General features: G+C 38.0%; 1 protein-coding gene and 1 pseudogene across 1 annotated transcript; one reads left to right on the top strand and one right to left on the bottom strand.

Moving 5' to 3' along the window:
• Nucleotides 1-46444: 46444 nt before the first annotated feature.
• On the bottom strand, nucleotides 46445-134746 carry RSPO3 (R-spondin 3). The gene is made up of 5 exons (XM_032862481.1): nucleotides 134131-134746; nucleotides 99640-99831; nucleotides 97932-98078; nucleotides 92384-92581; nucleotides 46445-47646 (listed from the first exon to the last, which is right to left on the bottom strand). The coding sequence occupies exons 1-5, from the start codon at nucleotides 134225-134227 to the stop codon at nucleotides 47453-47455; spliced, it is 828 nt and encodes a 275-aa protein (XP_032718372.1). The 5' UTR covers nucleotides 134228-134746; the 3' UTR covers nucleotides 46445-47452.
• On the top strand, nucleotides 133797-136622 carry LOC116870567 (annotated as a pseudogene).
• Nucleotides 136623-144179: the final 7557 nt, after the last annotated feature.

Genomic DNA, 144179 nt, shown 5'->3' with positions numbered 1-144179 from the left:
GTACATAGCTTTTTAAAAAAGATGATGAGAAGGAGAAATTGCATGATATTTTGTTGATCAATAGATACACAATAAACTTTATATCCACAAGAGAAGAATATACCTTATATTCAAGTACCTGTGTAATAATTATGAAACAGAAGAGGAAAGAAAAGAAACTCATGTACTTAAACTACAAAGAATATTTCAATAAATTTCTCCGGTCATATTTTCTAATAACAGTGTAATTATACTGGATATTAATAAAACTTAAATGGGGAAAAATTACCTATCATTTCAAAGTTTAAAGTCTCTAAATCTTGGGCCAACAATAAAATCAGTATTATAATTTGAGACAATCTTAAAGCAAGAAAAACAAGAATCCAATGTGTCAGCATTTTTTTAAACATGGGTAAAACTTAACAGAAAATTTCATAGTCTTATAATTTTCTATTACTAAAAATAAAGAATAAAAAGAATTTTTTAAAAAGGACACAAGAATAGAGGAATAAAATCCTAAATATAAAAATGAAAGTAGAATTGATAATCCAAAAGTTTTGTTTGATTTAAAAATAAAAGTAAAAAGATATAAACCACAAATACATATTATTAAGAATGAGAAAGAAAATCAGCCATAGATATGGGGGAAGATAGCGTTACTAAATAACATTATAGTAATAAATTTGAAAATTCCAGTGGCACGAGTAACCTGGAACATACTAATATTGATACAGAGAAATTTTTCATATCGTTTGGATCAACAGTGCCTTCTACGTGGAATCATTCTATGGTCTGAATGTTTGTGTCCCTGAAAGATTAAAGTTGAAATCCTAAATTCCCAAAGGTGAAGGTGTTCGTAGATAGGGACTTTAGGAGAAGATGGGTTCATGAGGGTGGAACACTTATGAAAGGGCTTAGTGGGGCACCTGGGTGGCTCAGTGGGTTAAAGCCTCTACGTTTAGCTCAGGTCATGATCCCAGGGTTCTGGGATTGAGCCCCACATCGGGCTTTCCGCTCAGCAGGGAGCCTGCTTCCCCCACCCCTCTCTGCCTGCCTCTCTGCCTACTTGTGATCTCCGTCTGTCAAATAAATAAATAAAATATTAAAAAAGAAAGAAAGAAAGAGCTTAGTGGCTTAGTGCTCTTGTAAAAGATGTCCTGCAGAACTACCCAGCCCTTCTGCTTGTGAGGAACAAGGAGAGAAAGGTCTGCAACTTGGAGGAGAGCTCTCATCCAACCTGGTACCCTGATCTCTTAGAGCCTTCAGAACTGTGAGTATTAGATTTCTGTCATTAATAAGCTACTAATCTGTGCTATTTTGTGATAGTAGACCCAATAGCTAAGACAAATCTCTTCGGATCTGTGGTACTTACTTCTTACCAATGATGTCTCAACTTTGATATCACCTCCTCAGGTGGGTTTTTGTTTTGTTTTTGATTTTTTGGAGTGGTTTTTTTTTCTGTTTGTTTGTGGTTTTTTTTTTTGGTTTTTTTCTGACTACCCATAATTCTCTACTTCCCTCAGCCTGTCACATCCTGTAACATCACACTTAAAAAATTTTTTTTTTTTTTATTTAGAGGTGCCTGAGTAACTCAGTCAGTTAAGCATTTGCCTTCAGCTCAGGTCACGATCCCAGGGTCCTGGGATACAGCATCTTCCCCCACCACTCCCCTACGTTGAAGGGGTTCCCTGCTCAGAGGGGAACCTGCTTCTCCCTCTCCCTCTGCCATCCTCCCGCCCCCCTTGTGCTCTCTGGCTCTCCCCCTCTCTCTGTCAAATAAAATCTTAAAAAGAAAGAAAAAGAAAGAAAAGATTTATTTATTTATTTATTTGAGAGAGGGAGTGTAGGAAGAGTCAGAGCCAAAAGGAGAGAGAGAACCCCAAGCAGACTCCCCATGCATGGAGCGTGAAGCATACAGCTCAAGGTGGGATTTCATGACACTAAGATCCTGACCTGAGCTGAAACCAAGAGTGGCTGCTTAATGGACTGAGCCACCTGGATGCCCTTCATATCACACTCTTAATCTCACCAGAGTATTTTTCCTTTTTTTTTTTTTTTAAAGATGTTATTTATTTGCCAGAGAGTACACACAAGCAGGCAGAGAGGCAGCGAGAGAAGCAGGTTCCCTGCCAAGCAAGAAGTCCGATGCGGGACTCGATCCCAGGACCCTGGGATCATGACCTGAGCCAAAGGCAGCGAGCGGCTCAACCAACTGAGCCACCGAGGCGTCCCCAGAGTATTTTTTCCTTACTTGATATTGTAAAAAAACTATTTCGTGGTTTATTATCTGTCTTTGCTTCTAAGAATGTAAGTTTCTTGAAGAGAGGGGCCTTATATGTCTTTACTACCCAAAGCTCATAGAACAGAGGCACATAGTTGATATCCATAAATATTATTTATTTCCTACAGAAAACTTACTATTATGAGTTATCTGAATAAAAATCAGAAATGAATTACTAAAAGAGCAAAAATAGCTGCATTGGAAACTTTTGCTAAGTAAATAAATAATGTTTTAGGTAAATAAAAATGACTAGAATCTTAAGACATATATCCAGTAACTATGGAATTACTTAAAAAACACTTTCAGGGGTGCCTGGGTAGCTCAGTTGGTTTAGCATCTGCCTTCAGTTCAGGTCATGATCCCAGGATCCTGGAATTGAGCCCTGAATTGGGCTCCCTGCTCAGTGGTGAGTCTACTTCTCTCTCTCCCTCTGCCCTTATACCCTGCCATTGTGCTCTCTCTCTCTCTCTCTCAAATAAATAAATAAAATCTTTAAAAAATTAATAGTTCCAAATCATGACAGTTTTACAGTTGAGACCTTGCAAGCTTTTAACAAATAAAACCCCTCCATGTTACATAAAATATTTGCTAGCCCAGAAAGTGATGACCAATTATTCAGTTATATGCTTAGAATGCTTAAAAGAATAAATTTTAAAATTCTTAGAACTAGAAAAAACTTAAGTCAAATATTTAGGAATAAAACAAATACACAAAAATTTAAATGTTACTTAAAATATTAAAGTAATTATTTTGTATTAAATTTTAATGTTGTTTTAAAATTGGGTTTTTGTTTTAAAAATTATTTGAAGTAATAAGGACTTAATTTGCAATTAAAATTCCAAGTCAAAATCTGAATGTTGTTGGAGATGGACAAATTATTCTCAAATTTACCCAAATGTGTGGGAAATAATAGCTTCTAGTATACAGTATACAATGCTTGATAAAGGAAGAATAAGGATTTAAGAAAGGCTATGTTTTCAGCAGTTTTGGGGGGAAATATGCCTACTTGGAGGGAAAAAATATATTTACCTCTTATGTGATAAAGAAAATATAAGCTGGTCAGCCTATAATAGTAATATAATATAATATAATAATATAATATAATAGTAATAGTAATAGTAATAACTGGGCCACAAATATATACTGTTTGTTGAATGGTATCTTAAAAATCAGAAAAATTTTCAACAAAATATAAATGTTTAAGAAAAACTGTAAGAAAAAGTTAATCAGAAAATACAGCAATACTGGACCCTCATCCCCAGATGGCCAGAATTGGCATGAACAGAGGAGTGGTGGCCCCCTGTGTTCTGCAATTTGGCACAATTCTTCCTACTTCCTGTTCCATGCCAGCTTGTCTCACGCATTTATAATGTCTACACATATATATATATATATGTATATATATCTCACAGTCTTGCACCAAGGTACAACTGATAATCACAATGTCCATTGGTACATTTCTATTGGTACATTTCCCAAAACCTGTGTTATTTGTTCATGCAGTGGACATCTGTTGTTTATGGCTGCCAAAAATCCATTTCCTCTTTTTTTGAAATGGTGCCCTGAACTTTCATTGGGAAAACTACTTCTTCACTATTGGATACAACAAAGAACTATCAATCAAGATGTCCTCATTTCCCTTGGCCAAGGGATGGACATGTGACCCAAGCTATACTAATCAGATGCTTTCCTCTCCTTGGAATTTAAAGCTCACATGGAATGTGGAGAAAGGTGGAAAAAGCAGTTGGAGCTGATCAGTCCCATCTGGCTGTGACTGTTTGTTTCCTTCCAATTTCCCCATAGATACTTTGGCTCCTCACTTTTCCAAGAATGACTCTGAGATTGTGTAAAAAGATCTCATATTCTTCAATCCTCCAGTATGTTCCTCTGTGCTTGTTGGGATGGTTTGATTTTTGTTTTTTGCTCTTAATCCCAACTAATACAAGTTATACTCATGATTGCATTTTAATGTAAGAATGATTTTTTTCTCCAAAAACCTGTTATTTGGTTATATTTATCTACGAGGAGAATTTCAAATTGATTTTACTGACACCACCCTCCCATCTGGTCTACTTTTCTCTTAGATGCTGGATCTATTTGCAGGACAGTGCGAAGATCAGACCATACCTGGAATATGGTTACTGAGGTCAAAAGACTGTCATGATTCATTTTCAAATTCTAATACTTTCATTTTTGCCTTTTATTGCCACAAATCAAAAGTGCTCTTTGAGTCCCTGATAGGAAGAGAAGGAAACAGATGAAAGCAATGACTGTGATATGGACATATTCCTTTCCCCTCTTGTTGCCACCTGGCAGGAGTGACTAGACCAATGTCGGTGTAATCAGGACTGAGGTTTCTGAGTCTGGAGTAAAAAGATTGAATTTCTCTTTGGGGAATTTATTCCCTTCTTTGTCTCTTTAATCATCCAGGTCTAAGGCAAAAACCTACCAGTGAATTGATAGAAGAAAAAAAAATATATATATAGTTCTCTGGCCCTGATTCCTGTACAAGGCTCCTAAAATCCTTATAATTTCTTAGTTAACAAGAACACTAGGAACATCTTTTGTTCTGATACTTGATGTTTAATCCCTGTTTCTGACATAGAGTTCCTAAATCCTTTGGAATTTCCTGGGTGACAGTGGTGTCTTTTATTCTAATGAGATGACTCTCCATGGACTCTGGGATGGGGACTGGTCACTAGGAAGACCAAGACATGATTAGAAGCTTGGAACTTTCAGCCCCATGTCCTATCATTCAGGTAGGGGTGAGGGAGCTGGAATTGAGCAAATTATGATCAAACCCTAAGAATCCCAAAAGTATCAGGTAGAGGGAGCTTCCAGGTTAGTGAACACAGGAAAGTATTGGGAAAGTGGTGCTCCTGGAGAGGACGTGGAAACTCTGCAACCTCCCACCTAAGTTTTCCTATGCATCTCTTCCATCTGGATTCTCATTTGCCTTCTTTATTATATCTTTTTATAATAAACAGGTAAACGGTAAGTAAACTGTTTTCCTGAGTTTTGTGAGCTGCTCCAGCTATTAATTGAACCTGAGCAGGGTGTAATGGTGTAGGAGTGCTGACAATACTGACTCCATCTTTGGCCCTCCATCTTGTTCATGTTTGTTCAGTGATGTCTCTTGGGGCTATGCATTCCAGGCCACTGGAAGATTAATATACATACCTTAGCAATGCCCACCAAGACTTGTTTGGGCCTCCCACTAATCCATTAGAGATAACATAGTCCTTCCCCTTCCTGACTCACAGGTGGTGCCACAAGATCTAACTGAAGAGTAGCTGTCAGTTAGGGGCATGCAACCCTCTGAGGTGCGTGCAAACCTTTTGATCTCACTACAATGCCCTTTTGCATGTCCCCTCACTCTATAAACTCTGTGGACTAAGGTCTGGCTTTTGCAGGGAATAACTATGCAGCTGTCATGCTTCATTCTCTACCCAGGGCTCCCTGTCAGTAAGTTATCCTGAATAAAACTGTGTAAACTGTATGGAGAGGCCTGCTTCATTTCTTGTCTTAAAGTGCCTTTTCAGTTTGGGAGATACTTCACCGTCTCTCTTCCACCTTCTAACAGATGGGAACCTTTAAGTCATAGCTGATTGGCCAGAAATACAGACAACAACCTGAGCTTGCTATCGGCCCCTGAGGCTGAGGGCCATCTTGTGACACAGCCCTAACCTGAGGGATCTGATGCTTTCTCCAGGTAGATAGGGTTCAAATTAAGTTAAACTGTAGGTTCCCCCAGCTGCTGTTGCAAAATTTCTTGGTGTGGGGGATTCTCGCACCATAGCTTGTGTCAGTGTTGTTGGTGTGATAATCGTGTGAGAGTAAAGGAGAGACCCAGCAGTAGTGTAGATTTTCTTTACACTACCCATTATTCTCAGAAAAGCCATTTTCATATTTATAGATTACATGCTTTACTCTTCTGTATGTATTGTAGGATTATTTCTAAATTCCATGAAAAATCCTGTTGGGATTATATTGGATAATACTGGGTCACTAGAGTAATTTAGTATAGGGTTGTCCAGTAAAATACAAGATGCCCAGTTAAATCTGAAGTTCAGATAAATAACAAATTATATAAATATAAACAAATAAATACCTAAATCTACATGTGTATATATCTAGATAGATGATAGATAGATAGATAGATAGATAGACATATCCATGAAATAATTTTTTAATGTAAGTTTGTCCCATACAATATTTGGGAGATAGTTATATAAAAGAGTTAGTCATAATTTACTTGAAATTGAAGTTTAACTGAGTATTTTCTATTTTGTGTTTGCTAAATCTGACAACCCTAATTTGGGAAGAAATGACATCTTTAAAATATTGAATCATCCTTTTCACAAGTACTCTATACTCTCCATCTATTTAGTGTTTAGATTACTAAATAATTAGGGCTGTATATTTTGCTTATTTTGTTAGATTTATTCTTTTTTTTAAATTTAATTTAATTTTATTTTTTATAAACATATAATACATTTTTATCCCCAGGGGTACAGGTCTGTGAATCGCCAGGTTTACACACTTCACAGCACCTTAGTGTTAGATTTATTCTTAAGTGACTTAAAAATTTTAAAGTTATTGTGAATGAGATCTAATGTTATTGCAGGAGTCCTGTTGATGTTTGTACAGTGATCTCATATTGAGCAATCTTCTTGAACTTTATTAATTTGTCTACAAAGTGTTTTGAATTTTTTGTATTCACAATAATATCACTGAGAAAGAATGAAATTTCTGTCTTTCTGGTTGACATACTTTTGTTTCTTTTATTTTTTTATTGCACAGAGTGGGACTTCCCGATACAATACCGGATAGAGGTTGTAATAGTAGATATCTGTCTTTTTGTAATTTAAAAGGAATGTATCTATAATTTTATCAAAATTTTATGGTTTTTAAAGGTTTTAAAGATAATTTTGATCAGGTTAAAATTTTCTATTTCTAGTTGGCTAAGAGTTAATAATAATAATAATAATATAATATTATCGTGAGTAGGTATTTAAATTTACCAAAATACTTCCTGTACCTATAGAGATCATCATATGGCTTTTCTCCTTTAATTTATTACTGTCACAAATATAGTAACTGATTTCCTGATATAAAAACATCTTTTGGTTCCTGGGATATTTCCAACTTAGTCACGGCCCACACTGACAGAGACAAACACGTACAAGCATTGGTGGATTCCATTGTTAACACCTTAGCTAGAAGGTTTATATTCCATGTGACATCAGCCTATAATTTTTCTTATAGTATTTGTGTCTGATTCTTTTTTTTTAATTTTTTACATATTTATTTTTGAGAGAGAGAAAGAGAGAAAATGAACAAAGGGAAGAGGCAGAAAGAGAAGCAGGCTCCTCGCTGAGCAGGGAGCTGGACATGGGGCTCGATCCCAGGACCCTGCGATCATGACTTGAGCCCAAGGCAGATGCTTAACCGACTGAGCCACCGAGGTGCCCCTTTATATCTGATTCTGGGTGGGAAGTTATATTGGCCTCATAGGGGAATTTTTTCTTTATCTAGTCTCTAAAATAGTTTGTATGACTTTAGGTTGATCTTTTCCTTGAAGCAATCATCCTCAAACTGCAGTGTGCATCACCACACAAAGTACATGACCTCACACCCAGAAATTCTAATGTAGTAAGTATGAAGAGTAGCTCTAGTCTAGCTCACTTTTGGGTCTATTTAGGAAGCTATACTTCTCAGAAATTATCTGCTTTTCCCAAATTTTCCCTTATGTTCACAGAATTATTAAAGATATTCTCTTATAATATTTAAAATTTTTACTGCATTGTGTACTCTTTTTCAATTCTGATAGTATTTGTTTGTGACTCCTCTCCAGTGGTGTGCTAGAGCTGGCTTGAACTGGCTGCCCAGAGCCAAATCTGTCCATCTCTCCCCAGTCTGTGTACAGCGACATCATGTTGGTGGATTAAAATCAGCAATAATGGCAATATTTACACTATGGAAGTCAGAAATCTCACAAATTGAAGCATAGCCCCACACCAGAGAGAGCTGGTTTAACATAATACTCTTTCTCTCTGCATCGTCCTCTGCTCTTTCCCTCTCTTCCTGTCTCTCCCATCAATCTTGTTACATATTTTTCTATTTGTTAGTCTTTTTCAAAAAGGTCTTTTTGGTTTACCAGCAGTGGGGGAAGGGCAGGGGGAGAGGCAGACTCCCTACTAAGCAGGTCCTTGCAGGACCCTGAGATCATGACCTAAGCTGAAGGCAGATGCTTAACCCAATGAGCCACCCAGATGCCCTTCCTGTTATTACTTTTCTAAGTTCTTGGTTGGATAGCTCATTAATTCTTAGTTTTTCTTGTTTTTTAATAAATGCATTTTAAGATTATGTATTTTCCTCTAGAAACTGTTTTAATTACATTGCACAAACTTTACTATATTGGGGTTTAGTTGTTATTTGTGACTTAAAGTTTAATAATAAACACTGTCTATTATGATTTTTTCTTTGACTTGTGACTTACCAGATATTTGTTACAATAATTTTGATTTATTTATCTTCTTAGGCTATAAATTACTGGTTTTTCATTTCCTTCTGGTAGCAGAGTAGTTATGGAATGTGGTGTATGTGAATTGTTTGGCATTTATTGAGAATATTTTGTGGTCCATAGCCTGATCAGCCTTTGAAAATATCTCATTTGAAGTTGAAAAGAATGTGCATTCCTTAACTGTTCTCTCAATTATTAATTTTGTTGTTAGTATCTTTAAAAAATGTTTTTTAAATATTAACTATCAGTTACTCGGTTTTAAGGATCAGTTTCCGAGAAAAGGGTGTTAAAATTTTCCATTATGTAGAGACTTTGTCACAGTTCAATCTTCCCGCTTGCCTTAAAGCCCCAGCACCTACATGTGTACTTCATGGAACACTCCATACTCAAGGACATCAGCTTCACCCTCCCCCTCTATTAATTGATTTATTTCTATGTTTTCGGCTCCTGGAGTTTTCTTGTTTTTCTTTCAAGCTAAGAGTTGTATTATTTCATCCAGAATTTTCATTATAGTCAGAGAGAGCCATCTCAGCTTGCTGTTTGCTCACGCTCTTCTGCTTTCCCCTTCTAACAATAATTTCTTTTTACTGAGATGAAAATTCCAACTTTTAGCTTCCTTGATTCTTTTCTTCTATATCTTTCTTACTTTTCATTTGCTATTTTTTTCTAATTCCTTGGATACACCCCTCATTTTCTTGTCGTTATTTTGTACATTATTTTATAAAAGCACTTAAGACTTGACTTCTTTGTGAAGAATTTTTTTTTAGGAGAGGTATGTGTCTTAAATATAATTTTCTTAGTTTACATTTGTAACATTGTTATTTTTTTCTTCTGTAGCTTTTCAAAAATTTACTGAGGTTTTGCTTGCACAAAATTATACACTCAAAAAATTTTCTTATATAAAAGTATGCCTGAAAAGACCATGTGACTGTAGTAGAATTTAGTCAACACGTAGTTATTATATAAATCTTATTAATGAGAATATTCAGTTATACCCTATTTTTAGTTTTTTATCTAATTGATCATAATGAACTGAGAATGACATGACATTTATTTACTCCTTTTTGTGCTTCTGAAAATTTTTTCTTTAATATTTTGTGCAACATTCTTAATAGTATTTTTTCAAATAGTAGTTAAATTATTTTAAAAAGTGGTGTGATATATAAGAGATCCAATGATATATAAAGTTATGTGACTTTTTTTTTTGAAAGATTTTATTTGTTTATTTGACAGAGACAAAGATCATAAGTAGGCAGAGAGGCAGACAGAGAGAGAGGAGGAAACAGGCTCCCTGCTGAGCAGAGAGCCCAAAGCAGGGCTTGATCCCAAGACCCCTGAGATCATGACCTGAGCTGAAGGCAGAGGAGCCAAAGGCAGACATTTAATTGACTGAGCTACCCCGATGCCCCTAAAGCTATGTGACTGTTAAATAGTCACTGTGGCTTTTATACTTTATTACTATATATCACTCATTTCCTATAATTTTTTGTGTGAATTATAATTTGTTATTTCAGGATTCCATGAACAAATAAATAATTGCAACATTTATATTCTACATTGTCCATTTATATATAGTGGTTAAGATGATCAATTCTGGAAACAGATCATATATACATCTCTTATCTGTGGTATAGTCACTGTGTATCTCTCTAATTGAATATTGCCTCAATTGTAAAATGAAACTGGGTGTGAAGTTTACTTTATAAGATTGTATTAAAATTAAATATTACATCATAATATGATTTTTATATGTAAGGTGCATAACACTATATTATACATAACACTATAATATCTATCATCTATGTATCTACCATATGTGACATAGCATTTAGAAAATAGTGACATTTAGCAAATGTTAGATCAAAAAAATGAAGATAATTATCCCTAAAATAGCATTCAAATACTGACAAATAAACTTAAAAAACAAAAAAACAAACAAACAAACAAACGAACAGGAAGCTAAACATATCCCAGGTTAATACCACTGAGTCTGTGACTCACATTGTTAGTGAAAATAAGTTAGGGTTTTTAAAATTTAGGCAAAGTTTAATTCTATTAATAAATAACACTTGTTTTGTGGTTTAGTTTAGAAAGTGGTCCAAATTTTGAAAGTTTTGATTTAATTATGTAAGCATTAAAAACATATCTTTCAATTTTGAGCAGGATGATATTGTGCTAAAGATAGCTGTAAAGAACAATCTATTCTGCACTGATAGGCAAGAGATCTGACATGGGGTGAGAGTGGAGCCAGAAAGATCAGATAGAAGTTTATTTTAATCTAAAGATATATGATGGCAAGAGATCTGAGAGACAGAATTGAGAAAAAAAATAAGAAACTTGCCAAAGAATAACATACATCTTGGTGAAAATCAACAGTTTCCAGGGTTTCAAAGTAAATCTTTAAAAATGAACTCCTTCTCACATCTATAAATTCTCAGAATTTTTAAAGGGGAAATTAGTTTCTACTTTTATTTGAAAAATAAGTATTTTTCCATTTTTGAGCACATCATTACTTGTTAAAAAATACACTTTAAAATTTTAGATGAGAACTTTTTCTTCCAGTGAAGATGAACTAAGAGGGGTCAGATTTTACCCACATCCATGTCTTCAACAACTTTAAAAAGAGACACAAAAGAAATAAAAGTTTTTGGATACTAGCTAGCAAACAGCACAGAGTTGTGACCCCTAAGAGAAGAGAAGTAAATAGTATGAGCCCTATGATTTACTAATAGCTTAAAGAGAGTTTTTATGCCACAGTAAAGTTAGGAACCCAAACGGAACACAAGAGTCTTGCTAAACTGGAGAGTAAAAAAATCAAACTTTAGGGAGGCTAAGTTAGTTAAATATGCTGGTGAGACTACTGGAGAGGAAAGAACTACACAGAAAGAGTTCCAGAGATTTTTAGAGGGATCTCTTGATTCTTTAGCTGAAAACTTATCTACATATAATAAGAGGTTTTGAAAACTGAGGATCACATAAAGCATCACCATGAAGGAGCAGAAGAATAATTCCTAGAAATCACACAGGTTTGGGAATTGTTCATGTTCTTCCTCGAAAATTTGTGAAGATCAAATAATACAACAATTCTATCATCTGATAGAATCCTCAAAAGAGCATTACCTTCATGGGGCTACATTAGCCCAAGACTGAGGGCTACTCCAGACACTGTTCTAATGAACTCTATTCACTCTGCTGGTGAAGGAGCGGTTCCCCACCCTAAACGGTATAAGATTGTCAGACACATGGCACCCAACAATGGACAGAAGAGATTGGCAGTAGTTTGTGGGCCACATATACTCAGAGTTTAAGAGGGGACACCAAATTCTAGGCAGGGCTATATGGGGTTGCCCTTGGGAGCCAAGTAACCCCAGTGTGGCTATGGGATGCAGGGCTTTGTAGTTACAAGAGGTGTCCCTTGGTTCTTATGGGATGTTGTGATTGGCTTTTTTGAGTAATTTTGTGAACTGGCAATGAGATAAGTCAAGTTAAGTAGAGGAACAAGTACAGGGCAGCTGGCCAAGCTGATAGGGGAATTAACCAGATGGAGAGCCTTTCCCAATTTGTAAAGGGCATATCTGATGAGAGGAACAGGAGAACACACAGCTAGGCCTGTGAGGACCTGTGAGCCTCAAAGGCAACAAGGCAGCATTTGAGTTTTAGTTTTTACACTACAATCACACTATACCAAAGTTTAAAGAAAACTCAGAGTGATCTTATTATAAGTAACTTTCTTGTATGTAACCTACCTATAGCTTATATGTTACAAGTAACTTGCCAGAACAAAACTTAACACAATTTAAAGTAACATAACAAAATAGAACAACTGATACTATAAAATCCACAATCAAAATCAAAATTAAAAATTTTCTGCAAATGAGTAAAAAATTATGACCTTAACTATTAGAAAAATCAATCAATAGAAATTGATCCAGAAATAACAGAGATGTTGAAACTAGCAATGATATATAAACAGCTCTTGTAAATATGACCCACATGTTCAAGAAGGCAAAGCAAAACATGAAATGATGAGGAGAAAATCTTTTATATAGAAGCTATAAAAATGGCTGACAGGGAACTTCTAGAGTAGAAAAATATAATATCAGATATGAATAATGCACTGTATGCAATTAAGAACAGTCTAAGGAGGGGCACCTGGGTGGCTCAGTGGGTTAAAGTTTCTGTCTTTGGCTCAGGTCATGATACCAGGGTCCTGGGATGGAGCCCTGCATCAGGCTCTCTGCTCAGCGGGGAGCCTGCTTCCTCCTCACTCTCTGCCTGCCTCTCTGCCTACTTGTGATCTCTCTCTCTCTGTCAAATAAATAAATAAAATCTTAAAAAAAAAAAAAAAAGAACAGTCTAAATACAGTAGAAGAGAAGATCAGTGAACTTGAAGACATGGCAATAGAAACTAGGCCTAATGAAGTACCAGGGGTGGAGGGGATAGGGGAATAGATTGAAAAAACAAAGAATCAATGTCCAGTAGGACAATACCTAGCGTTCTAATATGTGTGTAATTGAAATCCCAGAGGAAAGGGATGGGGTGGGTGAGAGTGTCAGAAAAACATTTGAAGACATAATGGGTAAACCTTTCCCAAATTTGATGAAAACTATACACCCACTGATCCAGGTAGGTCAATAAAAAATACTCAGAAAACCACATCAAATCACATCATAATCAAATTATATAAAATCAGAAAAAATGAGAACATCTTAATAACAGCTAGAGAAGAATTCACATTACAATGGAACATATCTAAGAATAACAGCAGAAATAATGGAAGCCAGAAACAGCGGCAGGAATACCATCTTCAAAGCACTGAAAGACAATATGGTCAAGCTAGGATTCTTTAGCTAGTGAAAATATGTTCAAAATACCAAAACAAAATAGGGGCACTTGGGTGGCTCAGTAGGTTATGTGTCTGCCTTCAGCTCAGCTCATGACCTTGGGGTCCTGGGATGGAGCCTTGCGTTGAGATCCCTGCTCAGCAGGGAGTCTGCTTCCCCTCTTCCTACCCCCCCCCCACCAATTGTGCCCGCCCAGATAAGTAAAATCTCAAAATAAATAAATAAATAAAAGTTTATTTCAGACTAATAAAAGTTGAAAGAATTCATACCACCAGGTACGTACAACCAAAAATGTTAAACAAAACAAAACAAACCTCTTTGGGCAGATGGAAAATGATACCAGAAGCAAATTTGGATTTCAGTTAAAGGATAAAAAGCACCTGAAATACTAAATACATGAAAGATGAATATTTTATTCTTAACTCGTTTCTTAATCATCTTAATATATAATGATTGTTTAAAGCAAAAGTAATAACAATGTGCTATGCAGTTTAAAGCATTCATAGAATAAAATGTATGACAAAATAGCACAAAGGATGATGGGGAAATGGAAGTTTTATGGTTCTTAGGCTATACATGAGTTTTTAAAAAGTTATTTGAAGGTGGACTATAATGTTGATGTATAATGTAAAGCCTAAAGTAATCACTAAACAAATAAAAAGGAGGAGGTAATAAGTTAGTAGTAGGAATAAAATAGAATAAAAAATAATACACAATCTAAGAGAAGGCAGGAAAAGGGATCAATTTGCAGATGGGAAACTAAGATAACAAATAGTAAGATAATAGATTTAAACCTATTAGTACTGATAACTGTATTTAATGTAAATGGCCTAATATACCAATTAAAATGCAGAGATAGACTGGATTTTTTTTCTTTTCTTTTTTTTTTTTTTTTTTTTTTAAGAAAGAGCCAAGTATGTGCTATTTACAAGACATGGAATTTAAATAGAAAAGAGCAGATGGGGGTGCCTGGGTGGCTCAGATGGTTAAGTGTCTGCCTTTGGCTTAGGTCTTGATCTCCAGGTCCTGGGATGGAGTCCCTGGGAGTCCCCATATCAGGCTCCCTGCTCAGCAGAGAGTCTGCTTCCCTCCCCCACTTCTCCCTCTCCTGCTTGTGCTCTCTCCAACTCTCTCTCAAATAAATAAATAAAATCTTAAAAAAAAAAAAAAAAAGAAAAGAAAAGAGCACGTAAGTTAAAAGGAAAAGCATGGCAAAAGATAAACCATGCATGGAAAAATAAACACCATGCGAAGGCTAATCAAAAGAATGACAGAGGACTTTCACTTCTGGCCATGGTGAAGAAACAGGGATAGAGTTTACTTACACCTAAGAAACAAATAAAAAAATGTAAAAATAATATGAAACAATAATTTTAAAACATTGCACATACAGTTACAAGGAAAGTGATTTCTGACAGATGGGAAACAAATAAGGTGAGTGCTATGATACCCTTATCAGAGTGCTTTGAGAGAGTTTCCAGGTCAAGGAGGGAGGAAATTGTCAGATTCCTTGAAAGACATTAATTACCAAAGCTCATTCATGAACAAATAAATAATCTAACTACTCCTATATCTGTTAAAGAGAATGAAATTATAGTTATAAAACTTCCCACAAAGACAACTCCAGGCTCAGATTGCTTACCTAGTGAACTCTAACAAATATCTAATGGAAAAACAATATCAATTCCACTCACACTGTCCTAAAAATTAATGAATAAGGAATACTTCCCAGCTTGTTCTATGAAGCTACTATTAAATGCATTCCAAAACCAGACAAAGGCATTCCAAGAAACATAGCAAAACAAATAAGAAAAATTACTGATCAATATTCTTCATAAGTATCTTTATAAATGTTCCAAGCAAAATTTTAGCAAATTGAGCCCCAAAATATATTAAATGGATAATTCATCATAACCAAATAGGCTTTATCCCAGGAATCTGAGGTTGGTTTAACAGAAAATATATCAATTTGTTCCCTATATTGGAAGCTAAAAAGGAAAAGTCATATGGAAAACTTATCTCAACAAACAGAAAAAAACACTTAAAAAAATTCTACATCCATTCCTCATAAAATACTCAGCAAAGAAAGAACACAAGAATACTCCCTCAACTTGAAAAAGGAAATCTATAAAAACCCACCGCTAACATAATACTTAATGGTAAAAGAACAAATATTTGCCCTCCAACTACGTCAGGAACAAGACATAGATGCCTCATCTTCCTAAATGCGTCATTGGGGGAGGAATGGCTTCATTGTGATGGAGTAGCATATCTGGAGTGAAATTTCCTGTGTATAATTGTGTGTACACATGCAAGAGCCTGTGTGGTTTTTGCTCAGTGACAGGATGAATAGAAGGGTCTGCACAATTCCTTCCCAGCAGCCAAAAATAATGCAATGTTTCCATGCTTCTTTTTATTTAATAACTTCCAACTAATTTAGCTATTTGTAACAAGTGACTACGGTTTGGATCCCAAATTCCACTCAGCATTAATTCAAACTCCACCTAGTATTAACACAAAACCATTTTGTTTTATTTCAAGAGAAAATGACTTTTTGGGGGAGAGGCTTAAAGAACATTGAAAAGAACATTGATCTGGAATTAAAGATTCTGGTTGTGATCCTGGTTCTTCCATTTAAGTAAGAACCATATCCCTTCTTGGCCTCAAGAGCTAGAAGGAAAGACTTCTCAATTCTCCCTCAATTCTCTTCTAGCTTGAAATTTTAATAAATGTCTATAATAATATCTCTCAAACATTAGCGTGCGTCAGAGTCCCACAGACAGTTTGTGAAAACACAGATTTCTGGTTTCTGCATCCAGAGGTTCTGACTCAGCAGATGTAGGTGCAGCCAGATAATTTGCATTTCTGACAAGTTCCAAGGTCGGGCTGCTGCTGCGGTCCCTCAGGCTACACTTTGAGTAGCCCAGGGTCACCAATCTGGAGATTACACTAGTTGCAGTTCTGTTGCAAGACCCGAAATGATGTGTTCTTGGCATAAAATTAGCCACAAAAATACTTGAGTAAGGCTGTATGTTTTAAATAGCCCATCATAAAAAATACTCATGTTGCTGTAAAAAGCTAGTATTTATTTTATGTTACCGTCTGTTTTGGGTGGGTTAATGAAGTACGTGATTGTTTCTTGTGTGTGCATTAGCAGATTTAAGCCCTCTCACTGAGTATCCTTTACATACACAGTCTTTTGATTTGCGTTTTGGTTTGTATTTTTAACATAGGTTTAGCGTCTTCCGCCTTCAGGAGCTCACAATCAAGTGGGAAAGACAGGCATAAACCCAAACAATTCTTTTTTTTTTTTTTTTTAAGATTTTATTTATTTATTTGACAGAGAGAGATCACAAGCAGGCAGAGAGGCAGGCAGAGAGAGAGGAGGAAGCAGGCTCCCCGCTGAGCAGAGAACCCAATGCGGGGCTCGATCCCGGTCCCAGGACCCTGAGATCATGACCTGAGCCGAAAGCAGCAGCTTAACCCACTGAGCCACCCAGGCGCCCCAACCCAAAAAATTCTTAAATAAAGCATCAAATCAAAATGTTAAAATTATTTTTTAAAAAGTACAACGTATGCCCCTTAAAAAAAAAGGTATATGAGGGAGAGATTAATTCTCATTGGAGGTTACAGAGAAGAGGAAACAAATAGTATGTGATGACTTGGAGACCAGACTGGGAATAAACAGAAAAGGCCAGACGAAGGGATGCGGGGATCTATTTAAAATACTCTTTTATATTCAAAGACAACTAGCCTATGGGGAACTTTCTTTTGAGGTACTATATACATTTTCAAGTGTATTACTTTTAAGTACATTTACGATAATCAAGAAATAATTGTTCCTGAAAGAATATGCCAAGAACAGCCATTATGGCCATAAATAATGTCACTTTTAATCTACTATTTTCCATTAACAACAATAGCTTCTTAATTTTTATGCTCATAAAGAATGGATGAGTAAAAACATATCAGAAATCAGACACTGGTCAAATCAAATTTAAAATAGAATGAATTCTGAAAATAAATACTGGTAAAACCCATAACATAACATGTATTTTCTGATTGAATGACAATACATAAATAAATATGAGTTACACTGGTAAACTGTAAATGCATAATATATGTGTAATTATGTAAGCTGCACATACAAAATAATTAAAATATTCAGAAATTAAAGTGCTAGAGGCACAGAAGTTTAACCAGGTCCATGGGCTGCTCCTCTGGGTTTTATTCTTTTATTCTAGTTCCCTACTGCACTATGATATTAGAGTTGACATAATATTCATAATGATTGCTACCGTTTGTTGAATGACTATTCTGTGCTATCCATACAATATGCATTTTCTTGAATAATCCCGACAGTCCTAGAAAATAAGTAGTGCTAAATTCACATTAAATATGGCTTAAACAAGTCATTTATTTTGCAAATGTTATTCTACCTGACTCCAGAGCTTTTGTGAACATCACCTATTTTGCCTTGAACTATTCTATCTTAACTGAGGACAAAAAGAAAATCCTGCTAATGTGATTATGTAATTGTCAGTTCTATTACTATTCATGTCTCCACTCCTACCTTTGTGCATGATTCTTGATTAGCAAATAGGAGAGTCTTCCTGACTGAGGTTATGTACTATGAACAAATCATATAAACCTCAATATATTCACAGATGGAAGATACTTCAGAAACATGAAGGACAATGAAAATTATTAGAACTTAAGTTCTTAGAAACAAGGCTGTAGAGTCTGAACAAGAAAGTTGTGTGGGCAGTTAAGACTATAGGTACAATGTAACGTAAGAACATGCAGAAAACCTTTTGGGCCAAGTAATTGTAGCATGTTTAGTTAGTTCCAAACAAAGTGTGTGGCTCTGGCCACACAGTATGTCCTCTTATTTCTTTCCTTCTCCACAATTATCCAACCCTCAGATTCTGGTTACCTCAGAGACATTTCCTGCTTTTTAAGTTAGCTTCCCATGGCCCTTCCTTGTGGAAAGTGTTCAAAGTTTGAATCCTTGCTGGCTTCTCAGACATTTGTGCATTACTGGCCTGTTTCTGTTTGAAGGGTATGGCAGATGAAGGATAGCCACAAATTCTTTGATACTCCTTTTATCAGGAGACAGGTTCTATTTCTCCTCTTCTTGAATCTGGACTGGCATGAGGCGATTTTGACTAGTAGAGATAGACTATGTGAGAGAGACTATGGCAGTTCTAGACCTTGTTTTTATGAGGGTAGCAGCTCCTGCTTTGGGCTCCTAAAGTCCCAAGACACAAAATTAGAAGTCCTACTGCCCTGCTGGGGAGACCACGACTCAAAGAACTGTGGGTAGATACTTACCTACACATGTATATCTGTATGTGGATGTGTGTACATTTGACCCTTGAATAACACAGGAGTTAGGGGAACCACCCCTCCAACCCAATGGAGTTGATAATCCACACAGAAATTTTGACTCCACCCAAACCTAACTTCTAATAGCCTGCTGTTGACTGGAAGCCTTACTAATAACATAAACGGCTGACTAACATGTATGTATTCTGCATATGTATTATATACTGTACACTATACAATAAAGTAAGCTAGAAAAAATGTTATTAGGAAAATCATAAGGAAAATGTATTTATAGAATTGTATTATAAAAAAGTTTGCTTGTAAGTGGACCCACATAGTTTAAACCCATCTGAAGTATGAAAATAATAGTGCCCAACTCATGGAGTGGTGGTTGGGAAAATACACACCTCCAGACACATGTATGTCTATATGTACACGTGTATATGTACATATACATATATATGTGTATTCAGATGATATTTGGCTGAAAATAAGCACTCTCTAAGCATTAGATATGATTGCAAATTTGATTTTCAATGTGTCTCCTTGTCTCCATTCCCTGTCTCCCGCTCTTTTCCTCCTTCTGTTTTTTTTTTTCTCTAGAAAGTAACTGAAATGGAAATTTTATAATTTTTTTGGAATAAATCAATAGAATTCAACATTCCCTTTAATATTTTAAAAATGAATAGATTCCAATTCATTTCTCTCTTTTAAAAAATTCCACCACTGTTCAACTATACTTCAATAATAAAAATTCCACAGTTAGATACAAGAATCTTTAAACTTACATGAACACTCATTTTTTTTTTCTCTCTCTCCTCTGGTACAAAGACTGACTATATAAAAAGATTCTTCGTCCAGGCTTAGTTTGGGGAGGATTTCAACATTGTGTTTTTGTGGTGACATCTGACAGATGACATTCCTTTGAGGAACAGCTCTGTGGGTGGATTTGGAGCCCTGTACCATTTGTGATAGACCATGTCCAAGTTTATCATTTTCTCTTCTATTCCAGACAGCATATTGTCTTAGGCCAGGCTTCTCAGAAACATACCAACCCCCAGACATGTGAATTGTAAAGGAAGTTCTCATGGGAGACACCAGGAAGGGAGTAGGGTTAGCAGAAGAGGGAAGCACAGGAAGCCAGGGAGGAGGCTCAGCCTGCCTTTCAGAGAATGTCAAGTCCTCTGACAGGTAAAATTCACCTCAGCATTTGTCCTGATTGGAGGGGAGAGAGCTGGGCATTCCTGTTTTTGTGTCAGTAAGTAATTGGCCAAGGACTGGTGAAATGGGAGGTACAGAGGTTCTCAGACACCTTCAAATCTTTGGCTCCAAGTCTGTAGGCAAAACAGCTCCTGCTGCCCTCAGGCAGGTTTACAGAAGTGTCCCAGGCACTGGCTAGAAACTGGCTGAGGGCCACTCCGGGATGCTCAAGGGGATCCAAGGAGGTTTACATGGAACGCTGAGTCTCTCCAGCCCTACACAAAATGAAAATGCAAAAACGAGAATGCCAATATTTTAGGAATAAAATCTGAATCAGTTCAAATTTACTCTTAAATTTTAGTTACTCATAGGTATTGATGCTTTAACACATAGCAGATGGGATCCTCCGCATCTGGTTGCCATAGTCCTGAGTTACAACAACACAGCTTATGTCTAACTGAATTAGGCATTAAATCCTTTTTTTTTTTTGAGATTAATAACTACAATCTCTCTGTGCCTTAACTCAAACTTATTTTCCTTAAATTGTAATCGTACATACAAGCTGGCACAAGTAATAATGATCTAAGAAAGAGAAGAGGAGTCATCCCAAGGTTAACACATATCACAGGTTCATTAACATTTTCAGCTCAAGAAGACCTACGTGAGATGGCAAGAACTAACTTCTGATTGTGTTGAGCTCTCTGGCATGATCGAGTCCACCAAGAAACAACAGAAGTTAAGAGGGGGCCCACTCTTTCCAATTCCTTGACTTTAGATGTGCCACATGGGCTATGGAACCCACTCCCAGCTTTTCAAAGCCCTTCCCTGACTCATCCCCAAGGCACAGAAGAGGCTGAGCAGGGGGTAGTGAGGTTTGTATCTGGCAGCTTGAGTCTCTTTCTTCTGATCCTCTTTTTGGCCCCTCTGGGACACTTGTGAATCTACTGCCTTTGTGGTTAGGCTCCTGCCAAGAGAGAAGGAAACTGAATTTTAACTAGATTTAACCTCTACGGTATTGTGGGTGAAATTGTTAAATAGACACTTTCTCAGCTGTTGTAGTCAATGTTGACCTAGGCCATGTCATGCTTGATAGTCATGATTTAGTCAATACGAAAGTTATCAACCCAGGTAGAGATAGCCCCTCTTCCCCATGTTTATGAAATATAATACCGAGGCTCTCTGAGAACTCTTTCTTTTCTTTTTTCTTTTCCTTTTTTTTCTGTTTTTTTTTTCCTCTTCTTTCTTCCTTTCCCTTCTTTTTTTCCCTCTTTTCCCATCCCTCCTTCCCTTCTTTCATTCCTGTCCATATACCATCTCTCCAAGAAAGAGACAGGGAGAGAGAGGGAGAGGGAGAGGAGAGATCATGTCAAGGTTAAGAAGTAAAGCAGGCTGAACGTATTTTATAGAACAAATTAGAGAAGTCAATTCTCTATAGAAATCAACTGATACTGAAATTTGAGCATGTAGATATAAAAGAAAAAGACTCTCTGAAAATAGTAATGAGGGCTTTTAAATAAGACATAAATCCCAATGTAGGTGGCCTGCTAAAAGCTATCACAGTCATAAAAGAGAATATAAGAGGATTCCGGATTGAAGCAGTACAGATACTAAACATCCTCATTTACACGGACTAAGGGGGTCTTGTAAAGCCTTAATAAGAAAGGAATTAGAAACCAATTTTTGAACTCCACTATACTAGGATATCAGAACCCCTCATATATATGTATTTAGTTGTAGTAAAGTATATGAGTGTGTGAATGTGTGTATATACGTATGCGTGAACTGCAAAAGATTTTTATGGAAAGAGATATGGCTAGCCAGGACACAGCATCACAAGCACCTTAATTTTATTCTTAATAGATATCCAAACCCACAAATAAAACAAAAATGAAAACCATGCACCAAAAACAAAACCAAAGAACACCTTATTGCTATGGGGTATCAGCTCTAAACTCCTTTGGAGGACTCCAGTGGGTGGGCTAGCCTTGACTGTACACTGATTCTTTCGATTTGGCTAATTGGGCCTAAGGAGCCTAGGATCAAACTCCTGTGGAAGGCTTACTTGCTTTCTTTTCTTCTGCTTCAAAGTTTAAATCTGAATTCAGAATGTCAGCTCTCTTTGAGTCAAGGAAATCACACCGTCTAGCAACAAACAATGGAAGGAAGCTGAGAAAACCAAGAAAGTGTTTGGCCCAAGGCGTAGGGCAGAACTGGTTGGATTCCCTTCCTCTGTGTTTTTTGGGTTGGCTGCGAGAGGAACTCAAGGGAGCTCCGCTGGCCGTTCTTACACAGCTGGGTGGAAGAACTAGCCAGGGTTATGCAACATCCATCAGATAAAAGCCCAGTTCCATTGTATGAGGCCAGAAATATAATGTCTCTGCAAACTGTTTTCTTTCCATAAAACCAAACAAATTGAATATCTTCTCCTAATCAAGAACATCCTTAGTTCCTACAAAGAAATGAAAAATTCCTTAGGTGGCTCTCACTCTCAAATTATTCCTGAAGAAATATTAGAATTCTAAAATATACACAGAAACCTCTATTCTCTTTTTGCCTCTTATTCTGTTCAGAACTTCCAAAGCTTCCAAAGTCAGATCCAAGTCTAGCAGACCACTGTTGAGTTTACTCACTCAGTAGCTTTCCTCCTTCTCATGTACATCGCCTATGCATTTCTGTTTTCAGCCACCAGGCTCACGGGGGTACTGACCGTGATTGGTCCATCCACAGAAATAGCCCACAAACTGGGCAAATCAGAGTCCCTTTCCAGGAATTGAATCTCTTTCTCTTTGGTCAGGAACTATTAGGCATGATTGAATAGATGGGATGCACTCCACAGATTCACCATAATAAGAAATCCAGGAAAATAAAGCTCATTTCCCCCTCCCCGCTTCCCCCCTCCCTCCGCCCCGGAATAGAGGTGTGAAGTAGGGAGAATGTCCTGAGAATATTACTAGAACTAGAAGATCCTGTCAGTGTCTGGTTTATCCCTGAGGCTAGTTCAACACCCGTTCTTCCAAAGTCTTCGTTGTTTGGTATTTTTCTAAGTTCTGACCATCAAATAAATTTCCAATAAAATATCCCCTTTTGCTTAACCTAGGGCAATGTGGGTTTCTGTCACATACATCTGATACACCAAGACTTTCATTTGTTCTTCTTGTTCTTCTTTTTTTTTTTTTTTTTTTTTGCATAAAAAGCTGCTATACCAGTTCTAACTGGGGCTCCAACTTCAGATTCTATACTGGGAACTCTAGTTGATGAGGCTGCCACACATGAAGGACCTCTTTTGTCTAGACTGGGTTAGCCTGAGCAGCCTAGAGCAAAACCGGCCCAAAGTTGCAGACTTTGCCTACTCCACTCAAATTCGTTTCCTGGCTTATACCACACGACAGAGACTGCTGGTTGCCTACTCCAGTTTCCATTTTCTTCCTTATAATGGGAACTCTAAATTTTAGTTGGAAATAAGCTGCCTGAAAAAAAAAAAAAAGTCTTCATTTTCTAATTTTTCTTGCAGCTAGATGTGTCATGCAATCAAGGTGACTAAGAAGTCAGCAGAAGGTATTTTGAGTTTGTTTGTTTGTTTTGCTTTTACAGATTCTGAAGACTCCTCTTAAGGGGCAGCTGAGATATGCTCTTGGCCTCCTTTCTTTTTCAAGTCTCTTTCCTTTCGGTTTGTTGTTATCTAGTCCAGCTGGAATCTGACCAGGTCCTTCAGACCATGAGGTAGAAGGCACGAGCTGAGGTTCATGGAACCTGGGTTTATGGCATCACGGAGCCCCTACCAGCCCTGGAACATGTATCTTTATGTCTTTTTTTTTTTTTTTTTTAACATGACATAGAAATAAACTCTCTTGTTTTAAGTCACTATTACTTTTTTATACGCAGACAAACTAATTCTAAGTGATGAACCATTCCAGTTGGAGAAAATTCCAGTAAGATCACATCTACTGGCAAGAGGGTCCCCTAAAGAGAAGGGACCCCAGTGATCAGACTGTCACAGATACATCTTAATTGCACCAGTAGGACCGTGACCCAATACAGTGCTCCAAACCTTGAACAAAATTAGACTAGGGTTCTTCTTCACTGTAAGCAGAATTTAAGGTAGGCTGATGAAAGATGCTTCAGTTCTCCCTAAAACCAGCGTATTTATGTTTATGTGTGCTAAAGAGTCCCAACTATGCAATTTCATAAATGGGTCTAGTCATTCTCAACAAACATTAATTTCTTAGTAATGTTCAGGATCTTTTTCTAAAATTGCCATCTGAATACTATCACCGATCTGCTAAATGCTCCACAGTGACTGTCCGCTCTAACCGTATTTAGCAAAGATTGCATCCATTTGTTTCCTTACTTGCTTGGGGTTTTTGTTTGTTTTATTCTTCCAGTACTAACTACAAGCCTGTGAAGACTGAAACCGCTCTGAGTTTATTGTCAGCAGAGCCCAGCACCTCACAGTGTGCAACCGACATTTAATGAATTTTTTTTAATTTAAAAAAATTTTTATTTTTAAAGATTTTTATTTATTTATTTGACAGACAGAGATCACAAGTAGGCAGAGAGGCAGGCAGCGAGAGAGAGGGAAGCAGGCTCCCCGCTGAGCGGAAAGCCCAACACGGGGCTCAATCCCAGGACCCTGGGAGCATGACCTGAGCCGAAGGCAGAGACTTTAACCCACTGAGCCACCCAGGCGCCCCAGTTAATGAAGTTTTAAGTGAGTCACAGAGACTGATGAAGGAAGTAAAAGTTTACGAATTTGAGAAACCCTTGGGGTAACATTTTCCTGTAATGGCATGTGGACTGAACTGATGATTCAACATAGTCAAGATTCAGGTGTGTCAAAAATATTAAACCAGCCAGCATTTTTGACAAAATCTTCTTTTAAGTGTCCTTTTTATAGGAGTGGGTGTCATGATATGTTACCTTCAACAGGCAGAATTTTAAGAGACCCCGGAATGACCTATAACCGTGTATAACCTGCATCCTATGAGTGAGTAAAACCATGACTATACTGGAATTTCACTTTTATGTTTAGATGACTGATAAATCTCAAAATGGAAATTATACTCAGTGAGCTTGACCTAATGGAATGAACTCTTGACATTAAAAAAAATCAGATTCACTCCAGCTGGCCCAGAAGAAAGTGAACATCTATGTTGTGGACTGACTATGGGAGCCACATGGCGAAGAACTTTAGGTGGCCTCTGGTCACCCACCATCACGCAGAAAAACAGTGGGCACCTCAGTCTTACAACTGCAAGGAGCAGACTTCTTCCAATAATCTAAATAAGCTGGGAAGAGAATGCTGAACTCCAAATGATAATGGCCTCGTGGTCAACACCTTGAATGCAAATTCATGAGACCCTGAGCAGAGGCTCCAGCTAAGCCAAGCCCAGACTCCTGGCCATGGCAAATTTGAGATCATAAATTTGTTGCCTCTAAAGCTGTGGTAATATTGTCATACAGCAATGGAAGATGAATACAAACACTTTCACATATATTATTTTATTCTTAGAGCAATACACAGATTTAGGTTTATCTCAGTGTCTGCAGATAATGAAACTCATTTCAGAGAGTTTAAACACCCTGCCAGTGTTTATCCGCTGAGGAAGTGCATAGAATAGGAAGAGTTTGAAAAAGGCCATAATGGGAATGGAATGGAAATACCTGTCTTGTGCGTACAATTGACAGAGCTAGGGGGGAACTGAGACGTGCAGACCCTGCCACAAGGAGATATGTTTGCTCCCAGCCAAATGACAGTGGCAATTGAATCTTCTCATTCCAATCAAAGTAAGCTAAATCTTTTTAACTTTTAATTGCTTGGAGATCGACCATCACAGCTCTGTCTGTGCTTTTTAGTCTGACAGATTATTATTTATTTGTACTTTTGTATTTCTATTCCTATTTTCATTTTCCCATGATTTTATTGGAAGAGGTTTTTTTTGTTTGTTTTTTGTTTTTTTGGTTTTTTTGAAATCTCTCCCAGTCCTGCACAGCATGAGATTTAACAGGCAGAATGGAAGCAGACAAGGAAGAAAGGAGGGAAAAAAGGAAGGAAGGAGGGGCTCCTGGGTGTCTCAGTCATTTGAGGGTCTCTGGTGGTTGGACCAGCCCTGCACTGGGCTCCCTGCTCAGTGTGGAATCACCTTGTCCCTCTCCCTTCTCCTCTGCTCCTCCCCAACCCTCCCCTCTCCCAAATAATAAGTAAATAAAATCTTTAAAAAAAAAAAAAAAAAGGAGGAAGGAAGGAAAGGGAGGAAGGAAGAAAAAGTGAAAGTGAAGGTGAGGTGGGAAGATAGATGAAAAGAAAGTATAGATGAGAGGAAGAACGAGTAAGATAAGCAGGAAGAAAAAAAGAAAGTACAGAATTATGCCTTGCAACTGGGGAAACTGACTCAGAGTGGTTAAATGACTTGCTTAAAGTCAGTTTCCAAGACAGAACGCAGAGTTTCTAAGTCTCCCAGCTTTAAAATTTATGCATTGTTTTTTTTCAGACTGACATAAATATTGTATTCTCCTCGTCCTAGGACTTTTTTATTTTTAAAGCAGCGTGTATACATTCCTTGGGCAAATCACAAGTCAAGCACTTATTTCACCTACTCTCAGTGAAAGAGTCACCAGCAATCCTGTTACCAATTAGGCTTTGTAGTAGGTTTGGCTGTTTTTGCTTTGCTAATAGGAGGCCAATTAAGATAAAACATGATGGATTTGGATGAATTTTAGTCCCATATGCTCTGGGAATCACATTTTAACTTCAGGATAAAACTAAGGTCAAGAAAAAAATACAATTTTAGGAAGGAGAAAAGAACAACAAATTAGAAGGTAATAGAAGAGAGAAGGAAGGTTATAAAACAAAGAAAAGAAAAATAGTTTTTTTTCCCCACAGTAAATCTTAAGATCCGTTTGTATTTATACTGTATTTTTGCAAGTCCTAAACAGTTCCTGTTTGTGACTCATTTATCATGGATGCAGTTTGATTCATACTATGTTTTAGACCATATGGGCTATCAGAGTATCTAGAACACACTGATCCATCCAAGTTGTAATTATTTTATTGTACATTTATTGATAGGATTGCTTGGTTCAAATCATATTTTTCCAGGAATCAAGATTTTTTTTTCAAAGCTTTGATGTACAATAACACTTACAGTTCACTGAGGAGAAAGGTTTCACTTGGAGAGAGAATAAATGCTAAGACCTTACCCATAGTGCTCCCCACCACAGTCAATAGACATTCAATTCTTTTAGTTGCTCTCATCAAAAAATACTAGAGTCATCCTAAACTCCTTTTTTCCTCCACACACCACTAACAACCTATAACCTAGGAGCAAATCTAGTAGCTCTGTTTTCAAAATAATTCCAGGATCTGACCTTCTACACCATGTCTGCTGTACTACTCTATTCGAAGACACCACTTTTTCTCAGTGCTTCCTTTCTTCCTTTTTCCCTAATATCCATTCTCAGCCTAGAAACCAGGTTGATGCTGTTGAAATATTAGTCAGATCAGAGTACTTCTCTGCTCAAAATTTCCAGTGGCTCCCCATTTACCTCAGAGTAAATTCCCCAAACTCAAATGTCACCCCGTCCCCCTCCAGAATGAAGCTTCACAACATGGGGGATTTTTTTTGTTGGTGGTGTTTTTTTTTTTTTTTGGCATTTATTTATTTTATTCATGATGTAGTTCAAGGACTGAGAAGAAGATCAGCTACAGAGTAGTCAGTATGCACTGAATATTTGTTTAGGGAATAAATGAATGATTTTTTTACTTGAGCCCTCTCTGAGGAATACAGTTTGCCCAATTATCAGACCATAAAAGGTTGATTCAAACTTTTCTACGGATATGTGGGTATGATTTGTATATAAGTGTTCGCAAGAAATGAGGCTGGAGAAACAGAGACCAGATGATGAATTCTCTAATATGATCTTCTAAAAAGTTTGGATTTTATCCTTGGGGCTCATCAAGAAAAAAAAAAAAATCTGCCCATGAGAAGAAGTAACACACAGCAAGCTTTATTGGGCAGTGCTTGGACAGGGCTGCATGAGAGGGGAAATCGCTCACAGAATGAGACTGTCCAGAGGCTTCTGAGCAAAGAAGCCGATAAGTACTTATAGAGCACATTTTTAATAAATGGTAGTTTTACTAATTTTTTAAAAGGCAATGGAGAGTTTGGGGCTATTCCAATTGGGAGGATACCTGGCCAACCATGTGGATGATGAGTATGGCTCCAATGACATCTGGCAGACACAACAAGGAATGTCATTTGGAACACCACATGGAAGGTAAGTGTACAACAGTAATCATAGGATAATAATAACCAAATTATGGATTTAAGGAATATTATGGGAAAAATTGACAATTAAATCACTGAATAAATGTGAAGGTTGGATGCAATCTATGACTTGACAAAATGGATGGGATGTGGCACTCTGCCAAGATAGGACAAAAAAAAAAAGAAGACAAATTTCAAGAAAGAATAGGAGGAAGATGATGAGTTCATTTTGGGACATGATAGTTTGACATGTTATAGGACACCCAAATCAAGAATGTTCATTTTTCTTGAACTCTCTATTACCTACTTGGATCTAGAGTGGACCAGAATTGGAGATTTTGATGTTGGAATATTAACATTAAATTGTAGTTAAAATCCTGTAAATGAATGAGATATTCTCTATGGGGGAAAAAGGAGGAAAATTAAGAGTAGTTGATGTCATAGCAATCACATGAGGAAAGAATTTCAAGAAGAAAGATGATAAATAAGAGTAGTAGAGAGGTCCTGTCAGGTAAGAGCTGAAACATGTCTCTTGTTTTTAGCAACTAGAAAGATGTTTGTAGGCTTGGATTTAATGGAGATGAAGAAGCACAGATACAGTGATTGAGACAGACTTGGGAAATAGGAAAGTGGAGGTAAGTACATATTGGTCTTTAGAACAACATGGTTCTAAGAAAAGGAAAAATAAGGCTATCACTAGAAGATAAAGAGATCAGATGGGAGATGCCAAAAGAAAAAAAGACATTAAAGGTACAGAAGAGAGGAAATACACTTGATTTAAGTGCAGTTCCCAAAGAAATGGACAGATGTGATTCAAATAACAGATGGAAGGATTGACATTCAAAATGCAGGACTACCATTTGGCCAACACAGAAAGAGAAGGGATAAGTCTAGTTCTAATTATATTTACATTTGTTTGTGTTGTATGGGGAGATAGTATGTGGAGAATGTTCTTACATGATGGTCTCCATTTTCTTATTAAAGTAAAGTTCATTTGCTGAGTGTGGAGAAAATCAGACTGAATGTTTGAAAATATTATTGTGGGGGATGAGAGAAGTGGACCAAAAGTTATACTGTGTAGTGTTCATAGCTCAGTTGGTGGGGCAGACCTTCAGTTTGTAGTGGTATCAGGCTTTGTAATTGCGGCATTTGTTTTCATTAGTGTTTGACAGCCAAATATGAAACTGTAAAAGGAGTAACTGGTTGATCCAGGGCCAGAGTTTTACTAAATAGATGCAGAAGAAGAATAAAGGGCAACGACACTGATAGTAATGGCAAGAGAGTTTCTTTAGTAATAAATCTTAAGCTCTAGGTGGACCAGCCTTGTTAGTGATCATTTAATGCCTACTCTTAGCAAGGAGAAATGTTGTGTGTTTTGTGTAATTGATTTCTTAATCCTCACATCAACGACATGACATGAGTATGACTACTATCATTCATAAAGGAGAAAAATGAAGCTGAGCTGAATAATTGAATGAAATCAGGAGGATGAGAAATTAAGATAAATTAAAGAACCAAGGATGACAGTCCTTAATGAGATTGAAGAATATCCTCTGTGAACCAACACATTGCGGAAGTAGAAAATTTAGGACATTGTGGATAGACAGTGGCAATCCAGAAATTATAAATCCAAAGCTGGGGGAGTTTTGAATGTGGTGTGGTCCAGGGTGTCCATATGGAAGGATCTAGACAACGAGGTTGGAGTGCTGGAGATATTATGGGCACAGGTGAGACAGTCACCCGAGATGCAGTAGAAAGAGGGGAGAAAAGCTGAGCTGATGATTGCTCTGCTCAAGGCTTTGACAAACCATAGCCAGTGAGTAGGGAGTCCGAAAATGGCAGTTGCTCTCAAGTGTAATGAAGGATTCTGCTTGATGTCCTGAGTTTCAATGAGAATTGAAGTTTAAAAACAACAACAAGAAATTTCATTCTTCTGGTGCATGCACATCTCCATGCACTTGTCCTCCCCATCTCCAGTCACCCACCAAAATTTGTTCCTTTCCCTCTTTAATCTGTGTTGCTTCAAGTGTGAATTTCCTCTGCTCTTTCATCCCTCCCAACCCCATAACTAGATGCCAACACATTACCAAACTCTTTGTCAGTTAGCCCTCCATCTCCTTGCTCTAGCTGAAGTTTGAATGATTCTTTCAAAAAGGAGGTGGACAGGAGAGGGGAGCTGGTGACTAATTAGGCAAACCTGAATCCTCTCCCCTCCTGTGAAAAATCCCACCTCATATGCTGGGATTTCCTGGCCTCACATTTCCCAGTAAAGCTCAGGGTTAATCTTGAGCAGGCAGTGGCCTGAGGATATAAGTAAATTGTTGCTTTTCAAGATTCCAAACTAACTGTTAAAGGGATGTTATCATGGGCCTATGAGAAAATGCCCAGACACTCAATTTAGCTTGTTCCCAGGACCTGAGCCCAAGGTGAAAAGAGCAGCCTTGAGGGACTGGCAAGCTGTCCACAGGACCTGGCCTCACGAGCTCCTTATCAGATACTCAGCTCCCATTCAGCTTGTGATCAAGTGAAACCTTCAGGGGCTTATATTTTTCCCCCCATGCCAATAGCCATCATTTCCCTAGTTCCTAAAACTTTAATGTGAATGGATGCTTTCTGTTCTTATTGATTCTATAATTTTGGTCCCGTCTATCATTCTAGACTGTTTGGCTGTTTTCCATTTTTTAATTTTCTCATCCAAAGTATCAGCTATTTCTCCTAGTACTGTCTTGTATTTTTTTTTTTTAAGATTTTTTTATTCATTTGAGACAGAGACAGAGAGAAAGAGAGTTTGCATAAGTTGGGGGCGGTGTGGAACAGAAGGACAAGCAGACTCACTGCCAACTGTGCAGAGCCCCACGGGGCTGGATGGCAGGACCTGGAGACCATGACCTGAGCCCAAGGCAGACACTTAACCATCTGAGCCACTGAGGCGCCCCATCACTGTTATTTTTTTCAAATTTAGGTAAGTGCTCTTTCCTTAGCTTCATCTAAGCTACCGAGATGAAGTAACAGTGAAGAATAAAGGACAAAGACTTTGGTGCCCCTTTATAGAACTTGTGGGTGACATAGAAAATTTGATCACTGTTCCTTACGCAGTTGCTCAGCCAGATACAGAGACATCTCATTGTAGCTTCTTTTCTAAATCTTATTCGTAAAAATAGTCAGGGGCACCTGGATGGCTCAGTGGGTTAAGCCTCTGGTTTCAGCTCAGGTCACGATCCCAGGGTCCTGGGATGGAGCCCCCCATCGGGCTCTCTGCTCAGCGGGGAGCCTTTTGCCCTTCCTCTCTCTCTGCCTGCCTCTCTGCCTACTTGTGGTCTCTGTCTGTCAAACAAATAAATGAATCTTTAAAAAAAAGTATTCAGAGAAACTCTGTCAAATCCCTTATTAAATTCAAGATGAGGTCTATGAAATTTCCCTAATTTATTACTTTAAAAACTCTTAAAAAACAAAACAAAACAAAACACCTCCCAAACCAACCAACCAACCAAACAAATGAATAAACATGATAGGAAAAGTGCAATTTTGAAGGCAGAGCCTGATGTCTGAGACCTGTGGACATTCCAGGCGGCCTGTAGAGTCTCCTTTGACTATAAAGTCTGGCCTTGCAACTCTATCAAGATAGCTTAATACTAGCTTTAGAATTTTGTCAGATATAAACGTACAACTTTAGAACAGTCTTCAGAATCTACCTTTGTTTACTAGGGTAGGCCCTGTTATGCAGGCAAAAAAAAAAAAAAGTTTTGAAATTAAGGGAATTTAAAAAAAGAGCAGTTTTGAGATAGTGATAAAAAGTAATTCATTGCTTTAAAAATGTACAATAAATATGGGAAAATTGCTTGATTTTCTGATCCTTGTATACCTGATTTTACAATTTGGGATCTGACCTGAAAGCAAATACTTCTTTCTTTTTTATTTAGGAGGAACTGTGAAGATAGGAGATTTTTTACTGGTTATTTGAGCTTCTGTTGGGCAGACAACTTCTATATTGATCATTGGATCTACACTATATGCATTACATTAAGTTTCTGTTTGTAGACATTAAATAAGTTAACGGAGACAATTTAGCCCTATTTTTGATGAATATGCTAAGCATGAGATGCTTCCTGTCAGCAACTAAACACATTAATAAAACATCTAATTTTTAATAGCAGAGCTGAACGTGTGCCAATAGGTAGAAGATGGAGTAAACTGTAACAAAACATAACTGGTTTCATTTAATAGGACTGCATATAGGGATGTGCCACTGCATGTGTTTGAAAACAGAAAAGCAAATATAAAAAGAAAAAGAAAAAAAGAAAAAAAATTATGCTTAATATGAAGTAATAGTTCATAGACCTTAATCTTTCTTAGGAAATTTTTTTTTCTCCTAGGTCATCATAAATTGCCATAAATGGTTTTCCTTCTTGTCAATGATTTGTATGCATGATTCAAACAATGGCTTACAACTTGATTGAGGAGGAGAGAAGGCATCCTCAAATTGATATTAGTAATATTATTATACTTTATATTTTTATACTTTATATTAAATATGTATTTAATGTATTTTATTATGGTACTTTGTATTTTACATTTTTAAAAGGACTATTACACCCATTTTCATTTTATCTGTAATTTATTTCTAAAGTAACATACACAAAAGTGGAGATTCATTTAGTATCAGTATGTTCTGGGCAAAAAGTTGAGTAGGCAATATTGCCGAAAAGTTGAGAAGGTTAATCTAGGTGTTAAGGAGTGCAGTAATGTAGATTGATTTCAGATAGAAAGGCCAGTTATGGTGAATTCGCATTACTGAATTCATTTTAATAGAAAAGGAGACAGCGAAGTAAAGGAGAAGGTAAAAACAAATTATCTTGTTGGGAATTATGAAGTGATACAGGCATTTGAGAGAGAACTGGAAGATGTGTTGGGAGAAACAGGTTAGAATGGCAATTGTTTAAATCTATATTTGTCCACCGTGCTTAATACGGTTTTTTTAGTTATACTTTGAGTTTATTACCAGTTTACATGATTGTACGCCTGACAAGCTAGGAAATTCCTTTTTCTCCTTTGTGGGTTAACATGCTTTCGTTTAATTTCTTTCTTCATAAAGCAGACCCACGTCAATCACGCCTTGACTGTGGGCGGCTCTGGGCTCTGGGCGCCCCTCCCCTTGCACCTGCCAGAAGGGCGCGCTCCTCTGCTGTGTGCGGCATGTTCTGCCTGGGCAGCAACCTCTCTCCCATTCTGTTCTCCGCGTGGTGGGTTGAACGCTGTCCTCACAGCTTTTTTGAAACAAGCTCTGAAAGAGGACCAGATTGGCAAACCGCGGGAACACAGGGTTTTTAGATCTATTGATTTCGTTGTGGCATTTGGTATAGTCACTCATTTGAATTCCCAAGGCCTGCATTTGCGTGTTATCACTTTCTCTCTTCTTTATTTACGTCCCAGTCTGTCTCTGTTTCCTTCCTACTTCCTTGTCTTCCACTCTCTGGTTAAATGTTGTCAGTTGTGTTCAGTCTCCTCTCCTTAACTGCATTCTCTCCAGGCCCTCTCACTCGTGTCCTCAGATTTATTTATTAGATGATTATTCTTCAGTTGGTATTCCCACAATGCATACATTTTAATCAAGAACAGAGCTATATTTCAGACTCCCTTGAGTTCATCTCTACGGAATGTCTCACACGTCTCAAAAAGAACAAAGCAACAAGCTATCCTCTTGCCAGCAGTGGAGTCTCTGGGTAGTGACCCTGTCCTCCTCAGACCCACCGAACATGGGATTCTCTCCAGTCACCTGCTTCCTCCTACTGGTCACCACGTTTTGTGGCTACTGCCTCCAGATGACATCTGTCCCCTCCTCTCCTTTGCCTCTTTCTCTGAGTTAATTCATGCTCTATTTATTTTGAAATTGAATAATATAATTTTATACCCAGTATACTTAAAAGTGCTGCTCATCTGAATCTTTTCCTTATTCTTTAAAAAATTCTAGCCTTTCATTGCCACTCATCACTGTTTTCAAGATAAAGTGCCAAGTCCTGTGCATAGCATAGGAGGCTATTTGACATCTGTGCCCAACCCACACACCTCCCAAATCTCTTGCCAGAGAACACAAAAGCTACTTAGAGTTCCCCAAACAGCGTATGCTCTTTCCACACCAGACTCTTCTCATGGCCTGTGATGCCAGGAATCCTCTCCTACTTTGTTTCACTGGCAAAGAACTACTCGTATTGGGCTATATAGTCTGTAATAATATTCATTTTATTTAAGAGGATACCAAGATTCAAAGAACTTAAATTATTTTTCTAAGGTCGTTGTACAGTTAGTGTATGGTGGAAGGATTTATTTTTATTTGGGGGGGATCTGGTGGTACTGTGCCTTTATTTCTATATGTTCAGAATTTTCTGAAATAAAGTTTTGCTTTTTAATGGTTCCCCCATTCAACCTCTGACTGTCGGACACATACTGGAATCATGGGGCAGATGCAGAAGCAGGGAAATACCGACCATCATCTAGGAGGGAGAGGATGGTGAGGCAGGAAGGAACAACAAATGTCCCTACCTCCCTCTGGAGGGTGCTAGGACTGGGCTGTACTTCCCAGGTTTGGAAGATGGGAAGAATCCCTACTAGATTCCTAGATTCCATCGGGTGTCCAAGCCCAGAAAGCCAAGCTAGGGCACATGGGTCGGTTCAGTCTTCAAATCCTGGCTCTGCACATGAAGCGGAGTGTAGTCTTGGGCTAGCTTCTCTAGCCACAATTTTGGGCCTCAGCTGTCTCCTCTGGAAAATGGGAGCACTTGGCGGGTTGCAGGGAGGGGAGAATACAGAGCTCACTGCATATAGCACAGCAAATGAGCCACACGCTTCTTATCACATCATCATCGGGACCACCTGGAGGGGACACATGCAATGGGGTGCTACCTTGTTACCCCATTTTATAGAATGACATCCCTTCTTGTTTGGTCACTGTGAGGAACCAGGGAGGTGGCCCCCAGCAGACAGGCCCATATGGGAACAGTGAAGAAGGGGCTTCAGGCACCAAGCCTCAGGGATCCTACTTACCTTCCAGCAAGCTCATTGTGGCTCCAGTCCTTTGGTGGTCTTGCTCTAAGAGGCTGGCAGATGAGCAACTTCTGTGGTCCCAGATGCCACAGGGCCCCTTCCTCCGCCAAGAGGCTGGAGTGGCCAGCTGGCTACGGGACCCTCCCGACCAACCTATTGGGGCCCCAGCAGAGAGCCAATGCTGACCTGCCTCCCTACCCATCTGTGGTGGGAGGATTTATGAGTCTTCCGGGGTGCCTGGGTGGCTCAGTTGGTTGACCATCTGCTTTTGGCTCAGGTCATGATCCCAGATCCCTGGGATGGAGCCCCATGTTGGGCTCAGCGGGAGCCTGCTTCTCCCTCTCCTTCTGCCCCTCCCCCTGCTTGTTCTCTCTCTCAAATAAATAAATAAGTCTTCCTATCTCCAAAGCCTGGGCTCTTTTCACTACCTTTCATTCAATAAGGCAAACCCAGTGGTGTCTGGGTGGCTCAGTTGGTTAAGTGTTTGCCTTCAGCTTTGGTCATGATCCCAGAGTCCTGGGATTGAGTCCCACGTTGCGTTCCTTGCTCGGCAGGGATCCTGCTTCTCCCCTGCCTGCTGTTCCCCCTGCTTGTGCTTGCTCTCTCTCTTGCTCTTGCTCTCTCTGTGTCAAATAAATAAATAAAATCTTTTTTTAAAAAGTAAGGCAACCCCAGATACATTTCCTAGTGTTCTCAGTGTTTCCATTTATTCAACTTGTTACAACTTGTAGCCTCGGTAAATTTGGCCTACCTCCAACCTTTGCAAAACTGTATCTGATAAGACAGAATAGAATTTAGAAAAACCTTTAACAACTGGAATCTGGGTTAATCAGAAAAAGAAAGAAAAAAATACATAATGAAACGCTTGTTATTTTCTTTTCTTTTTTTTAAAAAGATTTTATTTATTTATTTGACAGACAGAGATCACAAGTAGTCAGAGAGGCGAGCAGAGAGAGAGGAGAAAGCAGGCTCCCTGCTGAGCAGAGAGCCTGATGGGGGTTCTATCCCAGGACCCTGAGACCGTGACCCGAGCCGAAGGCAGAGGCTTAACCAATTGAGCCACCCAGGCGTCCCAGCCTGTTAATTTTCAAAAGATAAATTTTTAAAAGGAAAAGTTCCCCATTTTGCTGGTATATTGTAGGTCATATGTAAGAAATACAACGAATATGTGTCATCTGGAGCAGACTGTTGGCCGATGATATTGTATCTCGGACCATGTCTCATCATTTTCCTCTGCCAAACACTACTGCTTATGGAAAGAGAAATAAGCACACTTTTTAAAACTGCTTATATGAGATTAAATATCCTTACATACTTACTTGACTAAATGAGGAATATTTATTGTCTCACTAATTATTACCAGGTTTGTTTCATTTGTTAAAAATCACTATGTATAAGCTGGAAACAAGAAATAATGGAGTATGTAAGTTTGGAATAATTTAGCTGATTATTATTATTATTTGCTATAAATCAGGCATAAAGACTTTTTAGGAGGCATTACAATTAACTCACAAATGACATAAGTTTCTAATGCTTTTTTTTTTTTAAGATTTTATTTATTTGAGAGAGAGAGGAAACGAGCACAAGCAGAGGGAAGAGGCAGAGGGAAATGGAGAAGCAGGCTCCCTGCTCAGCAGGGACACGGAGGCTTGATCCCAGGACTCCGGGATCATGACCTGAGGCAAAGGCAGACGCTTAACCGATTGAGCCACGCAGGTGCCCCATTAATGCTTTTGTTTCTTTGGCATTGGGCATGCAACATTTACTATGTCACCTACAAACATTTTATCAGAGCATTACAGAAAATAAGCAAAGTGACTCTTAGACAAGTACCTATCTAAAAATCCTTAAATTTATTAGGAGAAATTCAAGAATTCCATGTAATTATTTTACACAGGAAAAGAGCCTGATCGGTTGCTGTAAAGTCTCCATGAACAATTGAATGGGATCACCACATCAAGTTGGATTTATATTAGAAGCACATGAAACATGGTCTTTTTCATTGTCATTGGAATGAATAGCAATTAAACATAATCATTACAATAATATTCTTTTACAATAGAAGTGTTTCATTTGTCTACTCTATTACATGGGAGGTTTTCCAATGCAAAAAGATGGTAGTTTTCTTGTTTACCAGTACCAATAATAATTAGGGCTAAAAGTGAACCATTTTCATATTAAATGTACTGGCTTGGTAACTGAGTACTTATCATCTTAGTTTCAAATAGAAAAAAAAAAGAATTAAAATATTGTGAAGATTAGCCCAACTTGTGAAAAGATGTTATGGACAGAAAGTATTACATTTTTTGGGATTTCAAATTGAAATCAGTACATCCTTGGTTTGTGTTTGGTTAATAACAGAAAGCATCTCTTAAAGAAAAAATGAAATCTATACTTTATTACTAGAACAAAGAAAAATTAGCATTCTCTCTCATTCTACCCTATCCAAAGCTTGGAGTCCAGATGTCATTTTGTTATTTATTTTGCAATGTTTATTGTGAGAGTCCAAGACCTTTATGTTTTCGAGAGACACAGACAGCTTCTTGAAGCAAAACCAATTTTTTCCCTTTGGGTGTGGGTGAAGCTACATAACACTAGAAAGAATGTGTGTGTCTGGGTTTCTCTAGTGTGTTCTCTAGAACATCCTTTCATTATGAGGACCCTTTTTCCTTTACTCTTACAGGGTTTTACATGACTTACCCTGTGAGAGAGAGTTGAGTTCCTGGAGCTATTACCCTACACAGGAATGAAGGGAACACAAGGAGGAATGGGTGGCTGGGCCTCTCATATGTTTGCTTACAAACTGGCCTCCTGTTAAAGGCTCCCAGGATACCAAGAAGTTAGTTGAGTTTTGATAGAATCACCGGTGTATCTTAAACCAGGCTGAGTACTGGCTGTTGGGCAAGGGGAGGGCGGGGCATTAGGTGTTTGTCAAGGTCTTGGAGCACCTCCCCCCGCCCCCGCCGAAAGATTCTGTTATCCTTTCCCTTTATGTGTTGCAAAATAAAACAATATTAAACTGTAACACCAGTATGAGAAAGTTCAACAAAGTTCTCATTTTTCCCATTGTGACTAATTCAATACCACTTTGGTAATATTGAATAGCATTTTTTTTTTCAAAAATTGTTTTGTAATAGAAAAACAGCAATGCCCCCCACCCACCACCCAATTGTTTTCCTTACCTCTGCTTTGTGGAGTCCCTTAGAGCGTGCTTAGTCTTCCTGTTGGGAAATCCAGCACTGAATCTGTGGTAGTCGGGCTGGGGACCTTGCAAAACAGAAGCTGCGAAAGTGGTATCCAGGGAAGGCTGGGCAAGCACTGAGGACAGTTTTGGATTAGGGCTGATGTGGCATCTTTAGAACCATATGTGTAGCACTTTTCTGTGAGATTGAAGCCTCTCTTGCAAATTAAAACCTTTAAGTGGGGGTTCCTGGGTGGCTCAGTTGGTTAAGCATCTGCCTTTGGCTCAGTCCCTGATTCCAGGGTCCTGGGATCCAGCCCTGCTGTGGCAAGCCCTGCTCAGTGAGGGACCTGCTTCTCCTTGTCCCTCTGCTCTATCCCCCTCCTCATGCTCTCTCTCTCTCTCAAATAAATAAATAAAATCTTTAAAAAAAAACATAGGGGATTCCACTTTTAATTACTTTCTTCTCCTTTAGTATTATTTTTCTTTCTACATTTTAAGAAGTGATTTGGGAATGAATTTGTTTTCTGAAGCATTCTTCTCAATTCACTTTTAACTTTGTGATTGAGTTTTGTATAGTTTTGCTGGCTGGCTAGTTCCATGGTTCAGTCATGATTGCCTTTACAGATAAAGATGTTTTTCTTCAAACTGATAGTTAAATCACTTTATTTCTGCAAAGTTAGACTTCTGTAATTTCACATTTTCTCATTATTTCTGACCTTAAAACTAATAAAGTTACATAATTACAAAGGCAATACTATTGTTTTCTCATAATTTGTACAGACTGGAAAACATTAATATTTACTATGGATGCAAGGGTTGGCAAAGCGATTATTACAAAACAACACAAGGCCTTTAATCTCTACCTAGAAAGCTGATAGAGGATTTTAGGAAAGTGTTTGTGGAGTGTGTACATATGAAAATACTAAGTCTAATTGGGTAGCTCTGTTGTTATTTAGCTATACAAGAAAGATGGCAGAATCTATACTTTGATTATTTATTTATTTAGATGATAGCTCGCTAATGGATGGTGCTATGGTCTAAATGTGTCCCCTCAAAATTTGTATGTCAAAATCCTAATAGCCATTGAGGAATATTAGGAAGTGGGGCCTTTGGGAGGTGTATAGATCACGAGGTTGGAGCCCTCATGAATGGGACCAGTGCCTTTATAAAAGAGGCTCCAGAAAGATCCCCAGCTCCTTGCACCATGCAAGGACGCAGAGAGGTCCCATCTGTGAGCCAGAAAGTGAGCCCTCATGAGATACCAGCTCTACCAGCACCTTGATCTTGGACTTCCAGACCCCATACATGCTGTCTACAAACTAGCCAGTCTCTGGTATTTTGTTGTAGGAGACAAAACAGACTAAGATAGGGAGGAAATACCTCTCCTGACTGGTTTTATATTCATTTCCCAAAGTGAGTTAGTCCCCAAAACATTAAACTGAAACAAATAATGCTCTTCTATAGTAATTTCTCTTTAAGTTTATTAATTTTTCATTATTCTTTGTCAATTTCATCTTTACTTATGATCTAATTGACTGGTTGCTTTTGAGAGTGGAAGGGTAGAGGCAAAGCTAGAGGTACTGGGCCAGAATTGCAAATTGCTGTGGATTGCAAGGCTACCTATGACCAAACAATCTATTTTCATGATTGCAGAAAGGACAATTTTCATAATAAATTTGGAAATCTGGAGACCTAGAACAGCACTTTCTAACGATCTCTCTTTTCTATAAATAATACTGTTCTAAATTTGATTGGATCATATGGATATACAAATTAAGCTCTATTCTCTTGGCCCTTTCCCAAGTTGCATATTAAGCTATGCTTTAAATATTCCACAATCAACAAGTGGAATCTTGGTTTACTCCAATACTTCATTTTTCCCTCTCCCATTCTAAAAACTCCAACATTTAAAGGGGTGCTAGGATGGCAACCAAGAAAGCTAGAATTCATGTGCATGAAAATGACTCCCTTTCCTAAGTGGATTCTGCTTGTCTATGTCTTTTTGGAATCATAAATTATTATCACTGCTGGTTTGGATAAAACTAAAATCTATTTTCCTGTAGTATTTGGTGTGAGTGATAACCATTTTTTTCTACTATGGGAGAAAGATCAGTAGGAGCAAACTCAGTGAACTCTTTCTGTTACCATACAAGGAAATGTCCTTGGATGTTAAATACCAAGTGCTTTTATTTTTTCGTTTGTTTTCTTAGTTTCCTTTTGTTTCATTTTTTAAAATTATTTTTATTAACATATAATGTATTATTTGTCCCAGGTGTACAGGTCTGTGAATCATTAGGCTTACTCACGTACTCATCATCATAGCATATACCCTCCCCAATGTCCATATGTTTCGGTTTTTTTTTTTTTTTTTTACTAAATTACTGCTTTAAGAAGTGTAAATAATATTGTTTCCTTAGTTTGATATTAAGAGTAGAGGAATTTACTAAATTATTTCCCTTCCAACTTATTCTTAGATTAATTTTTAAATCATTAGGTATTATTTTTTCTTCTCAAACTAGTCAACCAAAAAACATAAATAAGCAAAGTACAGGGCCAAAGCAGGGAGAGAGGCCAAAGGCTAGGTTGACATTGCCATCAGGGAAAACCCAGCCCCCACCCACCCTAAAGGCTAGGAGCATGGCTCCCCCCCCCCACCTTTGGCAGAGCATTCTAGGGGAGAGGCAGTGAATGGTTATCACAGGGTAGTTAAAAGGATAAAAGTAAGGGCCCCCATTCTTCTCAAGATCAGAAATTTTTCTCTTCTTCTTCTTCTTTTTTTTTTCCCCCCAAATCTTGAGACTGTCATGGCCAGATGGTTGACTGGGCTGTTACAGAGCTTCCTCTCTCTTGAGAGCTTGGGACCACCAAGGGTATGCATGATCTGGGCAGAGAGAGCATGCGTAGTAGCATCAACTGATTCAAAAATGTCCCTGGTATAGATTCAAAATTTAGTAGTAGTTTATGGTATTATGTCTGGGCATGACAAAATTTACAAAGTGAAGTGGTGTCTCCTGCCTTATTTTTGATGTAGCTCCAATGACAGCAGCCAAAGAAAATTATGCCAGAAGGAAAGGCTGCATGCTGCATTCTTATATGTGGTCACCTCAAGCATTAGTGCTTTTTATTAACTCCTTCTTTGGAAAGGTATGTATAATTTTCTCTAAGAATAAAGTTCCATTGAGGTCAACAGTGTGAGAAATGAGGAAAGGCCATCTGCTCTTCATTGGGCAAAAACAATAGTGGCTTATAATATTTATTGTGTTTACAATTTCAAAGCACTTATAAATGTATTTATTATTTTGATTTTATTATAGAGGTAGATGCTCCTGTATAATTTTTACGGAGTTATTAAACTTGCTGAAAAAAATCTATCTCTTGCTTAAAATCTATTTGTGATGGAAATTTGATAGGGATAACTAAAATAGCAACTGATATTAACAGTATAAAATATAGTATATCAATGAATCCTCAATTAGCAAGAAAACTTTGGTAATTAAACTAATTATTCAACTTTGCTTACACTTTTTTCTACTATGTATCTGCCAGTTCTTTATTTTTAAAAGTAAACATAATCTTTAGTAGATGATTCAGTATCTTGGATTGCCTCAACATGGTTTTCAATAATATTTTTCATTGCATACAGCTGTAGCTATAAAAGCACAAGATCATTTTTCAAGCTGTTGATGTATCAGATTATTGTATATTCAGGTAATTCTGTCTTCTAAAATTATCATGTACCAATTTTCCAGCTAATGAAATATTTTTACTAGTTGAGGTTTACTTACAACTATATTTTAATGACTGTGAATAAAAGTGGTTACTATTTTTTGCTTTTTTCCTTCCTTCCCTCCCTCCTTTCTCTTCTTTTCCTTTTTCCTTTCCTTTTCTTCTTCTTCTTCTTTTTTTTTTTTTTAACCTGTTTATATGATGGATATGTGGATCTCTGAAATGCTTAAGAGACAGGATGGGCAAGAAAAGGTTTGTGACAATTAAAATATTGATACTGAATGTTTGAAGTAGCTGGGAGAAAATGAAGCATTATCTGAAGGATATTGTTTTGGCTGTTCCAACCATAGGGAAGACTTGTTGATGTTTCTTCCTATATCATTTTAATTCTGACCAAGGACTCAAGGGCAAGGTGGTCCTATTGGTAAATACCTTGCTTACACTGAGAAAGAACTAAGCTGAGTCACCAGTCCACAGTAGCAATCCAGGCTTTCCCAAGGAGCCATACCTGCTGTTCACCTTCTGTTTCAACTTTGGTTTTCTGCTGATGGCACATAATTCTCATTTCTCCTTTACCTTCTGAACACACTTGCCTCCTCTTATCCACTGCCCCACCAGTCAGTCCACAGGAGTGGACTCACACACAGCTATGGAGAACAGATGCAGGTACGCACACACATTTACACACACATTCAGATTTGAGTCTTATCCTGGGTTAAGTCCTCTGTGATTGGACTTCCTAGCTTCTTTTTCATGTGGTGCTAATTCGGATCACAGGAAAATACTTCCATAATGTGTGTCATGGACATTCTTGGGATTAGTAATAAATTTGATTTTAAAAAGGATATGATTTAGGGGAGAGAGCATGGGCTTTGGAGGCAGCCAGAACTGAGAGGGACCTTCAGCCTTACTGGTTGCTACTTGTGTAACATTGGGTACTTCCCTGTGCCTCAATTTCCTCATTTTTAAAATGAGGAGATCTGTAATTCTCTCAGACTGTTTTTAGGAGAATTACACAATATAACTTAGCCAAATGGTGAGTGGCTAGCAGAAATGAGGTACAATTTTCTCTTGTTTCCTTTTTTCCCCCAATTTAGAAAATTGGTGAGATGAAGTGTTATGCTTGTAATGGGAAAAGTCTCAACTGATCTGACCATCAGCTTTATTTAATTTTATTCTTTCAGTGGAGGGTAGATTTGGCTTCCAGATGAACTGTGAAGTAACAAATCAGCCTTAGAAAGAGGACTTATCCCTCCTAATTTGCAGATAGTAGTTGCCATTGTTTTGAGAAAGAGTCTAGTCAGTTCCTCTGCTATTAAAATATATCCATGGGAAAGATAGAGTATTTTTATTTATGTTCATTGATAAAATGCATATGCGTACTTTAAAGAATGAGTAATTTCTCAATTGTAAGAGGATTTAAGACAGAACTAGTGTTTACATTTTAGTTACTATTCTTGATTTCATTTTGGTGATTCTCACTATATACCTTGAAATTATTACATGTGTACAATTATAAGGATATTTTCACTTATCATTACTCAAGAGATAAAATTGATTTATATATGTGACTTGTGAAAAGATTCATTACTTTTTAGTGATACTTATTTGTATACAGAATAATCACTTATAATGAGTGATGAGTCTTTCAATTCTCCTAATAACTTTCCAAGGTAGGTGTTGCCATTTCCATTTTGCAGGGGAGGAATGGAGGCTCTGAGAGACCACACAACTGGTTCAAGGTCACACAGGTTGACATTTAAGTAACACAATTGGGATGTTAACCCAGACTGCCTAACTTTAGCTATAGAGAACTTCCGGTTTTCTTTGAGGTCTCCCTTTGTGAGGATATTCTGAAACCTTCCTGGCATTAGATGCATTTATATATTCCTTTTTTCCTTCTCAATGCTATTTGTTTCAATATTTTAATAACCACTAATGTGAACAACTTTTAATTCAGTAACATCAGAGTTCAATCTGTATCATTTATGAACTAATACATTTTCACGTTTAGAAAAAAGCAGGGTTGAGGAGCCCAGAGGACACTGCTGCTGATGAGAACTCCATAGGGGCATCACCCTGAGCTAACAGAGAGGTCACATGCTCCCCTGCCAGTAATCATCTTCTGCCCACCTTTCTCATGTTGCACTTAAGAAAATGGGAACCCATGGGATACTTGGGTGGCTCAGTCGGTTAAGTGTTTGCCTTCCACTCAGGGCTCAGGTCATGATCGCAGGATCCTGGGCTCGAGTCTGGAGTCTCCAGTCTTGCACAGGGCTCCTTGCTCACTGGGGAGTCTGCCTCTCCCTCTTCCTCTACGCGCCTCCCCCCCACCCAGCTTGTGCGTGAGCTCGCTTGCTCTCTCTCCCTCCCTCCCTCTTACTCACACTTTCAAATAAATACACAAAATTAAAGAAAAAAAAATGGGAACATAGAGAACCCAGGTGATTTGCTAATGGTTAATATCTGGGACTAGAACCTTACTTTGACTATGGAAGACAGACTTCCCCTTAGTTATAAAGCAGAATTTGAAGACGAGGAATGTGGATTAGACATAGACAGATTTCTGTTGCTGCAGTCTTTTGATTCTCTTTGAATCAAGAATTTACCAGCCACTCGTTACCGTCAATAGTTCACCAGATCCTAAAGACATAACCACAGCAAAGAGTTAATGCCTTCTGTGACTAGTGTGGGAAATTTACCAGAGTTGATCATGAGATTTTGCTCAAAGTTGAGTAGGCTGCCAGTTTCAACATTATAATGTTTCCACATGCCTCAAGATCTATTACAGGAACATTTAAAATTGATGTTATCTGTGTCTTCACTTATGTTTCACCCAAAGTATGAATATTAATGCTACTTGTCATTTTTTTCCTTTGTAATAATTCTACTTTTATTTAAGTGCTGCATCAAGGATTTAGATTATCTGCTGTTTTCTGGAAGATCTCAGGGTAAAAGTCTTGAGTCAAAAACACCTGGGAAGACATGTCAGTCATGCCACAGCTGTTGTGTCCTGGCTGATTTAACCATTTTTCAGCACTGCATTTGCACGCCTAGACCCTCTCAATAACTGACTTTTTGAAAGAATGGAGACAATGACCAACACAGAAAGAGACAAATAATTTAGCTGCTACTGCTTGAGTAGATAAGATTGAGGACAAAGATGAAGTCTGAAACCATCCAAAAGTCCTAGAACATGGGAATATACTTCCACTTAATATAGTTTTGTAGGAAAAGGTTTATTTCTCCTTGATGATATAAGCTGTAGTTGAAAATAGAGTTATTTTCATACATGGGGAATAGATCTAGTTAGTTGAAACACTTATCTCATGCAGACTAGGAAAGAAAACACCAAAGTTAGAAACAGAAATGCATCATTCAAAAATTTCATATCTTGGAAGACAACAAGAGAAGTGAAAAACGAATTAAGCCAAGCAGTCCACATGAACAGTACAGTTGGAGGGAAAAAGTGACCAGAGATAGGCAGCCAGAAGCCAGACTCAATTGCCAATTCTTCTGAAAGCACTGATCTTTAGAGGGCCAGGAAGTGTGTGGTGGGCAGAGCAGCCTTGTGTCCTGCCATTATGACAGAAAGGCTAAGGTGGGCCGCGAGATTCTGTGGGCTTGCTCAAAGATGGCTCCTCCTGTCCTGGGCTGGCTGTGTCCTCTGTGAAACACTGGTAAGGCCTCCAGCTAGGTTGACTTCAATCCCCAAAAGAGATCCACAGACTGAGAAAACATGGAGAAGAAAAGGCCAAATGTTCAAAATGCAGGAGGAACTGACACACAAGGAAAGATGCTAGTTTCTAAGCAGTGAAGGGGGAGCTGTGAAATCATTTCGGGAGGCCTATGCATCTAGAATTAGAATTTTGTTGATTAAGGGAAAAGCTGAATAAATACCTCCTAATATGCTATAAGTAAATCTCTATCTACTTACAAAAGGTGGATTCCAAAAGCAAACATCGAGAAATGTAGTATGTTCAGATTACATAGGATACAGAATCCCCTTTCCTAATTCATGAGTCTGTAAGAGTAACAATTTTCCAATAAAACAAAATGAACAAAACTTTAAAAACTATCAACAAATGTATTTATTGTGGTGGCTTTCCCCCCTACTAGATACACCTTGTTAGAAAGTAGTATCCCCTTTTAGTTCCAGGTGGTAATAAAAATGTTTTTCCTGCAGAAAACACTTGACTTTGCAAACATGTTCTAGTCTCCTTGCTCTAGTTTTTGTTTTTCTGTGAAATCAGAATTTTCTTCTAATAAGTATGATTTTGCTTTTGGAACTTACAAGTACATGTTTACAGACTTATATAACCCAAGGGGTAGCAGAGGCTGAACCACACAGTGCTGACATCGATTAGAGACCTGTTCCAGGTAATCACAACCCTTCACAGTTTTGTAAAGCACAGAAGTCATCTCCAAGGCTATGGTTTCTTCCACATTTTGCCTTTTTCCAATCCCACACAGTATGCTTAACTCTGGTGTACACTCTCATGTTTCTTGCCGAAGGACAGGGTGAAGGCAATGGAACCAATCTGAAAACGGTCATTTCGGTGGTGATAATTCCTATGATTCCAAATGCTGGGCCCTAATGTCTGAGCACTCTCTAGATCTCCTGGACAAAACAACACTGTTCTTTGAAAGATGTTTCTCTTCCCTGATCTCTTATTGACTTTGAAGGGATATTGCCTCTTCGAATTTGCAGAACTATCTTTCGCTTCTTAAAGCAATAGCTTGAAAAATTATTTTTATAGGGAAAAGATGTCGCTCTCCAGATGTCATCATTATGTTGTTACATCTTATAGCCTATTGATAATTATATACAAAATTTCTTGTCTCTTAGAAATGCACAGAAGCGTGTTAGATAACCATTTGAAAACATCCCTTCTTTGAACTTTTGGCTCTTTGTTGTTCGCTATGCTTGTACAAAGAATATAGCAACTATCTGGAATGTTGTTGAGACAGAGCAGTAACTGACACGTTGTCCATTTGTGGTCCTAATGGCTAGAGCACCTGTCCTGGGCATCTGGTTGAGATAGCAGCATCATGAGTTTACAACGATCTCATGGGACCCTCTAATGTACAGTGCTGACCGATACCGATTTCTGTTGCTGATCTTGGACCTTTCGCTTCTTCTGCTGCTGTCTGTCTTTGTTCTCTCGTTGTTCTGGAGTTTCTCTGCTGGGTTCCAGACCTTTGTTATCAGGTATGGCATCCTTACTTTCTTCTTTATTAGGTTTTTTTCTTTTCCTCTCCCTTCCTTTTTTTCCTGAAATGAAAGAACACCTTTTAAAAATACGTTCAAACATGTTCTATTTGGTTATTCTAAGTTTTAAACAACGAGTTACATTTCTCTTAGGTTGCATATCAGACCATAGATACCAAGTATCTACTCTTGAAATCATTCACTCAGATACTTTTGATTAGATCTGTACCATATTTCAAGAAATGTGAACATGGAGCATAAAATATAACGAAGAAATTAACATATGATACTTTTGGACAGTAGAGGGTTCTATAGTTATAAGTTTGAGAATTAATTTACATCATAGTTACTTGAGAATATTTAATACAAAGTTTTGAATAGATTTTGTGCCATATAAGACATTTCTAATGTGTATATGTTATCTAACTCCTACTGAAGGCATTCCTTTGTATTCAAATTTTTCCAAGTAACAGTTAGATATTTGCAATGTCCTGCTCTAACTGCATGCCATATACTAAAAGAGACTTGATTTACATAACAAATATGCAAATACCAGTAGAAATGTACTTTATTTCAACACAGATGTTTGTATGTTGAAATTGATTTTCTTTGCAATCACCAGCCAGGTGCTAACTATAACTTATCAATAACCCTATGGTATCAGCTATGCAGGCAGGAACATTGTGTCTCTCTCACACAAATGAGCAAATATTTATTGGATAGACACTGGATTCCATGGAGGTCCCTGACCTTGAACTGGGTTTGAAGCACAGATTTAGTTCAGATTCACAGTATGGGGCATTTAAAAAAGGGGAATCAATAGGACCTTAAAGGTTTTGATGTGGAAAGCCATTTTGCAAGGTAGACTGGAGCCAGGGAGACGAACTGAGTTTCCTTCTGCTGGAATTAGAAAATTGCTAAGAGTTTTAGTGGAAGAGAGTAATTTGAGCAAAGTAGCAAAGTGCATGAGGCTTGCACCAAATTGGATGGGCTGTTTTTATTTATTTATTTATTTAGTTTTTTTATTTCTATACAGTGAATTAACTAGGTATTTTATTATCATGTAAAAAATATATATATATATTTGGTCTACAGTGTGAAATAATTTCTGAGGACATGGTTTTAGTAACATCCATGATTATATATATCTCAATGAGAAATTACTGAATTAAATCAGTATCATAGGAAATGAAAACTAGGACTTACTACTTCTTGGTGTGGGACAAATTCTGATAATGTGCATCCCCAGAAACTAAGCCAAGTAAAATTTGAAATTAGTATCTGTCTACAAAAAAATCAGACAAAGTATTTTGGAGAATTTATTTGTATGAGAGAACCAAAATATTTTATGACCCAAAATAGGCTACAAATATTGAATTCAGTGGTTTGGCTTTCTTCTTCTTGAGCTCTGGTTACAGAATCCTAGGGAGCAATATTATTAATACTGCATATGTATCCTGGGCCAACAAAGTCTCCTTGGATTAATGATTTTATGCCACAACTAGCTGGTCTGAGACTATATTTATAAAATCTTCCAACTACTTTATGAAAACTTGCCTTTTTGGGCTAAACATAATGCACCTCCAAAATCTGGACTCTAAAAAGACAGTTAATAAAAATGAGAATTCAGGCCACTTTAAGACAAGTATCAGTCAAATTGTTTTGGATATGTAGTGATGAACAAAAAAATGTTAGGGTTGACTGTTATGCGTAGAGCCGAACTACTTGTACACTGACTGACTGATTCCATAACTCTTTGTACTTGAAAAAATTTGCTGGATAGATAAAATTTCTGAGGAAGGAATCAGGTTTTGTTTTTTTCTCATTCTGGCTTTAATTATTACACATTTGAAGTGTTGACTTGAATTTGGTAATTAAACAGAGAAAACTGAAGAGTATGTTTACCTTTCTGAATATGCAGCACAATTTAATTTTCATGAAACTGTACAAAGTAAAAGACAGAAATGCTGGTTTTCATGATATGTGCTTGGTTTTCAGAAGGACCTGGCCATAAATGTTAGATTACATAGTATTTCCATTTTGAGGAGCATTTTGGAGGTGTTCAAGTTCAATTCTAAAAAAAACTGTCAGTGAAAATTATTCCAAAGTTCCATAAAAACTACTGACCCCAAACAAAATGTTATTTTTATGGAAATTATCCAAAAGTTCAGTGTTTGACATTGTTCTTTTGATGATGGTCCAACATCTTACAGCTGTGATCTTAACCATAATATTCTGAACACATACGAAATATATTGTTTCTTTCTTGGCCACAGATTGATTTATATGTTTTTTAGGCACAAGTGACAACATACTCAACTTATAGTGCATTTCTGTTTATTAGCAAACTGATACAATTATTTCTTAAGACAGGCAGAAACATTTTTGGAAGTAGCATGAAACTCAGTATTATAGTTTTATTATCCAAGGAGTAACTATTTAGTCTGGGCGGTGAGGGTAAGGGGAGGCTCTAGTAAAGTAACAGGAAACTAGCACATTGTACAAGATTGTTGCCCAACAGAGGGCTATTGCACAATAGAAAAATGGGATTATTATCTTTTACACACCATGTGTTAGTGGTTGGAAACACTAACTACCCTTTTGCATAAATAATATATTTTCCTCTTGTCCAAGAAATAAAATAGAAATGCAGGAGAGTGGCTGCAGTCCACTAAAAATCATGTGCAATTTGGGAAATCCTATAAGGTTTTCATTAAAGGGGACTTCTTTTTTCTATTCTGATGACTTTTTATTGATGTGGTCAATAGTTGTTTTATACTTTGGTGTTTGCAAACTAAGCAAACTTACCACAATCTTACATACATGTTTGCGTTTCAACATTCACTGATTATGCATGTGTATACATGCACCAGAATTGAGTTGTAGAGTGTTCTAATGATCGTCAAACCTCGATGTTCCAGGTACGAGATTGATGTTGGATAGAGACCATCCAAGAGAAATTACTATTAGCAATCAAGTATGACCTGAGCCTTTATGGTGCCACATTTGTTTAAGATTGCTGTTTTTAGAGTCAGAAAAACATAGTGCTCAAATTCTAGGTCTGCCAACAACTAGTTGTGCAACTTTTGGCAATTTGTTGGCATCTCTCAGGATTAGCTGGTATTTAACATGTGGATAATCATTACTACTTGCTAAATGTTGTAAAGATTACACGAGATGCTTGTAAAGCACTTAGTATAGTGTCTGGCACACATTAATCATGGAAGAAATTAAAGTTAATGTTATTAACTCATTACAAAAACATGAATTCAGCTTCTACTCTATGCCAAAAAGTGTGCTAAAACTTGGGGATACAAATGAGACATGGAGACAGGCGCAATAACTATAGTTACAAGCTAATGCTAAAATGGAGAGAGGCATGTGCAAGCTCCTAATGGGAGCACAGCAAAGAAAGCATTGACCTCTGCCAATGGAAATGGAAAAGGACTTCCCAGATGGGGTGATGTTTTTGAGCCTTAAAGAATGAATGAGCTTTTGCCAGGCCAAAGAGGGCAAAAGGGGATGTCAGGCAGTGAACAGTCATGTCAATGAAGGCATGCAAGGACATGGCCAATCTGGGGAACTGAAAAAGTAGACTTCCTTGGTTTGATCAGAGTCTAAATATAGGACATTACTCAGAGAAGCTGGGACCATGTACAGGACTCAATTGCCATATTGGGAGTTTGTCCTGAGGATCAGTGATATTGAAAACCGGAAAAGGGCAAGTATCAGAATCTGACAGGAGGGGAGAGTTTGGACATTTCTTTCTGTGACTAGTTTAGAAAAGGCCAATAGGATATGCTGACATGTGATCTTATTTCTGATTTCAGGAGCACTTTTGTAATTAGAATCCATAAAGGGAGTGTATGCAGTGACAGTTATTTATTTTTGAGCCTTAACTTTTTAAAAAACTTAAATTCAATGAACATATAATGTATTGTTGGTTTCAGAGGTAGAGGTCAGGGATTCATCTGTTTTATATAATGCCCATTGTTGAGCCTTAACTTTTAAAAAAAGGGTAGCTAAAATTTTTGTGCCGATCGGTCTAGCCACATTATTTAAGAGTTCATTCCAAACCAGAATCACATAATTGAATAGGTGGTATTTTTGAGATACTGAAATTATTTCCTATTAATACAGAAACATAGTCATTTATCTAAGCACCCCCTAGGGCCTTCTGCAGGCAGGTTTCCAAACATAGATGACTTTGAGAAATACATATTCCTAGGCCCCACCCCTGGAGCTTATGATTCAGTAGGTCTTATGAGTGGCCCAGGAACCTGTAGTTAACAAGTTCACCCCGAGTTCTATCAAAGAATAAGAACCACAGCTGTAGATCGATGGAAGATCCAACTTCTTTAAATGTATACTCTCAAAGTTTATGTCACATCATATAGTTTCTTATTCAATTTCTTTATATGTACAAAGTATGTTTTTTGATGTACCGTAGCTACTAATGTTTAAGGCAAGTTTTCTGACTAGGTGCATTTGAAACAGCTAGATACAAAATGAAAATCAGTTGCAGGCTGTCTTTTTAAAACCCGTTCAAATAGAAATATGAACTAAAAGGAATAAACATGTAAAAATGAACAAAGAGAGAAGGAAGCAGTCCTGAATTATTTTTCCTAAATTATGTATTTAAGTTCCAAGCGAAAAATGAAAACTATAGAAAATGTTAAATTAGATTTTACAACATAAGAGGGTTATAAAAAAGTTGCTTCCATAGAATCACAGATAGGATTTATCTGTTGCGAATTACTCAAATTGTGAATATCAGGTCACAATTTGGTGAATGTTTAGCAATGTCTGTGCAGAGGTCTTTATGAAGGACTTCCTGGTGAATTTCTTTCATGCCACCACTAAGAGGAGCCATTGAGCTTTCAGTAGGTCCACTTCAAGACAAGCTGAATTTTTCTCAAAAAGCTAAAATGTATCCCACACTCTAGATGGAGGACTAAATATTATTGAATCTGTAACTAAGACCAATTGAATAAATATTCCATTAAAATGCAAAATGTATGGCTAGGTGTTTTCTCTTTATTGGTTGTGGAATGAAGTTCAATTGGAAACCCATGGCTTTATACCTTCAAAAAAACACAAATCATGAGAAAATGGGGTTAATCTAATGATTTTTAAACCTAGAACTGACCTGACTTTAATGTATAGAGGATGAAAATTCCAAATTTTATTCCTTTTAGTTAATATATCACTTAGGAAATTTTGCAGAGGAGGGGAAATTGCTACAGTCTAACTTCTTCAGCAATTATGATCTGGTACATAGATACATATAATATATAAAGGCTTTTGAATTGTGGGCTATACAAACACAGAACAGCCTGACCCAGTGGTAAAGAACACAGCTGAAAGTCAGAAAGGCCAAATTTCTTTTCAGCTGTATTATTACCATGTAGAATCAGGAATGCATTCAAACCTTTTTTGTTTTTAAAAAATAAAATAGAAATAGAGCTGCCTGGGTGGCTCAGTTGATTAAGTGTCTGGCTTCCACTGAGGTCATGATCCGGGGGTCTTGTGATCGAACCCTCCGTCAGGCTCTCCGCTCAGGGGGAAGCCTGCTTCTTCTCCCTCTCCCTCTGCTTGTGTTCTCTTTCTCACTCTCTCTCTCTCTCTGTCAAATAAATAAATAAAATTGTTAAAGAAATAAAAATACTTATTTCCTTGATATTACTCTGACCTAGGAATTTATAATAAGTATAGTGAAAATATGAAGAAATGGATTTGTAAATAGACACTTAATTTCTCCAAACTAAAGTTTAAAACTATCTGAATTATTTATTCTGTAGTTTAACACCTGAATTGATTTAATTGTATTCCTATTTAAATTCCAAGACACTTCTGATTAATTATTCACAGAAAAATAATTTGGCATAAAATTACACACTCTATACCAAATGCTCTTAATTTGGGAAAGTACCTTGAACCATTTTTGCAAAGATAGCTCTGATCCTTAAAACATATTAAGATCAAAATAGCATTTTCCCACCAGTTGAAAAGGACTAATATAAGAGATGCAATCTATTTGTGTCACATTCTTTTGGGAATTCAGAAACAAGACTGTCCTGACTGTAAGACACTGAGTGTAAATTTTAGAAGGTGAAAGCAGATAAACCCAAGTGTCTTAACATGGCACTCAGGGTTTTGGTCCTCTGTCCAGCCCCTGTTCACTTTGTCACTCCCTTCAGTGGCCTCATACTTTTCTTTCTAGTCACCCCTGCCCTTCATTCACCACAACCCACCACGTTTACTGATTCCATGTGTTTGATACATTTACTAGAATGCATTCTCCCACATCCCTTGCTCTAATTCAGACTTTGTGTTTAATTCTCTGTCCCGTGTCACTCCGTCAGGGCGACCTTCCTCACTTGCTCACCGTTTCCCCGTTTCCTAGATTGGGTTACTTATATTTCTATCCTCTTTGCTCTGTAAGTTCCCAGTTAGTAGCCTGTTGCAGTAATCCTGGTGAAGATGACTAGGGCGGTTTGTTTCTAAAAATAGTAAGACTAATGGTAATTAAAGGTTAATGGACACTTAGGTATACCAGTCATACTACTACTTTTTTTTTTTTTTAAAGATTTATTTATTTGAGAGAGAGAGAGAGCTTGAGCGAGCAAGTGTGGGGTAGGGACAGAGGGAGAGTGAAAGAATCTCAAGCCCACCCTTGGCTGAGCGCAGAGTCCGATGAGGGGCTGGATCCCACAACCTGGAAATCATGACCTGAGATGAACGGAGAGTCGCCAGCTCAAATGACTGCACCAGGCAGGCGCCCCTGTAACAGGTATGCTGCCAAGTGAGAGCGCCAGGTCTACAAACTCTACTGTACCGTCCACCTATCACTGGGGAAATGAGGCTCTTAACCACATTATGCCCTTCTGCCTCTGCGTCACATCTCAAGAGAGCACACTGTGGTAGGGCATCCTTGTTTGAGTTCACGTTGAAGCTACTTAGTCAAAAGAGGGGGGCAAGGAAAGTGCACGGACTAACCTAATAGCACAGAGAGTTTTCTAAAAATTATGGTTTAGAATATACTTTCTTAACTTCTTGGAATTTGAATTTTTATTTTATTTTATTTTTTAAAGATTTTATTTATTTATGTGACAGAGGGAGAGATCTCAAGTAGGCAGAGAGGAGGAGGGAAGCAGGCTCTCTGCCAAGCAGAGAGCCTGATGTGGGACCCTGGGATCATGACCTGAGCTGAAGGCAGAGGCTTAGCCCACTGAGCCATCCAGGCGCCCCTGGAATTTGAATTCTGAACAGCGAGTGGCTTCTCAGATCCTAATAGCACTTTGAAAGAGATGTTTTGTGTCAGGACCAGCCCGGTCACTTCATTCTTTCTTCTTTCTTACAGTCCATGTTTTCTTCAGTATTTCCATTCCCTTCCCAGTTGTAAAGAGGTAGAATGTTGTATACGTGAATTTTGGAAATTACTTACCTATTGTGTCATTTTACAAAATTTAGAAACTTTGTTTTAAACTACCACTGCTACATTTCTGAAATCCTCATAAAATTATCAGAGATTTTTATATTTTGTTACACTTCACATCCAAAGAGAGAAAAAACTGTACTGATTTAGATTTAAAAATCCCAGTGAGTCATGAATGCAGTCCTATTATAAATCACTTCATTTTATAGCAAACATCATAAACATCAACAATGACCAATTTTTAGAACTTCTATTTTCATAATCTGCTTTTGCATAATAAACTTTCTTTTGTCAGGTCAAATACTTTCCTTATGGATTACTTTCAGTTCGCCTTGACAGATGTTTTCCTCTGTTGTTTAAATAATTTCATCACTCACTGAAGATTCAGGATCTGAAATTCTGAATTTTAGTTCTGTGCTGACAGAAATTTCCATGGCCCTTTCACCCAAGGTAACCCTATTTCATCTCACTGCTTCTGCTGCCCAGAATCTTAGCCTGGACTCTGCACTCAAGAGGGACTTTAGAGTCCAGAAGAAACTGTTAAAGATGCTGGATATTGCATACTAGGCATACTAACATGCCTTCCTGTTGTAAATCATCAGTGTTAAAAGAATAGCTAAAAGCACAAAGGAGAAAGTGCCCAAAGATTTTTTACTATTTGCAATATTTACAACCTACTCATTATAAAAGTAAAGGGTATCCTGTATTTTATAATATTTTAAAAACACAACAGGGCATTACAATTTAGATACCTATTTTATTTAGGTAACCATTTTAAGTTTAGTATTCTTTAATGTAAACTTATTTCTCTTGAATCAACTACATTTTGATAAAAGTTCATTTGAATAGTAATTTCAGTGTTTTTGAATGCAAAATCTCTTGACTTTGAAGTTCTATCTACCACTTTAGGTTAGATTACAAAACCCTCGGAAACTTAATCACGCACATTCATTTATATGTGGAAAATTTCTTGGTCTAAGCATGTTTGCATAATGTGTTTTGAACTAGATCTTGGGTCTTATACAATTGTACCTACTGGATTAGCTTGTAAACTTGTTCTGACTTTCACTTGTCAGTGGGTATGCTGATCAATTTCACCTATTAAATCCAGTCAAATTTAGTACATTACTTCTGCCATGAAATTTGTAGCTAGTTTGTGAAATGAGTATTAACTGCTCTCTCAAGGAAAAAATGACTCGGCATATGATATTCTGATTGTTTTATATACTGTTTATGAACTTATAATAGGGGGATTAATGTGTATATTGCTTTTCTTTAGAAATTTAGATAATGGTGTGGCTGGCTCCATTATTTCAAAAATCACCGAAGCCTGCCTAGTTGCACTGCTACTTGTCCTCCCTGAAGTTTTCAGTTTAGACCAATCTCTTCAAAGTATTAAACACTATTTAAAAAATGAACTGATGTGTTTATCTTTTTTTATAACACCATACTCTTTTTATTGCCCATCTCAGGCTCATGCTGGCTGCTGCTATAGACCATCAGCTAGTATCTCAAGGTACAAAATATGTGTGTGTGTGTGAGTCTGTGGAATGTTTATGTCAAATATTTCTTTGACATCATCCTTAAAAAAATCTACTGCAGTCCACAATAGCTAAAATATGGAAAGAGCTCAGATGTCCATTGACAGATGAATGGACAAAAAAGATGTGGTGTATATATATACAATGGAATATTACTCAGCCATAAAAAGAATGAAATCTTGCCCTCTGCAATGATGTGTAAGGAACTAGAGGGTATTATGCTAAGCAAAACTTATGTCAGTCTGAGAAAGACAAAAACCACCCGATTTCACTCATATGTGTAATTTAGGAAAACAGATGAACATAAGGGAAGAGAAGGAAAAATAAAACAAGATGAAAACAGAGAGGGAGACAAACCTACATAAGAGACTCTTAACCTCAGGAAACAAATTGAGAGTTGCTGGAATAGAGGGGGGCAGTCAAAGGGATGAGGTGGCTGGGTGATGGATACTGGGGAGGGTATGTGCTATGGTGAGTGCTGTGAATTGTGTAAGACTGATGATTGACAGACCTGTACCCCTGGGGCAAATAACACATTGTATGTTAATTAAGAAAAATTAAAAAAAAAAAAAAGAAAATTCCTATCCTACACATATTGCCAGATTCAAAGTACATAAATAGTATCATGAAGAGGTTTTCTTATAACATTATTTTAAAGCAGAATACATAATTGTCATTCAGACTACCTATTTTTTTTTTAAAGATTTTATTTATTTATTTGACAGATCACAAGGAGGCCGAGAGGCAGGCAGAGAGAGATGGGGAAGCAGGCTCCCTGCTGAGCAGAGAGCCTGATGTGGGGGCTCCATCCCAGGACCCTGGGATTATGACCTGAGCTTTAACCCACTGAGCCACCCGGGCACCCCCAGACTACCTATTGAGTGATTCCCGTAAGAAGTCTGGAAACAGTATTTCTTTAGTATTACATTATAATTAATTATAATTAATTCCTTTTTAAAACTTTTCATGGTCTTGTGATAAATCAGGTTGCCTAATTCTGCATCAATTTAAATATCAAATGTGTATTTAACATATCACTAACCAGCAATTAAGTTGTAAGTACTGCCTAAAGTTGTAGGTTGGTTTGAAAATCTGAGTCTTAAATATTTTTTTCCTGGATAACTTTATTTTCTTGCTCTAAATCTTTCTGAGTTGATAATCATGTTAGCCCTGTCCTCAAAACACATTTTAAAGTAACACAATAAAGAATGCTTAAATCTGTGGCTTACCCAATTAATTTACCTTAGAAAACCATAAACCTCAGTTGTATCAATATTTGATTCTGCAAGTTAGCGTTTTTCTTTTTTTTTTTTTTTTAAGGATTTTATTTATTTATTTGACAGAGATCACAAGTAGGCAGAGAGGCAGGCAGAGAGAGAGGAGGAAGCAGGCTTCCCGCTGAGCAGAGAGCCCGATGCGGGGGCTCAATGCCAGGACCCTGAGATCTAGACCTGAGCCGAAGGCAGAGGCTTAACCCACTGAGCCACCCAGGTGCCCCAAGTTAGTGTTTTTCAATTTTTTTTCCATCCTTACATATTTCTCTCAGGAGGGAGCACAGTATAAGAGCAAGTTTTCATGCAGAGCTTAGAATAACATTGGTATTTGTATTTTCCCCATTTTTCTTTAGTTAGGTGTATAGGCTCACAGTTCAGTCCTTCACACTTAAAATGAGTGTTCTGGAATTTGTTTAGGTTAAATATCCACCAAATGTCTTTTTTTTTTTTTCTTTTTTAAAGAGAATCACTAAGCCAAGAGCACTGTCTTTATCTTGATGAAATATAGCTTTCCAATTAACAGGAAAGTCCTTCATTTCAAAAGGCTGAACAAAATGCTACTTGAAAATTCGTTCCAGCTGGTTAAGTCGAAGAACTGAAAGAATTCCAGAGAAAGAATATTCTCTTGGCATTTATCATTTGATTTTCATTTGGATAAACTTCTGTTTGTTCCAAGAACTTGCCTCAGAATTTTGTTCTTCTGAGACAGAAATAGAAGTGTTGATAGCCATGTTTGACTGGGCTCTACTTCACCCCTTACTCAAATTGTCTACTCGGTTTTATTGACAGAAGGGGATGGCCTCATATACTTGCTGACACATTTGCAGTGATTGATTATACCAGAAATGTTGATATTATTCTAATCTCTTTTATCATTTCATGCACTAGTTGATCCTGATGTCTAATTCTCATTCTATCACAGCCCACTCTTCCTTTCTTTGAAGCTTTTTATTGTTCTGTTGGGGGAAAAATGAAACACTAATCTGGAATTACATCACAGAGGGAAAAACAACTACCAAGTCTATTTAGCGTGTGCTACTCCAGGATATTTTAAGAGACACGTCACAAACATTTATAGCTGTAATTTAATATTTTCAGCTATTGATTGATTACCTATGTAAAGTTCACTCTTTTAGTGGACCTTCAGTACAGTCTCAAATGTTTTCACCTTGCTTCAGTATTTAAAATTTTTTTTGAGTTACCATGCTATCTCAAACTGTTGATTTCTTAAACAAGGATGGAAAACAGAAAAATCTCGTTTAGCTTCTACTGTATTAACATTTGCAATAAATACATTTCATTCATAACGATAATAAGATCATAAGTGGCATATTTCACTTGTGGCTGATGATGCAAAATGTTTTAGGTACTTTTTATCCTGCTCTCTTGGTGCAAATATCTGTTCTTTTATTAGAAATACTCTCCACATGCATTTTCCAAAACCAGCAAGATAGCTCCTTATAATTATGTCATCCATACTGGTCACATATACTTGAGTGGAATACAACAGGTTTAATTTCTCTAAAATATATTGTCAATTGAATGTTTGCTAACCTAAAAATACTGGTTGTATAATTAAGTGAGGTTAGTGAGATCTGACCGCATCTCATTTTATGGCTTTCACTGTCCTTCTGTCATTGCACTCATGTGCATTAGGGTGGGAGAGGAGAGTCAGGAGGGTAGGCACATGTGTAGCAAATGTGTGTGCATGCTTGTGTGCGTATATATAATTATACACACACATATATGTCTTTATAGGTTCCTTCCCACCATTAATGGAAAAGTTCTATTTTTCTGGTGGATTTAAAATATAAGCTCAAAGACAGAAAGCTTGTTTTGCCATTCAGTTTTCAACCAGTCTTACAAGGAGATTCATCCTCTTAGGAATGTTCTTCAGAAGACTGATCCTTTAAAATTAACAGACTCTGCCAGGCTGGATGACTTCTAACTTTCTCTCATCAAAGGTTATTTCCCATATGTCAAATTAACACTGGCATCCTTTTCTTTTCTTGATGAACTTTCAAAATGTTGTGAGGAAAATGAAATATAGGTCCTCTAATAGGCATCTGATTAATGCAGAAGAAATTAAAGAATTACTCTCATTCTTCAGATACACAATCTTCTTTCTGTATGTGGACTTTCTCTCTCAACACTGACATGATCATTAGAAGCCCAATTTCCCACCTCTTTCTTCTAGTTCATTTACTAACTAGTTTAATTCCTTCCATTGTTTTTTGACCGGGTCCCTAAATGTATCATAATATATTATCACTGAATTTTTAGCTATATTCCTAGCCATTTTTGTAATATGTCAAGGTGATACTGAACTATACTACTTTTTGTAATATTAGGAAGAATATGTAGTAATAATTGCAAAAATGATGAGTTATTTTTGTAGAAACTCAACCTTAATCTTGATTCCCTATAAAAATATTTCGGGACAGAACACGGTTCACAGAACAGGTTATTTTGGTGGTAGGTAGATAATACTGGGGCTTCTAGCAGGGGGTTTCCGATTCATTTGCATAATTTTGTACACAGAGAACCTTGAGGTGTATGAGCCCCACACACCAGTACATAGGTAAGCATCACTACCATTGCTCCAAAGAGTGTGGTAGGTTTGCCTTTTTTTTTTTTTTTAAATTTTTGGCAAGAACCTGTATGCAGTAGCTATTCAGTAAATATTTGTTGAAAAACTTAAATGGAAGATAAGTAATACTCTCTTTCCCTGATTTTATGGCCATCATTTTATTTGAGGGAAGGTTGGGGAAGGACAGGTGTATGGAAGGATGCTTCTGATGTTATTCTCACATACGCAAATATGCCATGATTACTCACTATTTCAATCAAACAACTTGTTTTTTTTTTTTTCTTAGAGAGAGAGATTGGGGGTGGTAGTGATGGGGAGAGGGACAGAGGGAGAGAGAGAGAGAGAGAGAGAGAGAGAATCCTAAGCAAGCTCCAAGCCCAGTGCAGACTCTGACACAGAGCTCAATCTCATGGCCCTAAGATCATGAACCAAGTCAAAATTAAGAGTTGGATGCTTAACCAACTGAGCCACCCAAGTACCCCTCAAACAACTTGTGTTAACAGGGTCCATTTATTATTGTGCAGTACTCAGCCAGTAAGTCACTTCTGTTCCGGTATTGGCTTCAAGGGGCAAGAGCCCACTCCAGAGAGCTACAGCACGCTCTCAGGGAAATAATCTTGACTGACCATGCTCTAGAAGATCATCTTTAGGACCAAACCGACGATGAATAACTAGTATATCCCTAAGGCTGCTTCAAGAAGGGGCCTTAGAAGCCCAGATTGCAACAGGGAGGTATCCTACTCCCTTCTATTTTGAGAAGGAATTTAAACTCTAGGACAGTTTCAGAGATTTGAAAGTTCTAACGTTTCCCTGAGGTGGGGAATGTGGACCATCTCCCAGCTCCAAACTGGGAAACAGTGGCCTAATAAAAAGTTTCTGAGAGTGGAGAATAAGTAGTCAGGAAGAGGGAGGGAAAGGAGAAGTGGAGGAAGAGAGGAAGGGACTTTGGATGACTGTGAAAAGTTGAAAGATGGCAAAATAACCTTTTCTTCCTTAAATTATCTTGTATAGCAGGCATAAATGATGCTTTACTTGGAGGAGTTGGGAATGTAGTCTTCTTTTAAAATAAAGAAATATGATCCCGGCTCATCTTGACCCAATCTTGGGGCTTTTGAAGTGGAACTCCACAGTCTCAGAAGCCTGATTTTCCCCTTGATTTTGAATGACTGTGGCTTTTGTTGTAATTTATTGAATTTTGCTTTCAGTGGAATTCCACCCAAATGAAGTGCCCTTGGATAGTATGATGAAACTTTCAATTTAAGAGGGTGTAGCAAGGGCAGCAAATGGTATGTGTAATGCAGTTAATGGAGAGAGAAAGTTCTAGGGAAGACTTAAACAAATGAGCTAAAAATTAAAGAAATTGTGACAGTTCCTGAAGGAATGAACTTTGTCTTACTCAATCTCCTTGAAAATGAGTATTTATTTGAACAGTTAAGAACCAAATAAGATGATCTTTGAAATAAAAAGGTCAACTGAAATAGGAAGAGTTTTAAAGGGATATTTTTTGATAACCCATGTTTTTGGTGTTTATTTTCTGAGCAAAGTGAACAGTCTTCCTGTGTGCCAGAAGACATACTGAGGTAGAAAGGGGAACATGTAATCGTTGACTGTATATAAATCCTTCTCCGATCTTCAGGGACTTTTTAAGAAAAGGGGTAGTAGTCAGGAGGTGACTAAAAATACTGAGCTGTAGAAATACTGAAGGAAGGCAGAAGAAAGATCAGCAGATTTGTCTTTCTGCTGTTCTGAGGGTTAGGAGGATGGTGGATAGGGAGACTCTTCTCCCTTACACCTGGGTCACCCTTAATCAAACGCATTTTGGGGCCTTGCAAACTCGGTTGGTACTTTTTAGCTGTAGCAGAGCCTTGAGGAGTTCAGCACATAATGTCTCCTGGACAGCTTTCCTTGACTATGAACACGTCTGGGTATGGGTGTGTGATTCTGTCCAAACAGAATATGATACCTGTGATTTCTAAAAATCATCAAATATTTCAGAGATCACTTAGATGAGAGGTGATTTTCACTATTGCTTACAACACATAGTAAGCAGTTGCATTCTTCCTGTGTGTGTATTTGACATTTTTGATTCATTCATGAATTGATACATTAACCCACTGCACCGTACTTGGAGTGTTAAGTGTTTTGAAAATCCCTCCTTGCTTGTATATATCCTTCAAGATACATTTCGAAGGCTGCTTTCTCCATGAAGTCTTCCCCAGTAATTCTCCAGCAGGTAAGTAGGGAAGCAGTAAGTATAGCTTCTGTAACCTTGGACTTCAACGACGGATCTGAGTCTGATTCTTTGTCAAACCACGGAGCCATTGTCTATTCTCGACTGATGTTATTTTAACTCTCATTTTTTTTAACGTGTGCTTAAAAATATGTGTGGCATTAAATTAAATATAAAAAAATAAAAAATAAAAAATATAAATTAAATATAAAAATCTGAAATAGGTATCAGAAAATGTGCATTTTAGATAGATTTGGCCATGTTACTTTTCAGCTATGTGACATTAAATGAAGTACTTTCGGTGCTTCAGTTGCTTCTAACTTATACGTTAGAGAGGATCTTTCCTATTACTCTGTTTGCGGTAGGCATGGGGAATAAATGATACATAAGTACTTAGAAAGTGGAAAAGATTTATGAAGTTGTAACTCCTAAAATAATGATGATGATGATGATTTCTGTGAAAATACAAAACAGCTGAGTGAATCAACTCACCTTCAAAAATAAAACAGCCTTAATCTGACTAGGGTTAAAACCTTAAGGGAATTGAATTCTTTTAAGACTTTTCATGACAGTCCTTATCCCACTCAAATCCATCTGCTTTAGTAAAACTGTGGAAATTTTACCTCTTACAAATGTGCTCTTTTCATTCTCATTTAGTTCTAGCCTCTTATCCTCTCTAGAATGTATTTTTGCACAACTAGGGACATTGCTTTTCTTTGCTCCCAGTTATTTTGCACCATGCTGACAGGCTATCTTCTTATACCACAGGGTGCTGGTCTGTTGTTCCTGTTAGTCTCTTGCTTTTAAATCTCCCTAGTGCCTGTACTCCAAAATTTTATAGAGCATTATTTCTTTCCCTATTTGCTATTGCTTCAGCCACACTATGTATCTCATGATTAGTTGGTCACATCGTGCTCTTACTTGCTTTTGTGCCTTAGATGGTCCTCTTCAATGGATAGCTTCTCTAGCTGGAAAAATTCTAATTGTTCTATAACAGCCAGTAACACTTTACCTCCTTTGTTCCCAGAACATCAGGCCCATCTATCTATTTTGCCGTTGTTTACTTATAATTAACTTTACCATTAGATTATGAACTCTCAGATGAGTCTCATACATATTTGCATATCTTCCTTAGCATTTTTACTTCACGCATCTAGCACAGGTCCTGGCATATAGTTGTTACTTAATATATAAAACCAAGTGAAAGGATGAATAAACAGTATGTTCAGAGCCAGAATCATGCAAAGCAAGATGAGTGGTGACACCATAAGGCTTAAACTGAGGAGTTTAATGACCATTTTATTCACAAGCATGAATTTTCTAGTAGGACAAGATATTTTATTAGACTTAATTTTCCTCTGTCACAATTATATTGCTTTTTCAGTTTCTTTATGCTATTTTCAGTAAAGAAATCTTTTCTTTCTGCTGATGCTGTGATCTAATAAATAAAATCGTCCTATATGAGTCATGGTATCATTGAGTCACTCCAGCTGGGAGCAGGGAGGATACAAGACTTACAGTACCCCTGCAGGCAGCTTCCAAATTCTAGGCTCCAATTTGTCCTGATTAGTATGCACAACACATGCATGCTGAGCAAGAGGGTCACAGATTTAGTCATTTGTTTCTACGGTCTGTTTACGAGAAGGATTAATTTCCTCTTTATATCAGTGGAAGATAGTCAGAGGGGACACACAGACAGAATAATGAAAGAACTGGGCAGACTTGGCTGAATCTGTCAATAATTTCTCATGAAGGAAATCATCACTGTTGAGTGTTCGCTTCATAAGGATGAGCCAGGCCAGTTAATGTTTGTCCTTGGCTTGGTGGCCACTTACCTAGAGTCCATTAAGAGAGTATTATGTAAATTGGGGGCCCTTCAGAAGTATGACCTGTTTTACCATAACAGCCTTGTGGTATCATTCTGTAGGCAGAATAGCTTTGTGAAGATGTCCATGTCCTAATCCTGGAAGCTGTGAATATGTTACTTTACATGGCAAAAGGGAATTAAGATTGCAGCTGGAATTAAGGTTGCTAATCAGCTGACTTTCAGAGAGTTTATCTGGGACCCTCCAGGTGGGTGCAGTCCTTACAAGTGGAAGAAGAGGCAAAAGGGAGGGTCAGAGAAATGCTATGTGAGAAGGACTTAATCTGCTAGTTTTTTACATTGAAGATGGAGGGAGCAGCCTTGGGCGAAGAAATGTGGGCAGCCTTTCCAAACTGGAAAAGACAAGGAAATAAATTCTTACCGAGAGGCTCCAGAAAGAAACACAGTCCGGTGGTCACCTTGATTTAGCCTGATTAAGCCTGTGTTAGAATTATAGTTCTACCTATGGAACTGTAAGATGATACACTTATGCTGTTTAAGACTCTAAATATTTGGTAACTTATGGCAGCAAGAGAAAACTAATACAGGCCCAAACTTTGTAATGGTTTTCTCATATTTAGTTCATAAATATATGCCAAAGACATTTTTAAAGACTGCTGGGCTACTATTCAAATGCTCTAGGTCACCTGAATGGATCGTCTTGGTTATGAACAGCACCTAACTTGTCTACACAGACCATTAGAAAGCACAAGTACCTTAAATTCCTTTCTGGAAACTCTAATCTAGGAGATTTGGAGAAATTGAATTTATTGATAATAGATAGAAAATAATAAATTAGTCAAAGGCAGCCAAGTGTCAAAAAGAAACAGTAACTTTTTTAAAATTCGTACCTCCTCTCTTTATCCAACCCATATGAGAACCAAAAGTGTACTTTTCCTAAAAACTATCTGATAAATTGCAAACGAAATTGTGAAACAAGATGGGTCCTTACCATTTTATTTTGTACATATAAAGGGAATGCATTTTCAGTGTCAATTTGTGAACAAGAGTTCCTATTAAGCAGAAATTCATCTGGACTGTATCATCTGCAGGGTCAGATTTAACAGAAATGAAAGAATGTGAAAACAGGGAGATTCTTTGAGAATGAAATTATGCCTTCCTCCGTGCACCCACACCAATGTGGTTACAGAACTTTGGGGAATTTATTCCAATGTTTTCTGTACTCTTGGTGTTTGCTGCTTCAGTTCTTCCTATCAGAAACTCCTGAGGTCAGAAAGTTTTGCCCTTTTCAGAGACTTTTTTCAGCTGGTGAAGGTTTCTGAGCTCCCCAGAAATCAAAATGGGATGCTGTACTATGTCAGAACTGCATGTTTAGTCTGCCTTCCTAAAAAATAATCAAGAAAAGTTATATGTGAAAAGACACAGATGCTTCTTTCTCAGCAATATTTTCATACTTTTGAAGTATAATGTGAAAAAAATCTAGTCGAAATCTAGAACAATATGGATTTTGTTTATCCACATATTTTATTGATTTCATTTATAAAAGTTCACAAAGTATAAACATCCTTTGGAAATGCTGAAAATTATATAAAATGTAATATAACATTTTGTTATATATAATATGCAATAGAAAGCAATAAATATTGTATCATGTGGATGTTGACTCTTAGCCCAGCATATTTTTCTTTGAAAATTCCTAAGAAACTGATATTCTACACTATTAATTCTGACTTATAACCAAACATATTTATAACATGTTTTTATTTAGCAGGCTTTCAATCATTTTAGGGAAATCTTTGAAGGGATACCTAAAACTAAGTTGCTCCCAGTTTAATCATATTAGTTATCTTTTATTTTTATGACTATGTGAAAAAATAGGGCTCAAATTAAAAGTGTTTTAAGGCATACATTTTGTTATGAGGTTAGTAATTAAGAAGCTTGTGTGTATATATCAGGGAGACTTGTCTGTAACTCTTTTTTTTTTTTTTTAAAGATTTTATTTATTTGTCAGAGAGAGAGAGAGGGAGAGCGAGCGAGCACAGGCAGACAGAATGGCAGGCAGAGGCAGAGGGAGAAGCAGGCAGGCTCCCTGACGAGCAAGGAGCCCAATGTGGGACTCGATCCCAGGACGCTGGGATCATGACCTGAGCTGAAGGCAGCTGCTTAACCAACTGAGCCACCCAGGCGTCCCTTGTCTATAACTCTTAAAGTTGTTGTTCAGTACAAATTCTATAAAGTGTCTCCATTTGTCAACTGTAATATATAATCTATTGTTTAAAATCTATATAGTGTAATAGAATTTAGCAGTTTGAGATATGAATTTAAGATAACCATAAAGATCTTCTCATAGGATGAGCAGTCCTGGGAGAGCAGCTAAGTAAATATTTACTAATATTAAATGAATATCAGCTTTATGTCACACTTCATTGTTATTTCAGAAATGAGTCAAAGGACTGTATCCCACAGATTATGAGACTGATACTACTGTGATCAAATTTATTATTTTATTCCATGAAACAAACAAACAACAACAGAACCCCAATAACAAAACCCAAAGACCACTGTTTGGCTCTCTGACTTCTTTTCCTGGACAGCCATTAAATAATTGACTTTTGAGGAAAAAACAAACACATCTGTAACAAGTTTGTCTTCTTTTGAGTCTGTTCTCTCTTTGTTTTGAGAAAGTAGATGCAAATCTTTTCAATTTAGAATTCTAAAACTTTCGGGTTTTGTTTCATCATTTCAGTTTTTTCAACCTGCTCTTATTACTCATTCCTAGAGTGTGTTGTGTACTATATTCACACCTTATCACTAATTTTAATGGAATACAGAGTCAAGTTCTTGGGACAAGCATTTATTACTGCCATGGACCATTTGGTGTCAACCTCAAATCAATTCTAGATTATATCTGTATCCACATCCTCTTTTTGACAGGGTACTACTCTGTGGTCTTGAGACCAATATGTGGCTCCCGCCTGTAATGGCCAGCTGGGTTTAGGTGGTAGAACCTCACAGCTGACAGCTATGAGATGAATGTGCCCTTTCTGTACAGCTGAGATATGGAATTGCCACTGGTGAGCACTTAGAACAATTTGGTAGCTGGAAGGCTGAGAATTCACATTTGTGATATTTAAGATTCTAGTCTCATTGGCTTAGTCCCAAGAATTGGGTAACATGTTATAGTTTTTGATGATTTGTTGGTTATTTGTTATTCTTTTAAATTCCCAAGAAATGAGCAAAATATCCAGTGGAAACACTGATGTGAGCAATCGACTTAGCAGTCACTTTTTCATGAGCTAACAGCCATGGCAATCACATAAAACCCCCAATGGCAGGCCAATTTTGGGTCAGGATTCTCCCCAGTTGGAGAAAGTTTCTCCCATTAAGGAAAGACCACGTTCAAAAGAAGTTTTGGCTTATAATGTAAGGTTTGAGAATAGTTGTGGATTGGTGGGGGGTGGCAAGTAGTGTTTACTGAAAATAAAAATCTGCTGTCCTTGGGAATTGTATGGATTATCAAAAGTGTAGTAATTTAGCTACAAGGAATTCATATTTTGCAACAGGTGACACCTGAGCTAATTTAAGATGAATTTCTACTTTTATTTTAAAATAAATATTTAAACCCTGGTGCAGAATATTTCTTCTTATACTGTGTCTTGAGCTTTCTCATTGTCCAAACCCTGGGTTATTATAAATTTATCCTAAAATACTTTTTGGTGACTCCTGAGATAAAATGCCTTCTTTTCTTCCTCGACAGTAAAACACAGTGTGCTCTTTTAAATAAAGCCTGTTTTTTTCCACGTGTTTGATCATATCAGTAATGGTCATGAAAAATAGCTAACCTAAATTTAGGACCCAAAGAAGCTGATAGGAAGGAGTAAGTATTTTAGGTCTATTCACAAAAAAGGAAACAAATTTCTTGATACTGGAACTTCCAGCCTTTTTCTTACAGGCTTGTACCTCAGCTTCCTTTTCTGCTTAGTCATCACTTTAACTCCCACTCTGAGATTAATTGCATGACCCTTAGAGATGAATGATCTTCCACTTAATCTTAGCCAATGCAATCTGGACAACCTCAGGGTTGGTAAGGCTCCTCTTGGGTGGTTTTCATTTGTTTTAAGAACATTACAGTATCTCATAAATCTGTATTTATTATATTGGTGAGTAATCTACTATAATTAAATATGAAATGCTCAAGACAATGTCAAGGTAACATTGGGGTCACAAAACTTTTCTTTAATGGTGGTTTCATGGCTGCAAAAATACTCTGGAATTTGCTTTTGTCTTTATGTCTGCATCTGTTTAACATTATGAAGAATCCAAGAGCATATCATCTTCAGATGGGTACTTTATAAGTGTTTTAAAATAATAGTGAAGATTTTTGATGAAAAATACACAATAGTTATAAGGAAATAATTTAAGATGAATTTCGGAAAGAATATGGTTAACAATACCCTCATTCAATGTAATGTTTCCTCACCATTATTAGCCAATTTGGTGAGCCAATCTTAAAGAATACAGTGTTTAGATATTTAAGATATTTAAGAATATCCAGAATTGATATTAAATCTATTCTTTGTAGTTTTCAGACTGAAACTAATATGGAGATGTAAAAATCAGTTTAAGTTCATGAATTTGGAGACTATGATTTGGACTAGACTGTGATGTGTGTGGTGTTAACCTTTGCAGTACTGTCAGGGAGAAGAAGGGTTTGTTAAACGATTCAATATTTAACCAAATAGTTGTTTATATTATCAGAAAGCATAAAGTCTTCCAGCACTTTGTACTCATTAACAAAAATAATCAGTGTTCTCAAAAGAGTATTATTTGATAACTGAAGCAAACATCTAACCAAGCTCCAATTGGCAGCAACAGATTAACCATATGCAATTTAAGAGAGTAACACAGCTGAATATCTTTCAAACATATTCTTTTATTCCCATGAGCAAAGCTCCTACTTCTTTGAATTTCTGGAGTTTTTAATATTAAGGAAGATACATAGCTTCTCTTGCCCAGAAAACAACTAAATAATGTGTTTTGGAACTTTGATAAACGTCCTTCAATAAAGGATCTCTATTTTTATTTTAAAGCTAGAAAAATAAACAAAACAAATGGGAATAGTTGAAGATAAGAAACACAAATATAGGGCTAAAACCACAAATCAATAGATGACCACAGATCAATAAATAAGTCTAATACTTGGAAAATGTATATTTTAAAGGATAAATAAATTATAGAATATAAAGACAGTGAGGTGAGCATCGATTGCTTTCAATAAGCTGGGGGAAATCACTTCTTTTCATGTTGAAATGGGCACTAAAAAGTTTTTAAGATTAAATAAATTTTCATGCATCTGTGGTTCAAGTCAGGAATATAAATGAGAGAAGTCTAACAGTTCCTTACTCATATGATGTTGTGGCTAGTTTAAAGAGCAAGATAAAGCTGCCCGAAGATAGAAAGCTTCTCCATAAATCTAAGCACTATTTCTATCAGACTTTCTTGCAAACTGGCCTAAGACAATTTTACTGAGTACTTCAAATGGAAATCCATTGTATGCCTGAGAATAAACACAAATAGATCATAAAACGGGCTTTGTTTAAGAAATGTGTTGGTGACTATGTTTCCAGTTCTCTGACTCTGTACATACTATTTTAAATTACTGTGCAGCACACACATATTTAAACTTTGAGAAAAATGAAGACTAGTTCCATCCTAATGGTTCTAGAGAATATGATGGCAGTGCAGTCAACCGGAAAAGCCACAGGACGTCTTTCCATAAGGACAACAGCAACAAAAGAAAATCCAGCATAGAAGCAGTTTCATATGTTTATCTATTGCTCTCATTTATTAACATTTCATGTTTCTTTTGCCCTCTTCACACCTCTTGGTCTATTCCTGATGGAAGCATATCCACTATTCCAACACTAGGCTAAATGAAGTGTTTGTAAAAATGCACAAGCAATGCCAAAATGGCAACCACCAATTTGTTCTTACTTCTGTTAGGACATCCTTGAATTTGAAAATCTCTAATTATGTTTCTGGTGCTTTAGATGGCTTAATAGACCACTAGTAGGTTTTTACCACATCTTAATTCCAAAAATCTGTATAATAATTTAAAGGAGACATATCCATGTGTTTCTGACTAGATTGTCATTAAGCTTATTTTGTGAGTTCAATTTCATGTCTAAGAAATATTTAAAAGCCTCTCTGAATTTTTAAGTCTTTGCAAAAGCAAGGTATCACAAACACACCATTAGAAATGGGCTGTTCTTTGACAGCCCAAACTAAAGGCTATAAATAGCTATTAATAATACTACTGGAGAAAATAAGGACTCCCATCGTTTTACACACAAATAGCTTACTGTGCTCTGCTGGCCTGCATGGGTGAGTATGCTATACATTTATAATGCAAACGTGAAACTCTCATTCTATTGACAACGAGTGTCCAAAATTAAGTTACCATATTCTAGAAAAAAACCTCGCACCACTTCCTGAGCGTAATCTCACGTGCTTTCAGCAGATGTCTAGTGCAAGTGAGAACAGCATGTGATTTTCCCATATAGTCTTGAGTTCTCAAGGAACAACCCAAAGTCATGCCGCATCTACTTTATTCAAACATGCACATCGTGTTCTGTCTTGGAACTCTATCTACTTAGATCTTGCTTCAGGCTTGGAAGCCTCCTGGGGTGGGAACTTTGCTCCATGTCTGGCATATCCTCTGATTCACACAACACTTGGGAGACCATACATACTTTGTAAATTGAGTCAAAAATCTAAACCTTTGAAATACATTTTTTAGTGAATCTCATTTTATGTTTTCAATGCTCTCTTAGTGTATTTGAATGCGGTATTGATATTCATAACGTTTTAAAAAGCCAAATGAGGGTCTTTATTAGGATCCATATTTAAACATAACCCTGTGAATGGCACAAAGCTCTTAGAGCCTGAATGTTACTGACACTATTGACTGACAGAGTCTTTGTTTAGGCAACATGATGCTGCTCACATAACCATTTACTGCATTTGGGTATGATGTTGACAATTTGTGAAAGCCATTTGGCTTTAAAACATTAGTGTGATTTGAAGCAAAAGGGGAATCATTGGCCAATTTCCTCATCAAGTTCAAGCTTGTTCTTTGAACAACCGAATGTTTGTAAAACAGAAAGACTTAGCAAATTTGGTAGTAGAAATAGAACATTCTCAATTTTATTAGCAACAAAATGACAATAATAAGAAATAATGGGTCATGCCAACCACATGTGTGGTGGGTATAATTAGAAAAGATCGGACAGATAGAGATAAATGATCATCTTAAACATGTGGGCAGGACTGTTAGAAAGGGACAGCATGGAATGCAGGTTGGATTAAGAGACCAAAGATCCATGTCCTAATCCTGATTCCTTTACTTACAAGCTAACACCCTGAAGGTAGTTATCAACAGTTTTTACCTCAGTAACTTGAACTCTCTCTAGACTTGTCATCAGGTCTGGGTTTGAGTCTTATGTCTCCACTTACTATGTGTGATTGTAAGTCAACTACTCATACTCAGATCCTCAACTTCCTCATTTTAAAAATGGAGTTGATAACAATGCAGAGATGCCTAGAATATTTAAAGGACTACATGAGCTAATTATGCAAAACTGCCGAGGTTTAGACAAATCATTACTAAGTACAGCCCAACTGGAAAGAACCTATGTCAATGGATTTGGCTATGGGATTTGACTAAGGACTACAATTAAACAAATTATTTTCCTGTGTTTTGCCTTTCTGTAACATGATTTCTGGTCCATTGTAATTCCTATGGAAAGCCATTTTTACTTCTTCTTCAAACTAAAAGTCTCATCTCTATTTTAATCATCTTATCAGGTTCCCAAATAACATAACTAGATAACTGAACTCTTGTGGCCTCTTTAGCCTCCAGAGGTGAATACATTCTCTTCCAGTTGTCACATTATTTAATGAGAGACTTCATGGAATATAAAGATTTAAGCCAACTCAGAATTTTGATATTACTTTTTTAAAAACTTCTGATTTAAGAGCACCACACGTTAAACGATTTGGTTTTGGGTAGCGAGATTGATAGTTAAGAACATATTAATGATTCATAAGCATCCTTTCCAGAGAAATGTTTGTGAAACAGGCATTTATATGTAAAGGAATAGAGTTTCATAGCAAACCAATGCTTAATCTGATGAACTAAGAATATTTTTATGTTTCTTATGAAATCTTGTGTGTTTGTAGTTAGAGGATTCTGGATCACATGTTGGTAGTTTTATTCTTTTCATTATTCCAAATATATGTATGTGCGCATGTATATTCAAGTCCTTTGGGTCTTAAACTAACTTATTTTTTAAAAGTTCAGTATTGCACACACAATTTTAGTTAAGCAATAAACATATGTCATCTGCCATTTATTAATATTAATTATAAATGGTCAGTGGCTCATGGGATCCAAGTACAGCAGCTGAGATTTTTCTAAAGTTGACCTCCTTAGAGTTTATATAAAAAGTGTTCCTAAGCTCCTAAACTCGTAGCCAAGTTGAGGCTGACATGCAACCTAGTATTTTAGATTATGCATTTAGCAATCAAAAAGGGAGAGATAAATGACAGAAATCCTGAAAAAAACACTGTGCCAGGGGATTGGGTGGGACCAATAGTAAGGAAAGATGTCCAAAATGATCCAGTGCCATACACTTATTACAAGTTAGAGGTTATGTGTTCAAGTGTTATGTATTAGGAATATCTCTTTTTCCACAGTTTTGCTGCTTCAGATGGAAGCTACACTTCTATAACTTAGAAAAAGTGAATACAAATTTGAGGAAAAACCAAAAAACAGACAAATACAAAGCCCCTCATGTTATTTTTATATATCATATTTTCTGAAAGAGCTAGTGCTTGTAGCTACTTATATCTTGTCACCCTACAACATCTTATAGCTACAGCATAATATATATTAAGATGTGTGACATAACCTCTGCATGACGTATGCTGGGGGGTACACTGACATATTTTTCCCTTCTGAGAGACGAGCAATTTCCGTAAGAATAAATACTATGCTTAATAAGGTGTCCATAGCAATGTCAAGTTCAGATTTTACCTAAATCTAATTGGAAAACATAAAAGAGATTTCATAAACCATCTTGTTACTGACCTCCTATAGAGTACTCTAGCACATGGCTATTGGTTAGTTAGTCCTACTTCAATACAAGCACTTCTGTATTTTTTAATTATCTTACATTGCCATAAAATGCACTAATGTAATATTTACCATCTTAATCATGTTTAAGTGCATAGATCAGTGGCATTAGGTACATTCACACTTGTGCAACCATCACCGCCACCCATTTCCAGAAATCTTTTTGTCTTGAAAAACTGAAATTCTGAACCCATTAAATAATAATTCTCCATTCTCCATTACCCCAGCTCCCTGTCAACTACCATTCTACTTCTTGTCTCAATGAATCGGACTACTCTGGATACCTCATGTAAGTAGACTCATACATATGTGACTTGCTTATTTCACTTGGCACTGGGTCCTCAAGGTTCATCCATGTTGTAGAATGTGACGATTTCCTTCCTTTAAATTTCTTTTTAATTGAGTTACAACTGGTTTCAGGTATACATTGGTTTCAGGTATACAACGTAACAACTTGATATTTATATACATTGTGAAATGATCATCACAACAAGCCTAGCTATCATCTGTCACCATACAAAGTGAACTTCTTGGATTTACTTTCTTAGCAACTTTCAAGTATGCTCTCAAATATTAATGAAGTCACCATGCTGTACATTACATCTTCATGATGTATTTATTTTATAACTGGAATTTTGTACCTATTAATCCATTTCACCTGTCATCTATGATTTTTGTTGTTTGGTTTGGTTAGTTGCTTTTAGATTCCACATATAAATGAAATCATATGGTATTTGTCTTTCTCTATCAGACTTATTTCACTTAGTATAATTCCCTCACATTCCATCCATCATCCATGTTGTTGCAAATGACACAATTTCATTCTTTTCTTATGGCTGAGTAGTATTCCACTATGTGTGTGTGTATGTGTGTTTGTGTGTTGTAAATAATGCTGCAATAAACATGGGGGTGCATATATCTTTTCATGTTAGTGTTTTCATTTTCTTAAGATAAATACCCAGAAGTGGAATTGCTGGATCATGATAGTACTATTTTTAGTTTTTTTGAGGGACCTCTATACTGTTTTTCATAGTGGCTATACCAATTTACATTCCCACCAACAGTGCATGAGGGTCCCCTTTTCTCCACATCCTTGCCAATACTTGTTATTTCTTGTTATCTTGATAGCCATTCTAATAGTGATGTTGAGCATCTTTTCATGTGCCTCTTGACTATCTGTATATCTTCTTTGGAAGAATGTCTATTCAGATCCCTTGAATAGGGCTGTAGGAGTTTTTTATACATTGAGTTGTATGAGATACTTACACATTTTAGATATGAATCCCTTATCAGATATATGATTTGAAAATATTTTCTCCCATTCAGTAGATTGCCTTTTAGATTGATGGTTTCCATTGCTGTGCAGAAATTTTTTAGTTTGGTGTAATCCCATTTGTTTATTTTTGCTTTTGTTGTCTTTGCTTTTGGAGTCATATACAAAAATTTATTGGCCTGACTGATCTCAGCTAGTTTACCAACTATATTTTCTTCTAGGGGTGTCAGGTGTTACATTCAAGTCTTTAATCTATTTTGAGTTAGTTTTTGTGTGTGGTATAGGACAGTAGTCTCATTTCATTCTTTTGCATGTGGCTGTCCAGTTTTCCCAACACCATTTAATTGATAAGACTGTCCTCTCCCCACTCTATATTCTTGCATCCTTTGTTATAAATTAACTGACCACATATGTGTGTGGATTTATTTCTGGGTTCTCTATTCTGTTTCATTGACCTATGTGTCTGTTTTTAATACCAATACCATACTCTTGATTACTATAGCTTTGTAATAAGTTTTCAATCAGGGAGCCTGATCCCTACATATTCGTTCTTTCTCCAGATTGTTTTGGCTAGTCAGGGTCATTTGTGGTTCCATATACATTTTAGGAATAGTTTATTTTTGTGAAAAACATCAATGGAATTTTTACAGGGATTGCACTGAATCTATAGATCGCTTTTGGTAATGTGGACATTTTAACAATATTAATTCTTCCAATCCATGAGCATGAAATATCTTTCCATTTCTCTGTCTTCAATTTCTTTCATCAATAACTTAGTTTTCAGTGTGTAAGTCTTTGACCTCCTTGGTTAAATTTATTGCTAAGCATTTTATTCTTTTTGATGCAACTGTAAATGGATTATTTTTAAATTTCTTTTTCTGATAGTTCATTGTTGGTGTATAGAGATGCAACCAAATTTTGTATACTGATTTTGTACTCCACTACTTTACTTGAATTCATTTATCAGTTCTAGCAGTTTTTTTGGTGTATTCATTAAAATTTTCTATATATAAAATGATCTTATCCACAAATAGTGACAGTTTTCTTTCTTTCTTTCTTTCTCTCTTTCTTTCCAATTTAGGTGCCTTTTATTTCTTTTTACTGCCTAACTGCTCTGGTAAGTACTTCCAATACTATGATAAATAAAAGTGGGAACAGTGGGCATCCTTGTCTTTTTCCTGACCCTAAAGGAAAAGCTTTCAGATTTTCACTGTTGAGTTTGAGTTTTAGCTGTGGGCTTGTCATATATGGCCTTAATTAGGTATACGCTCTATACCCACTCTGTTGAGAGGTTTTATCATAAATGGATATCGAACTTTGTCAAATGCTTCTTTTGCATCTACTAAGATGATCATATGATTTTTATCCCTCATCTCATTAATGCTGTACATCACATTAATGAATTTGCAGATGTTGAACCATTCTTTCATTCCCTGGAGAATTTTCTTCCTTTTTAAGGCTGAATAATATTATACTCTGTATGTATACATCACATTTTGTTTATCCATTCGTCTGTTGATGGACACTTGGGTTGCTTCTACCTTTTGGCTATTGTGAATAAGGCTGCTCTAAACACGGGTGTACCAATATATCTTTGAGATCCAACTTTCAATTATTTTGGGTGTATACCTAGATGTGGAGTTGGTGGATCATTTAGTAATTCTATTCTTAGTTTCTGCAGAACCACCATACTGTTTTCCATAGTGGCTCTAACATTTTACATTTTTACCAACAGGGCACGAAGGTTCCAATTTCTCCATATCTTCACTAACAACAAGCACTTGTATTTTTATCTATTTTATATACTGGAATGTACATAAGATTTCATTAAAGCAGAGGGTTCTGTTACTAAACCCCATTTTAAAACTACTTTTCTGGGGCACCTGGGTGGCTCAGTCAGTTGGGCATCTGCCTTTGGCTCAGGTCATGATGCTGGGGTCCTGGGATTGAGTCCCATATTAGGCTCCCTGCTCAGCCAGGGAATCTGCTTCTCCCTCTGCCTCTGCCCTCCCCCTGTTGTGTTCTCCCTCTGTCAAATAAATAAATAAAATGTTTAAAAAAATAAATAAAACTACTTTTCTAATCCAATCTTCTCATTTTGGAAGCATCTATTACAATCTATTGCAATCTATTACAAGGAGCAAAACAAGACTCAGTAAAATGCTCATTAAAAAGGCCACTTTTCTCCCTATGAGACACCTATTAGAAGCCTCCTCATTTTTTTTTTTCCTTTGGTCTCTTTTGGTGACACTTCCCACACCACATTTCCAAGGACAACTCAGTTCAGTGTTCAAATCTACTTTCCAGAATATCTTGGTCCTCAGTTACCTCAGGCAATGAGAATAAACTCACTGAGAAATACGTATTTCATTAGAGAGAGTCTCTTTTCACTGTAGCAACTAAGTAGGTGGCTTCTTTGGTTGTTTAAAAATAGTGCTGATAAGAAGTGATTCAAACAAGGAGAAGCAGGTAAAGTCAGTGCAGTGATACATTATTAAATATCTATATAGTTCCACAAATGGGGTTAATAACATCAACACAGTTGTTAATGGAAAGTAACAAAATAATACTATGGAAAAATACTGTGTTGATAAAGCAGCACGATATAGTAAAAAGTGCAATGTACTGGGATTCCCATTCCTCTTCTATCATCACCAGCCTTGTGACTTCACTTGGGCAAAGCCGCTAACCCTCTTTAGGTCTTGGTGTCATTTATTGCCAAAAAAGGACTGATGAACCATTCATCTCTAAGGTGTCTTTTGGCTCTCTCATTCTCTTGTTTCATATGATACTGCTCTTAACAAGGGGAATAAGACTAGTTCTAATACACACATCTGTTAATGAATTGCCAGAGGCAAAAGTGAGTTTATGAGGGAAAAAGGGTGAGAGAGCTTACATGTATATTTATGATTCACCATATGTATACCCTAACACATTACACTAGTGTTTCTAGCAATGTGTCGCACACAACTGCTGCGCAGCAAATGTTTATTGAGTAAATACCCACACATTTAAGATTACAGTATCTAACAAGTTTTTAAAACATCAGCAACCCAGAAGGAAAAGTTGTAATTATTTAAAATATAAGAAAACATACTATAAACAGTCAAATAAATAATAGGGTAAGAAAAATATTTGCTATACACCTGACAAAAGGTTAGTATCTCTACTATACAAAGAGTTCCTACAACTGACTCAGAAATTACTAGAAAAATGGGCAAAACATACAGATAGGTGCCTACAGAAATCCAAATAAATTAATGTCTATAATAAAACAAAGGATTTCATTTTTAATCCATCAGACTGGCAAGAGTTTGGAGGACTAATGACATCCACTTATGACAAGGATAACAAAAATAGGTATTTCTGATGTACTACAAATGTGAACTGTTAAAACCTTTTTGAAAAATAACCTGGTAGAGCAAATTAATATTTAAAATGTGAAATCCTTTGACTTATCCATCCAGGGTTTGGAACTCCATCGTATCTTGGGCCTCACAATTACTGAGTGCTTACTGTGTGCCAGATACAAGTCTAAGAATTTTTTACACACTCACTAACTCCTCACTATAACTTTGCAATATGGTTAGTTATAAACCTCATTTTCCTCATCTGGCAAATAGGGTCTACAAAGTCTAAATAATTAGCTTAACATTATAGAGTTAGTTAAAAACACCACTGAGATTTGAAAACGATTTCTGTGGTTTCAGAGCCTGTATTTTAAATACTAGGATGTATCCTGCCTCTTTTACCTTTGATGGAAAGTGAGTGCATCAGTTCATTAACATTACAGAGATCCTTATTATAGTAGTAAGGGTAAACAGCAACAAATTTTACTATTACACCATTATGGTATGTTGGTATATATGCCATTATTGTATGTATACATAATGTAGCATGTATACCATTACTGGTATTAAAAAAAACAAACAAACCATGCTTTTGTGAAAAATAAAAACACAAATAAACAGCAAGTCCAGAGTTGAACCGAGATGGTTCTGCCTTCCTGATGACTCCACCAAGTTGACACCGCAAATATTCAATATTATATTCTGAATTCTATGAACATGAAAAGAAACAATTGGAAAATTGAGGAAGTCTGCGGGGAGGAAAGGATGATAAGGCAGGGGGAGGGGCACTAAAGGAATCAAACATGGTGGAGGGAGAGAAATCAAATATAAAAACTCCCCTTTCCTAAACAATTCAAAACAAAATTTGACAAACTGGACAAGTGTGAATCCACCAAAGGTCTGCCCATGAAATCCTTTAGTAAGCTATGTTTTAGCTATTGAAGCAAACAAGATTTGAAAGAAAACAAATCCCTTTATGATTTTGGTGTTGGTTGGAGATAACATGCATAGTATCAGATGTTTACAATATGTATTATTCTGAGTGATAAAAAAGATATTTCACTATCATATATACATATTTCATAAAACAATTGGCTATCCAATTAGCATTCTACTAATTATGGAAAACTAGGTTATTATTTCTATAAATTAGGATAATAAGGTTGCAATTAATTAGATATTAACTATTGATTCTAAGTATGCATATATTTTATGTCTTATTTTTGGAATTATTTGCAATTATTCATGTTTCCCAAGTGTGGGTTTAGTATGTCAATAATCTCTTGCCTAAAATGTGATATAATTCAAAATATCAGTGAAAAATAAGTAGCATTATGTCTATAGACATTAAATGTCATGTAATGCAAAAGTAAAAGAATATCTTATTTAAAAGTGTACATGTTTTGCATGGAGATATAAAATGTAACTGGACTCTATTCAGAAACTCTTTCCTAAATCTTATCCTTTTCAAAAATAAGAAAAGCAGGCTTCTCCAGCAGAAACAACAAATAAACAAAACAACCATTTACAAGGCATCATGGCAGTCTGGGCTCACAGAGGCTGGAGTTATGACCGTGTGGTATACACACAGTATAAACACAAGAGTTCAGTAATTAGGTTTGAGCTAATTTTAAAGTTCCAGTGACCTGGTCCATAATCAAGCAAAAGGTCATTACCCACACTGGTACATTTCACACAGAGCACTCAGCAACTAGAAATGGAAATGGACACATCTTTACTTGAGCTTGCATAAATCAATACCAGGAACCACTCATACGAGTTGTGGGTTCATTTTCTATTCATTTCAGAGCCACTTTACTCACATAAAACTGGAGAAATGGTTTCCAGAAAACCAGAGAAATCAGAAAAAAAATTAGTTAAATTAAAATATTGTTAGCATTATGCTGATCATGCTTCTCTAGTCTAAAATAGAGGAAGAAAACTAAAATAAAGGGAGAACTTACTCTTCTTCACTTAAATTCTCCCCCTACCCCCCTCCATGAATAATATTGGGCAGGGATTACCCTATACAAGAGTATAAACTCAATTTTTAAAATTTTGAATTTTTTTTTGGAAGGAGGTAATTTGTATCTGTTTTGTCAGCCTAGCATCCTTATTTCTAGGTAGAACCATCACTCAAAATGGCCCACGTGTCCCTTGATTTCAAGGATGGTCACGCAGCTCAGGCAGACCAATCACAGGACTCCAGTTCCCTTGCCAGTGATGGTTCACAAGGATGGGATATGTGACCCAAGCAGGGTCAACTTGAGTCCCTTAATGAGAATGCATGAATAAACACCAAAAGGGAGAACACATTATGCTTTTGGACTGAGAGCAATGTGGATATAGAATTAGGACTGCCCAGAGCCAGCTTTCCCTCTGAGTGGAGAAAAGTGTTGCAGCAGAGGAGAGAAAGGCCAATAAGCAGAGGGAAACAGAAGCAGGATGAGTTGAAATGATGAGACAGACCCAAATGATATTGTTTGAGCACTTAGAGCAAACTGTGCCTAAAGCCAATAATGTTTCTTTTTGCTTAATTTGAAATCTGTCATTTTTAACTAAAATGTCCTGATGAATACAGATGGGATAACAGTGAGCTTTGTGAAAAGGATTTATCAATGGGGGATATATACTGATATATTGTTTTTCTGTTAGAGAAATAATTCCTATATTAGCAAATAACGTTTTTGAAGAAACTGAAAGAAAAAACATAGAAAAACATTTTCAATGTAGGATATGAGAAATAGGGTACTTTACACAAAAAACAAAAGACACTGAAGATTAAATGGAAAGAGAGATATACACGGAAGGGAGCAGAAACATAGAGGATTAAGATGTTTCAATGACTCTGCCATTTACAGCCATTTTGTACATGTTAATAATAACAGCCCACTGGTGCCAGGCACTGTGCTAGAAACTTCAGGCTTGGATTTGTTCAGCATTAAAAATTAAACCTTGTGCTATTTGGGGTCTGATTTGACAGCAATGTAAAGATCAAACTATTTGAGGGGTGCATTTCCATTCATGATGCTAAACATGATATGGTTCTAAAGTAAACAAGTTTGAGAATGTTTCTGTTTCAGTGATGTCACAGAATTTAATTGTAATCTGGACATATTTGCCTGATCGCACCCCTTGGGAGGCCTGAGTCCTTTCTACAAGGCTACAACAATCTACAAAGTTATTCTGTAATGCTTCCATGAAGAAGTTGCTGGAGTAGATAAAAAAAAAGGACAAGATAATGATCTACAGAAAGAATAATTCTTTTGTGCCTTCAAATGTCGGATGTCTTCTCTGCCAAAGAGGTTTCAGCAACAACAGCAGTTTCAAGGAGTGTCTGTATTACGGAGGTGGGAGGACAGAAGCATGAAAGGAGAAGTGTCTTTTTGCTGGAGAAATATTTACTTTGTAATTAGCAAAGGACAAGAAAGCTCTTTTGGAAACTATGCTCCGGGGGGGTCCAGAATTTAAATTTATGCTGATGCTTTCTGAGTTCTCTCTCTAGGGAACCCTCCATAACTGGCAGGGATCTCCTTTGGCTAGAACAGGCTGCAAAGGAAGCCAAGGTCTTGGGGTCATTTCTCCAAAGGGCCTGTTAACTCAGCTCTGTTCCACAGCCACAAGTTGTACCTTTAACCCTACTAAGCCATCTTACAAACACGTATTAGCACATCAGTATGGTGGTCACGGAAGAAAGACATATATTTGCCTTGAGACCACACCAAAAGTAGGCAGAGATATTTCATTTTTGCTAGCATAAACGAATGTCTCTGTGACTGTTTCAGCAAACTCCAATTAAGACTGCAGCTACTGATGGGGCAAAGCTTGAAGATGAAAACTCAACGCAGTTAAATGCTACAAGTGGGCTGATCATTGGCCATAACCACCTTGTGAAATGACTTATTATGATGCCGGCATCTAGGATAAGAGATCCGTGATGGGAGGGGCTTTTGCCTTTCTTGCTTACTGCTGTATCCTCAGCCTAGCTTGGTGCTAGGTGCTTTAGTCAATGATCTGTTGAGTGTATGGAGGTACTTTGGCCTGGACTTTCATTTATTCTTCCTATTCTTCCCATTACAAATTGGAAAGTACAATGGGAATATTGTAGATGCAGAAACCACTGAGTGTGTTTTTACAAGGGAAGAGACAGTACATTAGATAGTAAAAAATAAAAATAAAAATTGGATGTATGAACAATCACACTCACCTAACTGCAAACAAAAGAAAAACCTTGTGGTAAATGGCAAAAATGGTTGACGCTCTCCAAACACCCCTGTGTAGGCATACCACCTTGCCAAGTAACTCTGCAGCATCTCCCACCAAAAGGTGAACTCTGTTTCTCCAACTCTTGTATCAGGGATGGCCTTATGACTTGCATAGGTTAAAAGAATGTAGTGAAAGTGGAACTGTGCCACTCCCGAGCCTAGCTTCAAAAGCAACTCCTTCTATTCTCCTTCTTGGAACCCTGTTGACCTCCTCGCCACCTTCCTGATGATAGAGACCTAGCACAAGTTCCTCAGTCCCCTGACCAGCCATGAGCTGCGCAGTAGATCTCAGCCCCAATTGCCCACTCGCATTTATTTTTAAAGAGACAGCTGTTGTTTTAAGCTTCTATATTTTGGGGTTAATTTGTTATGTAGCAAAAGCTAACTGAAACAACTTCACCCTTGTGCACAGGACCTAAACAATGGCAAGACCATTGCTTGCTTAGGGACTGAGGAGTGCTTTGTATAGTACAGTTACTACTCAATTCAATAAACTGACCAGTACGTGCTATGTTACATGTACCAATGGGTTAAAAAGCATTTGTTACTTATAAACATCTCAAAAAATACAGACATTTGCAAGGATAACTTATTACAAAGACTTCTTTAGAACAGTGATCGCTGAGGTACACACCAACACAGCAGAGAAGCCTAAAAATGATGCTATCACCATAGCAAGGAAGGGACTACACAGATAATGCTACCACTTAACTATTTCCCCCATAAATATGTCCACATGAATTTGACCATCATGAATAATGTCTCAAACATCTTAGACAGCCTACAAAAATGGAGTGATATAAACTTGGCATTATAAAGAGTTCATAATTTCTGGCTGAATAAAGATGGTACAGTGCCTAGGATTGCAAGGCATGAACTAAAAGGTCTCATTTTCTGCAGAGATTTTTCTTTAACACTGAGAAGTTTAAGAACATACGATGGGATTACAAAAAGTGTTAGAGGCATGAAACCTAGTAACTGTCATTTCATTTTTTTTTCCAACCTCTAGCTAGGTGCTGGCTGTGATCTTTCTGCTGCATTAATTACAGAAGGGAGTAAACTGTGCATACAGGGGATCGTGGCATGGTCTTCAAACCACGTACCTGGGCAGCAGAGGATCCTCACAAAGATCCTGCCATTGTAATGTCAATGTCAGAAGAAACAGTGAAAGAGGTTGGGGCCTGTAACAGCAGCTGTAACCGTCTTTTATCTGGATGGATAACCAATTCAGACACTTATCCACTGAGTTTTCAAACTGATCTGATGCTTCAAGGGTTCAATGGGAGTCGGTGGGAAAGAAGACGGAATAAAAGTTAAGTAATAGAGCTAAGGAGAAGAAAACATAATCAAATAAATGAAGGGAAGAGGCCATGAATGACCATGACTGAAAGAATCTGAAGATGAACTGTGCATTTATGGGAGTCTTGAGAGATGAACAGCAGTGCTTACCACTTCCAAAAACGGTAGTACACCTGTACTATTTTTAAAAGCCTAATCTCCGAATTAGGTTGAGGTATATACAGACTGTAATCTTCCCAATCAGTAACAACGACACTCTAGGTCTGATTCTTTAGAGAGATAAAATTTTGAAGTATTAGGTTGAACCATATGAAACTGCTAATATTTGGCCGCATTTATGACCTAGGAAAGTGGCAGTTTCATATAGTTCAACCTGATAGATAGGAGAGGGCTTAAAGCAAGAGATGGCTATAGCCACATATTTAGTTTAGGTGAAAAGATTGGAAAATCATGGTTAAACAACTCCCAGGCTTCTCCATTGATGACATTAAATGAAAAATTTGCCTTAGCTTTTAAGAGGAGGTATATACATTTATACTAATAAACATCTCTCTGAGAGTGAAGGATGTTATTTACTGCAATGGACTACTTTTCTTGGAAGTTTTAAATATACCTGAAAATTTCTGCACTGCAATATTTTAAATTAAGCAATATTAATTTTTGATAAAGTTGATTATTCCCTTTATATTGGGGAGGAAAATTTCCCCCTCTGTTCCACCATCTGGTCCTTACCAAGGATTCATACCTCTCGAGTGTTTTCATTGGTGGCAACTGGTCCGCCCCAGAATTTGAACAAACAATCCATTTCAGTAGGGGCTGGGTAGGTCCCAAAAGGGATAACAGAGAGATACTGTTGAGTTCTTCTTGCATTATTAGCAGATAGTTTTTATTGTCTGCCACTGCCCTGTGCAAGGTCGTGTATTCAGCAGCACCCCTCCCCTACCTAGATGCCTGTAGTATTTCCCTCCCCCAAGTTGTGATATTCAAAAATGTCCCCTGGGGAACAAAATCACACCTAGTGGAGAACAACCATCTCTAATGCCATTATTATTTCTGTTCTGTATTTTCTCAAATTTTCTTTAACCTATCTCAAAGGGCTAGTCTATTAATTGGGTGCAGGGAAGGGGCAGAAAGTTCACATCCTCCAGGGCTCACACAGGATGAGTGTCTGGAGGCCAGCTGGTCTTCCTCCATGAAGTGAAGGTGGGGAGAGGACATCTAGCCAACTGGCATACGACAAATTTGAGCTAATGAATCCATCTCTCTGGATTCTGATGAACTGTTCTGGGAATCTTTGCTAAATGTCTTGTTTTGAATTTGAATGAATATCTAATAGAAATCCTTCCTGTAGAAAACTGGATGATCCTTTACTGGAAGAGTTGTTATAAAGATTTTAAGAAGTAAACTAAAGGAGAAACAAGCCTAGGAACAAAGCAGACTCATCATTTTTTAGTTGCTTGATTTTTTAAAAACTGATAATGCTGTAATTTTAAATAGAGTGCTATTTCTCAAATACCAGTTTTTGAGAAAACGATTAATAGTGATTATTAATTAACATATAACTTTTTACCTTATGTGAAACCAAGATAAATTTTACAACTTTGCCTTTAATTTGGGGAAAGCACATAATGTGACCTATAATATATTCCAATAATACAGTAATTTCCACATTTATCTCTTCCCTAGAAATATTTCTGGACATTTTATTTACAAGCAAACCTCGCTTTATTGCACTTTTCTTAATTGTCTTCACAAATACTGTGTTTTTGTTTTTGCTTTTTACAAATTAAAGGTTTGTGCCAACCCCGCATCCAGCAAGTCTACTAGCACCATTTTCCCAAAAACATTTATTCACTTTGTGCCTCTGTATCCTATTTATCCCTGTGATATTTCAAATTTTTTTCATTATTGTTGTGTTTTTTTATGGTGATTTGTGGTGAGTGACCTTTGAGGTTACTATTGTAATTGTTTTGGGGCACCCACACAAGATGGTGAACTTGATGGATAAATGTATGTATTCTCACTGCTCCACTGACTGGTTGTTCCCCCATCTTTCTCTCTCTTCTTGGGCCTCCTTATACCCCGAGATACAACAGTATTGAAATCGGGCCAGTTAATAGCCCTACAATGGCCTCTAAGCATTCAGGTGAAAGGAAGAGTCACACATCTCTCGCTTTAAATCAAAACCCAGATATGATTAAGCTGAGTGAGGAAAGCATTTTGAAAGCCACGATACACTGAAAGCCAGGCTTCTCGTGCCAGGTAGCTAAGTTGTGAATGCAAAGGAAAAGTTCTTGAAGGACACTGAAAGTACTACTCCACTGAACAAATGAATAATAAGAAAGCAAAACAGTCTTTATTGCCAATACAAAGTTTTATTGGTCTGGACAGAAAACCCAAATCCGCCAGAACATTCCCTTAAGCCAAAGCCTAATGTAGAGCGAGGCCCCAACTTTACTCAGTTCTGTGAAGGGTGAGAGAGGTGGGGAAGGTGCCGAGGAAGAGTTTGAAGCTAGCAGAGGTTGGTTCAGTGGTTTAGGGAAAGCTGCCGTCTCTGTGACAGAAAAGGGCAAGATGAAGCAGCAAGTGCGGACGCAGAAGCTGCACCAAGTTCTCCAGAAGGTCTAGTGAAGATCATCAAGGAAGGTGACTACACAGAAAACAGACTTGCAATGCAGACCAAACGGCCTTACACTGCAGGATGATGGCACAGGGCTTTCAGAGCTAGAGATGAGAAATGAAACCTGAAAATGTGACTGAATTGCTGCAATCCCATGATCGGACTTGAACGGACGAGTTGCTTCAAATGGATGGTCCAAGAAAGTGGTGTTTTGAGATGGAATCTACTTCTGGTGAAGGTGTCTGAAGACTGTTGACATGACAGCAAAGGATTTGGGTTAGTGTATAAACGTAGTTGATAAAACAGCAGCAGAGTTTGAGAGGACTGACTCCAGTGTTGAAGGAATTCTAATGTGGGTAGACTGCTATCAAAGAGCATTGCAAACTTTAGAGAAATCATTTGTGGAAGGAAGAGCTGATCAATGTGGCAAACTTCATTTGTGTCTTGGTTTAAGAAATTGCCACAACTGTCCCAGCCATCAGCAACTACTGCCCTACTCAGTCAGCAGCCCATCAACATTGAGGCAAGACCCTCCACCAGCAAAAAGATAAGAACTAGCTCATGATGATGGCCAGCATTTTTTAGCAATGAAGTATTTTAAAATTAAGATATGTACATTATTTTTTTCAGACATAATGCTGTTGCACACTTAGTAGTCTACAGTATAGTGTAACCATAACTTTCATATGTCCTGGGAAACCAAAAAATTAATTTGACTCATTTTCTTGCAATATTTGCTGTGTTATGGAGGTCTGGAACCAAACCCTCAGTATCTCTGAGGTATGCGGCATTTATATTCTAATGGATCCTTTTCTCTTTCTGCTTGGAGGGATGCTATTTCTTCTTGAATCAAGAAAGTAGACCCTGCCCCATTTTTTCCATGACTCTGTTCTGCTTTCTCCTTTCTATCCCAAGATCATGCACTACATGTAATTAATTAGTATGTTCTTCACACAATTAGCTAAAGAACATCATTTCTTTCATTCTTTGTGAATTTCCTCAAAACCCAATAGCCACAAGAAATTCTCTCTAGTTAAAGAAATGTACAAATGAATGAGAAACATATTCAGTGGTTTTCCTTCCTCTGACCCCCTGTATCTCTACACATATAGTATCAAACTTTTGCATCAAATACAGGCACGTATATATTCCCTTGTCCTGTTTCACACCCCTTTTATAAGATGGTGATGTCCAGTATATCAAAAGAGTCAATAAATATAAGTTGAAAACTGCTGAACATGAATTTTTCTCCTTGTTTACTTCCATTTCAATATTCTGCTTTAATGCCCATGTGAGACTACTCCATATGTTAGCCTTTATACTCTCTTAAAATATATGCTATATGTTGGACATCTCAGATTTATAGTTCTACTAACATAGGCTCAAGTTAGAAAATACTGCAATAGTACTAATTTCTTATTAAAACTGGTAATTGAGGGAGCAATTAAGACTGATTAAAAGGTAAGGGAAAAAATTGTAAAATATGCAAACAAATAGTACATCAAATAAAAATGCAGGGGGCTACAAAAATTACATTTATAACCTCGTATTCATTTACTCTATTCTAAACATGAGAAAGATGTTAGTAAAGAAAAGTGCATGTTTATAAGATTTTGCAACCAATTTTTTCAACATATTTATTAAAATACATCTCACGACTTGAAGAACTCATTCTGTTACTAAAAACTACTTCCATCAATTCAGCTTCTTTGTGTACATTTTGGAAAGTCGTTTCTGGATCTTATCATTCTTCCCTGGAGACCTTGCCTTTGGCAATTACAACATAGCAGAAAAAAAATCCTGAACACATGCGCCATACCTTTTCCAAATATGAGTTATCTACCTCTGTCTTTTGTGAGCCTCTTAGACAGGGATGATATACTTAAGTTTAAATTCAAGATTTTCAGGCTAAATTTTATTTTAAAAACCCAATCTTTTAGCTTATTCTTCTAGAAATGCTGAAACCATGAGCCTGAAAGATCTTATTTTATAAGTCTATAAGCATTTAGGAACCACTTGTGTAATGGCTATTCCAGCGGTAGGAGAAATCAAGCTTTTATCACTTTATTGTATTTATCATGATATATCTCCATGAATATTTATGATACATATCTCACAATCTAAATGAGAAGACTCCAGGTAGCATTATTATTTTGATATGATGTTTGATATAGTGGCCTGTCCAGAGTTCATTATTATTTTTCTATTTGGTTTCTTTGTGTTCAGATAGCATGTCTGGTAAGTTATCATCAAGAGAAGTTAAGAAAAATATTAAGTTAGGGAAGTAGGAAATGAAGGGAGAAGTGGTTTCCTTCCTATGTTAAATTTCTGGGCCACTTGAGAAAAACTTTTTGAGACATATACAAAGATGAATAAAGATTAAATAAAAGTGGAACTAAATCTGGAATTATAAATGTGATCTACCTAAATTTTTCCAGTTGGATGAAGTTCTTTTAGTAAATGTAAATGTCACTATATCCTACTCAGAGAGGAGGAAAAAACACCAGAAGAAACTTTTAAGCCAAGTTTATGTCACAGGTTATTATTTTAAACTTCTTGTGGCATTATTTATCTTATCTATAGCTAGTTTTAAAAACTGACATTTTCAACGTTAATACTTAAGTCAAGTCCTAGCAAAATATACTAGAAGACCACATTCTCAAATGAAATACTAGTATCATAATTTAATTTTTCTATTGGATAAGGTTTTCTTCACTTATATTTTAAAAGTCAAGTATGCTGAATACTGATTAGTAATGTAGAATCTTTGTGAAAGAATAACATGAGCAAGGACCACCTGTAAGTCATTAAATTTCAAGAAAATGTAGCAAACATAAGTAAATGTACGGCTATGGGAGTTTACCAACAAGTTGAGTGATGAAATATTTGATTTTCAAATCCAACTTTTAAAATTGAAGATGTTTTAAATTAATTGGTAACACATGCCAGAAAGACCTTTTTCACTAGCCAATTTTCATTCCTTAAACCTAATTTTAATGAAAACCTCTTACAAATTTGCGAAAGCTTAAAGTTTCCTTTAAAATCATCCATGTCTTCAAAAATTTTATCACATTAACTACTTGATTACTAATAGCAACAGCAGGCTGGATACATTCTGATAATGGCCAATTCTTCTGGTATAGTGAAAGACATTTTGCAAAGTACCAGTGATCCACATTCTTTCTTAAACGATCCATGTTCATGTTTGCACACTCTCCTCTCTGTTCCCACTAAATTTTGTTCAAGTATCTATAATCTTCCATTCCTATATGATATTGTGATTATCTATATAAATATCTCAACCTTCTACTGGATCCTAATTATACCTTCAGGATAGGGGTAGTACCCTATTCAGTTGTGAATCCCCAAGACTTAGCACTGTGTGTGGCCACAAAGTAAAAATTCAATAAAACCATGCTGAATGAACGAATGAATTAAATAAAGCACAGGAAGTTCAACTACAGAGGCACCCAAACTCCTTTCAAGCTGCAATTCATTGAGAGGATCATTTATTGGCTCAACAGAACTGCCAATAGGTACATAAAGCTACATAACTTTCTTTGTAGGCAGTGGAGTAGAGGACATGAGTGAGAAAGATGGAAAATTATATTTTAAAGGACAACAATTGCAGGTCTCCTAAATGGAAACTTAATTACTCTAAAACACCATATTAAATGGTATATTTCTTGGCAATCATAAGACTTCAGAACAAGCTCTAACACGGAGTTATTATTTTTTAATATTTTATTTATTTATTTGAGACAGAGAGCACAAGCAGGGGCAGCGGCGGAGGGAGAGGGAGGAGGCGGCTTCCTGCTGAGCAGGGAACTCAACATGGGGCTCCATCCCAGGACGCCAGGATTATGACCTAAGCTGAAGGCAGATGCTTAATCAACTGAGCCACCCAGGTGCCCCTCTAACAGAGTTATTTATTATGAATCTAATAGGCTCTATAATCTGGTTTATAAAGTTAGTGTAAAAGTAAAATAATCTGGGGACCAAATGTCATTAATGCTTGAATTATATGTATAAAATATAGCCTTAATGATTTACTTCTAATGTGAAATCAGCATTAGAAACATGTATTGGGGAGCCTGGGTGGCTCAGTCAGGTAAGCGTCTGACTCTTGGCTCCAGCTCAGGTCATGATCTTGTGGTCATGGGATCAAGCCCTGCACTGGGCTCTGTGCTCAGCAGAGAGTCTGCTTCAGATTCTCTCCCCTTCTCCCTCCCACTCTCTCTCTCTCTCTCAAATAAATAAGTAACATCTTCAAAAAAATACTGTAGAAACACATATCCATTTAAATATTTTTAAAAATGCTATGTAACCCTTAAAATAGCTTTAGCTACAAAAGCTTACAACCTAATTGTACTACTTTGATTTGTAGGCAGTGAAAAAAAAATAAGCTTAGGGCTGGTGTCGCTTCACTATGATCTTATACCACATGGTATGAGATCTCATGTTTATGAGGCTTCTCAAAAGTTTTTTAGGTACTGGAAAGGATAAGAAAGATAATGACTCAAAAGACAAATATAGGCCTAAAATCTATAATGCACCATTTTTCCATCAAGATCAAATTAACACACATCTATAGCAGTTTATAGTTTTGATATCAGACTCAATTTTTAAAAACTGCACATCTATAGTAAATGGAATTGATTCTTTAATTTTCCTTTCCATATTTTCATTGCTAGTGTATAAGAAAGCAACTGATTTCTGCGCACTCATTTTGTATCCTGTCACATTACTGAATGGCTGTATGAGTTCTAGTAGTTTGGGGGTGGAGTCTTTTGGGTTTTCCATATAAGTATCGTGTCATCTGAGAAGAGAGTCTGACTTCCTCTTTGCCTATCTGAATACCTTTTATTTCTTTTTGTTGTCTGATTGCTGTTGCTAGGACTGCTAGTCTATGTTGAACAAGAGTGGCAAAAATGGACATCCTTGTCGTGTTCCTGATCTCAATGGGAAGGCTGTCAGTTTTTCCCTATTGAGAATATTTGCTGTGGGTTTTTCATAGATAGATTTTATGGAGTTGAGGAATGTTCCCTCTATCCTTATAATTTGAGTTTTAATCAGGAACGGATGCTGTATTTTGTCAAATGCTTTTTCTGCATCAATTGACAGGACCATGTGGTTCTTCTCTCTTCTTTTATTGATTTGTTCTATCACGTTGATTGACTTGCAAATGTTGTACCACGCTTGCATCCCAGGGATAAATCCCACCTGGTAATGGTGGATAATCTTTTTAATGTACTTTTGGATCCTATTAGCTAGGATGTTGTAAAGAATCTTGGCATCCGTATTCATCAGGGATATTGGTCTGAAATTCTCTTTTTTGATGGGGTCTTTGCCTGGTTTGGGGATCAAGGTTTTGTATCAACATGGATGGGACTGGAGGAGATTATGCTGAGTGAAATAAGTCAAGCAGAGAAAGTCAATTATCATATGGTTTCACTTGTGGAGCATAAGAAATAACATGGAGGACATTAGGAGAAGGAAAGGAAAAGTGAATTGGGGTAAATCGGAGGGGGAGATGAAAGATGAGAGACTGTGGATTCTGAGAAACAAACTGAGGGTTATGGAGGGGAGGGAGATGGGGTAGGTGGATGAGCCTGGTGGTTGGTATTAAGGAGGGCACATATTGCATGGAGCACTGGGTGTGGTGCATAAACAATGAATCTTGGAACACGAAAAAAATAAATAAAATTAAGATGTTAAAAAAAAAAAAACCCTGCACATCTATATTCTGTGATTTACAGCCAACATACAGTTTGGTTGGTATAACTTTCAGGATTTTAGATACAAGCAATAGTATTAAATGTTTCCTAAGAAATAAGTGAAATAATTTGCATCAAATTGTGAGAATTCAAATAAGCACATTTTGCTAGTATGATTGTACCTCGTTCTCCCTTCTGACACTTCTTTCTTTGCACTGTACACTTTCTTGTCTCACTGGTGGGGGGACACAGGTTACCCTTTGCTGACGGATGCTGTGTTATTTCTCGGACCCGTGTTTCAGTCCCTCTTTTGAAACCACATGTTTTTCCTTTCTTCATGCATGGACTCCAAGGACTCCATTCACTGGCCTCACAGTGCACTGAAAGAGAACAGCAGAAGCAGGCTCAGTGGGCTCACAAATATTTTCACAATTGTTCAAGAAACAAAAATATTTGCTTCTATCAATACTTGTTCAAATTCTGAGAAATCCTGTAGAACAAACTTGGGCAAGATGACTTAAAGAAAACAAAGAGAAAGGGAAAGGTAGAAATATAATATTTTCATGTTTTTCATGTTTATAAAATATCAGGTAAACTCATTCTTGCATTAGGTTTACTTTTCACTCTAGATTTATAAACCTGGGCACTAATATAATTACTTGCAATTGACCAAGGCTTTATTGATTGATCCTGACTATAACTTAATAGACTAGTAATTATTATGTGCTACAAATCTGCTTCTCGAACTTCAGCATGCAATAGAATCACCTGGAGTGCTCGCTGAAGCACATACCATTGGACCCCACCCCTGGAATTTCTAATTCAATTGTCTGGCACCAGGTCTGAGAATTTTTATTTTTAACAATACATATGGTGTTGATTTGCATGTACAAAGAACACCCTTGGAGAACTTCTGTGCTAGAGAATGGTTAACCAAAAAAGGTGTCCACGGGACACCAAGGTGCCTCAGCTGGTTCTGCCTTTGGCTCAGGTCATGATACCAGGGTCCTGGGATGGAGCCCTGCGTTGGGCTCCCTGCTCAGTGGGGAGCCTGCTTCTCCTTCTCCCTCTGCTGCTCCCCCTGTTCTCTCTATGCACCAATAAAATCTTAAAAGAAAAAAAAAAAAAGGCATCCAGGTCATTGACCTGGATTCACTGCAGTTAAATACTTAAATATTATTTAACAGGAATGGTTCAGGCATAGCGGCATCTATTTTAAGTGGATTCTGGGTCAATTTCAGCTGAGAAACTGCTTCTAGAATCAATGTGAAGAAATGATTTCTAAGATGAACAGATGTAATTTTTCCAAAGCTTCTTCTGTAGATTTTTTCCCCCTTTTCTATATGTATTAATCTCTTCTTTTCAATCATGGCTTTCCAGAGTCTTGTAACAGACTTCTGCACTTCTAACCAAAATAAGTATCTGCAAGATGCTATTATTCTATTTTTGTTCATACAACTTCCTAATTTACAATAACTGAAACAGCTTGCAGCAATAATTCTTTAGATGATACAAGATTCTTTCCACAAAACAGGTTTCCATTAACCTTTCTTGCTGCCTACTGATTTAAAGGATCCTTATTTTAGAGCAAAATTCTTTCATGCAACCTCAAAAAATATAACCTAAATGTTTTAGAAACTTAAATTCTTTTGCCACACATTCTTTCACATGCTTTTATAGTTGCCATCAGGTATCTGAATGTAACACAGAGTTAAATGCTAATGACTAAATTAGGGAATTTAAGTTTCTGTAACTTAAATGAACCTTGCTGAGCCACTTTTAGTTTTCATGTTTAGTTCTAACATAATGATGTTAGTCAAAGAACAGAGCAACAGGGGTGCCTTGGTAGCTCAGTCAGTTAAGCATCTGCCTTTGGCTCAAGGCATGATCCCAAAGTCCTGGGATCAAGCCCCACAATGGGCTCCCCGTTCAGCAGGGAGTCTTCTTCTCATCCTGCTCTTATACTCTCTCTCAGTCTCTCTCAAAGAAATAAGTAAAATCTTTTTTTTTTTAAGAAAATAGCACAAAGTCACTTAATGATATTGTATCTTTTGCCAATTAAGGACATATCTCCCAACCTGATATTAATGATACAAAAGCAGTGGATTTTTAGCACAAACAAATAAAACCATCTCTAAGAAAGCAAGTGGAAAAATAAAAATCAAAGTTTAAGAGCTATCACTTCGTCTAATATTCATTTATTGCCAGAACCAAGAGGACTAAATTAGAAAAAAAAATTACGTGATGTGAAAATGACCAGAACATTGGTGCTTTTTCACAGTTGCAAAGGTGGTCTAGGCAAATGTGTATTTAGACTTTAGAAAAAAAATATTTTTAAAATTACAGCTAGGAGTCCTTAGTCATATGACAATTGGTTCTAAAAATGAAATTCTTTCTTTCTTTTTTTTTTTTTTTTTTAATGTAGGCTCCATAGCCAGCATGGAGCCCAGCATGGGGTCTTGAACTCAAAACCCTGAGGTCAAGACCTTGGCTAAGATCAAGAGTTGGATGCTTAACTGACTGAGCCACCTAGGTGCCCCAAAAAATGAAATTCTTTTTTTTTTTTAAAGATTTTATTTATTTATTTGACAGACAGAGATCACAAGTAGGCAGAGAGGCAGGCAGAGAGAGAGAGAGGAGGAAGCAGACTCCCTGATAAACAGGGAGCCTGAGGCGAGGCTCCATCCCAGGACCCTGGGGTCATGACCTGAGCCGAAGGCAGAGGTTTTAACCCACTGAGCCACCCAGGTGCCCGAAAAATGAAATTCTAATGACAATCTTAGATAATTCCATTGAGGAAGAAGGAGGGAAAATACTGAAAACTTATGAGTTCAGATATTAAAAAGCTCTAAAAAAAAGGGCTAGTTAAAAAGCCTTGAGAGGTAGAGAGGAAGAGAGTTTTTCCTAGAGAAATACTGTAGAATGAATCTATAATATTAGTTTCTAAAAATATTTCTGGAAAATTGGAAACTTTGGAAAACATGTAAAGATAACAAAAAGGATTGTGATTTAAGTTATACTCAGGTCGTTAAATGAACGATACAGAACTGGAGCATCATTTGGTTAAGAGGTAACTAAGGAAAAAACCAAAATTACTCATTTTCTCTATTTCTTCTATTTTCTGTATTAAAAACAATATTAACAAAGGAAATCTTTAACTATTCACTAAGGAAGCAAGGGTCTCAAAAAAGTCATTAGCTTCCTGTCCCTGGAAGTGGTCATTTTGTAATAGTCTTAAATGCTCTGAGAGGGATTCTTGAATTGGGAGAAAAGCTGAACTAGATGTTCCCACCAGTAATGACCTTATAACACAATTACTCTTTTGCTCTCATTCTTGTTGACCAGTTGCACGGTTCCATTAAGAACATAGCAAAGGGCATGTTCCTTGCTATTCACCGTTCAAAGTTGAGTATCTTCCTCTGTGAATACTTGAACAAGGCCAACTTTCCAAGAGGAGCAAAAAGGATGACACAATGACAGTGCAGAAAGGACGCAAGTATCTAGAGCATGGAATAGAACTATATTCTCCTATAAGATTGGGTTCAATGGACATTTATGCCTAATTTGACAACAAACCATGAGGAGTGGATATGTTGAAACTTAAGTCTTTCCCCCTAGCTTTATATCAGGGTAGCATTTTCTCCATATATGACCTTTCCTCTAAATAATAATCTGGGTAAGAAACAAGTGACACAATATCGATTTCAGCAAAGGGAGGGACACCTTCTTTGGTATCTTTGGTGAGCATCAGAGAGCTAGAGTCAAGATACTAATAATAGCACTGACAATAACTCACACTGTGTCCTTGGAACCATTATTTCATGCTCTCGGTCATAGTTTCATCTCTGTTAAAGGAATAAGCTTTAATGTTTCTTTGTGCCAAGCCAGCAGTTCATCATTTTTCATGAAATTCTTGGGCAAGCTCAGTCATGGCTCACCTACTGCTTGTTGGTTAGAGAGCACACGACGGGAGCCATCCCTTATGGCAAGCGACAAGAGAGAACCCTGAACAAAAGTCATGGATTTGCACTATTACCATGTCCTAGGTCATTTACACCTAACTGTTCAATGAGCCAGATTCACTAAATGGCTTTTAGATTGCTAACCCCTATTCTTAAACATATAAATTGCTTAAATTTAACTGTGTTAAGAGATAGTTTTTGTCTAAATAGTAGGATAAATTACCAGTCAGCTTTACTAGTTAATCCAACAATGCCAGGTGCTAAATGCTCTCTATGATAGAAAAACATTAATACATTTATGATAAACAGCCTTTCAAGGACTAAATGCTACACTTTCAATGGCTAAGAGAATCTAAACATGTGCTCTTTTTTCTGGGTTGAGAAAGACCACAAACTTTCTGCAACTCATCCTGAATTTCTGTCCTTGAGTACTCCACAGAACTGTTTCCTATTTCTTCCACAGTTTGGAACTTATTACCTTTAATCATCAGCCCTCAGGACTTACAAAGAGATGGACTTGAAGTGCTTTCTCATGTATGTTTTACCCTATTTCTAAGTTGTTTCTCTGTGTCTTTACTGACTAGAGGGGGAAAAAAAAAGACTAAACCAAAATGAGCCATGAACTGTTTCATGCTTGCTGTTTTCCAGATGCTTCTGAAATTATCTTTAAAATATCATCTATTCGTTTCATTCTTCTACGAAGCTTGTTTAGAACTAAGTGTTTCTTGTGGACCTGAAACAGGTGAACCACCACGTTAGAGTTATTATTCTACACTTTTGATTCTAATAGATCTATCTGTGAGGGCCCCAGGGGAGTCCTGGAGACTATCTTGTACTGAATCAGGAGAATATTTGCGCGCATATGCCAATATCAGTGCAGCATCAAAGGTTCTTGTAGCTCTTGCCCAGGGGATTTTGAGATTTAGTATGCTGTTTTCCCTTTTGACTTAGCATCTGCTCCCCAACTGTTCATCAAACTCATAGCTGTAGTAGCTGTGCAACACTCAAAAGAGGGAAAATAGAGCCTGACAGTGATCCATTATTTAGACAAACAACTGGTCTGAGAGACGTCCCTCCCAGGAAATTCAGCCTGCATTTAATCAGACCCTGTGACTTGTGTCCTCCTATCAGTTTGAGTGAGTCCCAAGTCCTCTTCTTGTTTCTGAATACCTGTGCAAGTAGAGCATTTCAGCAAAGCAGTGCAAGAGAAAAAAGTCATATTTTCAACTATATCGACTCCAGTTCTGTAGGTCTTTGGCTCATCGACTGAGTGTCAATGGGCCATACCCAGAGAGTGATTTCTCCTCTTGGAAAACATTACTCATGCTTGACATCAGACCTAGGTGTTTCGTGAAACTCTTGTCCTAATGTGGAAATTTAGTTTAAGACCAAATGTATACGTGTGTGTGTATGTGTATGTATTATATAAGACATATGCAAGTATGTCTATAATAAATTAAGTAGAACTTCACTGTATCATAATGATATAAAATAAATATGTAATGATCAGAATAGCTAAAACAGTTGCCAAAAGTCTCTCAGAAATAATGGGGCACCCATGGGGTGTTAAATTATACTGTGATACATGCTGGGTAAGGCTGTGGGAACTCTGTTAAGATGGTATCTTTGTAAGGAAGGATGAAGAAAGCCTCTTGGAAATAATCTCTTAGGTAGTTGTGAAATAAGACTTTAAGCAGCACTTCCATGGAGACTGACGTTATCATCTGAGTGTTTCTCCTCCCCTATAAACCTTAGAGTTCCTTCTCACCAATACTGACGCACTCCATGGTATGGTTGTTGGCTTCCAACCCTTCTGGGCAATTGTCAAGGCACTTTCCAAGGTGTAAGTAAAATCCACTTTTACACTTTGTGCAGAAATTTTTGTTGAAACAGGTATCACAGTCAGCTTTGCATTCTGAAATAGAAAAAAAGGAAAGAAATATGCTTTCATTATCTTCACTTATCTATTGCTGGTCCAGGTCTGTATGCTTACATTATAGGCATAGGAGACTTTTGGGTCAAACACGCTTAGGATTCAAAATTAATTTGCCAGACTGAATTATGGACTCTTCCACAGTCATTCAGTTGATATACATCAGCCATTGATTTTGAAATTACTGTACCGATAGCCCTATGAAAAGTTTTTGGCAATGTGTCTATTGCCAAAAATGTTTATAAGACCAAGTATTTATTTATACTAAATGACAGTAAAAAGTATTTCATCAGAGCTTTAACAAAATATACTAGATACTGCTTTTGGGCTGTTTTGGCAGTCTATTCATTCGTTCAACAAATATTTGATTGTCCACCATGTGCCTAGCACTATTCTAGATATTGCTTGACAGCAGAGCATACAAGAGAGATAAAGACTTCACAGAGCTTACATTTTAGGAGGGGAGACACAATAAATAATAACAACGTCTGACCCTTATATAGTGATTACTGTAAGTCAGATACCACTGTGAGTATGTTATAATATTAAGTCACTTAAGAGGTTTAAGTTGTGGAGGTTATTGTGAGGACAATAACCCAGTGAGACAGCTCCTATTATAATTTCCATTTTATAGATAAGGAAACCAAGGCTCAGAAAGATTCTGTAACTAACCCAGGACCACAGAACAAAGTGGTTCCAGAGTGGTAAGTGCTCTGGAAAGAATAACTATGGCAAATGACCGATAAGGGGAAAAGGTTGATTATTGTGAGAAGGTCATAGAATGCTTCCCTGAGAAGGTGACATATGAGCAGAATCTTGAATGAAAGAAGAGAGCCAACCAAGCAAAGATGTAGGCAGGCAAAGAGCTTTCCAAACTGTAAGAACAGTGAGTGTAGAACAGTAACTGCAAAGCCTTTGAGGTGGGAAGATCTTGCAAGAAAACCAGTGATGTCAATGGAAAATGGCTGAGATGCATTCACAAGAGAGGAGTTGGAGAGGAAGGCAGGGCTACATGTGGTGTATGACAGAGGAATGATATTTCTGAATTTAGATTCTAAAAAGTTACTGGGTCTACAGTGGGGAGAGTAGACTTTCAGGGTCCAGAGGAGAGGGGAAAATGACAATTTTCAACATTCATTTCCAACAGATAGATAAATGTTTCACTGGCTTTACTGGAATCCTTCTTGAAGCAAAAACAGCTGAATTTATTCTTTAAATCATTAAATACTTGGATGTTATGATCATAATGGGAACTCAGATGGCATTAATGGTTACTGTACTTTTCTATACGTTCCATGAGTAATAATCAGGTTCTCAGTTTTTGCTTTTATAATGTAAAACAACAATAACACAAAACTTGAGTGCTTTTTACAAGAGGTGAAAATTTTCCTGCTCTGAGGGCTAAGTCCAAGTATGGTTTAGCCTAATTATCAGGTAAATATCATTATTTCCTAAACACTGAATATCACAAATACTCTAGAGGCCAGTAAATCTGGGAAGTCCCTAAGGATGAGATAAAAACATAATGCCATGTAGCACTTACTTGTACACTTATTTATATCTGGATATCGAGTTCCATAATATCCACTTGGACATGAAGAGAGACACACTCCAATCTGCTTCATGCCAATTCTTTCCAGAACAAAAAATAGTCTGGGCTTACATGACAAACATCCATTGTAATCTGAACACGTTGCACAGCCTCCTTGGCAGCCTTGACTGACGTTAGGATGCACTGAAGGGACAAATGCAGAAAGATAAAAACAAATGTTAAATTATAAATACAGAAGTTCGATGACATTCTCTAGGCAGATGGTACACTTTTCATTAGGTTTCAGTTGGTGGTAATGAGTGGATGAGTTGGAATTTTCGCTTCCCTTTTCTATGATCTACTATTTCCCTTTAATACATACATAGTTTTTAATTCAAAGTTCTTAGAATTTGGGAATTTGGAAACTAAGAATATACTGCCTCAAACTATTTATAGATATCTCTCTCTCTCACACACACACACACACACACACACACACACGCACACGCAATGAAAATACTCTCATTGAACCAGGATCCTGGAAGATTGGAGACTGGGTAATTTTGTACTGAAATCAATGCACATTAGTTTGCTTGTCATTTATGTGGTGGATGAAAAGCATGCATCTAATTTCTTCAAGCAAGGATGACAACATAGATGAAGGTTTAACTTGAGCAAGGATACTTCCTTTTAGGATATCTTTTTTCAACTGTAGTCTGTTAGCGAACACAGTTTTACCCTTTGTTCCCGTGTAAATTGTTTGTGAAACTACGTAGTTCCTTGGAATCCATTCTCCCATGCTTTCTCAAAATATTTCCTTTCACAGGAGTTTTATATGTATCAGTTCAAATTGATACAATGAAGAAAATGTGATATTTATCTTACCAGTATTTCCACATGATCATATGTGGTTATTTATATTACTAATTATAATTCATAATATTTATAATGTTCAACATTTTATCTTTGGGGAGAGAATTTTTTTTTTTTTAAGATTTTATTTGACAGAGAGAGAGGCAGCGAGAGAGGGAACACAAGCAGAGGGAGTGAGAGAGCGAGTACCAGGTTCCCTGCTGAGCAGGGCGCCCAACGCGGGGCTCCATCCCAGGATCCTGGGACCATGACCTGAGCTGAAGGCAGATGCTTAATGACTGAGCCACCCAGGCACCCCTAAGGGAGAGAATTCTTATAGTTCTTTTGTCTTCATCTTCCATCTATTCAAGTGAAATATGTATTTAGTGAGGACATGACACTAAAGACTAGAGCTACACATATTCCTGTGGTGGTGAGATTATTCATTAGCAAGTCTGAACAGATTTAAACAAACATGTGCAAGATTCATGTTTAAAGATCTTCACAACTTTGAACCTTTGTATGACTATTAACTGGTCATCAGCACATACACACGAGCTGAGGGAAAAGGGCTGACTGAAGTACAGCTCTCACGTATCTGGTGTTTGGGATGTTTTCTTCTCATGTACTCTGTGTTCAAATACAATATAAGTAGCTTTACTGTCCTTCTAGGAATCTGGAAGGGAAAAATTGTGACCTTTCTGAGAAACAAAGGTTGATGTACAGGAGTGTAAATGTATCCCAATGTATTCTGATTTCTTTTGTTGTTGGTAGTGGGATTGGGCCTTGCCATTATCAGGTCTGACTTCAGAGTGATGTTTGGTTCTTGCTAAGTTCTTTACCACAAAAACAAATCCCACCAGGCTTAGTTAGAAGGGGGTATCCATAAGCCCAATCAGCCTTACCACAGGGGTGCAAGGGTTAGCTGCAGAGAGGTCATTTGGTTGACCAGCATCCTCTGCCTAGAGGAAACCATCCCTGAATCAGCCACAGGAACCACAAGCAGCTCATTCTCATTCCAAGACGTTCTGTAAATAAACTGAGGAAATATGTGGGGGAAGGGAAGTTTGCTTTTCCTGTACATGCTCCTCTATGGGGTGGGACGGACATATAAAATGGCACAGGAGGTTTAGACATTATAGGACCTGGGGGACTTGTAAGTGAAAACTGTTTTCCAAGTAATAAGATCATTTTTCATGCCAGTAAGTCAGCATTGGAGACTTACAGAAAACGTGTACATACATTTTAAGTAGGGAAAGACCCTAAAAAAGAAAAGGGATGAAGAAAGCGTCCTGTGCTCAGAAGTTGGTTTGGCCCATTTTAAGACACCAGAGATATAAGTAAAACCTTCTCATAAGAACTGTCTATGGAGAAGTGAACCTCACTTTGAAAGAAAATCACTTCAATCCCAGGGCAGTAAGTGACTCTGAGTTTGAATGCAGATGGGTTTGACTGGTCCACAACAACCTATCTCTAACTCTGAAATGCAGCTGCTCAAAGGAAACAGAATTGTAATTTCAAGCACCTCAAAACTTCTGTCAATTATGATATAACTTTAAATCAGTTACGAAAAGAAACATGATTTAGAGGTGCAAAGCCTCAAAAAGGATATACCTTAAAATACATTTCATTTTAAATTTTGGGTTTTGGGTGTTTGGAAACTTCTCCAGGAAAAAGCCCCATAAAAGGACCCATAGTTGGTAACAGTTCCCACCAAAATTATGAGATGTGCCAAGGTACTTTGCTCAATTCTTTAAGACTTTCACTGAAGAAATCTAACAATCAACTCATAGTGTTGGGCTATATACTTCTTGCTTGCTTTTTTTCATATTTTGCCTTTTTAGAAAAAAGTGTTTGGCAAAGCAGATTTTTGAAAAAGTAAAGAAGACATAATTGCCCTAATTGGCAAAGAAAATTTCTATTTGTGTTTAATCAGGAAGTTCCAGTTATGGGCAGGCACAAATAATGGCAAACTTTATTTCTTCAGGAAAGTTTCAGTGTTATGCTGTGGGAAGTGGGAAAAATTGAGACTGTGAAGCCCAGATTCTATGATTCTAGGTTTTTTTTTTTTTTTTTTTTTTTTACAGTTGAGTAGTAACTATTTCTTGAATGCTGTATAAGGGTCACTCAAATTATACAGTCAGTATTACACAACTAGGTACAAATTTCCCAAACTTCATCTTAAGGCAAGTTTTTACTTTTTATATGGAAACCACAGAAAACTTTGGTCTGGATTGACTGTAACTCGTTCAGCCTTAAAATCTTATGATTCTAAACTTAGAAAATTAAATTCCATTTTTTTAAAAGATTTTATTTATTTATTTGGTTGTGGGGAGCAGGAGCAGGGGCAGAGGGAGAAGCACACTCCCCACTGAGCAAGGAGCCTGATGCAGGACTCAACCCCAGGACTCTGGAATCATGACCTGAGCCAAAGACAGATGCTTAACTGACTGAGCCACTCAGGTGCCCCTTAAATTCCATTTTTTTCATACTTCTTCTTTTCCATTCTAATAATAACTTCATTTTGTATTTCTGAATCACCTTTTTTTCAGACAGCATTTGGACTATTACTTCATATGAGCAATGGAGGTGTTAGTGGTGATGAGGTTTCATAGAATACTTAAGGTTTAAACCCAATCTTAGAAAACAAGTTGAACAAAACTAAAAGGCAACCTACAGACTGGGAGAAGATATTTGCAAATGACTTATCAGATATGGAGCTAGTATCCAAAATCTATAAAGAACTTATCAGGGGCGCCTGGGTAGCTCAGTGGGTTAAAGACTCTGTCTTCGGCTCAGGTCTTGATCCCAGGGTCCTGGGATAGACCCTGAATCTGGCTCCCTGCTCAGCAGGGAGCCTGCTTCCCCCGTACCCTGCCCCCCGCCTACCTTTCCGCCTACTTGTGATCTGTCAAATAAATAAATAAAATCCTTAAAAAAAAAAAGAACTTATCAAACTTAACACCCCCAAAACAAATAATCCAGTCAAGAACTGGGCAGAAGACATGAGCAGATATTTCTCCAAAGACATACAAATGGCCAACAGACACATGAAAAAAATGCTCCACATCACTTGGCATCAGGGAAATACAAAGCAAAACCACAATGAGATACCACCTCACACCAGTCAAAATGGCTAAAACAAACAAGTCAGGAAACAACAAACGTTGGCAAGGATGTGGAGAAAGGGGAACCCTCTTACACTATTGGTGGAAATGCAACCTGGTACAGCCACTCTGGAACAGTATGGAGGTTCCTCGAAGTTAAAAATAGAGCTACCCTGTGACCCAGCAATTGCATTACTAGGTATTTACTCCAAGGATACAAATGTATTGATCTGAAGGGGCACCTGCACCCCTAATATTTATGGCAGAATGTCCACAATAGCCAAAGTGTGGAAAGAGCTGAGATGTCCATCGACAGAGGAATGGATAAAGAAGATGTGGTGTATATATATATACAATGGAATATTACTCAGCTATCAGAAAAGATGAATACTTACCATTTACATTGACATGGATGGAACTGGAGGGTATTGTGCTAAGTGAAATAAGTCAATCAGAGAAAGAAAATTATCATTTGGTTTCACACATATGTGGAATATAAGAGACAGTATACAAGACCATAGGGGGAAGAGAGGGAAACTGAATGGGAAGTCATCAGAGAGTGAGAGAAACCATAAGAGACTCTTAACTATAGGAAACATACTGAGGGTTGCTGGAGGGGAGGGGTAGATGGGATGGGGTAACTGGGTGGTGGGCATTAAGGAGGGCAAGTGATGTGAAGAGCACTGGGTGTTATATGCAAATAATGAATTGTTGAACTCTACATCTGAAACTAATGATGAACTATATGTTGGCTAACTGAATTTAAATAAAAATAAGAAAATGAGTTGAAGTTATCAGTACGTAAGTGGCCATGGTGGGGCTAGAGGAGGGGACACTCTAATTATCCACACCAGGAAGGAGATTGGCATGAGTTCCGTACAACTGATGCCTAAATAGTGGTTAATGGAAAAATGATGACTATAAAAATATTGGAAGCAGAGAACAGATTTAGATTATGGAACACTTTGTGGGCTGTGCCAAGGAAATTATTCTGTTCATATGGGCGATTTTAATCTGGTGAGTGACGTGATCACATTTGTATTAGAATGGTAATTTCTCTGGCAGTATGAAAGGCACAGAAACTGGAAGACTCATGTAGTGATCAAGGTAAAAGACTGATGATAGCATAAAATACAGTAAAGGCAGTGTAATGTGTTGGGGAAGGTATGAATACTCCCAAGGACATTTAGGAGGTAGACTGGATCAAAATGGTGAGTAACAAAACGTGGACTGAACAAGAAAGAGGATTTGTGTTTTGAGCTCCTGCCAGTGAATAGAAAAGGTGAGGGACGTCTGTGGGAGTGAAAGCCTACGGTTAGAGTGGTAGGGCCAGTGCACAGAATAAAAAAGTCTAAAAATAGAAACATGGCTTGGGGTCACTGCTTTTGCAGATTTTATTAAATATCCGGAAGTGATGGTTAATAGATGGAACTTAATATTATAATGGTTGCCAGAGATGTAAGTGAGAGTCTCTGGCTATAGCTACTTAATTAGAGAAGACACCTTGAAAGAGGAGATGAAGAATGCCAGAAGAAGGAAACAGTCTAAAGTAAGGGACATTTGGTAGGAGAAAAAGACATATTTTCAGCTGATTTTTAACAATACTTTGTATTTCTACACCACTTTGCTTTCAAAGCATGCATCTCACAAGAAGCTAAATTAACTATAGTAACTATTGTTAGTAAACATAGAAGCCATCACAATTATTTATTTTGAAACCTCAAACTAGGACTCAAAGAAATGCTAAAACTGGAAGGCAAATCGCAAGTTTACATCAAAGGTTAGAATCTAGATCTTTGTTATCTAGTAACAATTTCTTTACACATAAGCAAACTTTAAAAGTGTAACAAGGATAAATATGAGTGGAACAATGAGCAAAATTCATGCAAACTTTAAGTTAGGACTTTCTTTTTTACAAATGTGCCAAATACATGGTAAAATTAGTGTATCTTTCCCTAAAATTGGGAAATAGGAAAACATCTTTTCCTAACTGGTATACAAAGGTTAAGTATGAAAAGAGTATATATTAATGCATAATTTAAACCAGTTTTCAGTGTCAGAACTGTCGATACTCCCTGAGTGACTTCAATTTCTCTAGCTGTTGAGCCTTCCTACTATTTCTCTATTTGATAATCTTGTGATGCATAACTGATACAACATAAAGGCTATAGTCATGAGAGTTGATCCATTTTTTAAAAAGATTTATTTATTTATTTTAGAGAGAGAAAGAGCAGTGTCAGGGGAAGGGACAGCGAGAGAGGGAGAGAGAGAGAATCCCAAGGACACTCCCTGCTGAGTTCAGAGCTAAAGGGGGAAGAGGGTTCGACCTTGCTCCACTCGGGGCTTGATCTCATGACCCTGAGATTATGATCTGAGCCAAAATCAAGAGTTGGGGGTTGCCTGGGCAGTGGGTTAAAGCCTCTGCCTTTGGGTTAGGTTATGATCCCAGAGTCCTGGGATCGAGCCCCTTGGGCTCTCTGCTCCGTGGGGAGCCTGCTTCCTCCTCTCTCTCTCTCTGCCTGCCTCTTTGCCTACTTGTGATCTCTGTCTGTCAAATAAATAAAATCTTAAAAAAAAACAATCAAAAGTTGGACACTTAACCGACTGAGCTACCCAGGTGCCCCTCAACTAACTTCCTTGAGAAAACATCCAGAACATAGAGTTTTAAATGGTAGAGCATTTGGTAAATACACAATCTTTGGCTATGCTCTTCAATGTTTATGATATACTGAACCAACTGCAGCATTGACATCTAAGCTCCGTTTCTGTAACAATTTTAGTGTAGGCTTCAAGGATTTGCCTTAGTTTAATCCTCTTCTAAAACCCAACTGCAAATGTACTCACATCTACTGTAAATTGCTGTGTGGAAGAAATCCAATATTGCATGCTGCCAATTACTTCTGGTGGTCATTTATTTGTAGCTAGAGAATTCCCAGAAGTACAACATTTGTAGGCTTTAGGTTTATAAAAGGTTTAACTTAAGTTTATAGTAAGTGATAAATACATCAAAGTAATGTAGTGATTTTATAATTCAAAGAATAAAAGATAAATTGACACATTTGATAAAAGTTTTTTTTATAATAATATTTTAAAGACCAGATTCTTCCTAACACATTCTTGTCTTCCCAACATTAACTTCCTGCTCTTCTCCCTGTAGTGACCTTAAGTGATAGGGGAGGGATAAGAGGCCAGTGGAATTCTGTAATCAAAGCTAGGTTTGCATCTGTCCTTTCTTCCATGTCCTCTCCTTTTATGAGGATGTTCACATTGATTGGAAGCTTCTTGAAAGTTGGTCTTGATAATGTCTTCATAATCTTCTTGATAATTCCCAGCTTCTACATAGGGCAGCTACTGATTAAATGGGTTCTCAATGAAGAGTTTTGATTATTGAACAGAAGGCACTAAATATGGAAGATAAGCTATTTATTTGTTTTTAAAAGTAATAAAGATGCCAGACAGGTAAATACTTAATAGAAAGCATAATAACTGATTTTAAGTTGGCTGTTCCTATAAATATCTGGCAAAGGAATAAAGTTTCAAATCATATACACTGTGAGATGCTTAATTATGAAATAAATAATTTGAAATAAAAAAAGAAGTTTTTCTAGGTACCATTTACTACAATTCTCTGTTCACCTAAAGGAAATGTAGACTTACATTTGCCTAAGAAAGGACAGCATATTTCTATCATACCTTGGGTCTTGATTGTTATAGAATAATTTTTAAGTTTAATATAGTGTTATGGTCATGGAAACAGATGTTTCATGGGTCCTCTGGAGTGTCTGGCATTATTCACTTTAAGAAAAATCTAATGTTGTGCAGAAGCTTTTGATTTTGACGAAGTCCCAGAAGTCCATTTTCGCTTTTGTTTCCTTTGCCTTTGGAGACATATCTTGAAAGAAGTTGCTGTGGCTGATATCGAAGAGGTTACTGCCTATATTCTCCTCTAGGATTCTGATGGATTCCTGTCTCACGTTGAGGTCTTTTTATTCATTTTGAGTTTATTTTTGTGTACGGTGTAAGAGAATGGTCGAGTTTCATTCTTCTACATATAGCTGTCCAGTTTTCCCAGCACCATTTATTGAAGAGACTGTTTTTTTTCCACTGGATATTTTTTCCTGTTTTGTCGAAGATTATTTGACCATGGAGTTGAGGGTCCATATCTGGGCTCTCTACTCTGTTCCGCTGGTCTGTGTGTCTGTTTTTATGCCAGTACCATGCTGTCTTGGTGATCACAACTTTGTAGTAAAGCTTGAAATCAGGTAACGTGATGCCCGTCAACAAAACAAAGAGGTAACCCACAGAATGGAAGAAGATACTTGCAAATGACAGTACAGACAAAAGGTTGATATCCAGGATCTATAAAGAACTCCTAAAACTCAACACACACAAAACAGACAATCATATCAAAAAATGGGCAGAAGATATGAACACTTCTCCAATGAAGACATACAAATGGCTATCAGACACATGAAAAAATGTTCATCATCACTAGCCATCAGGGAGATTCAAATTAAAACCACATTGAGATACCACCTTACACCAGTTAGAATGGCCAAAATTAGCAAGACAGGAAACAACATGTGTTGGAGGGGATGTGGAGAAAGGGGAACCCTCTTACTGTTGGTGGGAATGCAAGTTGGTGCAGCCACTTTGGAGAACAGTGTGGAGATTCCTCAAGAAATAAAAAATAGAGCTTCCCTAGAACCCTGCAATTGCACTACTGGGTATTTACCCCAAAGATACAGATGTAGTGAAAAGAAGGGCCATCTGTACCCCAATGTTTATAGCAGCAATGGCCACGGTCGCCAAACTGTGGAAAGAACCAAGATGCCCTTCAATGGACGAATGGATAAGGAAGATGTGGTCCATATACACTATGGAGTATTATGCCTCCATCAGAAAGGATGAATACCCAACTTCTGTAGCAACATGGACGGGACTGGAAGAGATTATGCTGAGTGAAATAAATCAAGCAGAGAGAGTTAATTATCATATGGTTTCACTTATTTGTGCAGCATAACAAATAGCATGGAGGACAAGGGGAGTTAGAGAGGAGAAGGGAGTTGAAGGAAATGGGAAGGGGAGGTGAACCATGAGAAACTATGGACTCTGAAAAACAATCTGAGGGTTTTGAAGGGGCGGGGGGTGGGAGGTTGGGGGAACCAGTTGGTGGGTATTGGAGAGGGCACAGATTGCATGGAGCACTGGGTGTGATGCAAAAACAATGAATACGGTTAAGCTGAAAATAAATTAAAAAAAGAAAAGAAAAGAAAAATCTAATGTTAAAAATTTGAATTAGTGGGGTGCCTGGCTGGCTCAGTGGGTTGAGCCTCTGCCTTCGGCTTGGGTCATGATTCCAGGATCCTGGGATTGAGCCCCGCATCGGGCTCTCTGCTCAGTGGGGAGCCTGCTTCCCTCTCTCTCTCTGCCTGCCTCTCTGCTTACTTGTGATCTCTCTCTCTGTTAAATAAATAAATAAAATCAAAATTATTAAAAAAAAATTTGAATTACTTGGCAATCTCTTTCAAATTCTATTGAATCAACCCCAGAAAATATTGAGAGTCAATGTTTCTTATTTATTTGTAAGTTAAAGCAGCCAAGGTAGATTAAACAGTGGCCAGATCTCCACACCCGTTTGTTAGGTACAGACAGCAAATTATCAAAAGCTGTTTGAATGAATATAATTACCTATTGGCATGCAATGCCCCTTTACATTATCAAATGATGTAGCTGGATGAATATAAGCCTATCATAGTCCTTCACTATTATTTCTGACTAATAATTTGTTGAGAGAGCCACATGTTTATATATACAAACATACACAGGTTTTGCTATTTTTGCAGTGTAGCATCTGATGGTGTGTACATATGTTTATTGTACATGTGTATGTATGTAATTAGACACAAAATGCCCACATACATAACTAGACACATGATACACACACTCTACTTGGTCTTTTATCAAAGTCAGTAGCACAGACATTAACTGACCTGAAGCAGTTAGGATAATAGCGTCTGCCACATCTTTTGTCCCACTGAATCAACCTTGAATATTCTGAAAGTTTGTGCCCACACCAATGGGTTCACCAAATTCCTAAAGTCTCAGAGAGGAATGTATTCACCAGCTGCTGAATACAACCCCGTTAGGGCTCCACCATTATTATGTGGGGAAACATACTGTTTTTAATGGAAACTATTTCTTTGAGAACTTGGAAAATCTTTCTCTTTCTCTTACTGAATAATAATTTCCTGAAGGGAGTCTAATATTTATATTCTATAAATACTTTAAAATAAAACCACAGCAATAAAACAGACCTAACATTAAATAGCAATTAGCTAGACTTTCCACTAAAATCAAGCCAGCTCAAAATATTATAAAAATGGCTAGCAAATGATGGCAGATATAGAATTCCTGAAATCTAAGCTATGATGAATATTTGGTAGCTAGATGCCAACTTGGTGGCCAAGGGGTGTGCTCTGTCTCTCCACAGGCTACAGAAGTAGGACTAGAAATGAAAGACAGATGAAAGTGGGCTGCATCGTATACACATTGTGAAAACCATGATTAAGGTTTTCAACAAAAATTTCTGGTAAGTCACCATGTACCCTAACTCTACACATGATGTAGTAAATGTAGGAGTGAACAAGACATCGCGTTCCTGATCTCATGATGTCAATCAGTTAATAAGCAAGTAAATAATTAAATGCTTAAAGATTGTGATGGATATTGAGCAAAATAAATAGGTGAATAAGACAGGGAATAACTGTGGGGAGCTACTTTCAATACAGGGGTCAGGGAAGGCACTTTTTAGAATGTCACCCTTTAGCTGAGATTGGGAGAAAGGGAAGGAGTCAGCTATGAAAAGCTAAGGGGGGAGAGTACTCCAGGTGGAGCACCAGCAAGGGAAAGGATTTAAAGCCTATGGGAAAGAACCAGGCAGAAGCAACAGCACAAGGGGAACCAATGAAACTGCAGCACTGTGAATGGTAAGAGATGAGTTTAGAGAAGGAGGGTAGAGACAGGTCCTTGCAGACCAAGGTAAATAGCTGGGATTACATGCCAACTGTATTTAGATTCTGCATTGCTAAGTGAATATCAGAACGAAAGGAAAGAACACATTTTGCCCAACATAATCATTCACTTTAATTTTTGTTAATTTTATGGATCATGAAATGGAAATAGCATCTTGTATTCCTTGAACACATGTTGTTTTATCAAATTTTGTATTAGAGGAGAATGTTCTGACTAGCCTGACAACATAGAGATTTATAGTCAGATTCTAATCTTTGAAGAGACTGTGCATCAATCTACTTGTTCTTTGCTCTTGGAAACATTTCATTTCTCCTTTGTTTCTCCTTTCTCAAGCAGTAATTTTAGTTTGCTTCGGAGTTTTGCATTTTTGTTCTCTTTTCCTGGAGTGTGTGTGTGGAGGGGATAGTGGTGGTGGTAAAGAGACACAGGAAAATTATGAAATATATAAGAGGTTATAAGAACAAATAAGGAGAATAAAAAATAAAACATTTTGCAATCTTGCATATAATTGTTTCTGTATTTTCCTGAATTCTTGCCATTAGTGATGAACATTGACAAAGTCTAGGTAACTGACAGCAACAACATTACTGTTTTCATTTCTAATCTTCCTTTTAGAATGTCTATGTTATGTTCTTTTATCCATTAAATACATTAATAGCTTGTGGGCTAATTCCAAAGTTGATTCTTCAAAAGTAGTGAAAACCATATTAGTTTTCCTGTGACCTACCAGATAGCTATAGTTGATTCTGCTGTTGACACTGCAACAGAAAGCATTTTGTACAACCAAAAAACAGTGTTTTTTTTTCCCAACCACAAGTCGAAATTTATCACAAGGTTAATGCACCCTGCTACGGGTGTAAAATGTAAGGTACTGAATCAGCATCTCCAGCTGTTGCTAAGGGAGGGAAAGCTTCCCTTTTTCCAAGTGGCCATGTTCCCAAGTGGAGGTGAATAGAGGACAAGAGGGAGTGGATAGGGGTAATGAAGACCCAGATTCCATAGAGAGCCAGGACCTGTTGATGAGTTAGTGGGTGGTAATAACAGCATTTTTCATGAGACAGATCCAACAGTGTTCATCCAACAGTGGGAATCATTATGTGCTCTGGTCTGGCTGAGTGAGCCATTCCCCCCCAACCTTTTTTTTTTTTTTTTTTAAGGAGAGAATTAATTAGAAATCAACATAAACAGAAAATGTGATAGTTTAATGGTAATGAACCTGCATGTGTGTTATTCCATAACTACTAAGTTTGCATTCTTGAATGAAACAAACTTCAGTTTGTGCTAAAAACAAACTCGACTTTGTTATATGATGAATAAACTCGGATATTCTTGCCACATAGCATGTTGAAGTAGCATATTGATGGCTGAGGTCTTAGCATAAGCAGACAGCAGGCGAAAGACTTGCGGTATTTTAACAGGCACAAGAAGATGTGAAAATAGTGGGTATACCGTTAAATAAATCCAGCTTTATGCGACCCATCTAAAATCCTGAGCAGGAAAAATAAGTGGATGTTTCTCCTAGAGTCACAAAATGCTGACAGAGCAGAAGGTGCTGATACACACCTTTGTGAATTTGATTCATTTTTGTACTTCATGGGCGTGGTTTACGGCATCACCATCTCATCTAGAAATGGGTCCTGCACACTTCCCAGAGGAACATAGGGACTGGGAGGTGGTGAGCTGGCTTCGGACTCAAACAGAGTTTTGAGATTTACTAGCTGAATAGCCAAAATTTATCTCTCTATTCAGCTACTTATTTAGACAATTAAACTCTCCAACATCCACACACCGTGGATGACCACCTGAAGAGGAATTAAACCAATCATCTGTATCAGGAGTTCACAGTCTGGTTAGACACAAGTTGCTTTTTGAACCTAAGCTTTCTTATCTGTAATGTGGGAATATCTACTTGATAGGTACTAGGGAGATTAAATGGGATCACATGTAAGCACCTAGCACTCTTATAGGCACTCGAAACAAGTCAGGATGCGTAAGGCATTTCGTTTTACCCAGGAAGTACTAAGTATAACCATGTACTAGTTCCACTCTTATTCAAGGCAGCTGTGAAGCTTCAGTCAATAATGACTCAAAAACCTTCAAGCAAGGAGGCTGGAGAGAGGGCAGATGCTGATGCTTCTTCTAACACAGATTTGGGGAAATTTGGAGAGCCAAGGACTCACTAACAGTCATAATAAGAGACTACTTTTGAAGGATCACAGATGCAGCTTTTAGTGAGCATCAGATATGGTGCTCTCACCCACATTCTGGGCAAGAAGTCCTCTGGGACTCTAGCAATCCACTGAAGACAAGGACCTGCTCAAACATACCGAAAGAGGTAAGGTGTGCCATGGAAATGATACCAGAATGGTATAAAGAACCTGACAGTCTTTGCCAGTAAGGGTCTAAAATTTTACTGTGTATAAAACTGAGCCAGAGTACTTTTTAATAATGTGAATGCATAGGTTTCATTCTAAAAAATTCTGATTCAGGAATGAAGTGGTGGGCCCAGGTGCATCTATAAGTGCATCTATAAGAAGCACTTCAGGTGAATGTGACACAGGTGATACAGATACCCTACTTTTAGTTATCACATCCTTGCCATTTTCACAAATAAGTATTTATTCAGCGATAACTCTTCCAGGGACTCAGAAACAAAACATGGTCTCCAAGAAGCCTATAATACAGTTGGTAAAACAGTCTTTTTATTTTTTAAGGCCCATCAATATACAGACTAGAAATCGTAGCACAGCAGAAATTCCAAGGCAGGGGCAGTTGCGGACGGCTAAGGTATGTGAAGATGCCAGACAGCAGTCAGTAACAGTGATGGGACTTGAAGGAAAAGAACTTTGACAAATAGAAAGGGAAGAAGACAGTGTTGGGAGCAAGAGTGTTATGCATGAATACATAAAGAAGATTTGGGAGAACGGTGAATATAACTGTGGAACTTAAAAGGATTTTAGAGCTCTTCCTTTTCTAGTTTCAGATGAGAACACTGTGGACCACATAGTTAATTAACATCAAGTTAATAAAACTTTGGAAGTTTAGAGGGATTTAGTTCAAACAGCCTCCCCAGAAGAGTCCATTTAATCATGTCTAGTAAAACAAATCTTGTGTTTTGGGGGCAGCCAGTATAATTATTTTATAGCATCTCTACATACTGAACATCTTAAAACATCTCCCTATTTTGAACATAAACCTGCCTGTCTTTCAGGAAGTTCTAGTACCACAGAGCACACCCAATACATTTTCTCCTTTTTCCTTAAGAGAGTTTGTTAAATAGTGCTTGGTGCTTTGGATGGAAAGATGGATAAAACCTAGGAGTCTGAAGTATGCTGAGAGATCATAAACAGAGTAAAGCCAGTGTGGTAAATACTATGTACAAGGCCTTAGCAGAAAGGAGACAACTAACCATATGGAACCACCTACTTGGGAATCCTGACGTTCGAGCTGGATTTCGAGAAATATGGGGAAACTGGGTGGGGGCTTGAATTTAATCTTTCATAGAACTTGCAGGAACTGTTTATAGACAAGTCAGCAACATGATTTAATTTGGTTTTAAGCAAATACTCTGATGACAAAGAGAAGAATTTCTGGGGAGGGGAAACTAAAAGTTAATGGGATGTTATGTTATGTTTGATGCCTGGCACTGCTGTTGGCTGAATTAGAACAGCACTAATGGGAGTAATGTGAAAAGAGGGGATGGATTTTAAAGTTATCTCCCAAGAAGAACGGGCAAGGTTTTGACAATCAATTTTAAACAGGCAAATGAAAAAAAACTAATAAATGGGTAAACAAAGGAATAACAAATGTTGATTGTGTTTCTAAGTGGGGAGACCAGGAACAAAATGATGTAATTGATTGAGATACAGGGATTCAAAAATATCCAATTAGAAGGCAGGAGCCTGAAGAAAGGAAAAAAGCAGGAAAAAATGACTATATTGAGGTCCTAAGGGCTGGACTTGTCTTTTCTCCCTTTTTATCCCAAAGAGATAGCCCAGGACTATGCATATTGATGAGTTCATAATAAATCACATAGAACAAATAAATCCCTTAGTTTTATAAAAAATAAACCCATCCAAAATCAAGAGCTGAGACTTATGGAAATTTGGTGCCTTCACAAGGAAGGATCACCTAGCCTTGGTGGCACTCTTCAGAGGTTTTTTGATTTCACTAAAACATAAAATTTATGGACAGAAATAAAGGGGAGCAAAAGTTAAGACCAAACATCAGGAGCATGAATAGCAGGCTAGGGAGTTTACTGTGAAGATAACAAGGAAACATTACGGTTTTGAAAGATGGTGGAATTCTAGGGAACGTTCATATATTATAGGAATTCAGAAAACAAAGTTGTGGAGATTCTTCTAACCCAGCATTTCAGCCATCACACCTGAGCATGCATGAATTTAGGTTTGGAATCTGAGCTCTTTCCAAAGCCAGAGAGCCAAATGCTGGAGCTAAGCTTAGTTTCTTATGGCATCAATATCCAATTACATTTTCCAGAGTTTGAGATCCCTGATGTTCAATTCAGGTGACAGTCACTGGGGAGACAGGACCTGTGAAGTTAGTCAGGAAAACTGCCCAGAGTAGGAGCAAAGACACCTGCCAAGTATTCCTCTGGCTTTCTGCCTTCCTCACTAGATAAAACATATTTTCCTGTGGTCCATTATAAATAATCACTCTAGGGATGCCTGGGTGGCTCAGTTGGTTAAGCAACTGAAACTGCCTTTGGCTTAGGTCATGATTCTGGAGCCCCTGGATTGAGTCCCACATTGGGCTCCCTGATCACCAGGGAGGCTGCTTCTCCCTCTAATCTCTCCCCTCTCATTCTCTCTCTCTCTCTCTCAAATAAATTCTTAAATAAAAACAATCACTCTACATTGAGACTACAGAACCAAAACCTTTTGTTACAAAAAGAGACACAACATGGCTCATTTTGCTTCATACCCCCGACAGGCATGCTGGTTTGGACACTGTACCACCAGAAAATGCACTGATCAATTTTTATTAGGGAGCCGATTTCAGAAACCTAATTCGTTGTTCTTTTTTTTTTTTAAAGACTTTATTTATTTAACAGAGATAGAGAGGGAGATTACAAGTAGGCAGAGAGGCAGGTAGAGAGAGAAGATGAAGCAGGCTCCCCACAGAGCAGAGAGCCCGATGTGGGGCTCGATCCCAGGACCCTGAGATCACGACCTGAGCCGAAGGCAGAGGCTTTAACCCACTGAGCCATCCAGGCGCCCCTCATTATTCTATACTAACAAAAATACTAATTATAGATGATGAAATAGCAAAATAGGAATGGTCTTTTTTTAAATCATTTAACAGAATGTTTTGGTAGTCCTCTCCCTTCTCCAAAGTTTTGCTTTTCAGTTTCAGTTATCTGTGGAAACCATATTTTGGGAGCAAACGAGCCTCCTAACATAGTGTCAGAAGGTCTATTGTAGCCTAATGTTTATGTTATTTGCCTCACTTCATCTCATCATGTAGACATTTTGTCATCTTAATCATCACAAGAAGAAGGCAGGGGCGTAGAGTAGAATAAAATATTTTGAGGGAGAGCACATTTACATCACTTTTATTACAGTATGTCGTTATAACTGTTCTATTTTATTATTAGTTATTACTGTTTAACTTCTTACTGTGCCTAATTTACAAATTTTAACATAGGTAGGTATGTGTAGAAAAAAATCAGTACATATAGGGTTTGGTACCATCCCTGTTTTCAGGCATCCACTTGGGGGGTTTTGGAATGTGTTCCCTGAAGATAAGGAGGGACAAATGTATATCACTACGAGTCTCTATTTTTGGTTTCTTTTAGTTTATAAGGACCATTAGGGGAGCCATGGGCTTAAATTTTATTTTTAGACTTGGTGGCATTTTTGTTCAGTCTTTAAAATGGCTTATTTAGCAGCCTTTTCCCTCAGCATCTGTTTTCCTGTGGATGGGCTCACACATGGATATTTAAAGGGAAAGGACCTTAATGATCCACCAATTCACCTTGTCAGCCAGTAAGAATACTGTAATCCATAATAGAGATTTCCCCTAATTTACATGTTTTTATTGTCACACACCAAGGAAATTATACTAATAGGAGGAACTTCACAGGAGATAAATAGGGATCGTGGTCACAAAGGAAAAGGCCATGAACTGTAGTAAAACAAAACAAATATGTCCCTTTCAGAAATTTGAGATTGAGTTCTGCTCAAATTTACTAGCTTTGTGACACTATACAAATCACTTAACATCTTTAAGCTTGATCTATAAAACAAGAATGGTAAAACCTGCTCACCCATTTCAGGGGGTGCTGAAAAACTCAAATGAGACAATGTTCATAAACTGTGCAAAATTATATTGATATGTTATAGTTAACAGTGGGCGTAAGTGATACTTGACCAACTAGGGCCAGATTGGAATCTAATCATTCCCAAGAACAGACTAGGAATACATTTGATGAGAAAACTGACAAGTGTATTTGACGAGAATATGTGTAACTGGTTTGTTGTTTTAAAACTGTGCCCTGTCATGAGTCATGTTAGACTAGGGTAACAGGTTATAGTTAACTTTTTAGATTTGGATCTCATGGAGTAAGGAAATAAGGAGATTGTGAAGTAAGTGTTGATCCAGTGAGCAGAAAATTCTCTTTGAAATGACCATTAATTAAACAAATAAGAATCAGATTGCCAGAAGAGCCAGAGAACATGTCTCTGGAAGGCCATCCTGTGAACCTATCTGCTCTGTGGCCTTTGGTGTTACAGAATGGCCAAGGGATTTGTTTCTACTCTCGGGTCCACTACAAAACGACTACAGTCAGCTACCTACTTCCCTGGACTCTTTTTTCCTTAAATAATTTGAGGGGATTATGCTGCATACACTACTCACCAAAATCTTCCTACCTAGTAAAACATGTTGTTTTACTTACCTACTAAACACATGCTCTTTCTCTAATATTTTCTATTGACACAAATGGCATCAAACCATTCCGAAAGCTAAGATTCTAGAAGCCCCACTCACCCTCAACTCCAACCACTCCTCCCTATGGATTCTACATCCTTAGCTCAGAGAGATCACATCTTTCCACTTCCCACCAAGACTACTGCTACCGTTTAGCAATTAGAGCGATCTTTTAGGAAGAATCGTTAAGATTTTATCAGGCCCCTGCTTTAAAAATGGCTTAAAGGCTTCTCACTGCTCTTCCCAAGTAACCACTTCTGTCAGCTCAGTTTACTCTCTCTCAACCTCATTTCTTGTCTAAGGAGCCATTTGTAGTACCCTCTCAGCTGTAGAGAGGACTCCCCCTCATTTAAACCTCCCTCACTGTCTTCTTGATGAAAAGCAGAGCGTAATGAGAAAGCTGTCCTTTGAGCCAGAAGATCTGGGTATACTCTTATGCCTACCATTGCTGGCTGCCACTTTGGTCAGTTGCTTAATGGTTTGGGGCCTCAGTTTCTTCATTTTTAAAACAGTTAAAATATGTTGTGAGGTTTACAAGAGATAATACACATAAAAGCACCTGGCTTTCACAAGTTAGTAATAACATACAGAAAAGAACTGGAACGTGCTATTTTCAAGGCTCTGAATTCTGGCAACTGACCTCTTTAAAGCTATCAGTTGATGTTAGGAAAGGTCATCAACACACTTACATAAGAAATCCAAAAACATGTTGATATGTGTTTGCCAAAGTGGTGCTTCAAGCAGTCTGGAAACTATGTCCCATGTAGTGGTCAAGGGGTTGACATGAAAGGTTTGAAAAATGCCTCTGTGAGATGGACAAAAATGCACTATTTTTAAACACACAATATTTTAGTATTTGTTTGGTAAAAGTAATTCCAGTTGGTGAACTAGTATGGAAAGTTCAACTATAGAAATTAGTCAATGTGCTGAAAAGGGAAATTTGCTCAGCCAAACTATGTCATTCCCTTACAAGCTTTACCTAACAATGCCAACTACGTTTATAGTACGCATAGCATACTTCCTATGATTGTCACAGACGTCATGCTGAACGATGACTCTTATCCATTGGTCATAAATTTTCAGACAAGATAATACTGGGAGGCCCAATAAATTCCAGTGTTTTCTGTTGATCTTCCTTCCACCTTCCTGCCTCATCCTCACGTGCTATCTGGTATCCTTGTTTTCCAGAGAAAAATCTGGGTGTGCATTGGCTCATTTGTAAACCATCTCATTAATTTCCAATTCTGTTTAAACAAGCCTTAAAAAGAAATGTTATACAACTTAGAAAGAATATCTAACAGCTCTGATTTATCTTCAGCCAAATAATGTTTAATTCTAGGTTCAAATGTTCTTTCTTTAAACACTGTGACATGCCCCAAAGGTAGGTTTGATGTGTGCTGTGCTGACTTATGTAATCTTAGCACATACTAAATGTTCAATAAATCACTGCTGAATGAAGTTATGCTGTTTTAATTAGGACCAAGTTTAATTTCAATTTTTCCTCATATTTTTCTCCCAAAAGAATTTCGTTTTCACTTGTTGGCTTTAAAAAAATATCGTCTAAAAAACTCTATGAAAGTATAAAGAAAAACTCACACTTTTGAATTGAAGCCCTAACTCCACATTCTTGAAGTTCTGACTGACAACTATCTAAGGGTACAACATGCTACAAGAAGGAAAAGGAAGAGCTCTTTGATTTTCCTGTTGGGGGGACTCTGAGATCAGTCTCTTGGTTTCGGATAAGTAAAAGATCAGGACTCTCATTTTATAGTGGGAGCAATGCAATCATAGACTAAATAAATGGTTTATCTAAAGTATACAGCAGAATGTTATTAGAAATCAATCCATCTGCCCCCTAACATGGGATTTCTTGAATGATATTCCAAACTCCAGAAGATCTGTATCTGAAAAATGCAATCAGAAAGATGTTATTCTTCTGCAATTAAGTTTATGAAGTTTCCATTTCTTCTTCCTTAAATTTCTTTTTATTATTTTCTTTGATAAATTATGGATAAATTTGGGATTCAAATGGGATTCAGGTGAAGACTCAGCAGTGAATGATTGTCATTACACATTTGAAGCAAAACAAGGAAAAGTAAAATCTCATTGTAGATATTTTAATAACATTATTTACATAGCATCTTTTTTTCTAGAGTGCTTTTCCACAGAGAGGAAAAATCCTATGTAAAAAGAAAAAAATCCTATTCCTATGAAGAAAGGAAACGGCATATACTAATGAGAAATCTGAGATAGTGACAACAATAAAGGAAGTGAATTAAAATTCAAGGCTTTTTAGATTTTAGTGTAGGCTCTAAATCATCAAAGGTAGGGAGAAATAATAACTAGTCAAAAGAATATACACCTTTTCTAGTCAAGTATCATAGTATTCATTAATAGTATATAAATAATTTTAAATTCAGTCAATGAAGCCTCTGATGCTTTCAATTACTTAGCTATGTTATCCCCTAGTACATATAAATACCTGAAAATACCATGCAAACAGGAAGGGGCAGAGTGGAACATGGGGGAGCTCTGGCCCCTTGAGGCTAGGGTACCAACCTATTTTAAAAAGTGATATTTGATGTAAGCACCAGAGCCTAGCCATTACCCCTCTTCATAGTCTTTAAATAATAATAGAGAAACTAGAGCGTATGTAAGGTAGGATCTCAGATGTATTACTTTATTTTGGAGGGGACATGGAGAAATAGGTAAGAACTGCTTTTGAACATGTTGATAAAGAGAGCTGTAATCACTGATACCCCCATCTTTTTAAACCCTGAGAATACCAGTAGCAAATTTTTATTATTTTTAACTTAAATTAACTCATTTCCCCTATATTCTGTGCAAATGAAACCACATCTCTATAGTGATAAGTTAAAATAAAATTTTGCAGTTCACATTTGGTACAGTTATATGTAATTCCTGTCTTGATTCTTTTACCCTTAGTCTTTTCCAGTATATTGGAGTCTGTACATCAGACAGCATAAAGCCTGCTGTTGCAAACATTAATAAGATCTATCATTTAGGAACAGCTACTTACACTTTGTTTAATTTCTAATGGAAAGGATTTCTCTAAATATTTACACCAGAACAGTTGTCAGAATGAATCCTGCAAACTTGCTGGCATGCTCCCAGGAGCAGGGAACTGGCACGGGGGAAGGGAGATTCCTGGTCCCTATAATTTTAAGCAGCCCTAGAATTTCAGGGAGCCACTTGCTAGAATATGAAGGGTTTATATTAACAAAAAGGTACTTCAGTGTGTAGCCCAATTCAAGTCAAGTATCTCAACAGCCACTTTTGTTTATTCTTCTTGTAAAAATGACTCTCCATTTGCTTCAGGTTTAAAGGGATCAATTAGGTTTCAGCCACCCAGCAAATAAATTGTGTATGAGAAAAGAAATGTGTACAAGAAGTGTGAAGAAACACCGAACTTATTTTGTTCAATGGCTCCCAAGGTGCTTAATATATAGAAATGACTTGCTGCTCACATGAGCTGCTGAGTAAGAGTTAACATGCAAGACTCAGACAAGAGAGAACTGAAATCTGCCAACATAAATGCAGCAGTGTTTTATAAATTAACTCAGCTGTCTGTGTATTTATTTTTTTCTTTGGAAGATTCTAAAATTAAGACTGTTCAACTCATCTTCGTATTGGTTTGGAATTTGGAGATTATTTGAGGAAGTGATTTGGGGCTAGGAAGGGTAGAGAAAACATCCTGCACTGGAACATCTTGGCAAGTATCAACTGAAACATGTTCTTACCTGACGAACGGTAGCACTTTTGCCCCTCAGCCTGTTAGGAGGTTTGGTTAAAAACTATTACGTAAAGCTTTCTGGGATTAAAAGCTCTCTATTATAGTATGGGCACTATATTAAAATCAGAGGCAGTTTTTAATGAATTTCTGAAATGTCAGTGAGAAGTCCACATGGTTGCTGAAAATGGCCGTGGTAGCCTGAAATGGCTGGGAGCTCCTTCTTCTAGAACTCTCCTTTAGTCTATTAGAAATTAAACTTTGCGGTATGGACACATAACACTCACAAGTCTGGAAACACACATGAATCAGGGCTGGGTCCTGGAGGCACAATGCTGGGTGGAATGGCACATGCTACTGATTATTGATACTAGGGTCAAGTATGCATCGACATGATCCTGCAAGTGTAAATGGCCTCGAAGGGAATCCCACTGATTTATGTTTGCAGCTTGGATCTGCATCAAGCTCTGAACAGAACTGGAAAGCTGGGTGGATGTCTTGGAAATGTACTATAGGAAAGAGAGATTGCCCTTTCTTTGTATAAGGGGCTTAAGAGTTATCATGAGGATGACAAGAAGTGACTGGGTAAATGGAGGGCAGAGGAGCTGAAGATGCCACCTGTGGGCTTTTTCTCTTGTTACCAAACAGTAATGAAGGTCCTTTTGGACTTAGATCAACAAATACATCATAAATTGGTAAAGCAAGACTGAATTCTGTAAGAAACAAATCTTCAGCAGCTCAGTATGTGTTCATATAGTTTGTGGCCAAGCACCATTTGTCTGTATCTTTTGTATTTCCTGGCAGAAATGATATGCCACCAAAAAGTAATGACACAAGTAAATATAGGTTACAGTCTTTTTTTTTTTTTAAGATTTTACTTATTTATTTGAGAGAGAGAGAGAGAGAGTGAGCATGAGCAGGGGCCAGGGGCAGAGGGAGAAGCGGGCTCCCCACTGAGCAGTGAGCCCAATGAGACACGTAAGACACGTGGGGCTTGATCCCAATCCTGACCTGCGCTGCAGACGCTTAATTGCTTAACTGATGGAGCCACCCAGGCACCCCTAAAGGTTACAGTCTTGCTGCTAAGTCTTTAAAAAATAAAATCTCCTTTTCTTAGTCTGTCTCAGGGTCAAATTCAAGACCAAAGAAAATCAAATACATAGTGCCACTAAACTGGTGATATCATATTGACTGCTGGTCATTGTAACTCTTCAGTGTGCACAGCACAGGAGGTCAGGGTTTGTTAGCCAAATGTTACCTGGAGATTGCCAGTTGCCCCAGAAGGCTGGTCAGAAAAAGAATCTGACTGCCTGCCTCTCTGTGGACTTAAGATAAACAATATCACCCAGCCACATGTTTAAACAAAAAGAGCTAGTGACCCAAAGTCATAGGAATATTGAAATACACTGAAATTATTCTGAATTATAAAGGAATTTGAACCTACCACATTTAAGGGCACTGAACAGTGGGATACCTCACATGAGGTAGACAGCGTATCTTTTCTGGATGTTTGAGGCAATGCCAGTAGTTTCAAAGGCGGATTTTCACTTAGGTTATTAAGCACAGATGCATTTGTGCTGTATGAATCTATTCCTATAAAAAGGTTTAACAATCTTCTAATTTCTAACATATTCAAAGTTTAAAATTAGAGCACCACTTACTGATAACTTCTCCTTAGCTACTTACAGCATCATGTTTCTAAATGGTATTCTTTTCAGTACAAGAAATCCTAAGTACACTCTTGGCCCTTTCTGAGCTCTGGAGGTTTTAGAACCCTTGTCCTGGAAATGTACTACAATTTTCTTATTTCCAAATGTTACTTCAGTAATACTATATCTGAACTGACTTTAGGATGTTTACAGGGATCTCTTCCCTTCCCATCCTAATCAGACACCTCTCTTACAAAGCCTTAGACTAAATTCCTTAGGTTCTTTTCATCTACTGAGGGAGGGAGGAGAGAACTTGCAACTGGAGATAGCAGGAATTTTGCACGTGTGCATTTGCCCCCCCTGCAGGCAGACAAAGTGGTTGTTAAGATGATGGTGACATGAACTGTGCATGTATAACAGGGGCATATTTTGATCTCTTGCCTGCTTAAGGTGAATAATCTATTGAAGAAAAAAACTGGTGGAAAAGCATTGTTTTCTGGTGGATTTCCTGCTCTCCATAACTCATGATTGCTCCCAATCCTTAGGGACAAGTAACTAGGTTTGACCACGGGGCAATGGCTTAAGTGTGCTGTGATGACCCTCCTCCCCAGGAGCCTGGCTTTCCTCAGTCTAATTACTTTTGGCAATTGTGGTTATTGGGATTTGGCCTAGTGACTCACTAGAACCCGAATTCTCCCAAGGAGCCCCCTTAACAAGCAGAATTAAGTCTGACAGGAAGCCCAGACTTCCACTTTGCTTTTACATGGAGATTTCCCTGGTTTACGACAAGGTTTGGAAATCTTTCGTGGACTAGGAAAGAATAATAAATGAGACGTGATGAAGATAACCACCCAAAGGAGAGCACATTAGGAGAGGAGTAAAAGCAGTAAGTTCACAAATAAACAACCTACCACACAAAACTTAACCCATTGAGATGGAGTTAAAACTACGTTATTTATAGTAGTTTTACTGATCAACAGTAGTCAGTCTGGAGTCAGTCAGGAATTGTAGAAACTATAAAAGAAAAGAATGTTTATTTCTTGTTACGCAGTTTTCTAACCATGACATGTTTTCTGAAGACAAAGAGTACTCTGGGGCACATTACCAATCATCTGGTAAGACCTGAGAACAGTTGTTTATCATTAAGTAGCTTTGAAAAAAATTTTGGTATGGCTTATACCCCATCTTTTATCCATTTAGTGCCTCACTCAGCCACGGGAGGGTTCAGCAGCAAGCACACTCCCCTCTGGTTGCACCTTGCCCAGTCGCAATGCTCTTGTCCTAGGAAGTCAGTGTCTGTTAAACTCAGTATCATGTCTTACTGTGTGCACTTTGCTCTCTTTTCTTAGACTCTCTGGCTGAGACAATTCCCTATCAGACAATCTTGTCTGCACTGGTCAGTGCCACAAGTTTAACAATACTCTACTGATAAACAATACGAGGTTATCGGACTACTTTATATTTTAAACTACTATCTGCTCAGATGATGTTATATCTCATCTCTTAACACACCCCACACAAGTCCATTTTGTTTGTCTAACCCCCATGAAACTGGCATTGTATTTAACAGTTGCCCAGCTATAATAGTTATTCTTGAATTAAGGGTCCAATAGTAGTTCTCAGTCTTGGGTGCAAAATCATCCGGACTGCCTATGAAAACACAAATGTTCAGGCCACATCCCCAGAGATTGTTTCATTTGGTTAAGGGTGGAGTCTGTCTTTTTGGTTGTTTTGTGTGTGTGTGTGTGTGTGTGTGTGTGTGTGTGTTATTTTTTTGTTTCAAAGATCCCCAGGTGATTCTAATTTGAAATCAGGGTTGAAAATCACTGTACCAAGGCCTATAAAGAAAGAATTTGGAGTGGAGGTTACTTTTAATACTCATGGTAAAAGTAATATAAATAGCAGATTTTATGAAGCACCATAAAGATGACTTTTCTGGAAAACAAAAACTAGCCAGTGAAATAGCTATTGTGGTTATAAATTACATAGAAGGATTTTGATATTTAACTGTGAAATTATAGACTTTGCCACATCCTCATGCCTAAGTTAATCTTCTCTTGGATATGCACAGGGAAGATGAGAAGAATAGTCTTGCAGTATTTCCTATAAAATGTGCTATTCTATTGCTTCTAAGGAAGAAAATCAGCAACTTCTTATATTTAAAAACAATCAATAGGGTAAGTTTAAGGAAAAAGATCAAAGGGGCAGGGAAAAAGAAAGAGAAACGGGAGAATGTACTAGAATACCAGAAGCAACCTCTGTAGTAAATGTTTGGGAAACACTTGTGGTTTGTTAAATGAGGAGGAAGAAAGAATGAGCAAAGAGAGAATAAGGGAAAGAAAAGGTGAGGTGGGGTTTGAGAAAAGGAACCTACGACTGCCCTAAGTACTTATCCCAGTAGTTGAAGAGATGTGAAGAAATCAGAGAAGGACACAGGCTTTGGAGCCAAACCTGGGCTGAAATCCCAGGTCCACCACATCTTTGTTGAGTCATCTCAGGTGACTAACATGGGGTTACTGACACCATCCTTACAGGGTAAGTGTGAGGACTAGATGAGATAAACTTTTGCGAAAACGTCAAGTACAGGATCTAGCCCTCACAGGTGATTTAAAACATGGCAGTTATTTAAATAATAACCAGTATCTCAACATTCACTTTGACAAATAAATATAAATGAGTAGTAAAATAACATATATATGAATATAACAGTGGCTCTGAGAACCATGAAACTACAGTTTGCCCGGAGGCACTTCCACACACTTTGGCATAAAAGTTTTGTCTCTTTCTTATCAGTGAAATGTGACTGCTACTGCCTTTCCTTTTATGACGCCCTTTGTCTGATTACTATGTTCATACCTGTTAGGTCCCTTTGTATAGAAAAAAGAACATAATGATGAGAAACTAGGTTCTTTTTTTTTTTTCTTACCAACTTATCAAGCATATGTTAAAAAAACAGTGTTCTAAAATAAGCATCTCACAAATTCTGTTATTTTATATTGTGTGGTGGTGGTTTGTATTACGTGGTTATAAAATGGGGGCTGCTTTACCACTTACTCTCAGGAATGTGCTTTATATTGGGGTATAATTATAAATATGCTTTCCAGCTAGTTTTCTGAGGCCAGATTTTAGGGTGAATATAGTGTACTGGATTATTGTGTATTCATTCTAGAAAGATGTTTTAAGGTTACTGAATCTAATCCCATGCCAATGCAAAGTGCTCAGAGACAACTAGGAGGATAAACACACTAGAAAATATTACCTGCTTCTGATGCAGAAGGCCAAAATTGAATTAGAGGAGAAAGAGCACATGGGGCCTCGGTGTTACTAGGGCTGGATAATTACTCAGTGGGGATCTTGCAGAGGTAATACGGATTATCTCTGTACAGTATATACACTGTACAGAATATGTACACTGTACAGATGGACTGGATTCCTTCAAGTGCCAGCCCATCCTCAGAACCTCTCGTTGTAAGAGCACACGAGAAATCTGCTTGAAAGGAGAATGCCACTGTTATGAGTAGATGCTAGATCCAAATGGAATGATTAGGGACCAGTCTCTTATATAGTACAAAGAGTAGTACAAAAATGAGAGGCTTCAGTTGAGATAGGTACATTAGACTCTTTAAAACAGACAAAGTAACTTAATGTAATTAATCTTATTTTGATACTACAGGTAAGAGTCTCAATGTAAGCTATGCAAACACTTTTAATAATAATAAATGTGGCACCACTAGATTTTATCTCATCTCATGCATTCAACTATCCCCCTTATATGACTCCCAAATACTTATCTTCAGTCCCGATACTATGAGATTTTGATTCTGAGTTACTAGATGCTGGCCCTCAAAGTAAAGATAGCTCAAAAGAAAAATAAGTTTCTACCAAGTCTGCTTCCCTTAACTTCCCATCTTTTTATTTCCATTGCTTTTCCATTCACCCAGATCTGAGTCCTTACACTACAAAATCTGGTGCCAAATATGTCTCTGTCTCTTTTCCCTTCATATCCAATTAGTTGCCAAGACCTAGACACTTGATCCATATAAATACCTGAATCCATATAAATCACTTGCTCTATATACTCCCTTGCTCAATCAGTCTCTGTTATTATCACACAGGGCCTTATTATCTTAAACCTGGGTCATCACAGTTGCTGCTTCCACCCTAGTACAGGCCACTTCTGACAGCCTGTCAGGTGTGTGTGTGGGGGGGTTTGCAGCATCTCTCTAGCTGGATTCCAAACCAGCTTCCTGAGACTCCAAGCCCAAGGAGAAGATGCACCTGCTAAAGACTGAGTATGCTCACTGTGCAATGGCTATAGTTTTGGGGCACTAGATATTGTGAAAAATAAGAAATATCATAATTAATTCCATCTCTACTTTGATAAAGCTCTTATTAATTAATCTTTATATATATTCCTTATAATAAAGGAATATTTATATTTGCTTGCATTCTCAATCTTCATCCACTAAACTTGGTTGAAAAAGAAAACTAAGTTTAGAAGAACTGTTTAACTATGACTATTTAAGTCATAGTCGTGACTTATGGCTTCAAGGTGGGCATTAATTACCAGCCTCCCACTGTGGTGCCCGGTGGAGACCTGGCCAAAGTCCAGCGAGCTGTGTGCATGCTGAGCAACACCACAGCCATCGCTGAGGCCTGGGCTCGCCTGGACCACAAGTTTGACCTGATGTATGCCAAGTGTGCCTTTGTTCACTGGTATGTGGGGGAGGGCATGGAGGAAGGAGAGTTTTCTGAGGCCCTTGAGGACATGGCTGCCCTTGAGAAGGATTATGAGGAGGTTGGAGCGGATAGTGTTGAGGGAGAGGATGAGGGTGAAGAGTATTGGGCTGTCTGCTATGATTTTACACTCCGTTGTCTTGGGACTGTCTTTTTTCTGTTCTGGAAGCTGTCTGTCCGTGGCCCTAACTTGTCAATTTAAAAAAAAAAAAAAAAAAGTTCTTCTTTTTTATGTTCTCAGACCAAAAGATGGTAAGTTGAAGAGACAGGCATCTACTTTTTCCCAACAGACACTGGGGATCCTCCCTCAATGGCATCTTAAGTCTCAGTTCCTACCATGAACTTTTGATGCTTGCTACTCATCAAATTCTTAAAGGTCAGATGGAACCCTAAAATAAGGTAGTGTTTTGAAGACTGGATTTTATTCTTGCATAAGGCATGACAACAGTTAAAAGCTATTAAGTATATATTTAATTGGGCAATCATATTCTTTAGTACCATTGAGTTTTCTCTATAAAACTTCCAGAAGAATTTTAGTGGCAGCAGATGGTAACTAGGTCCCTTGCCAAGATTACAAATAAGGCAGAAAAGCTTTTATCAGATAAGAGGCACCTGTAACCATATTTTCTAAAATGAATTTTTGAAATTATTCAAAATTTTCAAATGTGAAAAAAAATGTAGGTAATTTACTTAAAATTTCATCTTGTTGAAAACTCTCTGGAGCAGAAAATGGGATTTCATAGCACTCAATGGCATTTAGACAGTAAGCATCCTCAGCACCCCACAATCCTTGAGAATGGAACATTCCACTCTTTTCAGTATTGCTGGATAAGTACTTTAAACAGAATGCTAGTAATACTCCTGAATGGAAAGATCTGGTGGACAGGATTAAATAGAAAAAAAATGGTCAGTAAATTTTTGCAGATGTGTATTTTATGCTTTACATATTTTATTAAGGTGTAACTGCAAAGCATTTCGAACTTACTGGGTTGTCCAACAGATGGTAAATTTAAGATAATCCAATCATTTTAAAACCTGAAGAAAACATTCACAATTAAGAAAGTAACCCACATTTTTCCTCAAAATCAAAAGGAAGGTAAAAAAGAAACCTATATAATTTATGATGCAACACTTCTCAATGCTCATTCTCAAAAGCATGCCAATGTACCATGCACTGTTCAGAGAAGAAATAGTTCTAACCAAGTAAAACACGTAATTTCAACACACTGTCTTGCATGATCCTTACCATGCTCTCAGAACTGAATGATGTTTTCCTAATGGTAACCAAAGTTGCTTCTTACATTTCATGAAATATAATACCCACTCTGATGGCATTTCAAGAATTCACTACTTGGAAAAGGATTTTTGGGGGGTGGGATGAGTGGATAGCGGGGAAGTAGGAAAAAGGGTTAGGACAACATCGAGAATGAAACATTTAAATAAAGCGGGGAAAGATGAGTTAAGAAATCACTATATGTAAAACAGTCTTATTTTTTGATACTTCATTCTTAAAATTGCAGAGGGACCACTTGGTCTTAACTCTATTTAGGGTTCTGACAATCCCACATGATATACCACCAACATTACATAGACTTTAAAAGAACAACTGCTTTAAAAAAAAAGATTAACCATGTAATTGGAAAATATTTTTTAGATATTTAATAGTAATCTGGAGATCTCTGTCCAGATTTAAATATTTTAAAATGATCCAGCAACTAATAAATTTGTTTTGTAGTATGGTGGTATGTATGGTTTCCCCATAACTTGAAAATCAAATCTAACTACATGTTGTAATTTCTATTCATTGCTTTCTGGGGACCTAATTTGTGGAGTATTAAATTCTGGGTAAATATTTAATGGAGAAATGATTTTATCAAAAGCTATCTACCTATAAGTTGAAATACTGTTCATTTTTCATGTTTAGAGGAACAATGAAATGATGACATTAAGTCAGTTTCACACTCATTCTTATATTCTCAGTTACTTTACATAGAGTAATTTAAGATTAAAAAAGACAATATTTAAAAATTATCATCCTTAATGTTCTAAGTAAAATCCTTCTATTGAAGTAATAAAGAATTAAAATAGTGTAACAACAGGATATGTTAAAAAAATAACTCTGAGGTGTAATAGTGAATATATTAGAATTTACAATTGTTTGTATTTAGATATTGCCATTACTACCTAAGAGTGTAAATCTCATACAAACATCACATGATATGTTCATACAAACATCACATGATGTGTTGCAGAATATTCTTTTTCCAGCAAATTTTACTCATATCTTCTATCTATTAATGTTTCTTTCAAAAACAAAGTACATTGGTAACTGAAGCAGACAGGTGAGAAAATGCATTGTAGCCAATTTCCAAACCATACTTCCATTCAAAATTAAATATTACAATATTACAAAATTAAATATTACAAAATGTGTAAGAGAATGAAAGATTTTTTATCCTATAGTTAACTTGATATTCACCATAATTGGCAGTGCAATTACCAAGAGTGTATCAGAATCTCAGAGAATGGCTCAATGTCTGAAACAATGTCATGATCAATGACAATATATTCCAACAGGATGTTTTTATTTTATTACCATTAAAATTATTTCCCTTATTTTGTTACTCCTTTATTTCAGACATTTTTATGAAGGATTTTTAGAAGTTTCACAGATTGTGCAATGACAGCTTTGTAATTGCAATGCACACAATGGCTTTTTAAAACTTGCGTGTATCTAGAACCCAGATAATTAAAACCCAATTAATAGATGGCATCAGATAAAAAGGATACTACAAAGACATCTGATGTTTCTAACAATAATCTTCTGGAATAATATGATCCTACAATGTCTTCAGAATAACTGAATAATATTATTATATTTAGCAAGCTGCACTATTACTATTAATTATTGCTGTTATTATCAGATATTTAATTTTTTGACATTGGTCACTAATGTATAATAATATAAATATCACTTCAAAAATTTCCGGTCAACCAGAACAGCTTATTCTTCAAACAAAGTGGATAAATGATGGTCTGGAGACATCAGACTTATTACTTAACATTCCCGACATCTTCTCTCTGACGGATCAGCAGGTAGCGTAAGCAGCAGGAGACAAGTTCTACCTACTAGCTGTATGGCTTTGATTAAGTTACTTAGCCTCTGTTATTCGGATTCTTCCTCTGTAAAATGGGAATACAAATACCCGCTCTTCAAGTTACTATTTAGGGGTCTGAGGGTATAACTCAAGGGAAATTCAGTGCAATGGTAAGGTACTGTGGTTATTATCATTATGGCAAGTATGACATTTACTTTTACTAGCAGATAGTCTGGAATTCAGAATCTGACTATACTAAGTTGCAAAGACTGACCTGGAAGTGAGTTAAAAACTGGATTTGGGGTTCTTGATTCAACGCTGTACTTAAAGCCAAACTTTGCTTCTAAAAACATTGCTGGTTGGGGAATTTTGAATAAGGGTTGCATTTCATTTTTATCTTAAATAAGTTCAAGTTAGTCATTTCTAGGAGCTATATTCGAATCCAAATAGGTAAAAAGTTATTGTGTATTTACTCACCCATAACTCCACAGATAATTTTTAAGGTGCAAAATTTATGTTTAAAATGCTCTAAAATCACTAGTTTTCACTAAGTATAGACAAATGGTATAGCAGGTGTTTCAGGAAAACAGGACAATAGTAATGTGGCTTTTGCTACATCTGAGGATTAGCCATGATTCCTTAGACTTGACAATACTGAACACCACAAACAAATTACTTTTTTTTTTTGCAAGAAACGTTTCTACTAAAACATTCAAGAGACCACTTAAAAATTTTTTTGAAAAAACAGTTCTTACACCTTAATTTTCTACCTCTTGTATTTTAGAAGTTTAGGAAAGTGAAGCTATTTAACTACAGGCCAAAGGGAGGTACTCTTAAATGTTCACTTTAGTTGTCTCTTTTAGGAAAAAGTAAAGACAACTATTTTCTGAAATACCTTTGACTATTACTTTACCTTTCATTAATTTTTTTTTTCCTAGACCGCATTGGAGGACAAAGTTCTTATACGTTTCTTTCAGAAATTTCCAAAAGACAAGTATGTGCACATGCAATTTGGTCTTGAGTTTCTGGACATTTAACAAAGATCTCTCCTTCCCATTCTCCAAAAACCAAACTGCACCTGCCAAGAGCCTAGTCTGTCTCCTCGAAGGACGCAAGGGGTCGCCCCTCTCCCAGGATTGTACCAGCAAACCCAGCTGCAAAGGCGACTCAAGGGCGAAGCAGCAAGGAGCATCCATCCCTTGCTACGGGAGCTCTCTCCCAGCCCCACTCCCACAGAATAATTGGAATTTCAACCCAGTGCCACGCACTCCCTCCCTCACCCCCACTACACAATCAGAGGGCGCTTCTGTCTTGGCCTTGAGACAGGTGGAAAAGCTGTTCGCCTTTTGACTTCGATTTCTCTGGAGTATGAAACTAGAGATGGGCCATCCCGCTGGTCCCCGCAGCCTTGGGGCGGCATCACTGGGCAGCTGGGGCTGGTGGGAACGAATGGATGGCCAGGTTTCTTTCGCATGTCTTCCTTCAAAAACAGGGGCCCCCAACTACAATCGGAGGCACCTCTACACTGTTGCTCAGGACCCTGCCCCCCTCCCCGGAATTGTGTAGCTACTGGCCCTGGGGTCCTCAGTGGGGTGAAGGAAGTAGTGTGTCAGAGCACTGCAAAGCAGGAGACTGCCCTTGGACCCGGCATCCTTCTCCCCACCGACCTGAGATGAAGTGTCCGCGGGCCCGCGAGATGAGGAGGCAGGGACCACCAAGGCGCAAGGGCAAGGCTCAAGCCCCAGGCCGCCCCTTCGGTGAGGCGGCCTCTTGCCTTGAGTGAAAGGGTGGATGGAGGAGTTACGAAGAACACAAACCATTCAGAAGCCAAGAATAATAAATCGGATGCCCTGACATGTTTAGCTTGGGCCCTCCTGCCCCCTGCTACGCGGTCCCAGGGGTGGTGAGACCCTGGCGCTTGGACCCAGCTACGTTTTTTTAAAGGCAGTTTTCAGGTGAGCCAGACTTTGTCTGCCAGAGGCTAGTGGCACAAAGGGAGCTTTCAGGGGACCCTCACGTCCAGGGACAGGGCAGAGACAAACAGCGGCGGAGAAGCGATTACTAAATCTCCATCTCACTCAAGCCTGGGCTGTGTCCCCGCAGCTGCACCCGCGCCCGCCGGGAGGGGCTTCGCCCGCCGGCGCTCCGAGACTGGGTCCGTGCGCGGGACCCGTTGCCGCCAAGCGTCACTGGCTCCCCCGCGGCGGAGGTCTGGGGGGCTACGGCAGTAGCCTCGTTCTCTGCGTCCCGCGAACTCCGGGAAGAGTTCTCCCTCCCTGACCCCACCAGCGCCCCCCGCGCCGGAACCAGGGTCGCCCGCAGCCCTGCTACTGGCGAACGGACTGCCCACGCGGGCACAGACGCCAGCGCGCCAGGCTCCCTTCGCATCTGTCTCCGAATCTCTAGAAGACGCCACCTTTCAGATAGACCAACCCGGGGTTGAGGGTGCCCTGGGGTACCCACCCATTTAATCCCAGCTAGGGCACTGTTTTCAAGACGACTTCGCAAGCCAACCTTCCAAGTAACAGGAGATACGAAGCAGTTGAGGAGGCGAGCCTGAGCGCTTACGGGGAACCCCACCCTCACTCTGTGTCTGCCCCAGGAGACCCTTGAAAGAGCCTGAGACGGTGCAAGCGCTCACGCGTGACAGGCAAGATCGTAACTGGAAACTGGGCATCTCCGGCTCCCAACGGCGGGTTCGGCGGTCCTCAGACCCTCCCCGCAGTGGGATCGCGAGCGGCTCTGCAAGCGCGTAGACACGCGAACCCTGAGCGCCCCGCGTGCCCTCCTGCTCCATCCGTGCGTGGTTGCGAGTAGCCGCCGCGCAGGCGCTCGCTCGCTGGCTCCCCGGCTGGCCCGCGGGCAGTTGGCAACCAGAGCTAGGTCTTCCTGAGCTAGGCAGCCACGCGAGGCGAATCGGCGCCGCGGCCGCTCCTCCCCCCGGCTCTTCCTCAGCGGTCGGGGACATCTCGCGGGCCGGGTGTCTAGGATGCCAGGGGCTTCAGACCCCCGTCCCAGTCACGGAAGGAAAGCACAAATAGCTAGAGCTAGTCTAACGAAAAGCCGAACTCTTCCTCGAACCTTAAGTAACGAGGGGGCGGGAGCCACGTTAGCGCCCGGTCCTCCCGCTCTGGCACCCGCGAGGATGCGGAGCAAGAGAAGGGCGCGCAGAGGAAAGCGTGAAAGACGCGGTGGATCTCGGAGGCGTGGGGTGCAGGGAGGGAAGACAGCTGACGCCGGGGGCCGACGCAGGACAGGCAGAGAGACCCTACAGGTGAACGCGGCGGGAGGGAGCAAACGTGTAGAAAAAACCCTGCACTTACTTCTTCGCTGGCGCCTTCCCCTGGAGGCGTTTTGGCTGCCGATGTATTCCATAAAGTTCAAAATGATAAAAAACCAAGAAATCAGTCGCAAGTGCATAGTAACCCAGTAATGTTTCCTTTCCTTTCCTCCTTTTCTTTTGTTAATTATATTAAATGTTCTAGAAATATCGGTAAGTGTTGGGCGTATAGAGAGGGAGACCCCAAGCAACGGACAACTTCTCCACTCAGATCCGATAGGCGTGCTGGGATGGCAAACGAAGCGGGTCGGGTGCAGGGAAACCAACTACTGTATTTTCAAATTGTCCGAGCCCTCAACCGCGGCGGTTCCGCAGGGGTGGCTGTCAACACCGCGAGCGAGGGTTCCACGAGCAGCGAGCGGCCTCGCCGGGGCGGCCGCAGGTAGCATGGTGAGGGGCGGCGGCGGGCAGGATCCGGGCGGGCGGGTACTGGAGGCGGCGGCCCCTGGGGCTCAGAGGTTGCGGCGGCTTCGGCGACAACGGCGGGGACCCGGGGATCGTAGGGGAGCGGGCGCCGTCGGCACCGCGGCCATGGCCAAGGGGTTGGCGGAGAGATCCCGAGCTGCTTCTGCTGTTCGCGAGTAGGAGCCGCTCCAGTGGTGAAGGGAGGGAGGGAGGGAGGGAAGGACGGGACGAGGGAGGGGGAAGGGGGGATGGCTGCGGGGGGCGGGGGGAGCTCGGGGGCGGGGAAGGAAACTGCTGGAGCAACAACCCTGAGCGACCTCAATAACTTTCAATTTCAAGAGGGAAAGAGGGAGCTGGAAAAGTACAGGCGTTGCGATTTGGCAGAGGGACGGGAAGAGGCGCCTAAGGGGTCCCGGGTCTGCGACGGAGCATCTCTGGACACTGCAAAGAAGGCGGAGAACGCGAGCGGGGGGAGCGGGGGAGGCAGAGCGTGGCGAGAAGAGCCCCCTCAGAAGGCAGCTTTCGCTGGGAGAGGTGGGCGCCCTAGTGCCAGGAGTGTTGAGGCCGAAGTCCCGCGGGCCCGAGACGCCCGCCCCCCACTTCTGAGCCCGGCTGGTCTCCACCACCTCAGGCTGGGCGCACCAGGCTCTCCCCGCGGAGCGCCCCTGCTACCTCGCGCCTTCACTCCCAGCACCCGCGCGCAACGATTGGCCCCAGGGCAGCTCGCCCCTCGCCACCTAGGCAGATCGCTGGAGGGTTTCTGTGTGCGGGCTTCTTTCCGGTTTTCTTGAGCACCCACTCCTTTGCTTTCTTTCTTTCAGTAAAGGTAGCTGCAGTTGGTTCCCGGGCGACTGATCCGGAGGAGCTCAGTGGGCGCTGACGGTCACTTCGCGGGCGGGTTACCTGCCCCGAGTGGGAAGGACCCAGCCGTGTGTGCGCTCAGGACCGTCCCTTTGGAAATTGTTGTGCTGCGGCTTTCGTCCAAACTGAGCCTTTGCTGCGGCTCTGGAAGATTCCTCCACTCCTCAGGCAGTGCTCTCCTTAGTCTGACTGCCCTCGCTCGGCGCGCGTACCCTCTCACCCGCTGTCTCCCAGTCTCCAAAAGATCTGTTGTGCAATTTCGTTTCTCGTCTAGGGAGCAGAGAATGATATTCGGAAAGATTTTTCCCAGTCTTAGGGGAGATGGGGAAGGTCCACTACTTCCTCTGTTCCCAGCGCAGGTAAGGGCCCCATGGCAGTGGGAAATAAAGGCCTCTGGTCCACCCAGGGATGGGAGAACGGAGGGCCGGCATTTCTGAGCGGCGTACACTCGGGCTGTTACTAGTCAATGGTAGGCTTCCCACCGCTTTTCTCCAGTAGCAGAAGTCGATGAGCTTCCAGACGTTACTGAAAAAGTATTATTTGAAAGTCACAAGCCCCCGAAGTGATTTTAATAGGAACTAATAGGTAGCTGTATTTAACAATATCCGAAGGACTATACTTTACAGCATTACAGTTTTACACAGCCCCTGAGAAGTCACTTTGAAAAAGTCCCTGATTCATAAACACCTTGCTAATTCTTATGCTCAAATAATTTAGGTTTAGAAGATAGCCAAAGCCCTGCTGGAAAGCAAGTAAGATTTGTATTTCTCTCTTTCTCCTCCATTTATAATCCCTAAACTGGATTTCCTTCTATTTATGTGTTTATTAATAACGGGGATAAGAAGGTTACCGCTCCTACCCATCCCATTTTGCAAGCTTGCAATGCTTCAGATTGTATTTCTCTGAAGTCTTCAATGGTGTGGTTATACAGCCCAGAAGAGAGGACTGAGGAGATGAAATGGCCCGGAAGCAAAAGGAAAGGAACATGAATACACCTTCTTGTTAAAGTGCTAAAAATTAGAATCTGAGAACCTGGCCTTTCCATGTTAATTCCTTAATTAAATATTATTAGTTACTTTGCATACCTGTGTTGGAATTTTGAAGGTAGGAGTAGTTTTCCTTAGAGTTTATATTATGGGAAAGACAACAGTCCCATCAAGGATATGATTTTTTGGCTTATTTTTAATAATTTTTATTTGTAATTATTTCTTTGTGGTAGAATGGTATTTTCTGTACATTGCAGGCACAGACACACACGCACGCACGCACACACACACACACACTCCCCATCTTTATCTGTTGCATAATGTCCAGTTGCAAATGACTGAGTTTATCACTTTGAACCAGAAAAATTTCAGATAACAGGACAATTCCAATAATGATTATCCAAAAAAGAAGCTACTCTATTTTTCTGTGTCTGTCCCAGTCAGCTTTGCTTTCCTTCTTACTTAATACCTCAGATCCTGAATATCTGCACCATAAAATGTGGGGGATTTAAAGGCTGTGGGAGGCTCCCTTTGAAAAGGACTCCAGAGACTGCCTTTCTAATCCAGGATACTTGAGCCGGATGGGATGAGATTGCAAAAGGGATGTTAAAAAAAAGCAATTTAGTGAAAAACTTCAGGGAAATAAACATGAAGAAAGACATTTACTTTTCACTCTGTATTGTGCAGACATATGTTAGTTTGGATGAGAATAGAAATGACAGTGTAAATAAATAAACAAGCAGAGCCAGAAGCTGCAGGTCTTGAGCCATCCCAGGAAAGAAGTACTAGATGCAGTATGCAGGAAAAGCTAGTCAAGGAATAAGCACGGGTTCTGAGGAAACATAAGGAAAACATTAAACAAATGAAGAGTGTATTCTTTCTCTCTTGACGCTATGCTTTAGAATAACTTTTTTCCCGATCCATGTAACCATACTATTAAATGTGTGTTTACTTGCTTGGCTGAATTGTCCATCCCCTCAACTGTTCTAGCAGCTTAAGAAAAGCATGCCATGGCCTACTTTTGTGCAACATAGGACCTTTTTAAATTTTTAATCAATAAAGCAACACTTATAGAAGCCTGTGCCTGCCAGAGGATTATGGGGCCCAAGCCTAAAGCAAGTTAAAAACCATAGGCTCAGCATAGAAGTCAACATTTGCTTGTTGTTTTTCTCTAGAAAACGTGAAAATCCCAGGGAGTTTGAATAACCAGGAACTTAAGAAAGTCGGGCCAGGAGAATAGAATACTTTTGGATAAAGATGGGGGCTTAAACACATCCAGACTAGTTACTACAACTTCTCATCTCCCCTTTACCACCTCCCCCACCAGGCAGTGACAACAGTAACAAGTTATTTTTGTCCATTGCAGGAGTGGCACTTTAAGGAAAGAAAATGATTGTCATATTGTTGAATCCATACTCAAATATGTGAAAGGGGGTGTGCTCCAGAAAGAGAGAGCAAGCCCAGTCGTTTGGAATGGGATATAACTAGCAGTGATGAGAGATCTTTGGCAAAGTTCAGGCTGACATCAGTCATTATACCACAGAGCTAACATGCAGATCCTGAAAATGCTCAACTCTCTAGTTACTCAGATGTGGAGGCATCTGAGTAAGTCAAACAGGGTATTGCTGGCTGGGTCTGTGTAACTGACGCAGCTAGAAGTCATCCTTGAGATATAGAGCAGACAGCAGTATTTAAAAGCCATTGAAATTAGCAGATGAAGGACAGCTACTATTTTTAGAGTGAGAAATATAGGAGATAGAATTATTATAGCAATTGAAAAAATGATTAAATGGTTATATAGCATTAAGAAAATGAGAAAGTCAAGACCCATGATGGATTACTTTCTGTCAACAAAAAAGAATGTTCTTCCTCCCAGATGAAGTTATGGGACACTTAGAAAATTGTGGTGAGCACTGTCTGGTGTGCCTGTTTTTAAAAACTTCTTTTTTTCACAAATAAGCTAATTTCTGGACTCATTTAAAACTGAGTGTCTGCTAGTATTTAATGTAAAGAATTTAATACCTCAGAAATTTTTGATTATAGAGCTTTAGTATAAAGAGGCTATGTGTTGTGGTAAGAAGATTGACTAGCAATCTAGGAATCAAGGTGAAGTTCTTGTTCTGTATTTATAATTGTGTTTTAGATTCCTTCATCTGAAAAATGAGAAAATTCAACTAAATGATCTCCAAAGTGCCTTTTAGCTCTGAAAATAATGGCAACATATCCAAGAAAGAAAGGCAGACTTGTAATTGCAAATGTCAATGCTATGTCTAGTTATGTGACAACAACAGCTTTCACTTACAGGATTGTGATAAACTGAATAGGCCCAGATTTAGAAATCTTCTCACAAACTTGTTGATTTTCTGGAAATGCCTAATCCATTAAAATCCTAGATGACTCTGGCCTAGTACAGTATGTCCAGAGCTGGTTTAATCTCTCTAGATGTCTCTAGACTTTGGGACAAGGAAGAACAGATTTTAAACCTCAGATTGCGGGCAGACGCCTGGAGTGGGTAGGGAAAAAGACTTTTGAACCTCCTACAGATGCCACTCAGTCTCATTTCCTGTTTTTAGGAATTCTAGGTGAGGAAGGAACAGGCATTTAATTGAATAGGACTTTCCCTTTTCTTTTGTGTTAATCCATTCTTTTTTCTATCCATATCTTTGGGTGAGGGTTTATATCCAGGCCTCAGCTTTAGGTTGAGGGGTTACTATCAAAGATATAAACGTACTGGAAGATGGGGTGTGCAAGGCTAGGTGAGGGATAGTTTTAATGAGCATTTTTTTATAGCTGTTTCTGCATATGTTATCTCAATAGAGCCTCAAAACACTTGTTTCATAGAGGAGACAAGCCAGCAAGGTAAAGTCACTTAACCTAAACTTATATAGAAATTATTCTTGTTATTTTATATTACCCCAACATCTGTTTTCTCTGTCCTCCCTGACCCTAGGATGTTGACTTCTATGGACCAGTCATCAAGAGATTTTGTCTTCTGCTTTCTGGTTAGGTTCAGTCAATGGGGATAGCAGTGGGAGCATGCAAGGAAGAGAGATTCTGCTCCCTGCTTTGGCATCATTCTGGAGACTGATGTATCCCTCAGGGTGACTGTAGCTTTGACAAGCGGCCCTATTCCCTGGCTCTAGCTCTTAACCAGTTTTCAATAACACCATCTACTCGCCCTGCCTCTTTAGGCTTAGGAGTACAGATGGTTTCCCACTATTCCTGGTCCTTGGGTTCCTCAGCATCTCCTGTTAGATCCCTTAACTCTGCACTATCGTAAGTAGTCCTTTTATAAAAGTACCTTCCAGGACTTCTTGCTGGGTCTTTAAGTGACACATAAATATCAGAGCTGGGGCTTGAAACCGGGTTGTCTGGTTTAAAGCCAGTGGTTTAGGCCATGTTTCTCTGGCCTTTCCAGAGAGTGCACTGTGATTAAAACTGAGCTGGGTGAAGGGAAGGATGATCAGGGGAGGCTGGAGGGTTACAAGCCAAGAATGCTTTTCAAGTAAGGAAGATGGCATTCAACAGCCATCAGATTAAGGTCATGCACTAAACCAGAATGAGTAACTAGAATCAGAATGGCAATGAGCAAAGTTCATGTTCAAAATTGTAACCAGGCATTAGAAATAAGGTGAGAAACAGGAAAAAGAAGGAGTAAGGCAGGACACAGCATCAGTAAAAGATGAATGACATTGATTGTAAGGCTGTTTTGACTAAGTCACCTTTATTTATTTATTTGTTTATTTATTTATTTATTTCCTGTTAAATCTAAAAACAGTCTTGAGCAATCCATAGGTCAGTAAGGGTACCTTACTGGAAAGGACATAGTAAAGGGTAGCGGCTAAGGTAAGTCGGTTGTGCATTCATCCCACAAATGTTTGTTGATGCTGCCTGCTGTGGGTGACTCCAGGCTAGACAAAGAAGCAGAGTATTATTTATGGTCCTTAAGACAAGAATATTGAAGAGATGACGTGATCATTTGTGTTGGTGTTCTGGTGAAAAGCAGTGTTATAGTCTATGAAATAAAATGAAATAAAATGACATGTAGAGACATCATGGACATGCTCAACAACAGGCTTTTTATATTTAGGAAATATCTCTTTAAAGCATCTATATTAAAAAATAAAATGCTTTTCTCCGTCCATATAACTACCTATCATTTATGGTTTATATTTGTTACTACTGACGTAGTAACAACTACATGAGTTGCCACTTTTGGTCAGCTGATTACTCTTCCTTCAACATTCACTGACCATGTAGCAAGCACCATGCTAACTTCTAGAGATACAAAACCATGAAGACTAGGGCCTTGCCCTCAAGCAAAATACCCTCAGTGAGGGAGGCAGGCACAGAAACCACTGACACTTACATGAAATAAATGCTGTGCGATAAAGGATGTGTGGTATTTGTGGGAAGAGGAAAGAGAAACAAAGGCGGGGGCGGGGGGGGGTGGAGATAAACTCTGTATCTAAGATGTACCGCATTTGAAGGACTTGATGGTGAGTCTTAATGTGGATAAGGAAGGATTCCTTCATCCGCTCTAGGGTGCTACTGATTCAGAGGTGGAGGCAGAAGCTCTTCTTCTGTCTCGTTTTCTGGAGGTCAGTGGTCACAGTTGGCTGCCTGCTTGCTAGGGAGGCAACCATACTCCCGGAGTGGTATCAGGCCTCCTCCTCCCCCAGCAATTCAATGTGGCTCAGTATTGACCATGTGGGAGTGTTGTTAATGGCTGGGGGTCTATGTAGGTTAATGATTTGACTAGTTTATTTGTAGATACACTGTGGGTAGATTCTTCTCATGTGAGAAAAATGACACTTCATTTCTCCTATTTCCTGTAAGTGTTTGAATGTATTTAGAGTAACAAAGAAATGAGGGTCAGCCTTCTGGGTGCTTTTGTTCTCCGACCCCAGCCCCATGCTTCACCATTCCCCCCGCACATTCTACAATTCCTTTGCAACTTGTTCTCCCCAGTTTTTTATGGCCCCAGCCTTACCGGGAAGTCCCCTGGTGAGCCTCATCCATTTGGCTCTCTAGCCGTCTCCGCATTAGGAGATCCCACCTCTGAAACTTAGCCTTAACTTGCATAGTACTGATAAAGGGTTGGCCTAGCTCTGCCCTCCTCTCTTACTTCTTCTCTTCCATATAATTCTTTCTTTCTAGAAACATACTTTGATTTCACCTTGACCTGTGGATATGACACAGATGTAGGGAGGGAGTTATAACCATTATGTGGAATAGAAAGGGTTGTCATTGGGTGGTGCTTCTGACATTTGCATGCTAACTGGCTTGCCATGCTTTCCAATTACCTCAATGAGAAGTATTCTGCAAGAAAATGAAGGAAAATAAAGGACTTTCCTCCCAGGCAGATTGTATTCTGTTACATATTGCTGTAACGATCCCTAAAACTTAGTGCCTGAAATTATTGACTATTCATTGCTTCTCACAATTTTGTTAGTTGACTGGTTCTCCTGCTGGTCTCCCTACCTATGCTCAGAACTTCCATTTCTGTGCTGAATTCAGCTGTTGGTCACTGAACATGGGCTCATCTGAGATGCTTGGGAAGGTAGGTAGCTCTCCTCCCGTGGTTTTTTCATCCTCTGAGCATGGAGCCCTTTGGATTCTAGATGCATAAAAAGGGGAAACTGCAAGGCCCTTTGGAAGTCCTCCACTGTCATTTCCAATACATTTTGTTGGTTAAAGCAAGTTGCAGGGCTAGCCAAGATTCCACAGTTTACCCAATAGACTCCCTCTTTAATATGAGAATTATTGGCTGTTTTTAACCCATCACAGAGCTGGTGAATAGGTTACTGATCTTTGTATAAAGCCAAGTGTTCAAACCCTTTGGCAGTTCAGAAAACTGACCCTGAATTGAAATAAGAAAGCTAAATGAAGTTTACCATATATTCTATCTATAAAGACTGTTCTGGTTCTAGATTAGTTCTTTCTCTGGATTAAGTTTAAATTCTAGCCTGGAGACCTCAGACTATCAAGTTAGTACAAAGTTTGAGACTACTTTTATGATAAAATTTTGGCCTTGAGTCCATTAATAGAGAGCTGTTATGATTTGGAACTCACAGAAAAAAAAAATACTGGGGCATTCTGATTGTAGGGAAAGTCATAAGGGCTTCCTTCATGTAGAGGTAACTTCATCCTTTTATTTTCCTTCCTTTCTTTCTTGTCTCAAGAGCTAAGATAGCATTACTTAAGATTTGTGAATACAACATAGAAGTCTCCTAATTAAAAAGAGCCACTGTGTAAATGCTTTCTTGCTGGGAGGCCTTTCTTTTGTCTACTAAAATTGACTGAAAGACTTATCATTTTCGTGCATATGAACATGAAGTCACTATCATTACATTCCATAATTCTTAGATATAATGAAATAGGTGCACTCATTTTGCTCTACAAAATAGATAAACCTTCAGGGTTTAAGAAAAAAGGCAAGTAAGTTAATGGATTTACTCCTTCACTGCTATTTAATTCTCTAACTTTCTTAGGAATAAGGGAAATTGATTTTGCATGACTCTAAGGTGAATTTTCCTATTTGTAATCATAAGAATCATTGCTTTTTGAGTAACATTATAAATTACATGAAATATGGTCTTTCACATTTTTGTTAAGAATATGTAGCCTAAGTTCTAATAGGTAAGTAAGAGCTTGAGGATAGTTCCCCCAAATAATGATACTTAGACATATTGCTTGCTTTCCTCTGTGTATATGAATGTGTATATCTATTTTTCATCTATTCTCATTGATGAAATAATGCACATCCTTATGTATAGTGCAGTTATCACAATTAGAAATTTATTTTAAGTGCAAATATTCTCAAGGAAGTTCAGAACTAGTGAATTATTTTAATTAGATTGTTTTCTTTGTAGTAGATCTCTAACATTTGGTAAGGGGAGAAGGTTCAACCTGTGCAGGGCATTATGAAATGTGAGTATATGGGAAATATGTATCTAATAAGGATGCTTAATGATTATGGGAAGTGAAAAGTGAGGGCAGAAACTGCAAGAAAAAGCTACAGTAGAAGGGAGGTGGAGTTCAAGTATGAACTTGTTTTTTCTATGAATGGCCCAATAAAGCATTAATAAAAATTTGGATTAGACACTTCACTGCAGTATCCTTAATGTAGGAGGAGATTCTGTTAGTATATAAAATGTACTGCTGTAAAAAAAAAAAAAATTAAATTCCCTGATGCAGATTCACCTGCGTAGGGATATCCTAGGACACAGGAAGGTTATCCAGAATGTACACTGAAGTAGTGTAGATCTAGAAGTAGGTGAGTACTGATGCACATCAGAACCATAATGAATTATCACCTCACAACAGTCAGAATGACTAGTATCAGTAACAAGTGTTTGCAAGGATATGGCGAAGAGGGAACCCTTGTATACTTTGGTGGGAATGTAAATTAGTGTACTATGAAAAATAGGAGGTTCTTCAAAAAGTTAAAAATGGAAATACCCTATGATCCAACAATTCTACTTCTGGGTATTTAACCAAAGGAAATGAAAGTACTAATTTGAAAATATATATGTACCCTATGTTTACTGCAGTATTATTTACAATAGCCAAGATACAGGAGCAACACAAATATGTCCATTGATAGTTGAATGGATAAAGAAGATTATGAGATATTTATATATGTTACATATATATAAAATAGATACACAACCTTAAGAAAAGAATGAAATCTTAATGTTTGTGGACCTAGAGAGTGGACCTAGAGGGTATTATGTGAAGTGAAATAAGTCATACAAAGAAAGATAAATACTGGACG

The sequence above is a fragment of the Lontra canadensis genome, unplaced genomic scaffold (assembly GCF_010015895.1).
Source record: "Lontra canadensis isolate GAN:19392208 unplaced genomic scaffold, GSC_riverotter_1.0 scaffold23, whole genome shotgun sequence".
In the NCBI taxonomy this organism is placed as follows: domain Eukaryota; kingdom Metazoa; phylum Chordata; class Mammalia; order Carnivora; family Mustelidae; genus Lontra; species Lontra canadensis.
The sequence above is the reverse complement of the archived record's forward strand: the minus strand, read 5'-3'. Positions and strand labels throughout refer to the sequence as shown.

Bases quoted from the DNA above. Each gene is read 5' to 3' on its own strand.
- RSPO3 (XM_032862481.1), bottom strand. From the start codon at position 134,227: ATGCACTTGCGACTGATTTCTTGGTTTTTTATCATTTTGAACTTTATG. The intron at 99,832-134,130 runs GTAAGTGCAGGG...TTGTCCCTTCAG, and splicing joins GGGAAGGCGCCAGCGAAGAA to TGCATCCTAACGTCAGTCAA. The intron at 92,582-97,931 runs GTGAGAAGGAAC...GTTCTCTTTCAG, and splicing joins CATGGAGTGCGTCAGTATTG to TGCACTGTGAGGCCAGTGAA.